This window comes from Carcharodon carcharias, chromosome 13 (genome assembly GCF_017639515.1).
Source record: "Carcharodon carcharias isolate sCarCar2 chromosome 13, sCarCar2.pri, whole genome shotgun sequence".
Classification (NCBI taxonomy): Eukaryota; Metazoa; Chordata; class Chondrichthyes; order Lamniformes; family Lamnidae; genus Carcharodon; species Carcharodon carcharias.
In genome coordinates, this window is record NC_054479.1 from 125,096,883 (window position 1) to 125,239,240 (window position 142,358).

Here is a 142,358-nt window from a genome sequence, read left to right on the forward strand (position 1 = left end):
ATGCAATGAGACCATTTACTCTTCAACAACAACTTGTATTTATATAGCACCTTTTAAGATAATAAAACATCCAAAGGTACTTCACAGGAGCATTATACAGCAAGATTTGATACCAAGGTGATATTAGGGTAGCTGGCCAAAAGCCTGGCAAAAGAGGTAGGTTTTAAGGAGCATCTTAAAGGAAGAAAGAGAGGTGAAAAACTGCAGAGGGAAGGAATTCCAGAGCTTAGGGCCAAGTCTGCTGAAGGCATAGCCATCAACAGTGGAGCAATTTAAAATCAGGAATGATCAAGGTGCCAAAATAGATAACCACAGATGTGCCAAAGGGTTTTGGGGTTGGATGACATTACAGAGATAGCAAGTTGCAAGCCCATGGAGAGACTTGGAAACAAGGATAAAAATATTAAAATCAAGGTGTTGCTGAACCAGGAGCCAATATAGTTCAACAAGCACAGGAGTAATGGGTGAACGGGACTTGATGCGAGTAAGGACATGGGCAGCAGAATTTTGGATGATGTTAGGTTTACTCTATTGTTTTGAAGGTAAAAACATTGTTGGAGTAGTATAGAGTGAGCTATGCTCTGTACCTAGCCAATGCATTATCTGCCTTGGGAAATTTTGATATGGTAGTGTAGAGGGAGCTTTACTCTGTAATTAATCTATGTTGTATGTGACTAGGGAGTACTTTGAATGCCAGTGCTTAGGGGGCTTTACTCTGAGTCTAACTTGTGTGTGACAGTGGTACATATATCTGTAAATTTCCAAGAGATGAACTTTTAAAAAAAATTACCAAAGACAAAAACTGCAGAAAAATAAAAACCTTCTCACTTGACATACTTTGTTTTCTCTCTGTAATTCAGGTTAACACCAGCAAACAAGAACAATCCTACAGTAATCTTGCCTATATAAATGAGGGGTTCAGTAATTGCAATGAAGAATCAAGCAATGGTGGTGCCACATGCAATCAGGGGAGAACCTCAAGTGAACAGCTTGAAGTTGCACCGGTTCAAGAACAAGAATGTACCATCAAACCCATCTTGACTAATGGAAAACCAGCGCTAATCACTGACTGCAAGTCCATGTGCATCAAAGCTGATGTAATGACAAAGGAAATTTGTCTTGATGCTACACATCAATATTCTGAATGTAAGAATGAGGAGCAGAGTGTAAATAGCAATTGCCCATTAGGAATTAACCTGCAATTACCAGGCAAGACTGGCTTGGAGGAGAGGTCACAATGTGAAAATAAGGAAGAGCCATCGGAATTCATAAAGAAAACTGTGCAGGAAGCAGAAGGGCACTCAGGAACAGCACCAGGAGAAACAAAGGGCTCAGTGTCCCCAAGAAAACAAGACTGGAGCGCAAACACGGCAGAAGAACAAAAGCATTCAGTGTCTACAGCAGGAGGACTAGAGGGCCCAGTGACTGCAGAAGGACAAATGCAACCAGTGTCTGAAGCAGAACAAGGAAATCCAATGGCTCCGTCAAGAGGACAAGAGTACATAACATGTTCAGAAAAAGGAGCAGGTGCAGTGGATTCAGTGGCAGGAGATGCAATCACAGTGCATACAGCAGACACAGAGCATAGAGCAACAGTAGAGTATCCATCAGTTGCAGAGCAGCCAGTGACAGAACTGGCAGTAGAGCATCCAGCAGCAGTAGAGCATCCAGTGGCAATAATGTTTCCTACATCCGTGGAACATCCAATAGAAGAAGAGAATTTAGCAGTTCAGCATCCAGTGGAAGCAGAGAATCCAGTGGCAGTAGTGTCTCCAGCAATGACAGAATATTCAGTGGCAGTACAGCACCAAGTGGAAATGGAGAATCCAATGGAAGTAGAGAATCCAGATCAGCCAGCGGAAGCAGAAATGGCAGCAGGGTATCCAGCAGCCACAGAGTACTCAGTGACAGAAGGAGTAGTTATACACTGTCCAACGACAGGAGTGACCATAGAGGGACCATTGGAGGGAGCAGTGGTGAGACCGGAAGCCACAGAAGAAAAAAAAGCTTCCGTACAATCTTCGGTGGTGGCCACAAATGTTCTAGCAGCAGCAGTAGTCACGAAATGTCCAGTAGCAGATGTGAGCACGGAGAGGCTAGAGGCAGGAGAACTGGCCATTGAGGGCCAGTCAGTCACACAAGATGCTGCAGAGAATCTAGCAACAGGAGGATCATCCATAAAGGGGCCAGAGGGAGAAACGCTGACAGAGGATCAAATGGAAGCCAAAGAGAGCCCATCAGTGGGAGAAGCAGTGATAGAGGTCCCAGAGGTGGTCAGCATTGGTCCAACAACAGGAGAAAAGAGTCCAGGAGCTGGAACAGTCACAGAACGTTCAGTGGCTGCACAGGGTTCAACAACCACAGATTATTCGACAGATGCTGCAAGAGGAGACAGTTCTGTAACTCTAGTGAGGAGCACTGCAAATATGGTTATGCTTTAGAAAACACAGGATAAAAAAACTGAGTAACTGTCCACATCATAACCCCAGTCCCACCCTCTTCCCATTGATACCTTTGAGTAAAATGTGCAAAGTCCTCACCATTTGCAGTGTGAAGATCTCTTGCCTTTACCTCTTAAGACTTCAGGGAGGCATGAAATACCTATCTCTTAAAAATCCTCTGCTATTCATCTGACTTGTATTCTTGCAGCTTTAGTGCTGTTGAAAGATCTGTTTTCTCCCAAATTACGAAAGGCTCACTGCATTTCTGCAGCCAAAATGGATGGAAAGCTCAAGAAAAAAGCTACATTTTTTAATTAAAAGGAGGGATTTGCCATGATTAGAACCCGCAGCAATTTGATCAGCTTCTGAAACAGAAAATTTGTATTTAATTTGTTCTCAGGCCGTGGTCATTTCTGATAAGGCCAGCATTTATTGCTCATCCATGGTTGCTCTTGAGATGGTGGTAGCGAGCCAGCTTCTTGAATTTCGCAATGTCATCTGGTAAGGAGTTCCAGGAATTTGACACAGTGACAATGAACGATGGTATTTCTACGTCAGGATGGTGTGTAACTTGGAGGAGCTTGGAGGTGATGAAGTTTCCATGCATCATCTGCTGCCCTTGTCTTTCCAGGTGGTGTTTGCTAGGTGCTGGCAAAGAAGCTTGTTGCCTTGCTGCATTGCATCCAGGAGATAGTGCACATAGCAGACAGTACTGGAGGGGTGTATGGGGTCTTGGTCAAGCGGACTGATTTGCCCTGGGTTGTGTCAATTTTCCTGACTGTTTAAATTGGATTAATATTTCAGATTTGACTCTTTATTGGAACTAGTAAGAACAATCTTACCTGAAATATTAGCGTTATGCGTTTCCAACATTTTCTGATTTTCAAATTTTCAGTCGTTATGTTTATTCTCATAATTTCACAATTTAAGGTTTAAACAATATGTCAGATTTAAAAACACAAGATGGTTTCACCAGATTAGGAAATGTATTCTTATAAAGCTGGGGGCACAAAATCTTTACTCAGTGGCCAAGACATAGAAGGTTTTACTGGCCTAATCCCTTCCTAACATTCCCATGACCCAAAATATAGCTGTATCCCAAAATATAGCTGTAAGAGCACATGACTTAAATCTTTGGGGCAAGGACAGATTGAAATCACACTGAAGTACCATTGTCATATTATGGGGTTTTGGTCTAATTTAAGTTGAAACCAAGGACTACTGCACTGTCAGTGAGCAAGTTCTTGGCACTAAAGCTTATGTCCTGCACTCCTATAACTAACCTTTAACATAGTAATACATCATAAAGCACTTAACAGAATAGATTGTCAAACAAAATTTGACACCAATCCACATGAGGGGATATTAGGGCAGGTGACCAAAAACTTGGTCAAAGAGGCACATTTTAAGGAGCAGCTTAGAGGGGTAGAGAGGTTTAGAGAGGGGTTTCAAGAGTTTAGGACCAAGCAGCTGAATGCACGGTTGTCAATAGTGCAGTAAAGAAAATCAGGGGTCACGAGGCCAGAATTGGAGGAACTCAAAGATCTTGGAGAACTGTAGGGCTGACGGAGGTTATAGACATAGGGAGATCGGAAAACAGAGCACTGTGTTCATCAGTTACCGAGTAGGCCTCAGCACACAGTGTCAGCTGTGACTCAGTTAGTGGCACTTTTGCCTGTGAGCAGAATTTTCCCAGAGCTGCACTAAGTGTGGTAGCGGGTGGGTAAAATGGAGTCCTACCCGCCAACAAAAATGGCAGGTTTTCACACTGTATCATCCTGAGCCCGCCTCATTATTTAATCACTCCAGCAAAACACGCTGTTTCCATGACAAACAGGCTCTCATTCGCCCACTCGCCATCACCCCGCCGCTGCATCATGCAGGTCCCCATCTTTAAAAGGCAGCCGTCAGCAAAGCGCTCATCGCCACCAGCTCACCACCACTGCCCAGGAGACTTGGCCAGCAAAGGAAAATAGACTGCAGCCCCCCGCTTCAACGACAGGTCCCTTGAGCGACTGCTGGATGCCGTGGAGGCTCGCCGAGATGTGCTCTACTCCTGCTCTGGCACCAACGAGTCTTGGGAGGCAGTGGCAGTGGTGATCAGCGCAAATGCCCTGCAGAGGAGGACAGCCACCCAGTGCTGCAAAAGGATGAATGAACTCCTCTGTTCCGCCAGGGTAAGTCACTCTTTTCATCGCTCCCAACTCACACAAACTCATCACACATCCACAGGGCCCTCACTCACTGCCAGTGCAAGCAACATCGACATTCACTCTCTTGTACACACCATCATTGTCCTCATCCCATCCATGGGACCACTCAGCACTCACACAGGCCAGGCATACTTATCATCTGGCCCGGCAGGCGTCCTGCTACACTCTTCCCATCTCCATCCATGCAGGACAAACTGGCACACAACAAGAGGGAAAGGTCACAGACAGGTGGAGGGATGCTGGAGATCAAAGTTCTGACAGAATTCAAAAACGGAGCCATCCAGCTGGCCGGCAATGACCAGGACCGGTCCTGTGCTGATGATGAGATCAGCACTGCTCTACCAAGTGAGGATCCAGTAGTGCAACAACTATTAGACAGCCATGCCACTAGTGATGTGTCCAGTTTCACAGGCCACTGCCATGCACTAATTATCTCCCCTTGCTTTCGCAGGCACATCTGCCAAACAGTCGACAGAGTCCATGACCCAGGGCTTCCAATCAAGCCGTGAAGAAACCTCTGAAGAGGAATCTGGAGGCACATTCCATGAAGTCCCGTCACAGTGCTCATCCATACCCTCCACCAGCGCAGAGACACACCGAGGTGGTGGGACCTAGCTTAAGAATAGCCTCAGGATCACAATCTGGCGAGCACATCGCATTTTCTGATCCACAGCAAGCAGAGGCAGGGACTTCCCAGGTCCCCGGGACTCAGAGGACTGCTGGAGGCCAGAACATTTCTGAGTCAGATGACAAGCCTCTGGACTCGGTCATTTCACAGTTGCTGGAGCTGCAAAGGCAAGCTAGGGAACATCAGGAAGGGATGTCTGCTGCACTCCTTAGATTGCAAGGCACGTTGGAGGAGTCTGTCTGTCTTCAGGCTGAGGTGATAGCATCAGCACTGCAACGCACCAAGGTCAACACTTACAGGATGACGACTGCCATGGAGACCTTGGAGACACTCCTGCACTGCTGCGCGGACTTAATTCCATCGCTGAAGCCATAGTTGGCCTCCAACAGCATGCACACAAGAGGGGTGCTGGGCAGCTTGATCTCACTCCAGCTACCCCTACAGTTCACGGAGTCAGCCAGGGGCCCTCGGGCACCCATAGGGAGGAGGATCAGCAGGTGCACATTCCGAGGCCATCCACCCAGGTGACTCTGGGAGTGACTAGCCCATTTGATTCCCCTCTTCCTGTGACCTCTGCATTTCCAGCTTCACATGCCTAGGAAGGCCACTGCCACACAGCAGGACCCCGAAAGCAGGCCGGAGTCCTCCAAGTCTCAGCCCTCCAAAGGACACTCGTCAAGGTCATCACAGATGGCAGACTGCCTCCACCTCTGCTGTGGATGACGGGGAGCACCATGACATTGCGGCAGGAAACTTAGGTAAAAGTAGTTGCATAGCCTCAGCATGGGTGTTGATCACTTGTACATACTGTTCACTATTGTCAATAAACCCCTAAGAATGTCTCCCTGCCTGTGGCTCCTTGTGCTGATGAGCAGTGTTCTTGTCACTCAGATGTGAAACCTTTCTGCACAAGATAAAAGGCAGGTGTCTCAGGCCCTTACATCCTGGCTGTCCTGGTCCCGGGTGAAATGTACAAAGTTGTGTGCCATGGAGAAGATGGCATCCATGACCTCATGGGTGCATTTGTGGGTGACGGATTGTGAAATCCCACAGAGGTCACCTGTGGAGCTCTGAAAGGAGCCACTGGCATAAAAATTGAGCGCTGCGGTCACTTTCACAGCCACTGGCAATGGATGCCCTCCATGTCCCCTGGCACCAAGTCCTGCAGTAAGTGGCAGATGTGAGCCACCAGGTCTCTAGATATGCGCAGTCATTGGCGACACTAGTTCTCAGTCATCTGCAGGAATGGCAGGCTGCGTCTATAGGCCCTGGGTGTCGCTAGACGCTGACCAGCCATGGCTCACTGTTGTTCCTGGGCAGTGTGTGCGGGAGCTCCTGTTGCCCTTCATGAGGTTGCTGCTCCTGCCTACGGTCTCTTTTAGGCTATCACCATACAGCTGGGTCATCAGGATCCATGATCCTGACCTGGCCGTCCTGCAAAATGAAAGAGAGAGAGACATGGTTATCATGGCTGTACTTAGCACATTTCCTGGCCATGTGTGACCACCCCTTAACGCTTCCCAGAGAGTACTGGTCACCCCTCGGATGGCCAGAGTTAGTGTGCTGCATGGCTGCCCTGTCAACCTGCGACATGGGGAACATTGGTCCAAACCAGGATTCTGAGATTGCAAAGGGCTGTGAGCGCCTCCAGCAGTGACTGCTGCATGGCCAAAGTGTGCAGTCCAACTGCTCCGCGATCCAATAAAATAGTGGCCGATAAAGTCTGTGCTGGGTGGTGGTGTAAGGTATGGAACACTTGGTGGTCCTTTGGTGCCACCTCGTTGCTTGTGTGGGCGGGCAGGCTAGGAGCATGATTCCAATTATATCACTGTGGCTGTGCCTGATCTGTCTCAGTTGCAGAGGGATGGTCAGTTTATACAGGTGTCCCTAATGCATGGCCACTTCCCTCGCTTACCCAGCACTCCCTGCACCCCCCCCCACCCCCCACCTCCATTGCCTGTGCGCAGGATGCAACGCCAGGGCAGCACTTTTCCACCCACCTCCCACCAATAACGTCACCTCCGAGGCTGGCCAGCACTTGTCCCCCGGACACCGCCCCCCCCCACCTCCCCCACCAACCTCCTCAGCAGTCACCTCCGAGACTGGCTAGCACTTGCCTTCGCCCCCAGTGCTCCGACGCCTGTAAACAACAGGCGAACTGTGGAAAATGCTGCAGCTCACTCACCTCAGCTCAACATTGCAACTCACCTCAGTTCCGTGCTGTGGTGAAACATGTCGGCGTGCTTTCCTGCCGACGTGGACAGACGATACGACGGGGTTCCAAGAGCCTGGCGGGATGGCCTTTTAATTTCAATATGCTGATGTATTACAATTAGCTCCCAGCTGACCGATGGAGGCAAACGTGGTCCACCATCGGCGGGCTGAGCGGACAATCATAACCTTCCTTCACACTGTCGTGAAGCAGGTCCCACTATATTTTCCGCGCATGCTACCTACCACATCTGCTGCCAGCGGGCTCAGAAAATTCCGCCCTCTGCATCAGAAGACTTTGGGACTTGAACCCAAAAATCAAGGTTGGCACTCCAGTGCAGTATTGAAGGAGTACTTATTGGAAGTACAGCCTTTCAGATGAGTCATTAAACCAATGCCCTATCTGTCCTCTCAGGTGGACGTAAAAGATCTCCTGGCACTATTTTGAAGAAATGCAGGGGAGTTATTCCTGGTGTCCTGGCAAATACTTTTGTCTCAATCAACATCACAAAAAACAGATTATCTTTCAATACCACATTGCGGTTTGCAGTTGCTTGCTGTGCATAAATTGGCTGCCGCATTTCTTACATTACAATTGATCATATTAGCGTTAAAGTGCTTTAGAACATCCCAAGTCTTCCTTTCTTTACAACATAGGCCTCAGGTCATTGATTGGTTCCACAAAGTCCATTGCTGACCCTATCACTGACTTCCAGCATTTATCAGGTCCTTCACACAGTTGCCTTCTCCTTTAATTGGAGAAAACAAAACGTCCTTAGTCGAGTCCTATTTATGGCGCATCTTTCTTTCAGATCAAACTCTACAGTCAGCAGAAAGCTGCAAGAATCAGGACAAAATACATTTTCCAGGTATGACAAGAGATTCATCAAATCCTCACACTTCCTCATATTGCAACTTGGGCTATGATGAAAGGTCCTGGATGAAATGTTAATCTATCTTCCTCTTTCACATGCTGACCAACTTGGCATGAACTTTGAAGCACTTTATATTTTTAAGATTTCCAGTTTTTGTTTTGATTTTATCTTTGATGGGCTTCGCCTTCAGATTAAAACTAGTTACTGATTCACAAGATTTTATTGATTTTGGTGGGGAAAGATGAATATGTAGAACCATGTATATTCAGTGAAAGAAATATAATGCTAAAATAAATCACCAAAGGACATTTCACAATACAGGGGGAAGATCTCTGTGCATAAATGTAACTAACTCATCAACTTGTTTACAAAGAAACACAGAATCTCTGGACACTTAGGAAATCCTACTCCACAATGATTTCAGACTAGAAGTTGGCAATATTAACAAATACTTAATACATTCTTGTCATTAATAAAATTGATTGAAATTGTCTGTTCTGACATTCATTTGTCCATTTTTAACAGGGCTGTCAACACTGCATTTATTTCAAATGTGACAGGAATGTTGGAAGAATATATTATGTGTGCTGTCACTAATAGCACTGATAGTAATTTTTCAGCTTTAGTGTGAAGCCATTCCTGTAGCTTTGTTCCTTTTGCATCCTCTACAAAAGCCTAAGCTTTTATGTAGACCAGTGATGAACACAATCTTAGTTAATCATTAATCTCATTAAGTAAATTAAATGTAATCAGTCTAATATGACGTAATGTCATTTACAATCAAATTGAAAATGTTGAGTAAATGATTGTGTTTAAAAAAGACGTAATGCTGGGCTGGTCCAATTTAATAAGACAAAACACCAAATGCTGTGCTCAACTATTGGGTTTTACAGTACTTGTATATTTTGAAGGCAATGGTGAACATAGTCTTTAAATTCCACCTCAAACTTATAACATTCACACCAGATACTGTGAATTCAGCTTCATCACAACTTGCAGTATGCTTTCAGAAGATGGTATAAAGCATGGCTACTACTCTTTGTTTCGCCCTTTGTCAGGAAAATGTGCTCCAGAGCTGGGGGGTGTTTGATGGGCCCATCTCCTAATCTCTCTTCTTACCTCCCCAGGCCAAGCTGCAGTGCTCAACAAATACAAGATGTTCCCTAGTAGCTATGATAACTTGCTTGTGAAACCCGTTTGCTGAGTGCTACTGTCCTCCAAATAGGTGTTCTGTGCTCCACTACTAGAACCACTGGTTCAATGGGAGCTCAGTGCTCTACTGATCCCCTGAATGAGAGTCCTGTGCTCTACTGGTGCCCTGAATGGGAGTCCTGTGCTCTTCTAATCCCACGAATTGGAGTTCAGTGCTCTACTTCTATCCTGAATGTAAGAACAAAAGAAATATAGGAGCAGACCATTTGGCCTCTTGAGCCTGCTCTGCAATTAGTAAAATCATGCCTGATGATCTACCTCAATTCTACTTTCCTGCCTGCTCCCTATATCCCTTGATTCCCTGATAGATCAGAAATCTAACAATATCAATCTTGAATGATCAACCCCTTATCCTTAGGCTTTGCTTCTGTGTTCTAGATTCCCCAGTCAGGTGAAAGAACCTCTTAGTATCTTCCCTGTCAAGCCCCTTCAACATCTTATATGTTTCAATGAAATCATCTCCCATTCTTCTAAACTCCAGAGAGTATAGGCCCAATTTATTCAGCCTCTCTTCATTGAATAACCCTCTCATCCCACACACAATTCTCCAGGTATGGTCTCTCTCCAGAACCCTATACGATTGTATCAAGACTTCCTTATTCTTGTATTTCAATCCCCTTTCAGTAAAAGCTAACATGCCAAATGCCTTCCTAATTACTTGGTGTACCTACATGCTAGCTTTCTGCATTTCTTGTACAAATACACCTAAGTCTCTCTTAACATCAACATTTAAAAGTTTCACACTTTTTAAAAATATTCTTTTCTTCTATTCTTACTACCAAAGTGAATAACCTCACACTAACCACATTATACTCCATCTGCCACCAGGTTGCCCAATTATTTAACCTGTCTATATCTCTTTGCAACCACATTGTGTCCTTCTCACAGATTACATTTCCATCTAACTTTGTATTGTCAGCAAACTTAGATGAAGAGACCAAAAATACTCTTATCTATGTCATTAATATAGATTATAAATAGCTGAAGTCCCAGAGCTGATCCTTGCTGCACTCCACTGGTTACAGCCTGCCAACTTCAAAATGCCATGTTTATCTACTCCCTGCTTCCTGTCTGTTAACCACTCCTCCATCCATGCTAATATATTACTCCAACTCCATGAGCATTAACCTTTTGTGTGGCACCTTAACAAATACCTTTTGGAAATCCAAGTATACATCATCTGTTGGTTTTCCCTTTATCTACTCTACTAGTTACATCCTCAAAAAACTCTAACAAATTTGTCAAACATGATTTCCTTCTCATAAAACAATGTTGGCTCTGTCTGATCGTACAATGATTTTTGAAGTGAATTGTTAAGCCTTCCTTAATAGAGATTCCAGCAAGGATACCCATGCTCTACCTATTTACTGAATGGGAGTTCAGTGCTTTGCTGATTCCTTGAATGAGAGCCCAGTGCTCCACTGCTGCATCTACTGGTCTTCTGAATGGGAGTCCAGTGCTTTACGGCTGGAATTATCAATTCCCTAAATGGGAGTCCAGTGCTCTCCTCCTGAATCTATTGATACCCTGAATGGAAGTCCAACTGATAACAGAAACTTCTCCATTTTTATTTTTCCATCGGATTATTAAACACCTTCTAACAAATAAAAAATCTTGAAATCACACAAACCTTGTAGCAAGCCAGGCCATGTTGGTACCTGTAACCTATGATTTTAAGACGATAAGATTTGCTGTGATATTCTCATCGTAAGTTTGGAATCCCTCTTATCTGAAATAAAAACTGAAAATGCTGTATATAGTCAAGAAGACAGAAAGTATCTGTGGAGAGAGAAACAGAGTTAAAGTTTCAAGTTGATGACCTTTCATTAGTTCTGTTCATCTCCACAGATGCTGCCTGACCTGGTCAATTTTTCAGCATTTTCTGTTTTTATTCCTAATTGATCATTCATCTCATTGTTGGTGTGCAATCTTGCTGTGTACAAGTAAATATTTATCTGCATTGCAGCAGTCACTGCATATCCACATAATTAATGTGTGAAGTGCTTTGAGATGTTCCTGAAATAAGTTTCTCACAGTCTTTAGACAATGCAACATAAACAAGAGTTAGCACAGCTTCCATTTTAATGGTACAATATATACATTTACCTTAAAAATCACAATGGTAAAATTAGCTATGAGGTTCCAGTACATCACCTACTTGATCATTCTTCATATGAGCTTAAACTCTCAGACTCAAGCATTTTTGGGTTTGGGGAGAACAGAAAGCCCAATTTTCAGTCAGGGACAAGGCACCAAGAATTTGGGGTGGGACTTTGTTATGCTGTGATTCCACTCCATTTCATGGTCACTCTTTAAATTCTGATGTGTGGGGCTGTAAGCAGTTCTCCTTATCAAAGGGATGTTTCTGAAGGAGTTTCTGGGCTACTGTGGAAATTTCACCCTTCATGTTTTCTTTAGGCTTTAACAGATGTGCATCAATTGAGAGTTGCTATGAGGCCCAATGAAGCCCTGAAAAAGGCCTGAAATATTTACTGTGGAAAAATAATCAAAATCATCTCTGACCTTCCCAGAGAGGCCAGCTCCTTCACATGGAGCAAAAAAGGTGAAGGACAGCAGCTTCTTTACGACATCGCCAGACCTTTTTGCTATTGGAGTGCCACTGCACCAATTTGACATTCCAGCTGCCAATTTGGAACAAGTGTTCCTGCAGGTGTGATGTGCTCATACTGACCATGTAAATGGCCCCTCTCCCTGGGTCTAGGGAGGGTAGAGGTTTCAGTCCATTGCACCTGTGGTGGCAGAGCTGACCCCCAGAATGTCATGACCCTGACCTTAGTGTAGAGAGGCTATACCAACATGTAGTGCATCACAGCCAAGCACAACCTGTCCTTGCCAACTCTTGACACACACACACATACACACACACTTTCCACTGGATGGCAATAAAGAGTGGGAATCCAAGGTAATTTATCCCCTGCCAAACATGGATAAATTGAGGTTAATTGTAGTAGTCCACTAGCATTCTGGCTGAGATCAGCTAATTAAACACAGGCCAGAAATCAAACATGTAACCTTATGTTTCTAATGGTTCTGTATCTACTTAGAGGCTGAATTTATCTTGTGAGCCACAAGGAAATCCCCAATCTTGATTCCAGAGCTTAGTGCAAGTAATCACATCCTTGAGAAATGACAGTAACACTTCTACACACAAAACAGCAGATCACTTTCACTTAATTGCACTTGCAATGTTTCATATAAGGAACAATATAAGCCTAAACACTGGTCAGCCCTTATATAATAGGATGATTGAGCACAGATTCTCAGCAAGCTTTGCAGAAGACAGCATAAGCACAAATACTTGATAAGTCTTGTATAAGAGAGTACGAGTGCAAACACTTAATGAGTTGTATGCAAGGCAGCACAAGTGAAAGCAATGACCAAGACTCATCAGCGCAAAACTCAAAAGGCTTTGGAAAAAAAAGCTAGTGCAAGCACAGTCAGCACCTTGAAGAAAAGACAATAAGTGCAAAAAGTGACCAAAGCTTGAACAACAGAGAACTGAGTACAAGCACTATTTAAGTTTCGTATAACAATGGGACATGGGAGAAGGAGTGCTCACTTAAAGTGTAAAATTCCTATTTCATAGAATGCATAATTGGTACAACTGGCTATGAACCAATAGCTACTAAAAGCTGCCTATGAACTGACCAGAGAGGTTAAAAACAGTTACCAGTTGCTGAACAATCCAACATAGGGATTCCCACTTTCAGCCATCCTTCACCCTCATCTTCAAGGCTTTGCATATTCATCCTAGGACAGATAACTTGCTTGGCTACAATTCCCAATATTTGGATGGAGTTTGATTCAAATTCACCTCCACTAGCCTAAAGGCATGCAACACAGCAGCTATCTGCATTAACAGTCTCCTGAAGATATCAATTAAAGGGTTCAAGAGGTTTCTTACTCCGATGAAAATGTTCAGCAGAAATATCATGATGGGCTGCAGCAGACTGTTGAACAAGGCTACCAGGAGTGGCTTCAGTAGGTGATCTCCGATTACCATCAAGAGTCCCACCAACAGGACCTGGAAGACCGACCGGCATAAGAAATTTACCAGCTCAATCAAAAACAAAGTGACCATGTTCACCAGGATCCTTACCACCGCAAACAGGTTTCTCCAACACTGCCGAATCGCATCATCAGACCTGAAAGAGTAATACAGCAAGCTGTAAGCAGCTTGTTTATATCCACCTACACTTATTGTATTCGTATATTAAGAGGAATGGGGGAAAAGGCCTGTGGGATTCTGCTGATCTCTCAATGTGCTTCAGTGGTAACCTTGCAGAGAAAGCATAAAGGTATGATTTTAGCTGTTTATGGTTTCCCTAAGGGTTATGACAATATTCTGTTGGAGAATTCCCCAGGGAACTCCCAGGTATATCCATGTAGTGCAGGCACCATACTGCATTACAGATACAAAATGATCTTAAAATGCTACAGGCTTTTGAGCTGCAATCTGAAACTGATGAGTAGATTCTAATCTGCAACATTAAACACAGAATGATCTCAGATTGGAGAAGACATGGGGGCTAAGAAAATGGTGAAATGAGCCTTGATTTCAACAGGAAGAGAGATTTTATATAACAGAGTCTATGTAAACTGAAAAGGGTTTCACACCTCATTCACTGCTAAACCACAACAATTCAGCTTTGAAATGCTTGCAGAAACCTTCTCATGTTCTCATGGGTTAAAAAAACTTAGCAAAAATTGACACTGAGCCATAGAATGAGATGTTAGAAGGAGTGGTTTAAAAGTTGATTAAAAGGTAAGTTTTAAAGGAAGGTTTTAAAGGAGGAAAAACAGGTAGATGGGTAGAGGGATTTAGGGGTGGAATTCCAGAGCTTATGACCTTCATGGCCGAAGACACATTTGCCAATGGTGAGGCAAATGGACTAATAGCACCAAATGCCAGAGTTAGAGTAATGCAGATTCCTGGTGAGTTATAGAGCTGGAGGAAGTTAAGAGAGGGGGAGAGGAGTGCAAAGCTATGGAGGAGACTTGATCATAAGGATGAGAATTTTCAATGGAGTGCATTGGGCAACTAGGAGCCAATGCCAGAACAGGGGTGATAGATGAGCAGAACTACTTGTGGTTAAGATAAGGGCAGCATAGTTTTGGATTAGCTAAAATTTGTCAAAGGTATAAGATGGAAGGTTGGCCAGAAGAGCATTGTAGTATTTGCACCTGGAGGTGACAAAGACATGGATGAGAGTTTTGGAAGCTGTTTGGCTGAGGATGGATACAGGGGATATTAGGGAGGTGGAAGTACACAGTCTTCATGATGGAGAGGATATAGAGTTGAAAACTCAACTCAGAGTCAAATAAGATCCCGAAGCTATGAACAGTTGGCTTCAACCTGAGACATGTTGGGTGAGAATTGGTGGCCAGTATGGAGTTTGTGGTAGGATACAAAGACGATGGTTTTAGTATTCCCAAAATTTAACTGGGAAATATGCTTCTATATCTAAGGAAAACACATTTCCTTACCAGTCTGCTGCTTTACTAATGCATGTTTCATTACATTCCTTCTTGGTCTCATAGAAGTACTGATGTCCAAAATCAAAGTGGAACACTTCCCTAAGCAATCAAAAATGGAAGAGAAAGTTACATTAAAGAAAGATGCAAATTAGATAGGCTTTCCTGAGGCTAGATCTGCATTAATATTAACATGGGGAGGTATAGCCCTAGAGCATCATTATGCGTTATCATGCAGTCCCCAGTATGTTGAACACCTAGGGCTGAATTTTCCCAGCCTCCTGGAGACAGGGTTGGAGGCAGAGTGGGTGGGAAAAGAGCGGGGAGAAGTGTTGGAACAGCTCCCCATTGCATTCTCACCTGCAGGGCAATTTTTCAGGGTGGGCTGAAAACAAGCCAGAGGCTCTGTACACCAATGACGGGGCTGTGGGGATGAACTGCCACAACCCGCTCTGAAACCAGTCCTGTACAGCAGTTTCCCCCCCACTCCAATAGCCCTACCAGCTGGCTTCTCTGGAGGTAACCAAGGATGCCTCCATGTTGAGGTGCCCTTACACTCACCTTTCTGCCTCAGCAGCACCTATCTCTCCCAGAGGGGCTGCCGACCATCTAGAGCTGATTGGGTCTCCAATCTTGGGAACCTGCCTGCCATCATTAATAGGACAGAGAAAGTGGAGGCGTCCAATTAGGATGTCACCTCCCAGAAGGTACACTGTGGGCACATTGATGACAAAGGCAACCTCGGTAGCTCCCTATGGGACCTGATACCAGTCGGAAAATTCAGCCCCTGATTTCGACTTCAGACCCACACTAGAAAAAGCTTACATCACGAGTGTATCTATCCCAGACTATTGTCCATTTTGAGTTGATAGCTTCTGCTAATAAGTTTTTTTGTAAGACTGTGGGAATTAAGCCTACTGATTCTAATAGTACAGAAAAACTCCAGTTAAAAATTGAACACAACAAAAATCTATTTTGCAATTATCTATTCATCATTTTAACTTAGTTCTAATTTAGACCAAACTGACTGTCAACCCTATTATAGGTCCTAGCCCCTAAAGACATGAAACATAGCATCAGCTTGGATGAACTAGTAGCACCATTGCCTCATACTCAGTATTTGTGGGTTCAAGACTTGTTCCAGGGTTTGAGCCTATAATATAGGCTCATGCAGTGCATAAAAGGAGTACTGCAATAGTGAAGCGGCCATCTTTTGGATGAGGTGTTAGGGTCCCATCTACTAGTTCATGAATCCTAGCAGTATTTGAAGAAGACCTGGAAGTTCTCCCAGCAGCCTATACAACATTCCTCCATTATCCAACAATACTAAAACATATTCATTGGTTATTTAAGTCTTCCACTGGACACAGCATGGCTGCTGTGTTTGCTTATTCAACAGTCAAGTATAGATACATGATAGTTTGTCATTACCTCATCTTCCGACTAGGCACTTTACAGCCTTCCGGACTGAATATTGAGTTCAACAACTTTAGATCTTGAACTCCCTCCTTCATCCCCACCCCCTTTCCGTTTCTTCCCCTCCTTTTTGTTTTTTCCAATAATTTATATAGATTTTTTTCCCGCCTATTTCCATTATTTTTAAATGTATTCCACCCATCGTTTATTTCACCCCAGCCCCACTAGAGCTACCTTGCTTGTCCTGCTCTCCACTCTTAATTAGCACATTCTTTTAGATAATATCACCACCTTCAACACCTCTTTGTTCTTTTGTCTGTGACATCTTTTGGTTATCTCCTCCTATCACTGCTTACTTATCCTAACAACCGCCCCCCCACCCCACTTTTCTCTCTACCCACCCTCCCCACCCTCCTCCTTAAACCAGCTTATATTTCACCCCTTTCCTATTTCTACTTAGTTCTGTTGAAGAGTCATGAGGACTTGAAACATCAACTTTGCTCTTCTCCACTGATGCTGCCAGATCTGCTGAGTTTTTCCAGGTAATTCTGTTTTTGTTTTGGATTTCCAGCATCCGCAGTTTTTTGTTTTTATCTCTGTGTTTGGGGCAAGTCCCATTATGCTCCAAGACATAAAACTTCCATAATATTTCAGAAGAAATAGATTTGAAAGTTTTAATGGTCCAGAATCTCTTGGAAAGCTTCAGTATAATTACATTGTAAAAAACCTGTGATGGTTTTCGTTCAGCAGGAAATTTGCACTGAACTGATTTATGCCAGATTTACATTGAAACACCTACACGTGCACATTTCCTCAACTGCTTACACAGATTCTGAGATATGTTTGCAGAAACTCTGCGCTCACTTGCATATGTCCACTCAAATACGAAAGACCAGCATGCACAATTTTTCTGGATTTATGCAAAAACGTATTGGCGTAGACCACTTTCAAATATATGGGCAAGCATGGACAAGGGCTATTTGATGTCATCATATCTTATTTCCTGAAGTCTGATGGTGATTTTCTTCATTTAAAAAAAATCTTGCTGAGATCTGACGGTAAAATGTCAAGAATCTCAACAAGTGAGAGATCAAAATCAGATTTAACTGTGATTCACTGTTTATTTCTCCTCATTTTGCAAGTTTTGCTGGTTCTTGCAAGATCATTAAATGAGGTAGCACTGCCGCTATGAAAGTGTATTTCACACTCTACCCATGCAAGTTTCCTGATCTATAAACTGACATAAATATTGGTGTAATTTCTGCATGTGATCCAGGAAAGTTGATGCTGTATAAAATAAACTCATGCAGCTGTGCAAAGTAAGGGGTCAAGAACCAGTGGACACCAGTTCAAAGTGATTGTCAGAAAAACAGTAACATGAGGAAAAACTTCATTACTTCATTGAGTTTATTTTATACAGTTTCAACTTTCCTGGATCACACTTACGTGGAAATTACACCAACATTTATGTCAGTTTATAGACCAGGAAATTTGCATGGGTAGAGTGTGAAATACACCTTCATAGCGGCAGTGCTACCTCATTTGATGAAAGTGGTTAGGATCTGGAATGCACTTCCTGAAACTGTGGAGGCAGATTCAATTGTGGCTTTCAATAGAGAATTGGATAATTATCTGAAGAGAAAACATTTGTAGGTCTACAGGAAAAAGCAGGGGTGTTGGGTGGGAGAAGGCGGGTAGTGCGACTAGGTGACCTGCTCTTGTAGAGAGCTGGCACGGACACGATGGGCCAAGTTGCCTCCTTCTGTGATGTAACCATTCTGTGATTCTAAGATAAAGATTACTAAACAATTGGTCTGCAGTAAAATTGTATGAGAATGCTGCCTTGTGATTAGGATAGCATCACGGTAATGTTTTTCATCGTTTTACCTCAATCATCTGAACACTGGCCTGGTGGTTTTCTGTGAGCACGAGGCAGTTTGAATAATACTTAGTTCCTTTCCTCGATGCAAACAAGCAGAGCACAACAATAGGATCTACTCACTTGTTGTCTTTATAACTAGCAACATCTTTTACGATTCCAACCACGATATTTTCCTCTGAGGCTATTCCCATGTTTGTGGACTCAATGGATTCCTCAGTAAACCCAGGGTTTGTCTGTCCAAGCTGTGCAAGAAAAACAGAAGAATGTCTTCTCAAAACAAGTCCACAAATTTACAATCAAGATTCAACAATGTAGTGTGGGAGTTTGACATGTGGCACTGCAATTTTCATCCCTACAAACACAGTAACCAGGGTAACAATGGGGCTTAAGCCCTTTAAGACTTTTACATTCCACTTTCCTTGATGGTTCAACTGATTCCATATCTAATCAAATTAAATTGAGCCATACAATCATGGTCTATAGCTTATTGTGGTGAAGATAGTGGCAAGGGCGTGACAACTGGTGACAATTCCACATGCTAATTCAGAGAAAAAAATAAATAAGCTGAAAATACTAGTCCTGTTGAAAAGTGTGTGTCAGGACAAGGTGCCTGAATCGTCAGCAGAAAACAGGAGAGTTGGAGACACAGTAGTGTGAGCCACATCCTGTCATCTGACCATGCTGTGCACAACGGACAGATTCACCCCAGGTTTGCACTAAGTGCGGTAGCCGGCGGGTAATGGTGGGTTTTCACACTGTATAGTCCCAAATTCACCACACTATATATGCACTCCAGGGAAGCACACTGTTTCCATGGTGGGTGAGCTCTCATTCGTCCAACCGCCATCAGCCCACCACTGTATCATGCCAGGTGCTATATTTAAAGTCCAGCCACAAGCACAAATCTCAGTGCTTCCAGACCACCACTGCTGCACAGAAGACATGGCCCTGAAACCAAACAAGACTGCAGCCCCCAGGTTCAGAGATGCGTACCTCGAGCACCTTTCGGATGCTGTAGAGGCCTGCAGGGATAACCTCTATCCCTACTCTGGCCACAGGATGGACAGCAACAGGACTAACCGGGCTTGGGAGGCGGTGGCAGCGCCAACACCCTTCAAAGAGGACAACCACCCAGTGCCGCAAGCGGACGAATGATATCCTCTGTTTCGCCAGGGTAAGTCACTCTTAACACTCTCAACTCACACACTCACAAACCCATCACACATCCACAGGGCCCTCACTCACTGCCGGTTCAAGGGACATCACCATTCACTCTCACCGTCATTGTCCTCATCCCGTCCATGGGACCACACAGTCCTGCATTACTTATCACCTGGCCTGGCAGGCATCCTGCCTACACTTTCTCCATCTCTGTTCATGAAGGACAAGCTGGCACACAACAAGAGGGAGAGGTCACAGACCAGTGGCAGAATGCCCGAAATCAAAGTCCTCACGGACTTTGAAAACAGAGCCATCCAGCAGGCTGGCGAAGATCTGGACCGGTCCTGTGCTGATGGTGGGGACGGCGGTGCTCGAGCAAGTGAGGGCCCAGCAGTTCAACATCCATCAGACAACCATGCTGTGAGTGATGTGTCTTGTTCACAGGCCACTCCCATTCACTAATTATCTCTCCTTGCTTTCGCAAGCACATCTGCCAAACAGCCAACAGAGTCCGCGACCAAGGGCCTCCAATCAAGCCCAGAAGAAATCTCTGAAGAGGAATCAGGAGGCACCTTCCCTGAAGTCCAGTCACAGCACTCACTCACACCCTGCACCAGCAGAGAAACACACACCTCGGTGGGACCTAACTTTAGAACAGCCCCAAGATCACAATCTGGTGAGCATATTGCACCATATGATCCACAGCAGGTGGAGGCAAGGAATTCCTAGGTTTCTGGCACCCGGTGGACTGCTGGACGCTAGAACTTTACTGAGTCCGAGTCAGATGACCAGGCTCTGGACTCAGTCATGTCACAGTTGCTGGAGCTGCAAAGGCAAGCTCAGGAACCTCAGGAAGGCTGAAGTCCTCAGATTGCAAGGCATGATGGAGGGGTCTGTCCACCTTCAATCTGAGGTGATTGCACAGGCATGCCAATGCACCGAGGTCAACACTGGTAGGATGGCTGCCGCTATGGAGACCTTGGTCTAGGACTTACTCAATCGCTGATGCCATAGTTGGCCTCCAACAGCGTATACATGAGAGGGGTGTCGGGCAGCTCGATCTCACTGCAGCTACCCCTGCTCCTCAAGGAGTCAGCCTGGGGCCCCCAGACACCCCTAGGGAGCAGGATCAGTAGATGCACACTCCGGGCCCATCCATCCAGGTTACTCCGAGAGTGTTTGGTCCATCTGACTCCCCTCTTCCTGTACCCTCAGCAGCTCCAGCTCCACAGGCCAAAGAGGGTGCCACTGCCACACAGCAGGACCCTGAAAGCAGGCCGGGGTCCTCCAAGTCTCAGCCCTCCAGAGGACGCTCATCAAGATCACCACAGATAGGCGTTGCAGTCAGCAGGCTGCCTCGACCTCCCCTGTGGATGATAGGGAGCACTGAGACGTAGCGACAGGGTTAGGAAAGTTAGGGAGAATAAGTTGCACAGGGTAATACTCTGGCGACCTAGTTTCGAATCCCGCCACGGCAGATGGTGGAATTTGAATCCAATAAAAAAAATCTGGAATTAAAAGTCCAATGATGACCATGAAACCACTGTTGAATGTTGTAAAAACCCATCTGGTTCACTAATGTCCTTTAAGGAAGGAAAGCTGTCATCCTTACCTGGCCTGGCCTACATGTGACTCCAGACCTACAGCAATGTGGTTGACTCTTAAATGCCCTCTGAAATGGCCTAGCAAGCCACTCAGTTGTAACAAACTGCTACAAAGACACAAAAAAGGAATGAAACTGGACAGACCACCCAGCATTGACCTAGGCACCGGAAACGACAACAGCAATCGCAGACCTGTCGACCCTGCAAAGTCCTCCTTATTAACATCTGGGGGCTAGTGCCAAAATTGGAAGAGCAGTCTCACAGACTAGTCAAGCAACCTTGACATAATCATCCTCACGGAATCATACCTGACAGATAATGTCTCAGAGTCCACCATCACCATCCCTGGATATGTCCTGTCCCACCGGCAGGACAGACCCAGCAGAGGTGGTGGCACAGTGGGATATAGTCGGGAGGGAGTTGCCCTGGGAGTCCTCAACATTGACTCCGGACCCCACGAAGTCTCATGGTATCAGGTCAAAAATGGGCAAGGAAGTCTCCTGCTGATTACCACCTACCACTCACCCTCAGCTGATGATGTTGAACATCACTTGGAGGAAGCACTGAAGGTGGGAAGGGCACAGAATGTACTCTGGGTGGGGGACTTCAATGTCCATCACCAAGAGTGGCTCACTACTGACCGAGCTGGCTGAGTCCTAAATGAGTCTGGGTCTGCGGCAGGTGTTGAGGGAACCAACAAGAGGGAAAAACATACTTGACCTCATCCTCACCAACTTGCCTGCCGCAGATGCATCTGTCCATGATAGTATCGGTAGGAGTGACCACCACACAGTCCTTTTGGAGACAAAGTCCTGTCTTCACATTGAGGATACCCTCCATCGTCTTGTGTGGCACTACCACCATGCTAAATGGGATAGATTTCGAACAGGTCTAGCAACTCAAGACTGAGATCCACGAGGCGCTGTGGGCCATCAGCAGCAGCAGAATTGTACTTGAACACAATCTAATCTCATGGCCCGGCATATCCCCCACTCTACCATTACCGTCAAGCCAGGGGATCAACCCTGGTTTAACAAAGAGTGCAGGAGGGCATGCCAGGAGCAGCACCAGGCATAACTAAAAATGAGGTGTCAACCTGGTGAAGCTATAAAACAGGACTGCTTGCGTGCCAAACAGCATAAGCAGCAAGTGATAGGCAGAGTTAAGCGATCCCACAACCAACGGATCAAATCTAAGCTCTGCAGTCCTGCCACATCCTGTCGTGAATGGTGGTGGACAATTAAACAACTCTGTGGAAGAGGAGGCTCCACAAATATTCCCATCCTCAATGATGGAGGAGCCCAGCACAGCAGTGCAAAAGATAAGGCTAAAGCATTCACAACAACCTTCAGCCAGAAGTGCCATGTGGATGATCCATCTCGGCCTTCTCTGGACGTCCACAGCATCACAGATGCCAGTCTTCAGCCAATTCGATTCACTCCACGTGATATCAAGAAACGGTTGAAGGTACTGGATACTGCAAAGGCTATGGGCCCTGACAATATTCCGGCAATTGTACTGAAGAATTGTGCTCCAGAACTTGCCGCGACCCTAGCCAAGCTGTTCCGGTACAGCTACAACACTGGCATCTACCCGGCTGTGGAAAATTGCCCAGGTATGTCCTGTACACAAAAAGCAAGACATGTCCAACCTGGCCAATTACCGCCCCATCAGTCTACTCTCGATCATCAGTAAAGTAAGGAAGGGGTCATCAACAGTGCTATCAAGAGACACTTGCTTAGCAATAACCTGCTCATTGATGCCCAGTTTGGGTTCTGCCAGGGCCACTCAGCTCCTGACCTCATTACAGCCTTGGTTCAAACATAGACAAAAGAACTGAACTCCCAAGGTGAGGTGAGAGTGACTGCCCTTAACATCAAGGCAGCATTTGACCGAGTGTGGCATCAAAGAGCCCTAGCCAAACTAGAGTCAATGGGGATCAGGGGGAAAACTCTCTGCTGGTTGAAGTCATAGCAAGCACAAAGAAAGATGGTTGTGGTTGTTGGAGGTCAGTCATCTCAGCTCTAGGACATCACTGCAGGAGTTCTTCAGGGTAGTGTCCTAGGGCCAACCATCTTCAGCTGCTTCATCAATGACCTTCCTTCCATCATAAGGTCAGAAGTGGGGATGTTTGCTGATGATTGCACAATGTTCAGCACCATTCGCGACTCCTCAGATACTGAAGCAGTCCATGTCCAAATGCAGCAAGATCTGGACAATATCCAGGCTTGGACTGACAAGTGGTAAGTAACATTCGCACCACACAAGTGTCAGGCAATGCCATCTCCAATGAGAGAGAATCCAACCATCGCCCCTTGATGTTCAATGGCATTACCATCACTGAATCCCCCACTATCAACATCCTGGGGGTTACCACTGACCGGACCTCCTGACTTCTCAAAGCCTGTCCACCATCTACAAGGCACAAGTAAGGAATGTGATGGAATACTCCCCGCTTGCCTGAATGAGTGCAGTTCCTACAACAATGAAGAAGCTGGACACATCCAGCTTGAATGGACAAAGCAGTCCGCTTGTTTAGTGCCACAACCACAAACACTCACTTCCTCCACCACCAATGCACAGTAGCAGCAGTGTGTGCTATCTACAAGATGCACTGCAGGAATTCACCAAGGCTCATTAGACAGTACCTTCCAAACTCACGACCACTACCACTTAAAAGGACAAGGGCAGCAGATAAATGGGAACACCACCACCTGGAAGTTCCCCTCCAAGTCACTCACCATCCTGACTTGGAAATATATCGCTGTTCCTTCACTGTCGCTGGGTCAAAATCATGGAACTCCCTTCCTAACAGCACTGTGGGTGTACTTACAACACATGGACTGCAGCGGTTCAAGAAAACAGCTCACCACCACCTTCTCAGGGGCAATTAGGAATGGGCAATAAATGCTGATCCAGCCAGCAAAGCCCACATCCCGTGAATAAATCAAAAAAGAGCCTGGGCACAGGTGTTAATCACTTGTACATACTGTTCACTATTGTCAATAAACTACCAAGAATGCGTCCCTGATTATGGCTCCTTGTTCTGATGAGCAGTGCTCTTGTCACTCTGATGTAAAACCTTTTGCACAAGATAAAGCCAGGTGTCTCAGTCCAGGGCCTCTGTGCAGCCTTCAGACCAAAGTGATGGTCTGAAGGCCTCACACTCCCTGGAAACATTACTGATGCCTGCACCTCGATGGTGCTTGTCATTGCTGCCAGAATGTAGTGGGCAGGCCCCAACAGAGTTCTCTCATTCTCTCAGTGTGCTCTCAGCACCTTTAAGGAGAGGCTGGCCCCCCATCTCTTTCAGCGTCTGTGACCACTGATGCTGTGCTCTAGAAGGGCTCAGGTGCTGAAGGTGGATAAAGGATCAGATGCTTCTAAAGTATTCATGGCTGTGTCTCTTTGATATGACCCAGGTCACAAAGTGCAGACGATCTGCCGTCAGCCAGGCAGGATCAGACATTCTCAGAGGCTATGTGAAGGTCTATGGAGCGTCCTCACTGCACGTTGTCATCATCCTCCTGCAATCAAGAAACTATTATGGCCTCCAATGCGTCTCCATGACAGGAGCATTCTCACAGAGGGTGTTCGCGCTGCCATAAGCCAGACACGAGTCAAACGTTCACAAGTGCAATGGGAGGATCTATGGGGTCACCTCACTGCATGTCATCATCATCTTCCACAAACTAGCAGTTATGAGGGCCTCCCATGCACGCCTGCCTCATCTAGCCAATGCGAGGGCCTCATCCCCGGCATCATCGCCTCCGAGGATCTCCTCACCCTCATCCCTGTCAGTGTCCTCCTCATCGAAGGAGATGTGCAGCTCTTCCATTTCCTCCTCAGCCAGCTTGTCTCCCCATTGGAACTCCAGGTTCTAAAGGGTGCAGCAGATGACAATGATGCGTGACATCCTCTGTGGACTGTATTGCAGGGCTTCACCAGACCAGCCCAGGCACCGGAACCTCACCTTCAGCAATCCTGATGGTCTGCTCCACCAAGTTGCGAGCTACAGCATGAGCCTCATTATGCCATTACTCTGCTGTTGGCTGAGGCCACTGCACGGGTGTCATCATGCTCTGCGGGTAGCCCTTGTCCCCAAGGAGCCAACCCTGCAGCTTCTGTGGACCCTGGAAGACTTCAGAGATTTGTGACCAACTGAGGATGTAGGCATCATGCACACTCCCTGGAAACTGTACACACAACTGCAGGGTGCGTTTCTGGTGGTCGCACACCAGCTGCACATTCAGCACATAGAACTCCTTGCGGTTGATGTTGTCCACCGTGTGTTATGACGGAGATCCGTGAGCCACATGAGTGCAATCGATTGCGCCCTGCACCGGTGGGAAACCGAAGATCTGAGCAAATCCAATTGTTCTTGCATCCTGGCTGACCTGGTCCCATGCGAAATGCACAAAGTTGTGTGCCCTCGCAAAGATAGCATCCGTAACCTCAAGGATACATTTGCGGAAGGAGGCTTGTGAAATCCCACAGAGGTCACCAGTGGAGCCCTGAAAGAAGCCACTGGCACAGAAATTGAGAGCTGCAGTCACTTTCATGGTCACTGGCAGTGGATGCCCTCCATGTCCCCACGGCACCAAATCCTGCAGTAGCTGGCTGATGTGACCGACCAGTTCCTTAAACATGCGCAGTCTTCGGCAACACTGGTTCTCGGTTATCTGCAGGAATAAAAGGCAGCGTCTATAGACCCCGGGTGTCGCTAGGCACCGGCCTACAATGACTCGCTGTGGTTCTTGGGTGGCGTGTGTGGAAGCCCCAGCCACCCCTTCTTCCTGAGGTTGCTGCTCCTGCTTCTGCACAGCCAAGAGTCTCAGTCACTCTCTCTTTTGTTATCTTCACACTCTGTAGGCCATCAGGCATACAGCCAATTCACTAGGCTTCATGATCCTGATGTACTCCTCCTGCAGGATGAAAGACAGAGACACATATTGTACTAATAATCCGTACTGGTTAAGTGTGCCCATCCCTTAACTCTTCCCGGAGAGTGCTGGCTACCACTTGGATGGCCAAACATTAGAGCGCTACATGCCCTGTTAACTTGAACCATGGAGTTCAAACCAGGATGCTGACATTGCAAGGGGCTGTGAGCGCCTCCAACAGTGTCTGCTCCATGGCCAACATTAGCGAGGAGATTGTGCAACATTTGCAGTCATCCAACTGTTCTGCAGTCCACTAAAATGCTCATGAATTTGCAGTCTGTGCCAGGGGGTTGGGGGTAAAGCTCTGGGGCACTTTGATGCCTCTGCGTTGCTTGAGTGGGCAGATAAACTAGGAGCCCGACCCCAATCATATCAATGTGGCTGCACCTGAACTTTTTTTTATTATTCATTCATGGGATGAGGGTGTCACTGGCCAGGCCATTTCTCACAGTTGCAAATTTCACACAATTTCTCTGCCCCTCTTGGATCTGGGATCAAGTCCTAGTCCAGGATGTGATGTAATCTAGGTAGACAGCGCCAGAAGGCCAATGAGTTTAATTTTGCAATAGTGCAGGCATGGACCTGTTTTAGGATGTTGAACATAGAGCCAGAGAACACAAAGGTGGCAAACAACAAGTTGTTTCAAGGTGCTTGACAGAAGAGAAGAAAAGGCTCTGAAACAAGAGCTTCAGTGAGCAAATGATAAAAAGCATTTATATAGCACTTGTCATAACCTCAGGACATCCCAAAAAGCTTTATAGCCACTGAAGTCTGACTGAAGTAAAAACAGAAAATGCTAGAAATACTCAGCAGGTCAGGCAGCATCTGAGGAGAGAGAAAAACACTGTTAATGGGTGGAACTTAATGCCGAGGTGAGTTTGGAGGTGGGAGGGGCATTTAATTGGGCTAGAGTGCAGGGTTGGGACACTGCCACCTTCTCACCTCTGCCCACTTCAAGGCTTCATCCTGCTGCCACGGTATTCAGCCAGCAACGGGTGAGGCATTCGCCATGTGGAAGCCCAAACAGCAAACCCTATTTGTTTGCATGTTTCTGTTTTAGTCTCATTTTCCCTTGCTTTTGCACAGTAGCTGTTCATCAGTATGCATTCACACCTCCTCCAGACACAGCCTTTGTTTCTTTAATTGTCCCATCACCCTTTGGCCACGCACCACCCACTCTTTTGTCATTTAATCTCTCCTGTCTTCCATCATATCACAGATTTTCCTTTTGTTCTTCTTCCACCTTCCCACCTTTCACTTGCTTAAAACCTTTTTTTAAAACTTTCCCAGTTCTAATGAAAATTCATCAACCTGAAATGTTAACTCTTGCTTCTCTCCCTACAGATGCTGCCTGATCTGCTGTGTATTTACAGAATTTCCTGTTATTTCTGATTTCCAACATCTGCTGTGCACTTCTTTTGAAGTATAGATATTTTTGTAATGTGGGTAATGTGGTAGCCAATTTGCGTGCATCAAGGTCTCACAAGCAGAAATAGATAATGGTCAGAGAATCATTTTTTTCTGATGTTAATTGAGGCATCAAAATTGGCAAGGACACAGGGGAGAACTCCAGTTCTCTCCTTCAGGCTTAGAGAGCTTCCTACTCAGCCTCAATTTTAAAGCTGGCAGAAGCAAGGGGAGGCCTGGCAGGTCATTCTGCTTGGGCCTCAGGTGGGAAACAGGGCCCCCTTCCACATCAGGCCACACCCAGCCCCAAGCAGATGTGTCCTCCCCCTGGCCTCCCCATCAAGACTTCCACCACCATACCCACCTCTGCTTCATGAGAACCCACCTCCTGCACTTACCTGCTCGTGGACTCCAAAACTTAGAATCTGGGGACAGCTTGTAGTCCCAGACCTGGCGAATGCTGCTGCTAGAACTACAGGACTGCGGGTGATCAGGTTGATGGGCAGCTCCCTGGGGCTAGACTTCTACCTGAGTAAAGGGCGGATGTCTCATCTCTAGCCAATTAACACTAAGAGTACTTAATGACTGTGGGGTTGCCATTATAAGCGAGGATGCATTTCCCACCAATTCTTTGAGTGACAGGGCAGGAAACCCCACCATCCAAAAAATCCTGCCTTTAAAGTGTAAACACTGTTGTAATGTAGGTAACGTGGTGTCCAATTTGCACACAAGGTCCCACAGTAGCAATATGTTAATGGCCAGAGAATGTTTTTATCATGCTCGTTGAAGGATAAATATTGGGCAGGACACTGTGGATAATTCCCTTGTTCTTCTACAAAATAATGCCATGGGATCTTTTATATCCATCTAAGAGGGCAGACCTTGGTTTAACGTCTCGTATAAAAAAAAACAGCACCTTTGACAGTGTACTTCCTCAGTACTGCAATGGATTGTCAGCCGAGATTTTGGTGTTCAAGTCCTGGGGTGGACCTTGAACTCACAATCTCCTAATTCAAAAATAAGAGTGCCATTCAGTTGAGCCATGTGTAATACTAAAAAGGAGAGAAAGTTAATCAGAAATTTGATAATGCAGTCAGATAAGCAATTAATAATTCACACCTCACCTAGTGTTCACTTCACAACATTTAGCTTTTGTGGCCCTAAGGGGTCCCAACTGCAGCTTTGCAGCAAAATAATACATTCTACATTACATAGGATGACATATCAGCATATCATTTGACTCAATGCCAAACAAGATCTGCTAACTGTTCAGGTGCAAGTGTGAAACAGCACATTTTAGTTTAGACACTGATCTTTCAGTTACCTCAACAACCTAGGGACCAAAGGTAACTTTATCAGGCCTCTGGAATCAAGTTTGGAGGCAGGGGCATGAGGATAATTGGAAAAAATGACATTGGACAGGAATGCCAACGTGTTCCTGACTCCTCCTGCTTTTCCCAGGCAAGGCTACTGTGTACTGATGGTAATCTGCCTAGCAGTGGCGGGGAACACATTGAAGTTGTTAATAAAGTGGTGAGTGAGGGAGTTGTTAAGGGTTAATTTCTCGCTAAAGACTAGTTCTTCTTAAAGTTAGCAATCAACTAAAAATTAATGTTTAAGTTAAAAGGTAAGTTCAGTTTATTCCAGCTTGAGGAACTTTGGCTCAGAGTTGATGAGCTGGAAACTGAGCTGCAGACATTGCAACACATCAAGGAGGGGGAACATTGCCTGATCATCTTGTTCCAGAAGGCAGTCACACCTCTTAGGTGAGGGTCACCTGATGTGATCAGTACTCAGGGACAGCAGTGTGTTACAGCGAGCCAGGCAGGTAAGGGCATTGAGTAGATGGGAGTAGAGGAGCCTCAGCCCTTGCAATTGAGCAACAAGCTCGAGGTTCTTGCAGCTTGTATGAACAAGAGCAAGGGCTGTAGCATGGATGAACAGAGTGATCATAGCACCATGGTACAGGAAGCCATGAGGAAGTGGGGGAGTTAGAAGAAATGTAGTGGTAGTAGGGGACAGTATAGTCAGTGGGATAGACACTTAGCTGCAGCTGAGTGTGAGAATTCAGAAGTCTGTGTTGACTGCCCGATGCTAGGGTTCGGGATATCTGATCAGGGCTGGAGAGGAATGTGCAGTGGAAGGGGGAGAATCTAGTTGTTGTGATCCTTGTAGGTACCAACGACATAGGTAAGACTAAGAATGACATTCTGCAGGGAGAGTGTGAGGAGCTAGGCACTAAATTAAAAAGCAGAACCTCAAAGGTTATAATCTCTGGATTATTATCTGAGCCACGTGCAAGTTGGCATCGGCTAAATAAGATTAGAGAGATGAATGCATGGCTCAAAATCTGGTTTGGGAGACGTGGGTTCCGGTTTGTGGGCACTGGCACCAGTAAGGGGAAAGGGGGCTATACCATTGGGACGGACTGCACCTGAACTGTGCAGGAGCCAGTATTCTAGCAAGTCGTATAACTAGGGAAGTAGAGAGGGCTTTAAACTAAATAGAGGAATGGAAGGGATCATGTCGGGGAAAACTTAGTAAATTAAAGGGAAATGGCAAGGCAATACATCCAATAAAGGTAATGATAATCAGAGTATGGCAGAAAGGGACAGTAATTGCAAACTTAAGAATGTGCCAGCAGATAGGGCCAGAGTTTACAAAAACAGTTAAAAAACTGAATTAAGGTGTCCGTATTGTGCCTGCAGCATTCACAATAAAACAAATGAATCGACAGCTCAAATTGAAATTCATGGGCAGAATTTTGCCCTTGGGCAGGCTCAGCGAGGGCGAGCAGGAGTGGTCGGGATGCCGGCTGCAGCTCATGATCAGGGCCGAACTGCAATTTCACGCTGGCGAGCCAATTAAGACCTGCCCAGAGTGAATGCCAGCTGGAGAACCTCTGAGAAGGGGTGGGCGGGGGCCTGTTGTTTGCCGGGTCCAATGGCAACCCAGCAGCCAGTTCAAAAACTGTGCAGGCAACCCCAGGGAGAGTGCCTCACCCGCCCTCCTGGAGGAGGTGGCTGCAAGAAGGGACCACCCTTGTCCCCAGAGATGGGAGGAGGAGGCCACAGCACCTCACAAAGGGCATGGGGGGAGGTAGCAGCCAGGGTGAGCAGCCACGATGTGGTGCGGCGCAACTGGGTGCAGTGCTGGAAGCATTTCAATGGCCCGCCATGCTCAGGAAAGGTGAGTACTCTGTTGGCATGGGTCAATATGTTGAATTGTTTTGGGCTGGCTCAAAGTGGAGCTCAGGGGTTTTGCAGTCTGAATGCCACTGTCAATCACACCAGAGCTGGCCAAGGGGCTGAGCCCTAGCTGCTTGGACTGGGTGCCTTGCAGCTTGAGGACCACAACCCTGCAAGGTGCTCCTCAACTGGGGTTGCCCAGGCTGCAATGGCGCTGCAGGTAGAGATCAATGCTCCTCTGTCCTTTCAGAAGAAGACATCCCATAACAACATTGAGATGTCGCGGATTGGCGGAGGACCCCCACATCCTCTCCTCATACGAGCAGGAAGCCTTGGAGTTCAAGAGGTGCTATGCACCTAGATCATCCAGCCATGGTGAGGCTGGGGTGTCAGACAAAGGTAAGAGTGCAATGCACTGAGGTGAGAATTTTGGATGGTTCAAACATTTTTATGTAGTCTCATCATTGATAGGAGCCTCCAAACTGAATTCCTCATTGATCACTGAAAGTCAATGGCACCATGATGCACATCTTCATTGTCTCATCAGGGTGCCTGGCATGCATAGTGACAGTGTCATGACTTAAACTAATGACATGTCCTTCTTCTCCCTTAGGTCTGCCACCAAGCAGTGAAGCGCACGACCTCCAGGAGCTACCCCTGACCCCAACGGACCACCATGCTCCCCAAGCACCTGAGTCACACCTGCTCTCTGAACCAGGCATCAGTGCACATACCAGCACCTCATTGGGTAATGGTTCGGCAGCTGGTATCTCGGTGCACATCGGTGAGGGCACTGCACACTTGCTTGAGGACTGCTGGAGACCTGGAGACCAGGATGATGCTCAGTCGAAGGCTGATGATGGGCCTCCGGAGTTGTCCATTAGGCAGCAGATGCTGAATGTCCAGCGAGGTGTGCGGGAGGATCTGACAGAGATCCAAGAGTATGCATGCCATGGTCTCTGTTGTGGGGGAGTCCCTGCGGAGCATGAGCAATGCGTTGACCCTCATGGCCAAGTACAATTCCTCCTCTATGGAGAGAATGGTAACTCTCATGAAGAGGCTGCTCCAGGAACAGAATCAGAGGTTCCTGGGGTTGCGCTCATACCTGCAAGCCCTCAAAAAGGCAAGGACCTCAGCTGGTCAGTGTCCGTGTGTGAGACGGATGGGGCACCCAGTACCCCAGCTAGTTCATCAATAGCGAGCAGGGAGGTCCACAAGGACCTCGCGTTGGCGCACGAGCTGCCTATCATCTCTGTGGGCTCCTCTCAGGGCACTCTGGATGACAGGAGTAGCTCCTCCACCCCTCTGCCAGTGACAGTCACACCTGATGAGGCTGCGGCAACTTGGGTGGCACTGGTTGCTCCCTCCCAAGCAGGGCCAGCACAGGTTCCACTGGCCAGAGGATGACCGCCAACCTCATCAAGGCCAACAGGACGGCAGAGTCAGCAGGCCGTCACCCATGCTGGTGTCAGTAAGGGAGGAGCACCTAGCTGTAGCACCCATAAGCATAAGTTTAAAGCACCTTGTGCACAAGAGGGGCTGTTCACGGGTGAGCTTTTGTTCTCTGTTTTTGTTTTTCTATTTTTAATGGTGTGACTACCAACACCGGATATTGTTCCGTTCAATACTATGTGAGCTCCAACATTAAATTACATTCCCATTGGCCTGAGTATGCTTCATTTGTTTTGTAGGTGCAGGGTAGGCCAGTTTGCAATGCTGGACGTGGTTGGTTTGAAACCTTATTGCACAGGCATTGGGTTTATCTTGGGGGCCAAGGTAAGAGTCATTTCTGTGATCCAGGAAGGAGGCGGCAGCCCTGGCATGAGGTGGTAGTTCTTATTTGGCAGCCTAGCTGAAGGAGCATTGAATCAAGGCATCCCTGGTGTCCCTGCCTCCCTGGAGGTTACCGAGGTTTGGCTCCATGCCTTCAGCGTTCTCCTCACCGTGCTCCTCTTCTGACTCACTACTGGACTCATCATCTGGGGCCTGTGCAGCTGTATCAACATCCTCTTCTTCCAGTGGCTCCCCTCCTGCCAGTGCCAGATTGTGGAGAGCGTAGCATGTAACCACTATCAGTGACACCTGCTCTGGGGGGTATTGCAGTGTGCCCCCTGAACGGTCCAGGCATTGGAAGCGCATCTTGAGAAGACCTATGGTTCTCTCTACCACTTCCCTTGTGGAGGCATGGTTCCTGTTGCACCGCTGCTCTGCCTCTGTTCTTGGGTGGAGGAGAGGCGTCATGAGCCACCTTTTCGAGGGATAGCCCTTGTCACCCAGCAGTCATTCATCCAGTCAGGCTGGAGCACTGAAGAGCCTCGGCAACTGGAAGTGCCTCAGGATACACACGTCATGGTAGCTGCCAGGATACCTTGCACAAACTTGCAGAATCTGCATCCTGTGGTCACTCACTATCTGCGCGTTCATGGGGTGGCATCCCTTCCTGTTAGCAAAGGCACCGGCTGACCTGCTGGAGCCTGATGGCCACATGTGTGCAGTCAATGGCACCCTGGACAAGGGGGAACCCAGCAATCACTGCAAAGCCTCTGGCTCACTCAGCCTGGCTGGCCTTATCCATAAGGAAATGAATGAAAGTCAATACCCACCTAAACAGAGCTTCTGTCACCAGCTTGACTCAAATGTGGGTAGCTGATTGGGAGATTCCACACAGTATTTGGATGTGCACCTGCGATGCGATGGCATACAAGGTTATGGGCCTAGTGCTGGAAAATGGGATTAAAATAGTTTAGTACTTGTTTGACTGGTGCAGACTCAATGGGCCAACAGGCCTTTTTCTGTAGACCTGTCGACCTCAATGACCATCCCCCACTGACCCCTGGAAAGAGCTGAAGGCATAGAAGTTGAGGGCCACTGTGACCTTCAGGGCACTGGCATGGGGTGTCCACCCACACAGTTGGAGCTGATCTCAGGCCCTATCATCTGACAAATGAAGATCACGGTCTCCCTGGAGAGACAGAGCCTCCTTTGGCATTGCACGTCGGACATATTGAGGTACCTGCTTCGCTGACTGTAAACCCTGGCAGTAGGATAGTGGCGTCATCTGCTGCCCCTTCCGCCTTGGGCTACCTGCTGGCCCTGCGCCCCTTGTGCCTGCATCTCTCCTTCCACAGGTCCCTCCCCTGGAAGCTGCACTGGGACACCCGGCCTCCTCTTCCTTCTGCCTCTTTCTTCCTTCTTAGAGGAGGTGCCTCCAGTGGAAATCACAATCCCCATTACCAGGGTAAGGGAAGGCTGTCTGATACCTGGAAGGGTCCACAAAGTCCGAATCCTCACAGGACCTGGAAGACACCAATGTCCTGAAATGAAGCCTGGAAATGCTAAGAATGAAGCCCCGATCAGAAATTAAGATGACAAGTACCAATAAGCCACCAGCAGCAAGTTATTTCCAAAACTCTCACTACTCACATTGACAGTGCTGCTGACCTTTCTTATCCCACTCATGGACGAGGTTTTGCAAATTGTAGCTGCCCGGCTTTTGCCTGCGTGACAAGTGAAAAATTGTACGGGCAGCGTTAAATTGCCGTCAGTTGGGTTGTCAAGGGCCGTAACTGGCCTCTTAATTAATGGTGGGCGTGGCTCCGATTCCCACGCACACCCGCCAAGCAAAATATCGCGGGAGTGCGTTCACCCGACATCATCATGCATCATTTTACGCTCGTTTGGGTCGGGCAGCGCCCAGCTGACGAGCTGAAAAATCTGCCCCATATGTATGACGTAATAGCCATTACAGGGACATGGCCACAAGGAAACCAAAGCTGGAACCTGAATATCCAAGGGTATGTGACATTCAGGAAGGACAGGAGCTGGGTAAAGGTGATGGGGTAGCTCTATTAATTAAAGAGGGCATTAGTACTGTAATGAGAGATGACCTTAGTTCTAAAGATAAAGATGTAGAATCAGGTTGGGTGGAACTAAGAAACAGCAAGGGGCAGAACATTTGTTGTTGTTTATAGGTCATCAAACAGCAGTGGTAATATAAATCACTGTATAAATCAGGAAATTAGAGGTGCATGTAACAAGAGTAATACAGAAATCATATAGAGTGGGTAAACCTAATAAGTACTAATGTTGTGGAAAACAAATTCTTGGAATAAAAGCAAAAAACTGCAGATGCTGGAAATCCAAAACAAAAACAGAAACAGAAATACCTGGAAAAACTCAGCAGGTCTGGCAGCATTGGCGGAGAAGAGCACAGTTGACGTTTCGAGTCCTCATGACCCTTCAACAGAACTAAGTAAAAATAGGAAAGGGGTGAAATATAAGCTGGTTTAAGGTGGGGGTGGGGCGTTGTTAGGACAAGCAGTCAGTAATAGGTGGAGATAATCAAAAGATGTCACAGACAAAAGAACAAAGAGGTGTTGAAGGTGGTGATATTATCTAAAGGAATGTGCTAATTAAGAGAGCTATCTGTACCTTGCCTGTCCTGCTCTCTACTCTTAATCTGTTCTTTGTTCTTTTGTCTGTGACATCTTTTGGTTATCTCCACCTATTACTGACTGCTTGTCCTAACAAACCCCCCACCTTAAACCAGCTTATATTTCACCCCTTTCCTACTTTTACTTAGTTCTGTTGAAGGGTCATGAGAACTCAAAACGTCAACTGTGTTCTTCTCCGCCGATGCTGCCAGACCTGCTGAGTTTTTGGAATGTATGCAAGATAGTTTTCTAGAGCAGTACATTGAGAAACCAACTAGGGAATGGGCTATTTTAGACCTAGTATTGTGCAATGAAAAAAGGCTAATTAATAATCTTGTTGTAAAGGAGCCTTTAAGAATGAGTGATCATAATATGATAGAATTTTATATTAAGTTTGAAAGTCATGTAGTTCAATCAGAGACTAGGGCCGGGATTTTTGGGTCCTGCCCACGACGGGCGGGAGGGGAAAATATCGCAAGAGCGAGAAAGTCAGTTTCCCGACAGCGTAAAAACAGGTTGCAGTTGTCCGCTCTCACCCACAATAGCGGTACGCTTTTCCCCCCGTGCGATGTCAGGAAAGCCATTTGAATACATTAGAATATCAAGAATGCTTATTATCAAGGCAGCTTGCCGGAATCACGCCCCCATACTGGATCAAAAGGCTTCGCTGTCATCTAATTAAACTGGCATGATTCACAGCGATGTGCACCTCGCGACTTGCACTTCACTCGTTACTTCAAGGTTTGTTTGCCTACCTTGCAATGCAGAATGCCTGTGGCACATCGGACTCACACCTTCGCTTTCAAGGGGGGGGTTACAGAGGTAAGACTCTATATACCAGGCCAGTGGTAAAGCGGGGTGGGTTGCAATGTGCTGCAGGGCAAGGGCTTGACTGGGGGCAGGTGGGGTGAGGAAAGACATGACAGAGGCAAGGGAAGGGGCTGGAGGGCAAGGTCTTGATTGTGGGGGGTCGGGGGGGGGGTTGCACTCAGACACATGACTTGGGGGGAGAGACTAGGGAAGGTTGCACTCAGATACACAACTTGGGGGGGGCGACTGGGAAAGATTACACTCAGACACATGACTTGGGGGGGGGAAACTGAGAAAGGTTACACTCAGACACATGACTGAGGGGGGCGGTGGTGAAGGGGGGGAGATTTCTCTGTGCCAGAATTGAGGGAATATCTGTTACAGAAGGACATAAGCAAGTTGGGGCCAAAGTGGGAGGATTGCGGACTGAAGAAGTGCTTCAGCTTATATTGCTTCCAAAGACAGTTCTCATCCCAGTCCAGGGAAAGGGAGGGCATGTCAGTCCACTGTCAGTTGTGCCCAGCATAGTGTGTGCAGGGCATGGTCATCACCTCACGCATGGCAGTCTGGGGTTTTCTAGCATAGTACTCGGCTGCAGAGTGTATAGTCACAATCAGGGCAGGCATCTGCAGCCTGTAAATTAGGAACAGATAGTGTAGGGGTGGACACTCAATGGTCCCATAGGGGACCATCCCGTCCCTATATGTGACGGTACAGTAGACCTCAAGATGAGATGTGGTAAGGTCTACATGGGGCATAGGCACATCCACCTCAAACAACTCAGGGGGTAACATAGGGATATCAACCACAATTACAATGGGATCAAGCATTACAGGGGGAGGACTGAGAGTATTAGGGGAGAGGGAAAGATTGTGCTCCTCCAGGACAATGGGAGGGATTTCCACAGTCACACAGGGAGGATCAAAGCTGGTCTGGTAATAAAACCCGAGGACCACCATCTTGGAACCTCAAGCAATGGCACAGCAGAAAGTGAAACTAAGAAAAAATGCTGCTGGTGGGGTGTTAGGGCTTCTGGGAGGAGTGGGTCTCAGCACTGGGAGCTGATTAAAGGCACACCCATCTGGGATCTGTACTACCACACAAGGAGGAATACACAACTGAGACATGTTAAGAGCATCTCAATAACTATAGAGACAACATAGAGCCTTTGTTGTAATAGCGCATTCATGCGAGATTAATTCTGATGCGTTCCAATCATCAATCTCCCTGCAACAACCCATTGTATCAATTGTAGTAATTCCACAGTGTGAAAATGACTCCAAAAACAAGTGGGCACCTGGACAAACAGGGGAAGCCTCTTGGAAACCCCACCTCAAAACCTTGCAACTGGTTTAGAGGTGGGAATTCCCAGGCCCCCCTAAAAGAATCTCATTCCCTCACAGAGCATGTGCCCTCCTGCATATTCCAAAGGATGTTGTCATAGAGTCCACTAAATGAGTGATTTATTGCCTCAAATAAATGCAGGACATCCAAGTGCCTAGCCAAATCCATCTCATAGCAGTAGGTCCACTGAAATGGGGGTGGCTGAGGGAGGTGGGGGTAGCATATTGTGACACTGAGAGAGGTCATTCCGATCGTCAGTATTGTATTGGCTAACTGGTGCCTAGATTGTAACCAAGCCCTTCAACCTGTAGTTGCTTATGAGTCAGTGACAGAAAGAGGATCTTTGAAGGTTGGTCCTCAGTCATGTCTTTCTTTCAATATTCCTGCAGAGAGGAAACTTTCAGGAAGGTGGAGGGTGCGTTTAATGTTTCCTGCATCATCTCGTGCAAGCAGGAGGAAAGGTGGAGAAGAGTGCTACACTGGCGCCAGGCTCGCCAAAGGGAGGAGCTTCACCCTGATGAGCAAGGGGCAGCAGGGCCCCCTCTGGACCCAGAGGATGAAACTCACAGAAACACTCCGCATAGGTGCCTCTCAAGACTGAGGGTGTACAGAAGACACATGTCTTTTCTGCAGATAAGTGAGAGACAGTGTTGTTGGCCCCTCTGCATGTCCAGGGATCTGGTGGCTCACATTTGCCACATTCTCCTGCGTTGATGCCGCAGGGACTGGGAGGACATCCTTTGCCAATGGCTCTGAAAGTCACCGCCATTCTTAACTTTTACCCGAGTGGCTCTTTCCAGGGCTCCATTGAGGACTTATGCAGGATCTCTCACGCTTCCACCCACAAATGCAAATAGGTGGTGACAAGTGCCCTGCTTGCCAAGGCCCACAATTACATGCACTTCGCTAGAGATCAAGCTAGCCAGGCAGCAGCAGCACTGGGCTTTGCTGCTACTTCCGGATTCCCACAGGTGCAGGGTGCCATTGACTGCAGTCGTGGCAAGAAGAGCTCCCTGGCAACAAGCAATGCAATACATCAACAGGAAAGGGTTCCACTAGCTTAATGTGCAGTGGTCTGCAACCACCAGAAACACATCATGCAAGTTTATGCAAGATACCTGGGAAGCTGCCACAACTCCTACACCTTGAGTAGATCGCAGATCTCAGACATCTTCAAGGGACAACCCAACATCCAGGGTTGACTCCTTGGTGACAAAGGCTACCCTCAAAGGCTGATGACGCCTATCCAGTGGCCACAAACTCCAGTTGAGGAAAGGTACAATGATGCTCATTCCGCTACACAAACACTGATAGAGCAGACCATTGGTATCTTGAAGATGCGATTCTGATGCCTCGACAGATCTGGCGCAGCATTCCAATACACTCCCCAGAAGGTCTCATGGAGCATTGTGGTTTGCTGTGCTCTTCACAACCTGGAGCTGCAAAGAGGGGAGGACTTGCCAGATGCTGAGATGGAGGAGCTGCACGTCTCCTCCGATGAGGAGAACATCGAGAGGGATGAGGATGATAAGGTCAAGGAAGTGGAGGCTGCAGGCGAAGAAGCCATAGCATGGGCTAGACGAGGCTGGCTTGTACAAGAGGCGCTCATAGCCACCAGATTCCAGGAAGATGATGACGAGTGGCAGTGTTTATCCTGTCGGACCAGTGTCCTCCATGATGTGCCCACATTACCACCAATGTGGCTAGTCTTCTCAACCATCCTCTTCATTCAGAGATTGAGTATTTACACATTCTGTTCACCATGTCCTCATTCTTTACAGGATGATGAAGCCTCGGGGGCATGTGTCCTTGCTGAGATGAGATACTAACTGTAGGAGGCTGTTCTGGCATCAGACGACAGAAGGTGCTGCTTATTCAAGCGCCTCTCCAGCATCCCAGTCATTAAGGCAGTCTTTAAGAGCCAGGAGTTGCACTGCAGTCCTCAGTGGACTCATGGCAGTGTACCCTTAGTCCAACAAAGCGCCTCAAGGAGATCCATCTCGAGCAACGGCAAAGTTGCATGTGTGTCTCTTCGATGGTGATGCTGCTAGGTTAGACTTGGCCAAGGCAGGCAAGGACATTCAACAGGTGTTAACGCTTGTTCAAAGCACTCAGTCCTCAGCGTTACCTTAATTTCCATTACATTGAGACCCTCCACTCTCAGTTAGGGATGCAAGGCTCCAATCAGCCTTTCAATGGACATAGATCACCTCACAATGACCATCTACACATATTGCCTGACAGACGTGAAAAAGCTTCCTTTTCAACACCATCAGTTTCCCATAATGGTCCATGCTAGCCCTTGTGACCCCGAAAATGCAGAAACACCATGTAGCCTTCAAGGTTCTACTTCATTGATAATAGAGAGTACATATCAGTTGCATTATATTCTAGCTCCTCGGCCATTTCTGCCCTGAGCATTGTCTTCCCTGCAGGCTAACATATGAGCATTGAGACTATGCTCAATGGCTCCACTGACCACAACACATCTCCATATGGATGTAGCATCACTGAGCTCAGCAAGTGTTTAGGGGAGGGGAAGCTAAGCAGAATGAATGAGCCAGTGCTGCATCCCTTCTTTTTGACTTGTGGGCCCTATGCAGACAATTCCAAGATGTAAAACGGTTAAAGCTGTAGCTTTGAGCACCAGGACAATATTATGCCCGCGAAAGACAGAGCATGGCACATTGAGATAGGAAGGTGCGCACACTCATTGGTCAGCTTAGCAGATGTACACTCGTAGAGTTAACAATGTACAAGGCTGGCAGGAGCGCACATGGCCTCTGATTATGGGCTTATAGATTGCAAACCCTCACGGATTACAAAGAGCTTGACACGGACCCTGGGGGTGGGAAGGAGAAGGTCAGGAAGGTCAATGTGGATGGAGGTGGGATTCTCAGGAAGGTAGGGTTTGGGTTGGCAGGTTACAGTGGGGAGGTGGAAGGGAGGTGCAGGGGGATCAACAGTGATGAGGGAAAGGACATGGGTGATTGGGGGAGGGGGAAGGATGGAGGAGCTTACGAGAAACTTGACTACGATCATATTTTTCAAATTGAAAGTGAGCGAAGCCTCATATTGGACAGGCACAGGTGCTGCCTGGGAGTCCAATCAGTGGGTGGGCAGAGATGCAGGTCGGCTCAGATGGACAACTGAAAGAGAACCCCAGCAGGCAGCAGTGAAAATACTTGGGGCATTTCTGTACAAGGAGAATGCCTGTACAAGGCTCAGAAAGGCCAGCCACACACACACCTCTCCCTTCAGAATCACTTGTGGTCCAGCTGCGTGCAGTTGAACTGCTAGTGGCAAAGGGATGTTGGGATCAAGTGGGGGGGTGGGGGGGGTGGGGGTTGGATTTAGGTGAAGGACTTGCAAAGCCTGCAAATGAAGCTGAAAGACACCATTCAACTTTATTCAGTAAAAGTGAATATAGTTTCAGATTGTAAAGTGAGAAAATGTGTTTACCCGTGCAACCACTTGTGATCAGAATTTCTTAACGTTTCTAAGCCTCCCACTTCTTCTAGGTGCTGCCCTCACATCCGCAGCAGAATGGAGACGGCCTATACAGTGGTTGGCCCTGTTGCCTCTGATGACTTCGATGTGTGTCCTCTGGAGAGCCAAGGCCTTGAGGGCCCCAGCTTGCATTGGCTGTCTTCCTGTGGCCCAGCTGCTCTGTTATGACAGAGGATGAGGTTGAGGGGGTCACAGGCAAAGGGGACTCAGAGGGAGAGGACAGCCTCTGAGATTCCTGGTTGATGACCTGGGGTGTCCAGCTGCCACTCCTCCTCCCTTCGGCTGCCCAAGGGCCCGGCCTGGCTCCTTGAGGGGAAGGAGCATCTGGAGTGACATTGAGGTGCCCTGTTTCCCTCTTGTATTGCCGCTGCAGGAACTCACCCATGGCTACCACGATGGAGTGCAGGTCTGCACGCATCTCTGCGTTCTGCTGGACCAGGGTCTCCATGCCGTCTGCTATCTTTCCCATGGCAGATGCTCTCCTCTGACTCACGTGACACTCTGTTGAGGGCTTCCAACAGATCTGTGTGATGTTCCCCTGCCTTCTGCTGACTTCCTATGATGAGTTGGAAGGCAAAATTCAGAGACTCGTCATCTGACTTAGACCTCACAGATGCCTCTTCCCCAGCAGTTCTCTGAATGTTGAGGCGCTCAGCTGAACCTGCCTCTTCCTGCTGCGAACACATGTCTGTGCAGTGACCACCAGATTGTGAATCTGAGCCTGCTCTAGATCTAGTTCCCACCGAGGTATGTGTCTCTGCCCTGACGGAGGATGTGGGTAAGGGTTGTGACAGGTCTTCCAAGCTGCCTATTTCTAGCTCTTCAATGAAGGAGGTGTCCTCTTGGCTGGAGGTGAGGACCTGGATGGAGCTGAGGGACTGGGTTAGCTGAGGGTGTCAGTCGCTTGGCAGAGCTCCCTGTGAACCAAAGTAGAGAAAATTAGTGCATGGCATCAGAGTCAAAAGCAGGAGAGAGAGCATTCATAGTTGCATTGAGACAGGGATGATGGGGTGCAGGATTCTAATGTGGGTGTTTGCCACCAATCTCATTGTCGCCACAGGCACAGTCCATGTCCTCACCAGTCGGCGCAATGGCACGTTCCTCAAAGTGCCACTCCACCCCAGGTCTGGGACCTCTCCCTGCTGTTGTGAGCCAGCTTCTCCTGCATGAAAACAGATGGAAAGAATGTGAGCAGGATGCTTGGCACTGCATGGAATGTTTGTGTGGTGAGCAGAACAGGATGACAACACGAACTCGAGGGTATGAGTCTGATGGAGATGTGAGGGTGTGTGTGAGAGTTAGTGGTGTTGTCCCTTGAGGTGTGAGATCCCTGTGGATGTGTGATGAATTTGTGAGTGTGAGAGTTGAGAGTGATGAGGTGGGTTGACTCATCCTGGCGGAACGGATGAGAGCATTCATCCTCTTCCTGCACTGGATGGTTGACCTCCTCTGTGCTCTGATGGTGGTGACTGCCGCTGCCAGCACCTCCCAGGTTGGATTGGTGACCCTAGTGGACTTCCTGCAAGGATAGAGGACATCACAAGGATAAGGGACATCACAGTGGCCTTCCACTGCATCCAGCAGGTGCCCCAGAAAGGCATTACTAAATTTGGGGCTGCCGTCTTCTTTGCTTTTGGGGCCATCTGTTGCCTGGAGCAGTCCAGGTCTGAAAACATGAAAGTAGGCAGGCATTCTGGTGAGCTTTAAATATGGCGCCCTGGAGCGAGGAAACGCTGAGGTCACGGCATAGCGGGCAAATCCAAGCCCACCTGCCAGCAATCCGACGTCTTCCCCATGAATCCATAATTAATGAGGCACCGGGAATGGGATGATACAGTGCGAAAAGCCGCCATTGTAGCTGGCGGGTAAAATGTCCTTTCTCCCGCCTGTTACCACACTTCATGCAAATCAGGGACAATTCCACCCTTTGTGCTTGTCTTCATGAGGAAAATACTCAAAATGTCCCAGGAATAGTGGAGGATCAAGGGACTAGTGTAAACAAGGAACTGCAAGGTATTAATATCAGTAAAAAGAAAAAGTACTAGAGGAATTAAAGGGACTTAAAAAGTAGATCCCCTAGACCCGGTGATTTATGTCCCAGAGTGTTGAAAGAGGTGGCTGCAGAGATAGTAGATGCATTGGTGGTCAACTTCCAAAATTCTATAGACTCTGGAATGGTTCATACAAATTGGAAAGTGGCAAATGTAATCCCACCATTTAAGAAAGGAGAGAGAGAGAAAACAGGGAACTTACAGACCTGTTAGCCTGACATCAGTAGTAGGGAAAATGCTAGAATCTATAATAAAGAATGTGATAACAGGACACTGAAAAAATAATGGTAGGATTGGACAGTCAACATAGATTTGCAAAAGGGAAATGATGTTTAACAAACCTGTTGGAGTTTTTTGAAGATGTAACTAGCAGAATAGATAAGGGGAAACTGATGAATGTAGTATATTTAGATTCTAAGAAAGCTTTCGATAAGGTCCCACACAAGAGGTTAGTAAACAAATTAGATGGGGGGAATATACTGGCATGATTGAGAACTGGTTAACGGACAGAAAACAGAGAGTAGGAATAAATGGGTCATTTTCAGGTTGGCAGGCTTCGACTAGTGGGATACTGCAAGGATCAGTGCTTGGGCCCCAGCTATTCATAACCTATATCAATGATTTGGATGTGGGGATTAATTGTAATATTTCAAAGTCTGCAGATGACACAAAACTAGGTGGAAGTGTGAATTGTGAGGAGGATGTAAAGACAATTCAAGGAGGTTTGGAGAAGCTAAGCCAGTGAATCGACAACACAGTTTTTCAATACTAACACCGATCAATTTGATAAACATGAAAAACAAGTTTCCACAAATGGTAGTGTAGTACCTCAGTCCCAAACTCTCCTCTCTCAGACCGAGTCTTATTTGTCGCCTTTCTTTCTTTCTCCCATTCTCCAACAAGTAGCTGGCTGGATACAGAGTTCTGCTTGCTGAGCACATGGCTGGACGTTTGGCTTGATTTATGATGGCCACTGAAGCTTTGCAGGTTCTTCTTGAAGGTTTCTAAACAAAGTTTTTTTAAAATGAGGAATCAAGTCAAGGATCAGCTGTCATAAAACTTCCTTCAATTCAAACAAAATAAATTTTAGATTCACAGACAATTATCTATTTTATTTTTAAAAGACAACACGTACCTTTTAATGACTGATAAGATACGGACCAGCACAGACTTTCCCACACTCCAACCCCTTCCCCAACTTCCAGCCTCTCCTGGCCAAGGAAATGAAAAAGGACTGTGGCCGGAATTTTCTGGCCCTATTGGCACCAGGTGTCACAGCGGGTGTTTGGGGGGGGTGGAGGGGGTGGGGAGACTGTATAGCAAGAAGCGACATGGTAAAAATCGGTTTCACGTTGCCATGAAACCAATTTGTGATTATCCACTCCACCAGTCGTACATCGCAAACATAATTTTAATACATTTGCGTCTAATTATAAGCCCTGCTCACCTCAATCATTACTCCCATGTCAAATTTAGCAACCACATTGGTGTGACTTCAGAATGGCATGCTTCACAGCTGCCTTTAAAAGATGAGCACCTAGCAACCTGAACTTTGAGGGGAACTCAGAGGTGACTGCACACAACCTTGCACAGTGCTCATGAGCATCGCTGGTAGGACATCAAAGAAGAGCCGCCGCACATTCACAGGGAGCATGGGCAAGTCACTTTTGTCCAGCTGGTTTTCAGATTGGTGCCGGGGCAAGGGCTCCAGTGCGGGTCAGGGGCGGGGGAGGGGTGTGGGGGGCAAGCTCGACAGATTGAAGGAAATACTCAAGCACATGCCAGGTGGGGTGAGGGGCAAGGTAGCCTGACTGAAGGAAATACTCAAGCAAATACCGGAGGGGTGGGGCTAAGAGACACAATCATTCACTTGGAAAAGCTTGTCAAAAGTGATCATTCTTTCACAACTGAGACCGTTCAGTTGCAGCTCCATTGACATGCTTGGAGTTGGGCCTCTGAAGTTTTTCTGCCCACTGAAGCAACGCAAAAGCATTAAAGAACCACCAAGTGCTCCAGAAATGTTCGCCCCTCGGACGCAGACCATAAATTAACGTGCATTTTATGGTGTAGCATAGCAATTGGCCAACTAATCAAGTTGTACAATTCCCTTGTGAAAGGTGGTCATAGCGCAGTCACTGATGGAGGTGCTCACAGCCCCTTGCAATGTCTTTATTATGGTTTGAACCAGTATCTATTATGGTTCAAGCTAATAGTGCAGCCTTGCAATGCGGGTTAGGAGAATGCCTGCACCTGAGCTGAGAGCACAGCATGAAGTCCAATAGCCAAAGCTGCTACCGATTGGTCAAGTGGAGTGGGGCAGAGGTGGGTGGCTTTTCAGACAGCCAATGAGTGCATGACACATGGGCCATCCAAGTGGTGGCCAGCACTCTCCTGCAAGCATGAAGGGGCCTTCAGACTTAACCAAGAGAGGTTCTTAGTATACCTATGCTAACCCATGCGTCTCTCTCTTTGACCCTGCAAGAGCAGAACATCAGGCTCATGGAGCCTGGTAATTTAGCAGTATGCCTCTTGGCGTACAGAGACGAGAGAAGTGGAGGAGGCACCAGTCTCAGCAAAGGGAGGAACACATCCCTCAGTACGAAGAGGCTGCAGGACCTGCTGCGCACACAGCTGAAGATCCACCGGTGAGCTGTCACTCGTAGACACCTCACTAGACCCAGGGTCTATAGATGGTGCCTTTCATTCCTACAAATGACCGAGAACCAATGTTACTGAAGACTGCACATATCTAGGGAACTGGTCAGTCACATATGCTGCCTTCTGCAAGATTTGGCCCCCAAGGACAGGGAGGGCATCCAAGTGATCATGAAAGTGACCACAGCGCTCAATTTTTACTCCAGTGGCTCCTTCCAGGGCTCCACAGGTGACCTGTGTGGGATCTCGCAAGGCTCCACAAACATGTGTATCCAGGAGGTCAAGGACACCATCTTCGCGAAGGCACAGGAATTTGTGCATTTTGCCCGGTATCAGGAAAGCCAGGAAGCATTAGCTCTGGGATTTGCACAGATCTCTAGTTTTCCACAGGTGCAGGGTGCCATCGACTGCACCCACATGGCGCTTAGATCTCCTGGGCAACAAGCAATCAACTACATCAATTGTAAGGGCTTCCACTTGCCGAATGTTCAGTTGGTGTGCAACCACCACACACCCATCCTACAGGTCTGTGCATGATTCACAGGGAGTGTCCACGACTCCTACATCCTTAGCAGGTTTCAGATCCCTGACATCTTACAGGATCCAGACAGGCTACAAGGTTGGCTCTTCGGGGACAAAGATTACCCAAAGAGGACGTGGCTGATGATGCCCGTGCGCCAGCCTCAAACTGCAGCAGAGTGGTGGTATAACAAGGTTCATGCCACGGCGCAGACTTTGGTGGAGCAAACTGTAGGCATTTTGAAAATGAGTTTCCAGTGTCTTGACAGATCCGGTGGAACACTGCAATACAGTCCCTAAAGGGTATCGCACATCAGCGTTGCTTGCTGCGTGCTCCACCATCTGGTACTGCAACAGGGGGAGGACTTGGCTGAGGAGGAGATGGAGGAACTGCACATATGGTCCGATGAGGAGGTCATCGAAGGAGGTGACGATGATGAGGTACTCAAAGGCGAGGATACCAGCAATGAGGTCATCGCACTGGCCCGATGAGGCAGGCCCGCTGAGGAGGCTCTCATAGTTGCAAAATTCGTGGAGGATGATGACATAGTGCAGTGAGGACAGTCATGACATCCTTGCCTTGCATCATGAATGTTTGACTCCTGTGTGGTCGATGGCTGCGCACATACCCTAAGTGCTCAGGCTCATGTCATGGAAACACAGCAGAGGCCTTAATAGTTGCCAAGTTCCAGGAGGGTGATGACAATATGTAGTGAGGACACACCATAGATCTTCACATTGCCCCTGTGAATGTCTGATTCCTGTTTAGATGAGGACAGCTCTCTTGCACTGTGTGATCAGGCTCATATATTGGAGCCGTTGCCATGAAGCTTTAAGTTCACCTGATCCTTTGTCAGCCTTCAGCACCTGGCCCCTTCAGGAACACAGCATCACCGGTCACAGATGAAGAGATGGGGGGATGGGTGGGGGGGTGGTGCAGCCATGACAGCACACAACAGAGAATGATGGAACTCTGTGATGCCTGCCTAAGACATTCTGGCAGCAAAAACAAGGACCATCAGGTGCAAGAATCACTAATATGCCCAGTGAATATGCAGCTGGACCATCAATTTGTTTTGAAGGTTACACACTGCCGACGGAAGTGGCCCTAGGCTGAGACACCTGCCTTTATCTCGTGCAGGAACCAAGGTTTCACATCTGAGTTGGCACGAACACTGCTCATCAAAACAAGGAGCCACAGGCCTTCACAATAGTGAACATTAAGTACAAGTGATTAACACCTTTGCCCAGGCTGTGCAACTATATCTTCTTAACCTTCCTAACCCTGCCACACAGTCTTGGTGCTCCCTCAACATCAATAGCAGAGATGGAGGCAGCCTGCTGAATGCTATGCCCTGTCAGTGATGCTCTTGATGGACATCCTCTGGAGGACCAAGGCCTGGAGGGCCCCAGCCTGCTTTCAGGGTCATGCTGTGTGGTAGTGACATACTCCTCGGCCTGTGGAGCTGGAGCTGCTGGGGTCACAGGTAGAGGGGATTCAGATGGGCCAGACACTCCCAGAGTCACCAGGGTGGATCCCCTTGGTGACTTCTGGCCATTCTGCTGATCCTTCTCCCTATGGGTGCCTGAGGGCCCCTGACTGACTCCTTGGGGAGAAGGGGAAGCTGCCCCGCACCCTTCTTGTGTTCACACTGTTAGAGGCCAACTATGGCGTCAGTGGTGAAGTTCAGCCCTTCAGCATGCAGGACTGATGTCCTTGGCCAAGGTCTCCATGGCGGACACCAATGTTGATCTCGGTGCATTGGCATGCCAGTGCTATTATCTCAGGTTGAAGGCGAATAGACTCCTCCATCGTGCCATGCATTCTGAGTGCAGCGGACATCCCTTCCTGGTGCTCCCAAGCTTGCCTTTGCAGCTTCAGTAATGGAGGCATGGCTGAATCCAGAGACTCCTCATTTGACTGACACTTAGCAGATTTCTAGCCTCCAGCAGTCCTCCGAGTGCCGGAAACCAGGGACGTTCATGCCACCGCCTGATGTGGATCTGACAGTGTGATGTGCTCACCAGATAATGACCCTGAGGCTACTCTAAAACTAGGTCCCATCAAGGTGTGTGTCTCTGTGCTGGTGGAGGGTGGAGGGTGAAGGACCTGGTTCTTGGACCCCCTCAGCTACTTCCCAGACGTGCCTGCGAAAACAAGGAGAGATAATTTGTGCATGGCAGGGGATTGCAGAACAGCAGAACTGACTCACAGCATGGTTGTCTGATGGATGTTGCACTGCTGCATCCTCACTTGGTTGAGCCCCACCATCCTCACCGTCAGCACAGGAACGGTCCAGATCATCATCGGCCAGCTGGATGACTCAAATTCTGTGAGGACCTTGATGTTAGGTATTCCTCCACCAGTTTGCGACCTCTCCCTTTTGTTGTGTGCCAGCTGGTCCTGCATGAAGACAGAAGAAGAGAGTGTAAGCAGGACACCTACCAGGCCAGAAGATAAGGATGCCTGGCATATGTGAGTGGTGTCATGGACTGGATGAGGACATGATCCGCAGGACAGATGAAGGTGTGTGTGAGTGATTGGTGATGTCCCTTGAACTGGCAGTGAGTGAGATACGTGTGGATGTGTGATGGATTTGTATGTGAATTGAGAGTGATGAGAAGAGTGACTTACCCTGGTGGAACGGAGATCATTCATCCTCTTTTGGCATTGGGTGGCTGTCCTTTTTTTGCAAAACATTGGTGCTGACCACCACTGCCACCACCTCCCATGCTGAATTGGTGACCTTGCTTGCTGGTCTTCACCCAGAACGGGGCAGAGGATTTCACAGCGGGCCTCCACTTCATCCAGTAGGTGCCCGAGGGAGCTGTCACTAAATTAGGGGGCAACATGTTTCCCCCCCTTTGGCAGCTATGAGTTTGCAGCAGCTTCCGATCCCTTAGAGTGTGCTAGCTCTGTGCAGGTGCACCCTTTAAATATGGCGCCCGGATTACTGAAGGCCTGAGGTGACGGCAGGGCAGGCGAATCAGAAGCTGACCTGCCAGCGATCCGTCATGTTTCCTGGGAATGCATTATTAATGAAGTGGGATGCACTGGGAATGGGACAATACTGCGTGAAAACCCGCCACTGCGGCCATGGGTAAAGTGTGCCTTTTTCCACCCGCTACCACAATTTGTGCAAATCCAGGATGATTCTGCCCTATATGTTCTCTTAAAAATATGTAAAAACTAAGTTCTCCAATAGTTTTATAAATAAGTGCATCATCCAATATAATACTGGGCCTTATACACCTGGATGGTCCATACAGAGCAAGCTGATCACAGTTAGGACAACTACACCAACTGGCCTCAGATTCCCTGACTAATCAAAGGCAAAATAAAACAGGGTTCCTGTCTGATTGCTACTCACTGACTCCTGTTGGAAAATGCTTTTGTGTGGCCATCAGGTGAGGACAGTCAGGAATTCTCCTTGTTCAAATAACATACTGATACCCACTGTTTACACTCACACATGGTTTCTTAAGCAACCAACTGGAGGCATGATAGGTGTCTGTGGACTCATGCCACAGCATAAGTCTACAAGAGGAGGGCAGGAAATTGGAAGAGAAAAAAACCTATACTTGTGTGGATTTTATTTCTTGGGTCAAAATTAATATTTTCTCTCCTCCACAATTCTCCCTGTCTCCTCCGGGGGGGGGGGGGGGGGGCTAAATTTTTATTTGATGTAGTTCTGCAGGTGTCAATAGCTTTCTAATGCTTCATGCAGATGGCCATTCTTCAAATCTGAGTCTAGGCTGTGAGGGCAGTACTTTACCATGGGCCTTGGTGCTCTGACAATAGGAAGAAATGGGGTCCCGCACCTGCACTTGACAGCAGATCTAGAGTTTTGGCAACCGCACCAGGAGAGGTGGGCACAACTCAGGGATTGATAGGTGCCTCATCATGGAGGAGCCCTCAGATAGGCAAGTGTAAAATTAAAAATCAGAGGAGTCAAGAAGGTACCCCCTCTGGATGACTCACTGGGGCCACGGAGGTGGCCTTCCCTGCCTAAGACCTCCTTTTTGGGACATAGAACCTCCAGATCCACTGGTCCCCTGGATGGCCACACAAGATCAACCTACATGAAACTGGTGACATCCCATAGGAAACTTAATTATTCAAACTGCCTGCCCACCTCCATTCAGCTGGCAACCAATGTGCATTGGGTCCTGTCTCAGAGAAGCACTCCCAGCTGCGGGAATGTGTCAGGGAGCCATCCAACGAAGCTCCCCACCGTCTGTCCGGACCACCCGCCTCTCAGTTCACCATCCCGGGGCTGAAAACATCCTGCCATGAATGACAGCTGGTTATTCAAACAAAGGGAAATGGAGCAGAATTAGTTCCTGTCCTCAGTGAATGTCATTGCAAGTGCCTTTCCTCCAGGAGGAGCTGAATAGCAACAGAAGGCAGGATTTTCCCTTTCCTATAGTGCTGATGTCAACTCTATTGATCTGACCATCATACCTATGGGCATAACTAAATCAGAACAGACTGGGAATCAAAACTGTCAAATTCTTGGCTCGTGTGGCCCAGCTACGCCCTTTTTTAGCCAATCTAGCCTGAAAAATGAACAGACAGTTTTACTTTTATTTATATATATGCACATAACACAGCTGACAAAAATTACATTCATTACTAAATGAAGGATAGTAAGAAGTTACTCAGTCTTTGTCTTGACTGTTTCACATACATGTGCATTTCAGTCTGTGGTTACATTTTGCTATATTATTGTTGCTAAATGGTATCAGTCAAAATTTAATTCAACTCCTGAAACTGATTTATTATTTGATGAAACCCCTCCTCTCCAAGAAACCTCAAAAATTCCACAAAACAGCAGCACTAATGAATTTTGTAACTGCTTCCGTTTTAGTCACGGTAATTGCTTTTGTTTATAATTATAGAGTTAATATATCTCGGAACATGTGATAAACTCCCATTGTGTGAACATGAAACAGATCCAAACCAAATCAGCAATAAGATAGTGCAGCTGCATCTAGGGTGACTTGTTGCTTGATGCCAAGCTAGATAGTTCAGTTTCAGGTGATGTGGGAGTCTATTTTTAATAAACAATTTTGAGTATGTGCGATTGGTACTTGTTTCTGTGCTGGCTAAAGATATTTTTCCTAGTTACCAGCTTGGTGAAAACAAATCACAATTGTCATACACAAGTGTCAAGCATTTAAAGGTGGCCAACTTATGGTTCAAAGCTTACAGGAATTTTCCAGCACCAGCCACTATGTTTTGATCAAGGAAATGAATCCTGGCTGCTTCTTTCATCTTACGCTAATTAAGAGAACTGAGATCATTTGGAGTATCTCTACTTTGAGATCTGTGGTGGACGCTGAAATGTTGCAACATCAGCTTTATATGATGAGAAGGTGCCCTAATACTAACAATTCACTGGAGGTCTTCTGTTAGCAGTATTTGCACTGATTGCTAGTCATTTTCTAAGCATACCCTTACAAAATACACAAGGTTTTGAAAGTTTTGACCCATTAAGTAAAGCATCTGAATGGCCATAAAATCTATTTTCTATCCCCACCGTAACTATGATTTAGACACAGAATTACAGCAATGTAAAGCAATAAATAAGTATAAGATCAAAGTGCATTGGCTCCTTGGGGTTGGGGGTGGTGGGCCGCTAAACAAATTTCAGATTTCTAATAAGTAATGCCTGAAGACTCAATCCAGATCTCTATATCATTGCTATTATATCTCACCTTTAACTCTTCCTTTCCTTTTTTTCTGCTCCTCCCTTTTATCTTTTATGTTTTCACCTTTCTTCTTCTGATTATCATGATTATTAGCTCTTTCATAAAAGGAGAATATTGACTGTGTCTCACTGGATGAATCACTCCATCCAGAATAGCCTACAGAGAGAAAAGCTGCATTGCTCTAATAGTTTTATACCAAGGGCAAGCAAACAACAACTTGCATTTACATAGAGCCTTTAACTTCATAAAATCGTTCTCAAAGAAAATTTGACACCAAACTGCAGAAAAGATAGATCAAAATTTTTTAAGGCTTAAAAGAAGAAAAGAGAGGTAGAGAGGTGCAGAGGTTTAGGGAGGGAATTCCACAGCTGAGCGGACAGACAGTTGTAAACAGCTTAATGCAGGCTTGAATCAATGCCATTCTGCAACAGACATGCCAATCCCATCAGCTCATAAATCAAGAGGCAAACTCTTAAAAGTCAACAAATTTGGTAAAATATTTGTAAGTTGCTATTTTTCAAATATAAACCATTATAGATTGAGAGCTGGTTCATAAACCTTAGAGGCTTATTTAATCTTGAACAGATCTGAGCTGTTTACAAAACTATATTACTGCATCTAAAAAGGTTTTACAAAACACTTTTCAAAAATCCTATCAGCTATAAGTTATGCATTCTGTCTCAATAATCAGGGTGTCATATTCCCTCTGGGGGACTAGATATGGGGAATAAATACTGGCAAAAATAATTTAATCCTTATTAATACTACTTCTTTTATGCCAGAAATTTAGTGTTATTAATGGGTTTGAACTGTAAAAGCAAAGAAGACAGCAAATAAGTTGTGAGAAGCAATTCTTCAAGCTGTTTTTTTCAGTAACCTCTTGGTGCTTAGATCCAGAATGGCAATATTTTATTCTGGTGCTATTGTTATTTCTTAATAATTCTTGGAGAATTTCCCTAAATGAGTTCATGTTAAACATTAGACATTACCAAAAGCAATTTTCTTTGATATGCAGATTTCAGGGGTGCAAGGAAGGATTTTAACAAACACCTGAAAATTCCAACATAAGCACTATGTAATATTTACATAACAGGATCTCAATGTCATTTTTAATTGGAACTGGTCACAATCTCTCAATGTTCCAATGTCAAAATTTACATCCTTGGTTTGACATCAGTTCATAACAAATTGGCCCATTCTACATTAGTGACTAAAAACACACCTTCTGCTCCTCTTAACTACTTCTCATTCCTTGCTTTCACCGTTCCACCACTACTAGTCGCTTGTTCAGCCCTTTGGAAATTCCCAGCCAGCTCCTTCCCACTTTCCAAAGCCAGTCTTGCCATCAAAAACGCTCAAAAGTCTCCTCCTCTACTGTAATTTTGGATCCCTCAACATAGCCTGTCCATTTCTCTCCCATTTTCCTCATGCTATGTGTTGTCTATCCTTTTTCTTGTCCTTGTAAAGCACTCTGGTTGCTAAATAAATTGAAGTTATTATATTGATCAATGTAGATCTAGATGCTGCAATCATTTTGATATAACCCACATCCCCAAATGAGAAAAAAATCACCTCAGCGCATGTTAGAAGTCCCTCCGGAACTGCTCGAATTGGGTAATGTATGTGCTTCAGAGATAGTCAAGTGACTGCTGGGAGTGGGAGCGGCTGTTAACTGGGTTTGGGACTGGAAGTGGCAGTCTCTCCATGTGTGGGTGAGGTTGGCTCCATTAGAAACATGGAAAATAGGAGCAGGAGCAGGTTATTAGGCCCTTTTAACCTGTTCCACCATTCAATATGATCATGGCTAATCCTCTATCTCAATGCCATACTTCCGTTCTCTCCTCATACCCCTTAACGTCTTTAGAGTCAGAAATCTATTTCCTCCCTAAATATATTCAGTGACTTGGTCTCCTGTCATACAGAATTCCACAGTTTCACCACCCTGAGTGAAGAAGTTTCTCCTCATCTCAGTCCTAAATGGCCTACCCTGAATCCAGAGGTTGTGACCCCTTGTCCTAGACTCCTCAGCCAGAGAAAACATCATTCCTGCATCCAGTCTGTCCAGCCCTGTCAGAATCCTGTATGTTTCAGGGAGATCCCCTCTCATTCTTCTAAACTCCAGTGAATACAGGCCAAGTCAACCCAATCTCTCCTCATACAATAATCCTGTCATCCCAGGAATCAGTCTGGTGAACCTTCGCTGCACTCCCTCTATGGCAAGTACATCCTTTCTTGGGTAAGGAGACCAAAGCTGCACATAATACTCCAGGTGTGGTCTCACCAAGGCCCTGTATAGCTGCAGTAAGACATCCTTGCTGTTGTACTCAAGTCCTCTCAGAATGAAGACCAACATATCATTTGCCTTCTTAACTGCTTGCTGTGCCTGCAGGCTTGCTTTCAGTGATTAGTGCACAAGTACATCCAGGTCCCTTTGTATTTCAACATTTTCCAATCTATCACCATTTAAATAATACTCTGCCATTTTATTTTTCCTACCAAAGTGGATAACTTCACACTTGTCCACATTATACTGCATCTGCGATGTATTTACCCACTCACTCAACTTGTCAAAATCACCCTGAAGCCTCTTAACATCCTCCTCTTCACACACATTCCCACCAAGTTTCATACCGTCAGCAAACTTTGGAAATATTACATTTGGTTCCCTCATCCAAATCATTGATATATATATTGTGAATAGCTGGGGCCCAGGCACTGGTCCCTGCAGTACCCCACTAGTCACTGCCTGCCACTCTGAAAAAGATCCATTTATTCCTATTCTCTGTTTCCTATTTGCTAACCAATCCATGCCAACTTGCCACAGGTCTGTCAGCTTCAGATGCTTCACGCCCTGTTGGTGGAGTAGAGACCTCCAGCCAGTATTCTCAGTTTGTATATAGTCATTAGAATCATAGAATCATGGAATTTTACAGTAATAAAGCACAGAAGGAAGTCATTTGGCCCACTCGGTCTGTGTCAACTCTTTCAAAGAGCAACCCTGTTAGTCTCACTCTCTGGCTCTTTCCCCAAATACCTGCAAAGTTTTTTCCTTGAAGTATTATCAAATTCCCTTTTGAAGGCTACTATTGCATCTATATCCACTATCCTATGCATTCCAAATCCTAACCAGTGTATATTTTCTCATATTGCCTCTGATTCTTTTGACAATCACCATAATTCTGTGCCCTCCGGTAATCTACACTTCAACCACCAATTAGTTTCTCTCAATTTTCTTTATCTAAATCTTTCATGATTTTAAACACCTACCAAATCTCCTCTCAGCCTTTTCTGCTCTAAGCAGAACAATCACAGTTTCTCCAGTTTAGCCATGTAATCGCTCATCCCTGGAGTCATTCTTGTGAGGTGAGAGCGACTGCCCTCGACATCAAGGCAGCATTTGACTGAGTGTGGAATCAAGGAGCCCCAGCAAAACTACAGTCAATGGGAATCAGGAGGGAAACTCTCTGCTGGTTGGATTCATACCTAGCACAATATCCAGCCTTGGGCTGACAAGTGGCAAGTAACATTCGCACACACAAGTGCCAGACAATGACCATCTCCAGCAAGACAGAATCTAACCATCGCCCCTTGACACTCAATAGCATTACCATCATTGAATACCCCACTATCAACATCCTGGCGGGTAACCATTGACCAGAAACTGAACTGGACTAGCCATATAAATACTGTGGTTACAAGTGCCGGTCAGAGGCTAGGAATCCTGCAGCGAGTAACTCACCTCCTGACTCCCCAGAGTCTGTTCACCATCTACAAGGCACAAGCCAGGAGTGTGATGGAATACTATCTCTCCATTTGCCTGCTCCAACAACACTCAAGAAGCTTGACACTATCCAAAGTAGCCCGCTTGAGTGGCACCCCATCCACAAACATCTACCCCCTCCACCACTGAAAGACAGTGGCAGCAGTGTGTATCATCTGCAAGGGAACTTACCAAGCATCCTTAGATAGCACCTTCCAAACCCAGGACCATCACCATCTAGAAGGGCTAGGACAGCAGACACATGGGAACACCAGCAACTGGAAGTTCCTCTCCAAGCCATTCACCGTCCTGACTTGGAACTTTATCACCGTTCCTTTACAGTTGCTGGATTAAAATCCTGGAACTCCTTTCCTAATAGCACTGTGGGTGTACCTACACCATATGGACTGCAGTGGTTCAAGAGGGCAGCTCACCACCACCTTCTCAAGGGCAATAAATGCTGGCGTAGCCAGCAACACCCACATCCCATGAACGAATTTTAAAAAAGGAATAAATGTATTAGAAATGTAGGGAAGAAATAAACAATTAACAAAAATATAGAAGCAATGTAAGTCTCTCTTTAATTGATACAGATGTCCATTATAGTTATAAAGATCCTTTCTTAGTACACTCAACCAACAAGCTCCTGCGGGAGGGGCAGTATTATATTAGAAATCACAGAGAAAAACAGAGGGAGAAAGGAGCCAAAAGGCAGTTGCAGTTAGATAGCACAGTGATACAATATTCCAATCAGGAAAGAGATTAATGTGTTGTAGTGGTTGCGTTTATGAAATCAAGTTAGTGCTTAACAAAAAATGTGCTCAGTTAAATTAACAAACTACAGGATATAAATAAAAGGAGATGATACTGTTGCTGCATGAGGTAGTGGTCATTAGTGTACAGTCAGTGAATCGTAGGAAGGATATTACTGCTGTTGAGAAGGTATAGAGGTGAGCATCAGGCCATATTAAGAATCTAACATGGGAGAGGTTATGGAAGTCAGACTTTATCTTTTTGGTAAAGAGATTTCCAGGTGACTAAAGTTTCCAGCCAATAAAAACCAAAACTGCTTACTACTCCAGGATCATTGTGGAATGCAAAGATAATCCTGGTTTCTTTTTTCCAATACCAACCATATCCTTAAACCTCTCTTCCACCCTCATCTCAAATAATAATGTCTCAAGTAGTTCTTTGTCACTAAAGCTGGCTCTACAGCTTCCCTCCTTTCCTCTGACCCTGAACTCACATCTTTTTCTAGTTTCTCTTCAATTCCTCTAATGTTCACTTCAAGTTCATCTTGTCCATGAGATTCCCCTCTTGCTTTCTCAAATCTATTCTTACTAAACTGATCTTCTTATTGGCCTCAATGTTATCTGGTATTGTAAAGAGTTTCCTCTGCTCAGGTCTTGTCCCCCTCCATTTCAAATCTGCTGGCATCATTATCCCAGCACTTAAAAAAAACATTTAACCTCTGTCCTTGCAAACTGTGGTCCCAAGCTCCCTTTCCTCTTCAAGTACTTCAACGTGTTTTTAACTCCCAAATCCATGCCCATCTTTTCCGCAACTCCATGTACAAATGTCTGCAATCAGGTTTCCACATCTTCCACACACTAAAATGGCCCCAAACAAAGTCACTAATGATATCCCTGTGACCGTAATGCATTATCCCTTCTCATCCTTCTTACTTATCTTCAGCCTTTGACATGGTTGATGGCACCATCTTCCTCCAGCTTCTCTTCTTCATCACCCAAGTGAGTGGAATAGCCACTGGCTGGTTCAACTCTTAACTAAACACTTATGATCAAAGAATCTCCAACAATGGTTTCTCTTCTCTTTCCCAAACCATTATTTCTGGAATTCCTAACCATCTATCCTTGACACTATCCTTTTTCTCATGAAGTCAGATTTCAAGTGTACGCTGACATCTCCCAGCTCTACTGCATCAACATTGCTCGCCCTCTCCACTGCCTCTGTGTTGTCAGACTGCTTATCCAACATCCATTCCTGGATGAGTTGAAATTTCCTGAATTAAATTTGGGAAGACATAAGCCATTGTCTTTGGTACCTTTAATAAATTACATCCTCTCCCTGACCATTCTCCCAGGTTGAACTAGACCATTCGCAACCTCAACTTCCTATTGATACTGAGCTGAGCTTTGGGGCAAAATGTTCACAATAGCGATGGTGTCAAATACCAGGGCACAAATTATGCATTAGGAGCAAAAGAAGTGAGACAAATGTTAATTCAAAATTTATTGCCCTTTATGTAAAAAGAACTTTACCAAGGAAAGCAATCAAAGCCAATAATGGGTATTGCTAAGGAATCTGAACGGATTTCCAGAGAAGGAAGAGTTGAAGGATATGATGAGAAGGCAGGTAAATGGATTTGAAATTAATCAAAATGATATCAGATTGCTGGGATTTTCCTATTCGCAAATAGTCTTGTGTGGGTTGGTTGGCTCAGTTGGTTAGGTGGTTAGAATGTGGTGCAGAACAATACCAACAGTGCAGGTTCAATCCCTGGACTGGCTGTGGTAATTAATTGGGGTATGAATGGATTTGAGCCAGATAATTTGGAGTCAAAGGTTGGCAGGAAAAACAGTAACTGAGCAATGGGCTATCTATATAAAGAAGAGACAGTCAAAGTATATTCCCACAAAGGGGAAAGGTAGGGTAAATAAATCCGGAGCTCTCAAGATGATGATCAAGGAAAAGATGTGCTAATGATGGATGTCAGGGAACCAGGCCGTATAAAGAAGGTTTAGACGGGAAGTGAAAAAGCAAATAAGAGATGCTAAGACAGAGTATGAAAATAGAATGGCAGCTAACACAAAAGGGAAACCTAAAACCCTCTACAGGATATAAATAGTAAAAAAAAACCAAGTGGGACCAAAAAAAGGACATTTGTGCATGGAAGCAGGGGGCATAGCTGAGATATTAAATGAATAATCTACCTTTACCAAGGAAGTAGATGCTGCCCAAGTCATAGTGAAAGAGAAAATAATTCAGTCACCTGAAAGGTTTAACATTGATAAGGAGAAGGTTTAGATAGACTGCCTGTACACAAAGTTGATAAGCACCAGGACCAATGAAATGTATCCAAGGATATTGTGCAAAGTGAGAGTGGAAATTGCAGAGGCATTGGCCATAATTTCCCAGTCTTCCTTAGATTCAGGGATGGTGCTAGAGGACTGGAAAATTGCAAATGTTACACCCTTGGTTAAAAAAGGGTGCAAAGATAAGCCCAGTAACTAACTACAGGCCAGTAACTTTAACTTCAATGGCAGGGAAGCTTCTAGAAACAACAATTCAGGACCAAATTAATAGTCACTTGAGGAAAATTAAGGAAAGCCATCATGGATTTGTTAAGGAGGAATCATGTTTAACTAACTTGCTGGAATATTTTGAAGAGGTAACAGAGAGGGTTGATGAGGGTAATGCTGTTGATGTGGTAAACACGGACTTCCAAAAGGCACTTCATACAGTGCTGCCCTACAGACTTGTGAGCAAAGTTATAACTCATGGATAAAAGGGACAGTAGCAAAATGGATATGAAATTGGCCGAGGGACAGGAAACAGAATAGTGGTTCATAGATGTATTTTGTGCTGAAGGAAGGTTTGCAGTGGAGTTCCCCAAAGGTTGGAGATAGGACCCTTGCTTTCCTAATATATATTAATGACCTAGACCTTGGTGTACAGCGCACAATTTCAAATGTGTGAATAACATGAAACTTGGAAGCATTGCAAACTGTGAGGAGGATAGTGTAGAGAACTTCAAAAGGACACAGGCAAGTTGGTGGAATGGGCGGATAAGTGGCAGATGAAATTTAATCCAGAGAAGTGATTCATTTTGGTAGGAAGGACATGACGAAACAATATAAAATAAAGGTACAATTCTAAAGGGGGTGCAGAAGCAGAGGGACCTTGGTGCATAAGTCAGTGAAGGGTGCATAAGTCAGTGAAGGTGGCAGGACAGATTGAGAGCATGGTTAATAAAGCATACAGTATCCTAGGCTTTATTAATAGGGACATTGAATACAACAGCAATGAGCTTTTGTTAAACCTATACAAAACTCTGATTCAGCCTCAACTGGAGTATTGTATCCAGTTCTGGGTGCCACACTTTAGGAAAGATGTGAAAGCAATAGAGAGAGTGCAGAAAAATTCACAAGATTGGTTCCAGGGATGAGGACCTTCAGTTACGTAGATAGATTGTAGAAGTTGGGACTGTTTTCCTTGGAGAAAAAAGTGTTGAGAGGGGATTTTACAGAGGTACACAAGATCATGAGGGGTCTGGACAGAGGAGATAGGGAAAACTGTTCCCACTGGTGAAAGGATCAAGAACAAGAGGACACAGATTTAAGGTAAAAGAAGCAATGGAGACATGAGTAGAAACTTTTTCACACAGCAAGTGGTTAAGATCCACAATGTGCTGCCTGACAGTGTAGTGGAGGCAGGGTGAATTGAGGCATTCAAAAGGGAATTGGATTATTATCTGAAAAGGAAGAATGTGCAGGATTATGGGAAGGCAGCAGGGAATGCACTAGGTGCATTGCTTATTCGGAAAGCTGGCGCAGACATGATAGGCTGAATGGCTTCCTTCTGTGCTATAACAATTCTGTGATTCATGGAGGCGTGCCTCCTTGTCTTCCCCACACTTTATGCGGAATGGTGCCCTTCAAGCTACATAAAGAGATCAACCTACAGTCCTTGGTGGACTATGGCTAATTACCCAACTACCTAAATAGTTTTGTGCCTAGTTAACTCAGTTCACCAAACGGCTAGTGGGTGGTTTCCATTTCTGCCAATATTGCAGCCAATGACAGGCATGCACAATTGATTCTGTTGCTCCGTTACATCATAGAGAGGGATGGAGTTGGCAGCGGCCATGATTAAAAATGGTGCCGCTCAAATAATCACAGCTGTGTTTTCTCCCCTGGATCCGGTAGCTTTGAGTTATCAGGTACATCCATTACTTTAACCCCTATATCTGTACTTTGTATTTAAAGACAACATTTCCATTCATCATTCTTTGTCCATGTCAATTGAGTTTGTTATAGTCAGTAGGAGGAGCAGGAGGCCACATACCCAGACTAAACAGTAATGCTTCAGCGATTTGCACATTTAACTAATACAAGTGTGTTTTATTATTTGCAAATTAATAATAAACATCTTATTAGTCGAACATATTTTCTCTAGAACAAGTTTTACATTTAATTTGCAAGTTTAAGCCGAGTCCATCCTTTTCTACTTGTCAGGCATCAATCTTTGCAAAATAGGAATGATTCAAGATGTTTAGTGCTTACTGATCAACATTTTTAAAAAAAATAAAAATGGAATAGTTTGCTAATAGATTGGGACTTGTTTTTGTCAGTTCTTTGCAGAATTAGCAGATACTTTCTTGTAATCAATTCAAGATAATGAGAGAAAATACCATAACAAAAAAGGTACATAGTCCAGAAAATTGTATAAACCTGCATCCTATGGCATATTAAAATATTGTTTATTAAAATATCTGTAATTCATGGAAAACTGTCTTGCCTTTCTCTGAAGATTCCATTCAAAGCTTCCAGCCAAATATTGTTTTTGCAATCTAGATTTGAAATATTAATTGCATTCATTACGTTTGCTGATTTTACAGATTGTTGAAATTGGAATGGAACAATAAAATAACTCCAAATGCCATGCCATCTCCAAAGATTGCAGGAAAGCCGCTGTAACAATCTGGGTTCCAATAGTTATAAAGGGGTAGCTGCTTGTTTTCACATAACCAGTAAAGGATAAGACTACAGCTCTTCAATGTTTCCATTAGCTGGATTTCTTTAACATCGTCATCTTTATAATTTCACAAACCTGTTCACCAGCTCTGTGAAGTGAGCACTTACCTTTATGGTTTGCAAAGTGTGAGCGGAGTATGGTTCCTCTGTTAATCACTCCTTTATTTTTCTAACTCTCCTTTGAATTTTAAAACATCCTTTTTAAAGTTATTGTAAGGCCACAGATATGATGTCGACTTGATTTTCGTGTTGGTGCTGAGCTGCTTACCCTCCATCAGTTACAGAAAGGGCATTAGATGCGCAGGTTGCAAATATTTATTTACATGCAGACCTTTAAAATGTGTAGTGAGAAAATGAAAAGAACAGAACATGCTGTCTAGGTCTGCAATATGTTATGGGAAAGTCACAGCGATAGAAATAAGCGCACCACAATAATCATTCATGTTACTGTCTCAGTTTGTTGCTACAAGTAATGATTTTAGCTTCTTACAGACCAGTGATGATATAATATCAACCTTGTTAACGGGAAATCCATTTCTTTATAGCTTTTGTCCAATCTTTTGCATCTGACAGGATTTCACTGTACATTATCTAGATGTTATTTGCCTTTTTCTTATGTGGGCAGGGAACAGCAATAGCCTTAAGAGCTTTTACTGAATAATTGTACTTTTAAAAGCATTTTAAGCTCTTGGGTTGACTCACCCATGTTTCTGGCATCCTTTGTGTTGTAACAAAGGCATTAAGTAATGCACTTAGAGTTTAGACACTCACTTTGATGAACACGTTCTCACTAATGTTTGAAAGGTCTGAAGCTGATTTGTGTTTAGCCACTGAGCCCCAATAATGTCCATATATTGGAAGCAGGCTCAAAGTGGCAACAGCTTATAAATAGAGAAAAAATAGCCCGTAAAACATATGTCTGCTCTTTCTGACCTTTTAAGTCGAACATGTTTGAGTACATTTTTTCAAACAACATGAGAGTTGAATTGCACTCTTATTTATTACAAACAACTCGAGCTTCAGAACTATTCACGCATGCGCAGAGGTACTGGCAGGCTGGGTGCAGCAGAATGATGTCATCGGCATTCTGTGTGTGCGCGGGCCAGTGTGCGTGTCCAGACCTGCCATCTTGCATTGGCAGGAGTCACAGTGCTGGAATAACATCAACACACTGGGTTTAGTTCCAGTTCTGGCTGAGATAGACTTTGGACCTGCCTCCCTGTCCTGCCCGAGAGTGGAATGCAATGGCAAACCACCACTGGCAAAAACTGCCAAGATGGCAGTGCAGGGTGAAGCATCAGCAGACAATGAGCAAAGGTCCTGCAAATTCAGATCATAATGATTCATTGCCCGCGATTTACCAGGCCAGAGCAAATGTTTGTTTGGAGATTCTGTAGCTAGATGAGTGAAAATAAATAGGTTATCAGTTTAAAAACATAAACAAACACAATAGTTCAAATGTTTTTTCCTGATGAACAAACTTGATTTTATGTAGCACCTTTTACATCCTCGGGAGATTCTAATCACTTCAAAACAATGAAATACTGTTTGAAGAGTAGCCACTTTTGTAGCTTAGGAAACTTGGTAACCAATTTATGCACAGCCAGGTCTCACAAAAAGCAATGATATAAATGACCAAATCATTGTTGTTTAATTACTAAAGAGATAAATATGAATGTATTAAAATGATGTTCCTGACGTTCGGAGGCGGTTAACACGGCCCGCCATTGAACGGTGGAGCGGACGATCGTAAATTGGTTTCACAATGGTGTAAAACTGATTTTTGGCCTTCTCCATATTATCTCTCTCTCTCACACACACACACAGACACACACACACACACACACCCCCCCACCACCACCCCCCCACCCCCCCCCACCACCAGCTGATGCCAATAGGACTAGAACATTCAGGCCTGAGATGCAAGTGGTGGTCATTCTTGTTGGGGCACCTCCAGAGGCTGCTGCATCTTTGCAGGGGCAGACTCCCTCACTGGACCCTTCTGCACTTATGGTCCCTCAGTCAGAGGGGCCAAGGAAACTGATGATGATGATGAAGATGTCCATGAAGGGTGGCACCCTCCTGCTCCTCAGTGACTGCCTTAGACCTTGGCAGTGCTTCAGATGGAGGAGGACGACTTCGGAGGAGAGCTAAAGCTGGGGCTGAGCTTGCATCCTTCCAGACAGCTCTGCACCATTAATGCTACCGACCATTCAAGGCTAAATAGTGTGGCATCCTGTGAACGTTAGTGCACAATTACTGCATGCACTCCAAGTGTAGTCGCATATAGCTCTTCAAGAGTTTGGTTACTTTTTCAATGACGAGCCACATTTCCCACCACCGGATGTCAGGAACTTCATTTCAACACAGTTGCATCTAATTATGAACCCTGCTCACCAGAATCATCTCCCCCATCAAATTTACCACCCATGTCGGCATGACCTCAGAACAGTGTGCTTCACGACTATCTTAATAAGGCATGCACCTAGAGACCTGAACTTCGAGCAGAATTCAGGGGTGTGTGCACACAATCTTGCACAGCATTTGCAAGCATCACCCCATAGGACATCAAGGAAGAGGCACTGTACATTTGTGGGGGGCACAAGCAAGTCACTTTTCCCGGCTGGGTTTCGGCACAGTGCCGAGACAAGGGCTCCAGTGCAGATCAGACCAGTTGGGGGGTGGTGTTGATGGGGAGGGGGTTGTGGGGGCAAGGCAGCACAGACAAACTGAAGGAAATACTCAAGCACATGCTGGGGGGATGGGGAGAAGGGGGGCAGTGAGGCCATGCACTTGGAAAAGCTTGTCAAAACCGAGCATTCTTCTGCAGCTGAGTCTATTCAGCTGCAGCTTCATTGACATGCTTGGAGTCGGGCCTCTGAAGATTTTCTGCCCTCTCAAGCAATGCAAAAGCATGAAAGTGCTATCTAATGCTCCAGAACTTTTCACTCTTTGGGCGCAGACTCAAAATTAATGTGTGTTTTAGGGGGCACAAAGCATTTGGCCAACTGGGCAAGTTGTACAATCCCCTTGCAAAAGGTGGCCAGTCAACTGGTGGAGATGCTCACAGCCCCTTGTAATGTCTTTAAGGTGTGGACCAGGATCCATTATGGTTCAAGCTAACAGCACAGCCTTGTAGTGTGGGTTAGGAGAATACCTGCGTCTAAGCTGACAGCACAACATGCAGTCCAATGGCCAAAACTGCCGCCAGCCAGTGGAGTGGAGGTGGGTGGGGTTTGGGCAACCAATGAACGCGCTACACATGGGCCATCCAAGTGGCAGCCAGTATTTTCCTACGTATGTAAAGGGGCCTTCAAACTTAACCAAGAGAGGTTATTCGGACAATTTTGCTAACCCACATTTCTCTCTCTTTGATCCAGCAGGAGAAGAACATCAGGAACACAGAGCCTGGTGATTTAGCAGTATGCCTCATGGCTTAAAGAGACCAGAGAAGTAGAAGACAAGAGCGGTGGAGGTGCCTGGCTTGGCAAAGGGAGGAGCACCTCCCTCAAGATGAAGGGGCAGCAGGGCCTGCTGAGCACGCAGCTGAAGGTTCACAGCAAGCTGTCACTCGCAGGCACCTCCCTAGACCCAGGGTTTATAGACTGTGCCTGTCATTCCTGCACATGACTGAAAACCAAGACTGTACATGTCTTGGGAACTGGTCGGCCACATATGCCACCTGCTGCAGGACTTGGTGCCATGGGGACACAGAGGGCATCCACTGCCAGTGGCCGTGAAAGTGACCACAGTGCTCAAATGACCTATGTGGGATTTTGCAAGCCTCCATGCACAAGTGCATCGAAGAGGTCACGGACACCATATTCGAGAAGGCACAGAACTTTGTGCATTTCACCCTGATTCAGGGAAGCCAGGAAGCAAGAGCGCTGAGACTTGCGCAGACCTCAGGTTTTCAACAGGTACAAGGTGCCATCGACCGCACTCACTTGGTGCTTAGATCTCTGTGGCAACAAGCAGTCAAATACATCAAGCAAGGGCTTCCACTCACTGAATGTTGAGCTGGTGTGCTACCAGCACAACTACATCCTGCAGGTCTGTGCATGATTACCAGGGAGCATCCATGACTCCTACATCCTTAGCAGGCTGCAGTGTTGGCTCCTCAGGCACAAGGGCTACCCACAGAGGATGAGGCTGATAACACCCATGTGGTGGCCTCAGACTTCAGCAGAGAAATGGTACAACAAGGCTCTTGCCACAACCTGGGCTTTGGTGGAGCAAATAATAGGCATTTTGAAAATGAGGTTCCAGTGCCTTGACAGGGCCAGTGGAGCACTGCAATACAGTCCCCAGAGGCTGGAGCACATCCTTGTCACTTGCTGCGTGCTCCACAGCCTAGTGCTGCAAAGCAGGGGGAAGACCTGGCTGAGGAAATGATGAAGGGGCTGCACATATCCTCTGATGAGCAGGGGGTTGAAGGAGATGATGATGATGATGAGGTACTCAAAGGCAAGGATGCCGATGATGAGGCCATCGCACTGGCCAGACGAGGCAGGTATGCTCAGGAGGCCTTCACAGCAGCAAGATTAGTGGAGGATGATGATGAGCTGCAGCGAAGACAGTTCTGACGTCCTTACCTTGCATCTGTGAACATTTGACTCCTGTGTGGCTGATGGTATCGCCCATGCCCTCAGTACTCAGGCTCATATCATGGAGATGCAGTGGAAGCCCTAATAGTCATTAGATTTCAGGAGGATGATGATGACATGCAGTGAGGATGCTCCAAAGATCTTCACATTGCTTCTGTAATGTCTGACTCCTGTCTAGCTGAGGGCAGCTCGCTTACACTCTTGTGATCAGGATCATATCATGGAGACACAGCTGTGAAATTTTAAATGCACCTGATCCTTTGTCAGCCTTCAGCACCAGATCCCTTCAGGAGAATAGCGTCATCTGTCACAGATGCTGAAGAGGTGGGAAACTAGCCCCACCTCAAAGGTGTTGAGATCATACAGAAGAGAATGACGGAGCTCTATGAAGCCTGCCCATGACATTCTGGCAACAATGACTAGCACCATCAAAGAGCAGGCATCATTGTGTCCAGTGAGTGTTAAGTCAGACCATCACTTTGGTCTGAAGGGAACATACTGCACAGGGAAGAGGCCCTGTAATGAGAAACCTGCCTTTTTCTTGTGCAGGAACCAAGGTTTCACATCTGAGTGACACAAACACTGCTCATCATAACAAGAAGCCACAGGCAAGGAGATAGTCTTGGGAGATTATTTACAATAATGAACGTTATGTACAAGTGATTAACACTCATGCCAAGGCTGTGCAGCTACATAGTCTTCACAAGCTTAGCCTAAATGGCCAAGTGGTTATGGTACTGGGTTTGTAACCCCAAGATCAAGAGTTCAAATCTCACAATGGCAAATTATGAAACAATGTAACCTCATTTGAAACAGATGGAAATGGGTTTGTACTCGAAAGAGTTACATAGTCTTCACAAGCTTGGCCTAAATAGCCAAGTAGCAATGGTACTGGGCTTGTAACTCCAAGATCAAGAGTTCAAATCTCACAATGGCAAACTATGAAACAATGTTACTTAGAACAGATGGAAACGTGTTTGTACTCGAAAGAGTTACATAGTCTTCACCTTCTTAAACCTGTCTTGGTGCTCCCCTGACATCCACAGCAAAGGTAGAAGCAGCCTTCTGACTGCTACGTCCTGTCTGTGACTACTTGTTGGCGGGCCAAGACCTGGAGGGCCGTGGGCTGCTTTTGGGGTCCTGCTGTGTGGTAGTGACATGCTCCTCAGCCTGTGGAGCTGGTGCTTCTGGGGTCACAGGAAGTGGAGATTCAGATGGGCAGGACACTAACAAAGTTGTCTGAGTAGCTAGCCCTGGGGTGTGCACCTGCTAATCCTCCCTGAGGGCCCCTGGCTGACTCCTTGAGGAGAAGGGGAAGCTGGAGTGAGATCAAGGTGCCCTGCACCCACTTGTGTTGGCACTGTTGGAGGCCAACTATGGCGTCAGTAGTGGGGTTCAGCCCACGAAACTGCTTGTCCAACGTCCTGGACCAAGGTCTCCATGGCGGCCGCCATCCTACCAGCATTGACCTTGGTTGTGTTGGCATTTTGGTGCTATCATCTCAGACTGAAGGTGGATGGACTCTTCCATCATGCCTTGCAATCTGAGGTGTGCAGTAGACATCCCGAGCTTGCCTTTGTAGCTAAAGCAACTGGGGTATGAACAAGTCCAGAGGCTCCTCAGCTGACTCGGACTGAGGAGATTTCTGGCCTCCAGCAATCTTCCAAGTGCCGGAAACCTGGAAATCCTTGCTGCCACCTACTGTGGATCAGACAGTGCGATGTGCTCACCAGATTGTGATCCTGAGGCTACTCTAGAACTAGGTCCCGCCGAGCTGTGTTTCTCTGCACTGGTGATGTAGGTGAGCGCTGTGAAGGGTCTTTAATTAAGGTGTCATCAGATTCTTCTTCCGAGGTGCTTTCGGGGCTTGAGGAGTGAACCTGGGTCCTGGACACCCTCGGCTGTTTCCAAGATGTTCCTGCAAAAGCAAGGAGAGATAATTTGTGCATAGTAAGGGACTGCAGAATAGGGGAACTGACTCACAGCATGGTTGTCTGATGGATGTTGCACTGCTGGATCCTCACTTGGCTCAGCACCACCAACCTCATTGTCAGCACAGGAATGGTCCAGATTGTCACCAGCCAGCTGGATGACTCTTATTTTCGAAGTCTGTGAGGACCTTGATGTCGGGCATTCCTCCACCAGTCTGCAACCTCTCCCTCTTGTTTGTGTCAGCTGTCCTGCACGAAGACAGATGGATAGAGTGTAAGCAGGACACCTGCCAGGCCAGATGAGAAGGATGCTTGGCATGTGTGAGTGGTGACATGGACAAAATGAGGACATGATCCGCAGGGCAGATGAAGGTGTGTGTGAGACAGTGAATGGTGATGTCCCTTGAACTGGCAATGAGTGAGATCCCTGATATGTGATGGGATTGTGAGTTGCGAGTCGAGAGTGATAAGAAGAGTGACTTACCCTGACAGAATGGAGGAGATCATTCATCCTCTTTCGGCATTGGGTGGCTGTCCTCTTTTGCAGGGCATTTGCGCCTCTGCCACCACTTTCCATGCTGGATTTGTTACCCTGTTTGCTAGTCTTTGCCCAGAGCAGGGATAGAGAAGTTCATGCTGCACCTCCACTGTGTCCAGTAGGCGCCCAAGGGAGGCGGCGCTAAATTTGAAGGCAACATGGTTCCTCCCTTTGGCAACCATGACTTTGCAGAAGCTTCCAATGCCTTAGAGGGAGCTAGCTCTGTACTGGTGCGCCCTTTAAATATGGCACCCGGATTACTGAAGACTCGAGGTGACAGTCGGGCCAGCAAATCAGAGCCCGCCCCGTCAGTGATCCGGCATGTTTCCCAGAAATACATTATTAATGAGGTGGACAGGCTGGGAATGGAACGATATGGTGCGAAAAGCCGCCATTGTGGCCGGTGGGTAAAACATTCTTTTTCCCATCCGCTACTGCACTTTGTGCAAATCTGGGATGATTCTGCCCTAAGTAGCAGTCACAAACAAGTGAGCAAGCTGCCTCCACCTCCTCCAAGGCCACATGGGGAATACTGCATAAAAGGCCAAATGTGTTGAACAGAGCACTGAGTGGGTCATTGGGGTGTCTTCTACCTGTAACATATTCTTATTTTTTCAGGGGATGTGGGCATCGCTATTTGTTGCCCATCGTTCACTGCCCTTGAGAAGGTGCTGGTGAGCCACCTTCTTGAACCGCTGCAGACCATCTGCAGATACACTCACAATGCTCCCTAGAAGGGAGTTCTAGGATTTTGACTCTGACAGTGAAGGAATGGCGATATATTTTCAAGTCAGGATATTGTATGGCTCGTTGGGGGTAGGGGGTAGTTTACAGATGGTGGTGCTCCCTTACGTCTGACCCCTTGACATTCAAGCTGGTAGAGGTCGCTGGTTGGAAGGTGCTGGCGTAGGAGGCTTGGCGAGTTGCTGCAAAGCATCTGGTATATGGTACTAATTTCTGTCACTGTGTATCAGTGGTGGAGGGAGTGAATGTTTAAGGTGGTGGATGGGGTGCCAATTAAGCAGGCTGCTTCGCCTTGGATGATGTCAAGCTTCTTGAGTGTTGTTAGAGCCGCAGTCATCCTGGCACTTAAGTGGCAAGTAACATTCACGCCACACATCAGCCTAAGCCTGAATGTTGTTCAGGTCTTGCTGCATATTGGCACAGACTGCTTTAGTATCTGAGGAGTTGTGAATGATACTGAACATTGTGTAATCATCAGCAAATATCCCCACTTCTGACCTTATGATGGAGGGAAGGTCATCAATAGGACACTATCCTGGGGAACTATGTATTATTTTCCTTTTATGAGCGCACCATGAAAATATTGACATATGCATCCTTTGTTGGCAGTAAGAGTTTACATGTTATAGGCTGGGTTATCAATGGGAATCTTAGCACAGGCAGCTCAGAGCAAGCTCCAGGCAATGTAATTGCGCCTGCGCCAGGGGGACTCAGTCGAAATGAGCCAGCATCAGATGGTGACTGTGACTGACATTAATGGCATCTTGATGAGACCATTGAACACTGCATCAGGCCTGGCCACCTCCCTATGCAGCTGGGCACCTCGTTATTCTGTGTATTTCCCCTTCGCTTTCTCTTCCTTCTCCTCTTTCAGGTCCTGCTCCTCCATTTCCTCCAGTGAGCTGTGTTCTCTAGGCCCTTGCCCGCTTCATGATTCACACCTCTCTGGAGGGCCATGTTATGAAGAGCACAGCAGGCTACCACATGGAGTGAGTGTAATGCAGGGCACCACCCAACTGGTCCAGGCACTGGAACCACATCTTCAGAAGCCTGATGGCCTGCTCAACGGTAGTCCTAGCGAGCAGATGGCTGTGATTGTATTGCCTCTGTGCCTCTGTCTTGGGTTCTCATAGAAGGGTGAGTAACCAAAGGATACCCCTTGACCCCTAGAATCCATCCACAGCATTCAGCGGGTGCAGTGAAGACCTATGGCAGCCTGGACAGGTGGAGGATGAAGGAGTCATGGCAGCTTCCAGGAAACAAGCACACATGCAGGAAGCTCTTGTTGTGGTCACAGAACAGTTGGATGTTGAGGGAGCATAAGCCCTTCCTGTTGATGGATTTCACTGGGAACCTTGAATGGCCATATGGGTACAATCGATAATGTCCCGCATGTGGGGAAATTCAGCAAGGGAGGTGAAGCCCACTGCCCTCTGCCTGTGAGGCTATGTCTGCCTGGAACTGAATGTATTGCCCAGCTCTCACAAATAGGTTTTCAGTAACCTGAGAGATGCAGTGGCGTGCAGCCATTTACAAGATGTCACCAAGGTTCCTAACTGTTCTTTAGAAAAAACGAGAATTAAAGAAGTCCAAGTCCACGGTGACTTTGATGACTACTGGCAGGGCATGGCAAGCAGTGCTGTGAGGTGAAAGGTCTGCAGTGCTGAGGGCAGAGATCACTCTGACCATCTCCCTGGAGAGTCACTGTGACACTGGTGCTTGGTCATGCCAAGGTAGCTTCATGTTTGGAAGCAGATTCTATGCTGAGGATATGTCCTCCATAACGTCCTGCCCCTCATCCCTCTCCTCTGTTCTCATGATGTCTGGGGTTCTGCCATTCCCGCAGAAGATGTTGCTCCATACTGCCACTGGAACTAAAATCTGAGATCATGGCCCCTTGTCAACTGCTGCTTTCCTGGTCCTCAGGTTCCCCCCCTCCCCCACCCACACCCACAATTGTGTTGGCGGGCCTTGACCCCTCTGATTATGCCCCTGTGATGCGTAGAGGGGTAATGATCTCCTCTACTACCTGAGCACTTAACTGCCCACTCTCCCCACAACTTGCGCTGTCCCAATGTCACCTGTGTGCCATAATTGAGTCCAACTCTGTGCCTTTTCATGAGCCCCACATAATTCCTGGAGTAACCACTGCTGGCTCCCTGTTGCGTGTCTGCCTCCATTCATCTTGTCTGCCCCAGATAATGCGTGCAGCCCGTGTGCTCTCATCAAAATCAGAACATACCCCTTAACAAGTCTCAATGAGTTCTTTAACAATGATAACTGGTGCTGTTAGTGGAATGGGTGGAACCTCAGGGCTTTCCCCCACCCACCCTGGTGAAGCTCAGGGAAACCGGCACGCTGACCAGGGCCAGTATTTTCATCCTGCACCTCCAGCAGGACCCAAAAATTCAGTTCATGGAAGCAAACTTTAAATTTCTTAGAATGTCAATTTAATTGAGGCAGTAAGGGAGACTGAGAACCTAAAATAAACCATATTAAAAATCTCAAGACTGCATATTTCGTGAATTCAGCCCACTTGAGGTAAATAAATAAATCTGCAAAACAAAATACGTAATTTAACACAACTGTCTACGTGTAGGGATACTACTCGATGGAGTCACTCCCAAATTATCGATAATTTTTTTCTTTGAGACTGTGTTTCGCTAGCTGTATATTTTCAAAATTTTCCTTTTATTACATCTTTCCACCATTTACAATTTATAAAAAAACTCTCTTGCCTTTTAAAGTCTCTTTAAAACCTTCATAAGAAGAGAGTGCAGCTTTGGATGACGCTTGTGGCTTCAGCATCTGATGATCTGGTAACTTCACGCTGTAACATGTAAGAACAACAGAGAAAAAGAGAAGCAGCAAGCATACAAATGTATTTTTTCTTATACTCAGGCCAGGATTTTCCAGTGGTGGGACCCGCTGTGGGAGATTCAGCGGCCCAGCCAAAAGTCCATTGACTTACAGTGGGACCTGACGATCTCGGCGGCAGACGGAAAATCCTGTGAACAATTTTTGCTGCGAGATGGAGAAGAATAAGGAAAGAACAGTGATTTGGCAGATATAAGCAAGGATAAACAGGACAAGTGGTAAACCCAAGTAGGTTTGGCCCCACAGGCAGAAGGAAAAATTTGAGCGCGAGATCATAACGAAACCAATTGAGTAATATTGTCCCAAACAAATGTTACTATTCTTACTATTAAATTTTGGTGAATATGATAGCAAAATACGATATACAAGATTGGATTTTTTAGTGCCACAACAGGCCAGGTGGTAAACACAGTACTTGATTGAGTTATACAGACCAAAAGGTTTCTAATTCAATTTCAGGCCTATGCTAAATCAGCTATCTTAACTGGACAGAAATTGAGGCACTAAAATTAGCCTCAGAATACCAAGTGCTATTTTAACACTGATTGCAGGGGTATAAACAAAGTTCCAGCTCCTATCCAGTGACCGTTGTTCACACATGAAGGGTGAGCATTTCGATAAAATAAAGGGGAGCCTTCAACTCCCACAACTAATCCAGGAACGCAGCAAGCAGCCATCTCCCCCACAAATGGAAGGGGTAAAGTGTAAGATTTTTAAAAAACTTTGCTAATATTCCTGGATGCTGCAACTTAATTTGATAAAATTATGGAACTGTCTTCTGTTTGCATGTTTCTTGCATGAAACCTATCTTGATAATCAGTTGTCTCTGCCATAATTTTCCTTGACAATACACCATAGCTTTAGAGACAAAGTTTAATTCAGTTTAGAGTTTAATTCATTCAAAACCCATCCAGATGAAGAATTAAAATCAGGCCCAATGTTGCACTCACTTCCCCATAAGAAATCCAGACAGGCTACTAAGACACTAAGAGCATAAGAATAGCAACAGGAGTAGATCTATGGCTCCTCTTTACCCCGGTGTTCAACATGTTTGCAAACCCTAGCACTTTTCTTTTCACAGGTTTGGCTTTCGCCAAGAAACAGGGTGACTTGTGAGTCAACAGGGTCACTGAGTAGGTGGTCACCAGACTGAAGTATGAAAGCCAAAAGGGAGAGTTACATTGAGCTGCTAGCATAACACAGGCACAGGTTAAACATAAAATGAAACACACTGCATTGCTCCATCAGTCAGTCTCCAGGGTCAGGAATAGCACAGGGTTAGATGGAGAATACGACCTCCTCCATGTTTCCCCAGCAGGCACACCCATAAGAACTCAGGAACAGAAATAGATCATTCAATCCTTCGAGTGTGTTCCACCATTCAATTAGATCATGGCTGATCTGAATCTTAATTCCATCTACCTGTCTTGGTTGTAGCATGAGTTGGAAGTAGGGTAAAGCTCTCTCCTTGTAGTTCCCATGAAGCACTGCCAGGCCAGGAAGAGCATAGATTAGATACAGAATAACTTTTCTATTCTATTGGACATGAACCTTAACCCTAACCTCAGAAGTACACCTGTGTGTCATTTAAACTTCCTTAACAATGAACTATTTCAGTGAACAGAGAAAAATACCCTATAAACCTGAAATGGATACAAAGGCAGGCGCCCAAGGCAAAAGAATGGTAACCCAACCTGCAATTCTAGCTAATGAAGCCCTAATCCTGGAAATCCATCCCTTGAGGTTCAGGCAATTCAGTGCTTATATTTGCTTCTGTTTCTTATTTGCTCGTTTGACCTGTTTTGTTGTACTAGACGTTTGGAAAGGGCTTCAAATCCTAAATCAGAACATCAAGATATGTTAGTATCAGAAACTTGAGCTATATGCAAATCAGTGGGAATATGGATTTTAGTTTTATTTATTCAACTTCAAGGTTCCATGGTATATATCTATGCAGTCTCCAAAGTCAAAAGCTTGGGCAGCCTGTTCTGACAAATTCCACGTGCACTATCACCATAGAAAACAATATACCCATAAAAAATCACTAATCCAACCATGCCATCAATAAAGGCTATGTTTGAAGTGTACCATGAGTTGTCAAAATGCTGTATCGTGGTTAAAAACTGAATATTGTCTGCTTTCAACTATAATTCTCCAATTAGAAAAAAAATGATATAAAATATCAGTACTATTTCATGCAGAGGGATTCTTACAATGTCTCATAAACATAAGTCCCCAGAGTTATCAGTGTCAATGAGAATCACAATGCAGAGTAGAAATTTGTTCTTTGCCCAAACAACATTGGGATTGGGATTCCATTTTGCTCCTTGGGCAGTTGCTTCTGAGAACATATATGCTTGCTGGTGACCTAATGGATAAAGGCATTAACAAATGTGGTACTAAATACAAAGTCTGTGGTACAGTTCCAGCTTCAATCCCACTATTGTAGAGTCAGCTGACCTCAACTGGGCAGCAAGACATATAATTTGCCTTAGTAACCCTGGGAAAAGGAATGGAATAATCAGCCAAGATTTTGATTCCTGATCACTGTGCAGTGACGTTTGCGGTTAAGTGTGCAACAGGTAAGGGCAGGATTGAGCCCAGTTGTGATGCCCTCTCATTGCTGAACAGACTACTAAGACACTAAAAACATAAGAATAGGAACAGAAGTAGACCTATGGTCAATTGCTGATGTTCTGTCATTCAATACAATCATTGCTAATCTGCCTCAACTCCATTTGCCTGCCCATTCCCTATATCGATTCCTTGACAGCTCAACAGTCAGAGTCACAGACAATGAATGGGTACCTGAACCAGGTACCAAGAATGCCAATATCCACAGAACCAACCCCAGAAGATGCCAACAGCTTTGGGAAAGGGAGGGAAGCAAAATAGCAAAAAAAGATATACACATGTTTCCTAGCTGTTTATCTGCATTTATTTGTATTTGACCAGCCATCTAATCATTACATAACATGTTTACCTCTTCTGCTCATTAGCCTCCTTATGTTTAGAAAGCCCCTCTTCTTCACTATCCCAGGGGCTTGAATCAACAGCATTTTCCTAAAAGCAATCAGAGACAGGAATTCTATAAATAATCCCATCACAGTCCTCTGAGTTCTCTCGAGTGAAAAACCAATAAATTAATCACTTTTAAAGAAGAAAAATCAACATCCTCTATCAGCTATAATCCCTTCCATTATACTCACTATATTTAAAATAGGATTCTTAATCTGATTTGGTTATGCACCAAGGCTTACGGTGCCTCAGTGTGGAAAAAAAGACTTCCCCCTAACAGAGTCGTTCAGTACCTCACAAACCCAATCCTGCCTAGCTTAGTATGTTTATTCCCAGTTTAGTACTAAAACAAAAAAATGCAGATACTGGAAATGTGTAATAAAAACAGAAAATTCTGGAAATACTCAGCAGGTCAGGCAGCATCTGTGGAGAGAAATAGGGTTAATGTTTCAGATCAGGTCATTGACTTGAAACATTGGGCAGAACCTTCCGCTCTGCAAGCTAAATTCGGTGGAAGTGATAGTGATTCCTGCTGGTGGGGGGTTGGTGGCAGGATGACTGAACATGCACAATCTTGTGCTGTTCAGATCATGACTTATGCACCTGTGTGGAGCACGGTGAATCTGGTGGTGAAGATAGGCAGGAAATCGCCATGCCCACTGTTACTTCACGGGGTCAAAGGTCTGAGCACCGTTTACTCACTGAAGGGCAGGAGCTCCAGGTTCTACATCCTCAAAAGTGTCAAGGAGAAGATGGTAAAGTGCGGCCCCATGGTTCAGTGATGCCTCCCTGCAGATTCTCCTCCAGGCTGGCAGGGTTGGCAGCAGGAGGCACTCCCAAGAGGGGGGTGAATGGTCTGCTGAGTTACGCCAGGGTACGTGCACTGTCTACTCACTACAAACTGACACGCTAATAAGGGCATCATGCAGTTTTTGTGTGGGAGTGCACAGGGATGTTACACATGAGTTTAGGTTAGAGCATTCACCAGCAGATGGGACATCTGCAATGAATATGCGCCAGTCACTTTATGCTCTCAATCTCATATCAAGACAAACAGCTTCTTAACCACTTACTGGGGACGGCTCAGCAGTTGTCATAGGCATGCTTGCTTCTGAACTGCTCATGCAATCATTGGCATGACAATCAATCCTTCTGTGTTTCCGCAGGAGAACACCCACAATAAGCAGGAGTGCTCCCAGACCAGAGGAGCAAATCAGATATTCGAGTCTTCACCCCGTATGAGGAGATGGCTGCCGAGATAGCCGGGGAGGAGAAGGACCGTGCCTGTCCTGAGGGCAAGATAGGACTCACCCAGGAAGCCAATGAGGATGCCTCCAATCTGCAGTTGTCAGCTGCACCCACTGAGAATGAGATGTATTTAATTAACAAGCCTGCTTGGTCAAACATTTAATCTTTCTTTTCTCTATCCCAGCAAGAAATAGGGCATACTGCAATCCGAACCAGCTACAGCCTCAGCCCCAAATCAATTTCTGCGGGGGATGCCTAAGAATCCTCAGAAGTTGCACCGTTGTGGAGTTTACCTGCATCCTCCACCAGCGTACATACACTCATCTCAGTGGGTACAAGTTCTAGAGTAGGGTTGGGATTACAATCTGGTGAGCATATCGCTGATACAGGTCCATAGCTGGCGGAGGCAGTGACAGCCGAGGTCTCTGATACTCAAAGGACTGCTGGAGACCAGGCTCCAAGCTAAGCCCCAAGCAGATAACAAGCCCCTGGACCTGGCCCTAAGAGACCTTTGAGATGCAGAGACAGGCAGGGAACAGCAGGTAGAGTTGCCAGAGGCCATGTGCAGACTGGTCCGAAGGCTGAAGGAGCCATCCAAGTTCTGTATGCTGTCGTGGCTCCAGCATCTGAGTGCTTGGCTGCCTCCATGGAAAGGGTGGTGGCCACCTTGAAGACCCAGGTCCAGGAGAATGTACAGAAATGCACTTGAAACGGCGCTCCATCGCTCTGGGCATTAGTGCAGTGCAGCAGTGGCTAGGAGAGAGGGGGACAGGGCACCTTGACCTCCCTCCAAGTGCTCCTTCTCCTCAAGGGGTCAGGGAGGTATCAACAGGCACCCACATGGAGGAGGAACACTATCCATTCACCCCAGGGGCTTCATCCCAGGACACTCCCAAGGATGCCCTACCGTTCCATCTCCCCTCTGCCAGTGATCCCATCACCTCCAGTAGGTCAGGCAAAAGAGGGTCCACCTGCGCCTGAATAGGAGACACTTAGCAGGCCGGGGTCCTTAAGGCCTCAGGCCACCAGAGGATGCCCAAAGTCATCACAGTCAACAGGGCATAGCAGTTAGCAGGTTGCTTGCCCTTCAGCTGAGGATGTCAGGTCTGTACCTAGACATAGAGGTAGGAAAAGAAGAATTAGTCCATGTCCAAATGCAGCAAGACCTGGGCAATATCCAGGCTTGGGCTGACAAGTGGCAAGTAACATTTGTGCCATGCAAGTGCCAGACAATGGCCACCTCCAACAAGAGAGAATCTAACCATCATCCCTTGACATTCAATAGCATTACCACTGCTGAATCCCCCACTATCAACATCCTGGGGGTTACCATTGACCAGAAACTGAACTGGAACTAGCCATAGCTACAAGGGCAGGTCAGAGGCTGGGAATCCTGTGGCAAATAACTCACCTCCTGATTCTCTAAACCCTGTCCACCATCGGCAAGGCACAAGACAGGAGTGTGATGGAATACTCCCCACTTGCCAGGATATGTGCAGGTCCAACTACACTCAAGAAGCTCGGCACCATACAAGACAAAGCAGCCCACTTGATTGACACCCTATCCACAAACATCCACTCCCTCCACCATCGGTGCACAATGGCAGCAGTGTGTACCATCTACAAGATGCACTGCAGAAACTCACCAAGGCTCCTTTGATAGCACCTTCCAAACCCATGATCGCTACCATCTAGAAGAACGAGGCCAGCAAATGCATGGGAACACCACCACCTGGAAGTTCCCCTCCAAGCCACACACCATCCTGACTTGGAAATATATCACAATTCCTTCACTGAGGCCGGGTCAAAATCCGGGAACTCCCTCACTAACAACACTATGGGTGCACCTATACCATATGGACTGCAGCGGTTCAAGAAGGCAGCTCACCACCAACCTTTGTAGGGCAATCAGGGATGAGCAAAAGATGCTGGCTTAGCCAGCAATGCCCATATCCCGTGAATGAATGAAAAAAAAATGAAGAAGTATTGAAGGCACTCAGGTGGCACAGGTGTACGCTCATTGAATATAGTTTTGACTCTTGCAAATATATGTTCACTTTCACCGTTTGGAAATTTCCTGGATTCCATCTTGCTGCTAGTTGCTTTGATGGTCGCAAGCATTTAAGGCTTTGGAATGTGGGCACCCATCAGAGACCAAACATGAACTCCCATAGATTCAGTTCTCCCACATTATCAACATAGTGATTACTCAATAATTCTACGCACGTATGATTAAGCACTGGCCATCAGTTGTGAGTGTGCAACCTGGCCACTTCTCATGCAAGCCATTACTTGCTGCTCACCATGTTCTGATCTCTGAAAATGTGTTCACTGAGGCCAGAGGTTGCCCTAAATCTCTGGAGTAAACTATGGTGGGCACATTCAATCATGAATGTCCTTGATTGGTGATTTGTTGTTTTGAGTTAACAGGCAACAATTAAAGAGGCAACAGACATGAGCCTTGACTGCAAGAGGGATTTGAGTGTAGAGTTTAAGAGGTGTGCGTGCAGTTTCCTGAAGCCTTTGGTCAGACCTCACATGGGGATTTGTCTGGCCTGCTCGTCTCCTTATCAAGGGTGGCAGTAGACCTCATAATGGGTTTGAAAACAAAATGCATTGAAGTTTTAGTGTATGAGGAGAGAGACAATAGAATGGGCCAGTGTGCCAGACTGTGCCGTGTGAGGCTATCCATGTGAAGCATCAGCAGCTTTAACAGGCTTCTTCAGGGTCCATGCAGGAAAGAAGTTTACCTTGGCTGGGGTGTCCACAATGATGGATCATGGTCTTGCACTAACGTTAAGGCCATCTAGGGCTGAGACTAGTAGGGGTCTCTGCAATTGGGGGGTCTGGGGTGGTTGCACCTCAGCAACCCAGACTGCAACCAAAACTTATCAGCATAATAAAGATGTCAAGGGATATGAGTTTACGATGGGCAAGTGGTGATTAAGGGGGCAGGAACACAATAATTCCTCATCAGTCTGCATGGAGGAGCAATTTCAAGGGGCCAAATGCCATTCTCATGCTGCTCTTCCCTGTGGACCCATCTATCTGATTCTACGTGAAAGAGCTCTCTGCCAGGTCAGCCCTCTCTTTGGTAGCAGGTGCCAGGGTGACATGAGTGCATCCCTTGTGAGTTTAGATGCGATATTGCTTCCAAGTTGCCATGCACACAGACTTTAAGAGTGCATGGGTGACATCACGATGCTACATAGGAGTACCTGAGGTCATGAAAGAACAGAGAGCAATGCAGGCTCTAAGCGTGCATTTGGTGTCAGAGCTCTGTATTTTAGCACAGTTTGGCTCATGCAAAGGATCAAACCAACAGGAGGGCAAATGGCAACTATAAGATGCCCCACTTAAAGTCATTTTGCTATAACTTTGTTTACTCTTTAGGATCTTTTTCAGACCCAGATCACGATTTTAGATTTTATGTCATCTGCACTCTGGCTCCACCCCCGCTGCACTGAACTCTGGGCCAGCCACTGCCATTTTTGATGCTGGAGCCACTGCCACAGTCACCAAAGGCTCAGGTTGCAGGGAGAGAGCAAGGCTCGAGATCCAGGAGCAGGAGCGCAGGGCAGGGCAGGGACTGGATTGGAAGCTACCAGCCACTGATCAGGTGATGAAGTGTGAGTAACGAAGGGCAGGTGGGGGGGAGCTGTGGGAAGAGGGTGAATGATATGGGGGAATGGGCAAGCAAAAAGTTGAACTGAATTGTTGAGCTGAGTTTCAGGCGTGCTGTGGGTGAGACACAGAAACTGTGCTACTCTGGGCTTGTTTAGGTGATTTAGTGTTAGCTAATTTCTATATATATATATACATATATATAATATATATATATTTACACACACACACAGTGCTGCACATGGAGAGTACAGTATTTTAACTTGTACATTGGTTTTTCCAGGCAAGAAATGTCTGAAGGAACCTAACCCCGGCTTTAACATTGATTCCTATGGGAACCCATGATTCACAAAGTTGTTTCACTTAAAGTCGTGATTTCCAGAAATGCAACCAAACTTTAAGTGAGGACTTACTGTAGTGCAATTCAATTCAGCTATCATAAATCAAGGTACATTAGAGAAAAATAATGCCTGTAACCAAAATAGGTGCTAGGACCTTCCAGCCAGCAGAAGATAGAAAACCAAAAAGTTCAACAAATGAGTCAGCAGCTTACTCTGCCTGGAATCTTGTAGCTATCAGGTTGGCACAGGCCTGTGTGCCGCGTCATACCCCTGCAATGGCTTCTGCATGTGGCTCGTTGACATCTTGGCCCTCGTCAACTCCATTCCCTTCACCGTCCTGCTCGTCGAAGGAGACATCTCACTCCTCCATGTCACCCTCAGGCAAGACATCCCCCCCTTTGTAGCGCTAGGCTGTGCAAGGCACAGCAGACAATGATGATCCGGGACACACTCTGTGGTGAGTATTGTAGAACCCTGCCTGAGTGGTCCAAACATTTAGACGACCTATCAACTGGTGGAGGCTTGTGCATCATTGTAGCTCTCCTCAGGAACACTCTGTGGATGGCAACCTGGCATCATCAGCCATCTCTTCTGGGGGCATCCCTTGTCCCCGAGGAGCCAACTCTGCAGTCAGCAAGGTCCTTCAAAAACCTGTGGCATCTGGAAGTGAATCAGAATGGATGCATCATGAAAGCTACCTGGGAACCGACTACAAACATGCAGGCTTTACCTTCTGTAATCACATATCAGCTGCATATTCAAAGAGTGAAATCCTTGTCTATTGATGAATGTGACAGGCTGTTGCCAGGGAGCTGTCAAGGTAACATGTGTGCAATCAATTGCGTCCTGCACTTGCAGGAAACCTGAGATTGCCGCAAATCCCAACACTCTTGCAGTGTGGCTTTCGGGGTGCAGGTGGAATTGTACAAATTGGTGTGCTCTCCTGAACAGGGTAACTGTGATCTCCTGTATACACTTATGTTGCTGACTGGGAGGTGCCACACAGGTCCCCATTGGAGCCCTGGAAGGATCCACTGGCAAAGACATTCAAGGCAGCGGTGGCCTTCAATGCCACCGGCATGGGATTCTCTAAAAGTCCTTGTGGCCACAGCTCACTGTGGAGAAGCTGGCCGATGTGAGCAACCACATCCTTGGACATATAAAGGTGCTTCCAGAATTTCCCTTTGCTCATTTCTAGATAAGAGCACCACCTGCGATATGCTCATGATCGAGCCAATGGCTGAATTGCAGTGGACTCTGTTCGCCAGCATCTTGACCTTCTTAAGGCCCCACTGCCTCTTGCTGCTCAGGCCGTTGCTCCTCCTGGCCCTATGCCAGCTTGCAATGAGCCCTCCTTCTCCTCATCTCAAAGAGAGCCAAGTAGCAAGGCAGGGTTGCCTGGAACCTGCATCATCAACACTTCAGTGGTTCTGCGAATGCATTGAAGTAATAAATTTAGTGTGCATATCCTTTACAAGCTTTCCTCCATCTCAAGCCAGTGCTAAGCCCTTTTCCTGGCCTCCATCTGGGCATGGCATCTCCACCCACCCTATCCAGGTGACCTGGAGGACCAGAGATGAGCATTCTTCCCGTTCATACATGACTGCACGAAGAAACATTGCTCTTTGACCAGAGTAATGAGAGCCATGTGAGAGAAGTCTCCCTCTGACATTACTCCACTTGCCTCCACTACCTTTGAGACTCTATAGGGACCATTGCCTTGGCATCATAGAAAGATTAACCACATGAACCCTTATCAGGTATGACCATTCATCCAGGAGGATGGGGGCTTGGATTCGCAAGTTGGTTGCCATCCACTAGCCGGGCCCCTTAGAGGCATTCGCCCCTCTCCTTCCCTTCATCCCTGCCTCTGATTGAAGGAGATGGCAAATCACATAGAATGATTCACACCTTGCTGGGATCTCGATGTTATGAAACCCATGAGTTGGGAACAAACCTGCTGCTGTGTGGGCTTCACCATAGAGAGGAGAACACATCTGGGCCTCATGATTATCAGTGTCCTGTTGTCATACTTGTGCTGACCTTGAACTCCATATAGCTGAAAAGGCCCTCCTCAGTCGTCAAGGGATCGCACTTTCTGACTAACTGCGTTGTGAAGGTCATATTTGAAAAATGGTGCGCCTCATCTTCCAAACTTGGTCCACCACCTTCTTCCCTCCCCGTCAACCACCAACTTCTCCCCATCACCCTTGACCCACCCAATATCACCATTCCTCTCCCCTCTGTCACAATTGAGCCTCTCCCGATTATCCTGAAGCCTATTACCATACACCTCCACGTGTATACTCTCCCCTCAGAACTGACACCTGTTATTATTCCCATGTCCATCCTGACCCCTTCCATTATCTGAGCCACCTGTCTCGTTCACCTCCGTTTCCCCCACGCCCCATCCCCCACCTACCCACAATGAAACCTTCACCTAAGAGACAATCACCCTGGACCTGCCGCCCTACTGCACCCCACTCTCCACTCTGACTGTGACTGTTCTCTCCTCTGAGTTCAACCACCAGGGACCCACCGTCAACAGCACAGACCCTGCCCTCCAGGACGCACTCTCACCCCCATGCCTTTCTCCAGACAGTGTCTCCACCCCTTCCCCCCAAGACTTTCCCCGGAATCTCCCTCCACTTTACCAGACAGTCTCCCCCTCACTTCCAGCCTTCGCCTGCCTCCCCTGTCCAGTCATCACTCCAACTACCCCCATCCTGCCTCCCCTGTCCAGCTGTCACTCCACCCTACCCAACTGAGCCTGCCTCACCTGTCCAGCCTTTGCTCCAACTTATTCTCCCTTTCAGCCTTCACCTGCCTCCCGTTTCCAGCCTTAGTGCAGCTTTTGCTACTGGCAACTGATATGAGGGAAGTTATGAGGATCTCCGAGAAGGTGAAAGCAGCGCCTACTACTTCAAAGTCGTGGAAGAAGTGAAGCTCGCCAGGTGCACGCCACTTATATACAGTCATAAAATTGAACATTCTAATCTCTCACTGGTGGAAACTTAATTTGGCAGGGAACTTAATTCTGCCAAAGTGGCCTTTTAATGAGCATGCATGACGGCATTGTTCGTCGGGAAGTCTGGCCCGCCTTTAAAGTCCCAAGAACAAAATTCCTACAGTTCATCACAACATTGGGAATCTGATTCTTGGCCTCACACCAAATTAGTTTCCCCCACCCGCCATGCTTACTGCTGTGGGTGGTACTGGAAGATTCCGCCTATTAACTCGTTTCTCTCCACAGATGCTACCTGACCTGCTGAGTATTTTCCAGCATTTTTTGTTTTTATCCCATTTTTGTACTATTTATTTTCAGCTTCTTCTGATAACTCATTTCAATGCGGATGGCAACTGTTTTTGTTTAGATGTTTATTCTTTAGTCATGGATATTATATTTGTTAATTAATACATTCAAGACCTCACTGTTTCTTTTTGTATGGTTAACTTCCTGATTAATCTTAGCGTTGAGGAATTCTTGCAATTTTGACCATCCAATGTCGGCAATGATACTCTCAGATCAGAGATAGCACACTGATAACATGCTGAGTAAAATTCTCTCAACCTTATCCCAACAGCACAAAATGATTTTCTTAGTATTTTGTGTAATGCTATCATAAACCCTCACGTAAGCATTGGTTTATGACTCTGCTACATATAACATATTAGAAATCTTTCACTAATGTGCTGTAGCCCCATACTAGAAGTATATCAATGTGGTAATTTTCCACTTCTTAATCTAAACAGTAACTTGAGTGAGACTGTGGGCAGGATTTTGGTGCTGATATAGGAGCGGGATTAAAGGGGGCAGGTGTGAAATTTCCTGACACCGGCTGCTGTGCTGGTTCCCTACCGAAGTCCTGACTCCCAGCCATTCTCCTGGAGGCCACATTAGGCACAAAATGGATAATTGTCCTTAAGCAAGTTACCCTAATTAAGAGGCAAGCTGAAATTTACCAGTCAGCCTGTGACCTCACCAACACACAACTCCCCCCCCACCCACCCACCCCAGCATTGGAAGCATAGCAGATGCCTAGAGTTGCAGCAGATTAGGGGGGTGGTGGGGTTGGTTAGTGCTCCAACATCACTTTGAAGGTCCTAAACTGGGTGGCAAACTAATTGGCCAATACTACAAAATTCCTTTTTGGTCAGAACATGCATTTGATCCTGATAAAGGGGTCCAATCCCAAACATAAAATCCTGACCTACAAGTTTAGTACCAAATTAGTGTAGTCATGTGTTGTTATTTCATGCCAACTAGGAAATGGATTCAAATTGCTCAAGTTTATTTTACTGAGAGTTCTTATACATAAGTGAATTTAATTCTACCAGCATGGACTGAATTCAAATCTAGTTCCCAGAAATAAAAGCAAAGTCATTTCTTTTAGAAACAGATCACTGGACTGAATTCAAATCTACTCCCAGAAATAAAAGCAAAGTCATTTCTTTTAGAAACAGATCACATTTAAAGATTAGCAATCAGTATCTCCAGCTGCCATTCAAAGAATCAGAATCAGTAGCTGATGGATTCCAGCCCTAGTCCAGAGGCACATATACACGGATACTTCATACAGCATGGGGAATGTTGCATTACTAGTGACAGGCCCCTTCAGATGAGATATTAAACTGAGGCCTCAACTGCTTCAAGGTGAATGCAAAAAGTCCCATAGCACTAGTAAGCAATGTTTCCCTGGCCAATATACATTCCACAACCAATACAACCAAAAAAATTAACTGGTTTGTCTCATTACTGCTGGCATAGCCTTGATGTGCATACACTAGCTGGTGCTTTTGCCAGCAAAACAATAGCTGGCTATACTTCACAATAATCAATTGGCTGTGAAACTCTTTGGGGTGTCCTGAAGATGTGAAAGATGTTATACAAATGCAAGTTCTTTCATTTGTGCCCATTTGCAAGAGGATTATAATGAATTTTAAAAAAGGCAAAAGCAGTCAAAATACTACAACAAGGAGGTTATTTAATCATCAGCATTTGAATTTTCCATACCTGGCGTTCAAGGGTTTTTTCACTTATTGGCACTATGTTTTGCTTGCTGGAAACTTGACTATCCAATGAGCTGCTTTCAATTTCACTATCCTTGTTTAGAAGCAAAAAAATGTTTTACAATTATCAAAAATTGACAAACATCTGATTCATCACACCTGCAGACAGGATGCAGGGATGTACCAATACTGATCCACTCAATCACCTAAGATATATAAAAATATAAAATAAACTGAATCTAATCTTGGAAAATCTCTGAAATGTTCTTCTCCCTGCCCCGAAGCAAGTAAGCAAAGTTCTAGGAAACCAGTGTGACTCAGAAAACCAGGGAAGTTTACAGCATAGAAAGAGCCATTCAATCCATCATTTTGACACTGGCTGTTTGCAGAAGCAAACAGAAACTAATCCCACTGTCCTGTTCTCTCTCCTCAGAGCCTTATGTCTTCTTCTGCTTCTTTTTAAAAGGGAAATTGAATAAATATTTGAAACCTGCTTTAATCTCTTCCATGACAAAGCATTCAAAGGCCCAACAACCATTTGCTTGAAGAAATTTCTTCTAAACTTTTTCCTGATATTCTTAGCGACAATTTTAAATTGACGATCCCTCATGACTAACTCCCTAACCAGAGGCATTAGTCTCCCCCTATTCAACCAATCAAAACTCCTTTTTAAATATATTCATAACCTCCTCTGCTTCAGTGGAATTAGACCATATCTCAAAACATGTGCTTACGTGCCATTATCTACCTACAATTATCTACTAATTTGATCAAAGAACTCAATCAGATTAGTGAGGCAAAATCTTTATTTCTTAAAGCTACTCTATGATTCCTTAAAAACTGCCAAACTTACTAGGATAATAAATCACATCCCTTACAATGGCTTTCCACATGTTCTTTTCAAAAAAAATGGTGAAAGGTTCCAACCAGAGGCACTCTTATACTAAACCAGAGCACTGGCACACCACAGCAACCAAATGAAGACCAGCAACCGCTGAACCCACTCTCCCTTTTTAACTTTATTCATCTGGTCCTGCTCCATGTTAGAGATCCAACAGGAATTGTCTGGATTTTCCACACCTCCAACTTGAACTCTTATGATTACTGGAAAATTGGAGAGAATTTTCCCAGGCAAGGGGAGGTGGGCTTGCAAGCTTTTGGGTAGTTAAAACCCCTAAAAGTAACATCCAATTGAGATCCCAACACCATCTGCACTCTTCCAGGTTTCATCGGGTCGGGATTAAAGGTGGACAGGAAGCACCCATGCAGCTTGCAGGTAAGTAATTAATAAATTTAAAACAATTAATTGATGTTACAGTCCTCGGTGGCACAGTGGTAATGTCACTGGACTCGTAATCCAGAGGCTCAGGCTAAGCTCTGGGAGTGAGTTCAAATTCCACCATGGCAGCTGATGGAATTTAAATTCAGTTAATAAATCTGGAATATAAAGCCAGTCACAGTAATGACGACCATGATCATCAATTGTTGTAAAAATCCATCTGGCTCACTAATGCTCTTTAGGGAAGGAAATCTGCCATCCTTACCTGGTCTATTCTACATGTGACTCCAGACCCACAACATTGTGGTTGGCTCTCAACAGCCTTCTGAAATTACCTAGCAAGCCACTCAGTTAAAGAGCAGTTAGGGATGGGCAACAAATGATGGCCTGGCCAGCGACGCCTACATCTTATGAAATAATAAAGAAAAAAAAGTCTGGATTTCCCAGCCAAGGTACCTGTTTCCCCACCTGTCGGCAACTCGCCAGGGTCAACCGAGGCAAGTGTGCAGCAAGAGTTTCTTCACTGAAACTGACAAACTGCTTTGATCAATGAAGTGCTTCAGCCAAGGTTAGGTGATAAAGTAATGCTGTGAACAGCAGCCTGAGAGAAAGCTATCACTGCTTGACAAATGATTGACAACTTCTTGGGAAGCACTTCACCTATCTAGCACTTCAAACCTTTAGCTGCACTTCCCTGCTGCCAGCCTTCACCATGGCATGGGAGCAGCTTATACAGCTCTATCTTGCACCTCTGTTGAGGTAAGAGGGAAAACAGCATCACAAGCAGCAGCAGGAGGAATAACACCAACAGCAGCAGGTGCTTTTTCCATGCTTCTCTACAGGGCATAAAGAGATAGATAACAAGATCCTGTAAGGAGGCGGCGAGACCCCCAACACAGTGTTTATATCCAGAGGATCAGCTTTCCTGTCATGTCTGAACGCTAATGCCACAGGGGGCTCAGGTTTTCATGACAGATGATTGCTGACATTTGCAGCCGACTGGAACAAGGCCTCCCTCCCAGTGGAGTAGGTGGGGGCACATTTCCAGTGGCCAATAAGGTGCCTGTCGCTGGGGGGGTGGGGCATCTCTGTTCTTCGCCAAGTTGTGTGCTCTCTTCTCCAGCAAGAAGAGAAAGCAGGGGTATGAACGTTTATAACAAATTGTGTGGTGAGGAGGGAAGGACAACATTTGTAGAGGGTGAATGTGAGGCATGGGTGTGAAAGGACAATAGGATGAGGGTCAGTGTGAGTATTGGCTACTTAGATGGGGGTGTGAGGTGCCTGCAGTGACAGGAATGACTGCAGCTGCAAGGTATGTTGTCCTGCAAGACAATGCTGGGAAAGATGGTGGGCTACCCACCCCTCATATTTTATATGCCCCAACAACCTTCCTCCCCACCTTGCAATCTAACCATTGGATTTTTCAAGCTGCAGTAACCACAGGGATGGAGAGGAGACCTAGAAAGGCACCAACAGGAATCTGTCACTCTTACCTGGAGGTATCCACCCAGAATATGGGACTTGGCACCTGAAAGTGTTATGCCACTCACCTGTCATGCCTTCCCATCCTGAAGTACTCGAACCTCTTGTGGCACTGTCTCCAAGCTGGAGAAACCACACATCCGCTACTGACTTTCTCTACCACTTCCATCCACACCTGCTTGGTTGAAGAGGTTGTCCTCTTTCTCCCATTCTTGGGAGAGGTCACCTCACTCCAGCCCCTCAGGTCCTGCAACAGGGAAGGATTTCTGATTAAACTGGCTATTAAACTGCTTACAATGGCTCACCAATGCTTGGGACTAGATTTCATGGGGTGAGTGGGGGTGGTGTTGCAAGAGTCAGCTGGCAGCTGACGCACCTGAAAAAAAATGCCGCCCCTGCAGCCATAATATGCTGCGGACAGGCTAAACTGGCAGAGAGTGGGACATCCACCCTTCAGTGGGAGGAAGTCCTGCCCTTGAGAGCTGCCAGCCAATCATGTTTGTCCCAGTCCTAGCAGAACTATTAGTGGGTGGATACCTCCAGGTAAGAGTGACAGATTTGTGGTGGAGCCTTTCTAAGGTCTCCTCTCCATTCCTGTGGTTACTGCAGCTTGAAAAATCCAATGGCTAGATTGAAAGGTGGGGGTGGGGCATATAAAATATTAGGGGTGGAAGCCCACCACCTTCCCACTCACCGCCAAGCTGACCCCATAATACAGCAGGTGGCGAGCACCAAAATTGGCAGCCCACCCACCATTTTTAGATAAACAATTAATGGTCAATGGAGCTTGTTAACAAGCCAATTGACCTAAATATTATGCTGGCTGCTCACACCATAATATGGTTGGCATGGGCAGGTTGGCAGGTGTGGGCCGGCCATTTTGTAAACGCAAGTGGTTAAAAGGTGGGAAGGAGAAAGTGCTTCGGAGGTGCCTTGGGCGCATCAGGGGAACCCCTCTTTTGTTCCTCTCAGCCTGGTGTCCAAAACCCATCCCCAACCCCCTCCCTAGGCTGCGTATTCCAGCCCCACCCTAAAAGCAAGGGACTTATCCTGTTCAGGGATCCATTGAAGGTCTGCGTGGGTCTCCTTGCAGTCCCAGCAGCACCCACTAACCAGCTCTGCTGGGACTGGGACAACAGATTGGCCAGCAGCTTTCGAGGGCAGCACTTCCTCCTACTGAAGAGCGGATGTCCCACTCTCTGCCGGTTTAGCCTGCCCGCAGCATTTTATGCCTGCAGGGGCGGCATTTGTTTTTCAGGTGCATCAGCTGCCAGCCAACTCTTGCAACACCACCCCCACCCACCCCGTGAAATCGAATCCCAAATGTTGCTGAGCCATTGTAATCCATGTCATAGTCAGTTTAATCCAAAATCCTTCCTTTGGGCATAATAGATGTGTCTTCCTGTCCATCTTCCCTGATTAGTTGGAGAACAGAGAGGTGGAATGCTAATAAAGTGGTTCAGTGAAAGAGCCTGGGCAGACCTCATTCCTTTAGCATTCAGGTTGCCAATCTGCAAATGATCCTGCTGTTCTGGCAGGGTCTACGTCCTGAAAATTCTGTCCATTGAATCTGACATCATTGGAAGCATGGATTTCAGATTCCATTGGCATCTTCTGTTCTTTTAACTCTAGATGATTGTTTTGCTTCATTCCACATTCTGGAGTCAATATTCTAGCACTGCACTCCTGTCCTCTGGAATTCTCTTCCAAAGCCACTTTAGCTGGTCAGCTTGCTGCATCTTCAAAAACCTCCTAAAAGCCCCTTTCTGTAATTGTGTCTTCAGCGCTCCCAAAATACCTTCACTTCCTCATTATGGTCCCCTTTCATTTGTAAAATGCTCTGAGGCATTATTCTAAATAAGAAGGCCCACATAAAATTCAAGCTGCTGCTATTACTGGGACTGCTGTATAACCAGTGCTGATGGCACATTAAGTACATCATAACAAGACAAATTTTCTTTGAGATTGTAGGAACACCTAAAAATTATACTGTGGGGTCCAATGGTTCAAGACTTTCTGATGGTAATGGTGACTCTGGATGTGAATTTCTGCATTCAAGGTGAAAAGTGTCTGGAAGGAAACATCCCAGGCAATAGTCACAATGCACATAGTTTTCACTTTTCGTATTCATTTGCTGGGGAACAATGAGCTGGAGAAAAACATTTCAACACTCAACTTGGATTCAAGGAGAGCAGATAAACAATATTGTATGCCTGTGTACTACCTCTGTATTTTATTTTTGATGCTATGTAGTCTGTTTGCAAAGCTCCGAACTCCAACATTTGCACACTTCTAAGTACAGAAAATGTAGTGCCAACAGAATAACATTAATAAAGAAAAACTTGCATTTATATAGTTCCTTTCATGACATCAGGGTGTCCCAAAACTCAATATAATATAAGCTTATAGACAATTAAGTATTTTCAAATAGAGTCACTGTTGTAATGTAAGAAACGCGACAGTCAATTAACACACAAGCTCCCAAACATAGCAATGTGGTAATAATCAGACAATCTGTTTCAGTGACATTGGTTGAGGGATAAATATTGTCCAGAACATCAAGAGTACTTCCTTTGCTCTTCTTCAAAATATTCCATGGGATCTTTTATGCCCATCTGATAGGGCAGATGGGTACTCATTTTAACATCTCATTTGAAAGGCAGCACCTCTGACAGTACAGCACTCCCTCAGTACCACAAGAGAGTGTCAGCCTTGATTTTTGTGCTTTGTCCTGGAGTAAAGCTTGAATCTACAACCTCCTGACTCAGGTGATACTCAACTGAGCCACAGTTGACATTCCTGTGACAATTTTAAGAATAGTGCCTTTTTACACCCATCAGAAATTGTGCACACCAGCTTTATTGTTGCATGAGCAATATATTATACAAATGAAAGCTTTTGGTACCATTAAAAACATTAGCTATCACAAGGCGCCATTTTGGCAGAAGTTACTGAGCCTGACAGTGCTAACAAACAAACTAGAAATCATTAGTGAGTGGCACTGGGCACTGATTATGGGGGTACAGAAGGACATGATTCCCAATGTTATCATCATTAATTTAATAGTATTTCAACAAAACAATGTGCATTTATGTAGCATCTTTAATATCCCAAGTTACACAAGAGCATTAAGGCAGATGACCAAATATTAGGTTCAAAAGGTTGGTTTTGAGGAGTGTCTTAAATGAGGAAAGAGGGGTAGAGAGGTGAACAAGTTTAGGGTCAGAATTCCAGAGCGTAGGGCCCTGACAGTTGAAGGCATGGCGAGCAGTAATGGAGCAATTAAGATGAGGGATGTGCAAGAGGTTAGCATTGAAGGAACACAGATATCTGAGGGTTGTAGGGCTGGGGAAGGTTACAGAGCTAGGGAGGGGTGAGGCCATAGAGGAATTTGAAAATAGGTTGAGAATTTTAACTCTCATTTAACTCTAGATGATCATTTTGCTTCATTCCACATTCTAAAGTCAATATTCTAGCACTGCATTCCTGTCCTCCGGAATTCTCTTCCAAAGCCACTTTAGCTGGTCAGCTTGCTGCATCTTCAAAAACCTCCTAAAAGCCCCTTTCTGCAATTGTGTCTTCAGCGCTCCCAAATACCTTCACTTCCTCATTATGTTCCCCTTTCATTTGTAAAATGCTCTGAGGCATTATTCTAAATAAGAAGGCCCACATAAAATTCAAGCTGCTGCTATTACTGGGACTGCTGTATAACCAGTGCTGATGGCACATTAAGTAAATCGTAACAAGACAAATTTTCTTTGGTAGTTACTGAGATTGTAGAAATTGTACTGTGGGGTCCCTCTATGGCCTCACCCCTCCCTAGCTCTGTAACTAGATGCTAACCTCTCGCATATCCCTCATCTTAATTGCTCCATTATTGCCTGCCATACCTTCAACTATCAGGGCCCTAAGCTCTGGAATTCTAACCCTAAACTTGTTCACCTCTCTACCTCTCTCTCGTTGCTTAACCCTGAGCCAATGTAGAACAGTGAGCACAGGGATGATAAATGAATGGCGCTTGACGCAAGTTAGGATATGGGCAGGACATTTTGGGATGAGCTCAAGTTTAACTAGGGTGGAGGATGGGAGGCTGGTCGACATTGGAACCGTCAAGTCTAGAGGTAACAAAGATGTGGATGAGGGTTTCAGTAGCTAATGAGCTGAGAAAGGAGGGGAGTTGGGTGATGTTACCGAAGTGGAAGTAGGTGGCTTTTGATTTCATGCAGATGTCAGAAAAAAATGTGATGTTTTAAGTGTTCTTTATCCTCCAGAGTATTGGTATCAACATACAATACAGGTCAATGCCAACCCTGGCTTTGCAGCCAACAGGAGCTGGCTACTACACTTTCAGTTGATAGTTTCTTTTCTTTGGGATTAGATCCAGGATTTGCAGGGCACTCAACCTAGCCTCCCAATCCTCTACGTTATTGTTTTGTCAGTGAAGGTCATCCTTCAGTTGAGATGTTACACATAGTTATTGACTGCCTGCTGAAAGATTTCATTGCATTTTCAGAAGAACAGTAGAAAGTTCTCCTGATACTTCATCAACATTGCCAACATTGCATTTGAGTTAGTGATGGTGCAGATACATGGTCGGAAGGTCATCTTGGAATCAAATATGGCATCAAAATTATGAATAGTCTGATTCAGCTCAGCCACGGTATTGGAGTATCTCAGCATTAATGAAATAGATCAATTCAGATCTTTTGCACAATCATATTTCCCAAACCAATACACCTGATATCATTGTTAAGATGCACTTTCACATAAAAATATCCAAAAAATTTTAAATGCAAAAGTTATAAATGCCCTTCCCTTGCAAATGTTCTAACCTCTTTCTTCTCTCGAAGGCATTAATTCTTCCTTAAGTAGGGTTTCATGGATTCTTGACATTCTCCTGACTTGAATGGCTTAAGCCATTCTTTAGGTGTGAGTCCAGAAATCGAGCATAGCCAGGCTATTTGAACACAGGATTCAAGAGCACATATGCAGTCTATGTTAGTTTAGCTGAACTCAGCAGGGTGACTACAATTGGCCTCAGTGACCTAGGGCTGGAAGGGGGTCCAAAATCCAACAGAGTTCCTGATCAAGGTTCTGTGACTCCTGCTGTTAAATGTGCATTTCAGAGGAGGACAGGAACATATACACCCATGGCACACCACCTAGCCAAATAGCCTATCAAGACTTATTGTCTAGATGCACACATGAAGAATGCCACCATCTAAATGCATGACTTCTACCACCAAGAAGGATAAGAGCAGCAGATGCATGGGAACACCACCACCTGTAAATTCCCCTCCAAGCCACACACTATCCTGACTTGGAACTATATCGATGTTCCTTCACTGTCACTGGGTCAAAATCCTGGAACACCTTTCCTAACAGCACTGTAAGTGTACCTACACCACATGGACTGCAGCAGTTCAAGGAGGCAGCTCACCACCAATTGTCCTTCTCAAGGACAATTAGGGATAGGCAATAAATGCTGGCCTGTGAAAGAATAAAAAAAAAGCCCACCTAAACTAAATATTGAATGTCTGCCAGCACATGGAATCATATCCCAACGAAACTGCACTGTCAGGAGAGGAGCAAAGAAATTTGGAGGGAGAAAAATATAGTTCTTGGGAAACACTTGCTATATGTCCAGGCGTTAGAAAGGGGTGTAGTAAATACTCACCAGGCCACTTAGTTTAGAGACAGTGGAAAACTTCTTGACTACGTTGCTCCGGTCTGTCTCTCTGTGCGTCATTGTGTCTGAAAAAGTGATGTGCAAGAACCCGGTACTGAGATGCCCATCTGGCTTTGTCTGTAACAATCCAAATGATGTGTATTAATATATAATATATAACATACAATTTTCATGTCTATTGGAAGAATACAGTTGAGAGTAAAACATTCCTGGCATCATGGTATTGAGACACATCTTAATAAAGGGAAAGAAGGGCAGTCTTACATTAGTATTGCACCTTTCATAATCCTGGAAGTCCCAAAGCACTTCACAGCCAATAAGTTACTTTTTGAAGTGTGGTCACTGTTATAACTTGGGAAATGCAGAAGCCAATTTGTGTACAGCAAGAGGCCACAAACAACAATATACATGACCAGGTAGTCTTTTTTTAGTGTTGTTGATAAATATTAGCCAGGAAGCCAGGATAATTCCTTTGCCCTTTTTCAAATAGTACCACGGGATCTTTTATGTTCCCCTGCGGAGAAAATTGGGGGCTTGGTTTTAACATATCATCCATAAAACAGCACCACCAGAAGTGCAGCACTCCCTCAGTACTGCACTGAAGTGCCAGTCTGGATCATGTGCTCAAGGAATTGGAGTGAGACTCAAATCCACAAGTTTCTTAATCAGAGGTGAGAATGCTACCATTGAGCATGGTCAACATCTTAGGAAAAAGGAAAGAAAGTGTGGATAGAGTAAGTTTATTTCAAAGTACAGGGGCGAGAGGAGCAGCATGGCCTTTAACAGTGAGAGAGAGAGAGAGCTGCAGTGTGGCCTTTAACAGTGAGAGAATGCAAGAAGCAGCGGGGCCATTAACAATGATAGAGTGCGAGAGGAGCAGCAGGACCATTAGCAGTGAGAGAGTGCAAAAGTAACAGCAAGGCCATTAACAGTGGGAGAGCAGGAGGAGCAGCGTGGCCATCAACAGTGAGAGTGCGAGAGGAGCAGCAGGACCATTAACAGTGAGAGAGTGCGAGAGGAGCAGTGGGGCCATTAACAGTGAGAGTGTGGAAGTAGCAGTGGAGCCAATAACAGTGAGAGAACAGGATGAGCAGCGGAGCCTTTAACAGTGAGAGAGTGAAAGAAGAGCGTGGAGAGAGAATGACGAGAGACCATTAAAGAGCACGGAGGGCAACTAATTGGCGAGTATTTCTAGTCTTTAAAGTAAAAGTAAGGTCTTTAGTTTGTGTTAAGGTCTCTAGTTTTTTTTTCTTAAATATAGCTTGTTAAGTGTAAGATCGACATTGTAATTTTTTTTTCCACACCAGTAAAGTGTAAAGAGTGAGGGATTCTTTAAGTGTAAAGAGCATGGATACGAAAGTAATTAATTAAGTAATTAAATAAAGTACGATAGCGATGGCAGGATGGGTGATGTGTTCCTGCTGCAGCAAGTAGGAGCTGCTGGACACCAAGGTGATTGCAGATCGAGGAACTTCGGATCTGAGTTAAGGAGCTGGATTCTGAGCTGCAGACATTGCGCCACTTCAGGGAGGGGGAAAGTTATCTGAACACTTTGCTCCAGGAGGTGGTCACACCCCTCAGATTAGGTAATTCAAAATTGGTCTGTGATCAGGGACAGGAGGATGTGACTGCAAGTGAAGCAGGTATGGGGACTCAGGGGGTAGCGTTTGAGGAGCCTAGGCCCCTGCAACTTTCCAACAGTTACAAGATTCTTGCAAGCTGCATGGGTGAGAGCAGGAACTGCAGGGAGGATGAACAAACTGACCACAGCACTGCCCCAGCACTGTGGTACAGGGAGCCATTCAAGTTGGGGGAAGAAATAGGAACGTAGTAGTGGTAGGGGACAGAATAATTAGGGGGGCAGATAGTGTTCTCTGCAGCCATGAGCGTGAGTCCCGAAGACTGTATTGCCTGCCCGGTGCCAGGGTAAAGGACATCTCCTCAGGGCTGGAAAGGAACTTGGAGTAGGAGGGGAGGGATCCAGTTGTTGTTGTCCAGGTTGGTACCAACGACATTGATAGGACTAGAAAGGAGGTTTTGCTGAACGAATTTGAACAGTTAGGGGCTAAATTAAATAGCAGAACCTCCAAGGTAATTATCTCAGGATAACTATCTGAGCCACTGGCAATCAGGCATACGGTAAAAAAAGTCAAGGTGTTAAATGCATGGCTCAAAGATTGGTGTGGGAGGAATGGGTTTCAATCCATGGGGTGCAGGTACCAGTACTGGGGTAGAAGGGAGCCATTCTGGTGGGACGGGCTTCACTTGAACCATGCTGGGACAGTGTCCTGGCTAATCAAATAATTAGGGTTGTAGAGAGGACTTTAACCTAAATGTGTTGGGTTTGGGGTGGGGGGTGGGGGTGGTGGTGGTTCTGGAGAGGGGATATGTAGGCTAACAAAGAAAAAGGATATGGCAGCATTGCAGCGCAGCTATTTAGGTATTAATGCCCAGAGTGGGGCAGGAAGGGACAGAGAGTGTACAAACATAAAAAAAGCAGAAAATAGGGTCAAAGGGGGAAAAAATGGTAAAAAGGCAAAATTAATAGCTCTTTACTTAAATGCACACAGAATTCTGAACAAAATAAATGGACTAATGGCACAAATAGAGGTTAATAGGTATTATCTTATAGCTTTATGGAGATGTGGTTACAAGGAGATCAAAGCTAGGAACTAAATATTCAGGGGCGTCAGGCTTTTCGAAAGTACAGGCTAGAAGGAAAGGGCAATGGGGTACCTTTGTTAGTACGAGATGGAATAAATACAATAGCATGAAATGATCTTGGATCGGCAGGTGTAGAATCCATGAGCGGAGGTAAGAAATAACAAGGGGAAGAAGACACTGGTGGGAGTAGTCTATAGGCCCCAAAACAGTAGCTATACTGTAGGACAGAGAATAAATCAGGGGATAATGAGGGCATTCAAAAAAGGCAGTAGTTTAATCATGGGTGACTTTAATCTTCATGTAGATTGGGAAAACCAGAGGTAGCCACGAGCAAGAATTCATAGAGTGTATTCGGGACAGTTTCCTAGAACAATGTGTTGTGGATCCAACCAGGGATCAGGCTATTTTGGATCTGGTAATGTGTAATGAGGCAGGTTTAATAAACGATGCCAGAATAAAAAGATCCCCTGGGAAACAGTGACTATAACATGGTAGAAGTTAGTGAAATTTGGGTCAGAAGCAACTGTGCTGAACTTAAAATAAGGATAATGAGGTCAAAGTTGGCTGGAGTGGGCTGGGAAAGGAGCTGAGCAGAAAAGATGTTTGATGAACAATGGCAGACATTTAAGAAAATAGTTCATGACTTACAACAAAGATATATTCCAGTAAGAAAGGGTTCTAGGAAGGGGGATAAACCAAACATGGTTAACCAAGGAGTTAAGGATAGTGCCAAATTGAAAGAAAAAACATACAATGTGGCAAAGGTTACAGGTAAGCCAGAGGATTGGGAAAGTTTTAAAAACCAACAAAAAATGACCAAAAAAAAATAAAGCGGGAGAAAATAAACTTTGAGGATAAACTAGCAAGCAGTATAAAAACGGACAGTAAGAGCTTCTTTAATTATAGTAAAAGGAAGAGAGAGACCAAAGTGAGCATAGGCCCCTTAGAGAATGAGGCTGGAGAAATAATAATAGGGAACCAGGAAATGGCAGAGGAGTTGAATAAATACTTTGTTTCAGTCTTCACAGTAGAAGACACTAATAGCATTCTAAAAATACTAATCAAGGGGCAAAATGGGAGGCGGGGGGAGAAATAAATACAATAACTATCACGAGAGAAAAAGTACTAGGGAAACTAATGGGGCTAAAGGGCAGTAAGCCCCCTGGACCTGATGGGTTGCATCTTAGGGTATTAAAGGAAGTAGCTACTACCAGCAGATGCACTGATAGTAATCTTCCAAGAATTCTGAAAAAAATCCCAGAAGATTGGAAAATTACTAAAGTAACACCATTATTCAAAAACAGTCAACTATAGGCCAGTTAGCTTAACATCGGTCATTGAGAATAAAGGATGTAATAGGCGACCATTTAGAAATGGATAATATAATCAAGCAGAGTCAGCATGGCCTAATGAAGGGGAAATCATGCCTGACAAATTTATTAGAATTCTTTGAGGAGGTAGCAAGCAGGCTAGATATAAAGGGGTACCAGTAGATGTAGTATATTTTGATTTCCAAAAGGCATTCAATAAGGTACCTCACATAAGGCTACTTAATAAGATAAGGGCCCCATGGTGTTGGGGGTAGTATATTAGCATGGATAGAGGATTGGCCAACTAATAGAAGACAGAGTTGGGATAAAGGGGGCATTTTCAGGATGGCAACCTGTAACTAGTGGTGCAGTCCCATAGGGATCAGTGCTGGAGAACAATTATTTGCAATATATATTAATGACTTGGATGAGGGAAGTGAATGTACTATCGCCAAGTTTGCGAAGACAAGTGGTGAGGATGACACAAAAAGTCTACAGAGGGATATAGACAGGTTAAGTGAGTGGGCAAAAATTTGGCAGATGGAATATAACGTGGAAAAATGTGAGGTTATGCACTTTGGCAGGAAGAATAGAGGAGCTGAATATTATTTAAATGGAGAAAGACTGCAGAAAGATACAGTACAGAGGGATTTGGGAGTCCTTGTGCATGAAGCCCAAAAAACTAACGTACAAGCTCAGTAGATAATAGGGAAGGCAAATGGGATGTTGGCCATTATTTCAAAGGGAATGGAGTATAAAAATAGGGAAATCTTGCTAAAACTTTACAAGATACTAGTTAGACCCACCTAGAACAAAGTGAACAGTTTTGGTCCCCTAATCTAAGGAAAGATATACTGGCATTGAAGTCAGTCCAGAGAAGGTTTACTAGATTAATCCTGGGTATGGAAGGATTTTCTTATGAGAGGTAGGTTGGGCCTGTAGTCATTGGAATTTAGAAGAATGAGAGGCGACTTTATTGAAACATATAAGATTCTTAGGGGACTGACAGGGTAGATGCTTAGAGGTTGTTTCCCCTTGTGGAAGAGTCTAGGACCAGAGGGCATAATCTCAGAGTAAGGCGTCGTCCATTTAAGACAGAGATGAGGAGGAATTTCTTCTCTCAGAGGGTAGTGAATTGGTGGAATTCTTTATTGCAGAGGGCTGTAGAGGCTGGGTCGTTAAGTATATTCAAGGCTGAGATAGACAGATTTTTAAATCAGTAAGGGAATCAAGGGTTATGGGGAAAAGGCAGGAGAGTTGAGTTGAGGATTATCAGATCAGCCATGATCTCATTGAATGGTGGAGCAGATTCGATGGGCCAAATTGCCTATTTCTGCTCCTACGTCTTATGATCTCTCCCTCCCCCTTCACATTTCATGTAAAGAAAAATGATTTATCTGCAACGATTTGATTCATTGAACTTTATCACATACAAGAATGTCTTTGAATCAGGCCAGCCTATCCACTAAATCACTCCATGACACCTGCAATGAGATGCCTCCTCAACCTCATTGGGAATAAAAGGGCTAGAATTTCCTTCTATCCAAAGAGGTGATCCGGAGCTCTCTTTTTAGGCAATGTCTCAGAATAAAGGATGATTTGCTTCCACTCTGCTTCAATGAGTTCCGAGATGACTAATAAGTCCAATGTGCAATCTGCAGACTCTGCCATGTGTGGGGTTGTGGTGTTTGAATGTTTGAAGGGTTGGGTAGCTGGGGCATTGGAACATTTGTATGCTCCCTCCGATGCCCAACATTGCTTCTGCAGATTCCCAATGGTCTCTCGATATGTTTAGTGCATTCCTGAAGGAGCTTTCTTCATTTTGATTGGTCACAAGCCAGGATTTCCCCATGAGTCAGTGGGTATGGTTGGCCTCTTTATGGATGCTTTGAGGGCATTCCTAAAGCATTTTCACTGTCCTCCTGGGAGTCTCCAGCTGAAACTGAGTTCCAAGTAAAGCACTTGTATCGGGAGTCTGGTGTCAGGTAAATGAATACCATGTTCTGCCCAGCGGAGCTGTTTTTGAATGATTAACATCTCAATGCTGGGCAAGTTGGCTTGGGAGAGGACACTGCCATTGGACGGCCTTCCTTGCCACCAGATTTGAAGGATCTTGCAAAGGCATTGCTGTTGGTATTTCTCCAGTGCTTTTAGGTGCTTAATGTAGGTTATCCAACTCTCCAAGGCATATAGGACCGTGGGGATCACTGCTGCCTGGTAAACCATGATCTTAGTCTTGGCTTTGAGATCCTTGTCAAATACTCCTTTCCACAACTGACTGAATTCTGAGCTGGCACATTGTAGACGATGTTGAATTCTGTTATCTATGTCTGTCTTCGTCAAGTGGAGGCTCCCAAGATAAGGAAAATGGTCCACATTTTCCAGGATCTTGCTGTTGATCTTAATTGACCAGGGTGGGTGTTTTGCTGTGGGGTCTGGTTGGAAAATGGCCTTAGTTTTTCGGGTGTTTAGTGAAAGGCCCATTTTCTCATATGCTTTGGAGAAGGATTTGAAAATGACCTGGAGCTCAGTTTCTGAGTGAGTGCATGCACTGAGCGAGTGCATACTGAAGCTCTATGGCTGAGGTTGGAGTGGTTTTGACTTTGAATTGAAGATGTGTAGGTTGAACAGTTTCCCATCTGTTCTGAAGGTTATCTCCATGCCTGTGGGTAATTTGCTGGAGGCGAGGTGCCATATTGCAGTGAGGAAAATGGAGAGAGCTGATGCAATGACAGTGCCTTGTTTGAACCCAGTTTTCACTGAGATAGGGTTTGTGGATGTTCCACTGGTGAGTATCACAGGCTTGCATGCCATCATGGAGTAGGTGGAGGATGGTAAAAAGTTTTTGAGAGCAGCCAAATTTAAGGAGGATACTCCCTAAGCATTCATGGTTGACAATCAGAAAGTAGGTGCCTAATCTTGGCAAAGAGATACACTACAGGTTCCAATTATCTACAAATTGCTGGGTGATTTGTGCCACTCCATCATTAGCCTGGAGAAAACCCAAAAATTGCATCCTTGCTATGAGCCTCTCTTTCCCCATTATAATTAATTGCAAGTTAAGAAATCGTTGGATTTGCAAAATAACTGCAAATTAATTTCGCTACCATTTAGGGTTAGTAATTATTGTTATAAGGGTAATGAAATGATTTATGGTTCCAAGTTGAAATTCCAGCTTGGGACTCCCAAAAAGGTAACAAATGAAGCTGTGGAGTCTCACTCCAGCAGGTGGTGAACTGTCCTTAGAGGTTTGTTAATTTTTTTTTTGTTTTGGCAGTATTTTTGTGTCCATCTTGCCATCCACACTACTGTTCTCAACAGAAGGCAATAATTTTCATGATGCAAAGTTGTTTTGACACTCAGAAGTTCGAAATAGATTTCTTTTAGAAAATAATTTTGGGTTACCATGTAAGAGCAAAAATGTTTGTACATGTTGCACACCTACTATGCCATCTCTCATCATTAATTTCTCAAGGACCAGTACAATTACCAAACACAACTGGGTTACAATGTCCTCCTGCTTATTTTTAATTTCTTTCTGCTTTTCCTTTATCCCTCTCTTAACCTACTCTTTCCCTCTTTAGTTCTCCTTCTGTATATAACTTGACTCAAATCACCACATGTCATAAGAAATAGGAGCAGTAGGCCATTCAGCCCCTCAAGCCTGCCCATTTAATAAGATCATGGCTGATCTGCCCAAGGCCTCAACACCTCTTTCGTGCCAGTTCCTCATAGCCCTCGATTCCCCGATATTTCAAAAATCTATCTTCCTCCTCTTTAAATATTTTTGTGATTTAGCCTCCACAACTCTCTGGAGTAGAGAATTCCAGACATTCACTACCCTCTGAGAGAAAAAATTACTTCTCATCTCAGTTTTAAATGCGTATCCCCTTATTCTATAGCTATGTAGCCTAGTTCGAGATTCTCCCACTAGTGGAAACATCTTCTCAACATCTACCCTGTCAAGCCCCCTCAGAAGCTTGTACGTTTCAACAAGGTCACCCTTCATTCTTCTAAACTCTAATGAATAAAGGCCTAACCTGTTTAGCCGTTCTTGATAAGTCAACCCCTTCATCCCAGGAATCGGCCTAGTGAATCTCTTTTGAACTGCCTCCAATGCCAGTATATCCTTTCTTAAATTGGGGACCAAAACTATACACAATACTCCAGGTGTACTTCCATCTCCATCACTGATTTTATTTTCTCTATTCTTAAATTTAATTGGTTAAGAAGATAGACCATTGATCCCAGATGTGACTCCAAAATCGCTTGTTGCACAAATATAGTGTAGAACATAGATCTTAAGGATGATGTAAGAAAGTCCAATTCACATCTCACATCACAAGAAGTGCCATTCCAGTCATTTCTGGACTATTGAGACTCAGCACAGTTAGAATCAGGCTAACTCGCTCAGCCCAACTTTCTGTCTCTCTCTTGCAGCTACATCTGCATCTAGGTGTCCCTGGAGAGGGGACATGAGATGTCTGCCATACACTGGAGGCCTTCGGGGACCAGGGGTACCAGAGGGACTGGAGTGCATCATCAACCTTGGGAACGTCATTTTTATTTGACTTAAGTTTCCTTTAAAGTTTAATTTTTATTTTGTTAAAGTTTACTAGTGTGTGTCCCTTTAAGAAGGGGGAACTCATTAACTTCATTTAAATATTTGATTTAAAAACCATCATTGGTTCAAATAAAAGAAGTAGAATCTGGCGGCAACGCATCTGCATCAGTCAGAGTTTATGAGAGGCCAGAAAAAGAAGTGAGTTAAGTCAAACCTGAAGATGACAAACGTGCAGATAAGAGTCTCAACAATGAGTCTGTGATATAAGTAAGCTTTGATGAACACCTCATACAACTGACCTTAAAAATAAAGCAATAAGCCACCTAATGTGTATTAAACAGAATAACTCAAGAGTTATTGATAACCGAAGTCTTCAGACAGCTAAAGGAGTTCCTGTATCCTCAACCAATTTGCCATGTTTCACACCTTTAGTATTTCTTATCAGCTTTGTTCAACTGATTGCATTCTCAATCTGAAGGCTGCGGGTTCAAGCCTCCCTCCAAGACTTGAGAGCATAGACCAGAGAGCTATTTCTGTGCAATACTGAGGGGAGTACAGAATTGTTTGTTTAACATCCAGAACAGAATATCTCAAAGGTGCTGCCAAGTGAGTGTTATGAATTCCATTTATTTGAAGATGAGAGTATCCTGGCCAACATTACTTTCTCATCCAACACCACCAAAGATACACTGCTCGGTCATTCATCTCACTGTCGTTTACAGGACCTAATAACAAGTGACCATTCAACATAATTCATTGCCTTGAGATGCTAGGAGGCGTTTCCTACATTAAAATAGCAACTGCTCTTCAAAAGTACTTCATTGGCTGCAAAGCGCTTTGGGATGTGCTGAGATCATGAAAGGCACTACCTAACTGCAAGGTTTTTATCCCCCCCCCCTTTTATAGTGAGACTCCACAGCTTCATTTGTTACCTTTTTGGGAGTCCTAAGCTGGAATTTCAACTTGGAACCATAAATCATTTCATTACCCTTATAACAATAATTACTAACCCTAAATGGTAGCAGCGAAATTAATTTGCAGTTATTTTGCAAATCCAACGATTTCTTAACTTGCAATTAATTATAATGGGGAAAGAGAGGCTCATAGCAAGGATGCAATTTTTGGGTTTTCTCCAGGCTAATGATGGAGTGGCACAAATCACCCAGCAATTTGTAGATAATTGGAACCTGTAGTGTACCTCTTTGCCAAGATTAGGCACCTACTTTCTGACTGTCAACCATGAATGCTCAGGGAGTATCCTCCTTAAATTTGGCTGCTCTCAAAAACTTTTTACCATCCTCCACCTTTCATTTAAATACATGCTAACACTGCCATTTGAATTCTTCAGTAAGACCTGGCAACTACAGTCAGTCCAAAAACCAACGATTCTGATTCTAAATTTATGGAAAAGATTTTTCCACTAAGAATAAAGTCAAATGTTTACGTGGGTGCAAGAAACGCTAGTGCACCCACAATCGTGGCAAAAATTCGCGTAACATGAGGATTCACATAACAAATTCTGTAAAAGACTCTGGAAATAAAGGCATCGGGTTTATTTGATTCAAAGGCTGCAGCAAACTGTTGCAAGGCAGTCTAGAAATCAGGGCCAGCGACTCAAGAATAAGTGACTTTCGGTAAAAAAAAAGCAGTAAAAATCGCGAGTAAAATTGGCTCTATTCGTCTTTATTTATCTCAGCCCCTCTTCCCAAAAATATTTTAGATGAAAAACGTTAAAACACGACGCGTTTATGTCATAGATTACTTACAACTGCAAAATTTATAAAAAAATAAATTCAGCGAGGTTTACATCAATTTATTTCCAGACGTATTTCTTCCGTTAGCCTTTTCGCCCGTTACCCAGGGAAACGCTCGCGCTTTCGGGACCCCCCTTCAGGCACAGCCGGGCATCAATGCTTAGGATGGCCAATAGATTTCATGTATCGAGGTCACGTGGAACAGAGGTAGCCTATCAGGACTCTGGAAAACCTCGAAGGCCAAGACTCTTGTTGGTCCAAAAGTTCAGTGGAGCAGTTGCTATGATGTTTTTAAGCGCCGTTTTCTAACTGAATCTTTTACATCCTATATACGAAGAGACCTTTTATTCATTAATTGGCTATTGATTCGTACAGCGATCGTTCAGGGAAATACCGACCTGCTAGGAAAGACAAGGTACTTTAAATTGTAGATTAAATTTCCCAAAGGCACTTTAGCACCATTAATTTTCCTGAACCAGGTGCCATTTTCTAACTAAGAGAATATTCGAGCAACCTGCTCCCTGTCAACTCTTTGTCTATTTTTTTGTGTGGTAAACGAACGTTAGCAAGAGTGATGACTCCCCTGTCATATTATTCCCTCCCATAATAGGAGTAAAGAGTAAAACATATTTGACTGTGCACTCACCAATCTACCTGTCGAAGGTGCTTGTCTCCATGACAATATTGGGAGGATGAGCACCGCACAGTCCTTTTGGAAATGAAGTCCAATTCTCACACTGAGGACGCCTTCCATCATGTTGTGTGGCACTACCACTGTGCTAAGCGCAATAGATTCAAAACAGTTCAGCAGTTCAAACTGGGCATCCATGAGGCATTGAGGGCCATCAACAGCAACAGAATTGTATTTCACCACAATCTGTAATGTCATGACCCGGCATATCCTTCACTCAACCATTACTGTTGTGATATGGTGTGCTTGCACCTTTAAGGAAGTGTATCACAAACTATTGTCAATCATTACTACCTCAATGGGATATGATAAATTAGTCCCATGACTTGAAGTCAGTCTGCAAGCAGCAGGAGCAGAGTACAATACTTAGTCTCCCAGTTAACTCTATCTGCATATAGTCTTATCTTCAAAAAGAATTGACATTATTTTTGCACCAATCCTTGTGTTATGATTGGCATGTTTAGAAGAACAACAGCATAGTTTTAAACATTTGACTGAGCAGAATACAAGCCTCAACCCCTCACATCTGGCAAAGAAAAAGACGTGTGAAAGTGAAGAAACTATCAAAACACGCCCTGTGTAAGTGATTCTGCAGTTCTACAAGAATCTTCCTCACACTGTTCATTGTTCTAGGATTGCACCTCACTCTAGGCAGCAGGCATCGAGTCCCAGTAAGATTGTCTAAATCTGGGAGAGCTTAAACAGTAAAAGTCTACCTGTTGTGAAGTTTCAGTGGGAACAGAAATTAAACAGCACACTCCAGGTGGTCTTGCTTTAAGTAGAACTCCACTGACAGGAGAATTTATTACTGGAGGTCTGGGAAAACTAAATACTACAGATTCGGCTGGGAAGAAGAATGTACCCAGAAACAATTCCTAACTGCTAAAACAAGCCTGTAAAAAAAAGTTTTTTCACTGTTTGCTTTCACTTTTGAAATCCTGCAGCCATTTTCCTGCCTGAATCACTGCTTTGTAGCTTATGTAAAGCTCGGAAAAATCAGAAAGAGCCCAATAGCACCACCATTGCAGTCAAGCAAGTAAACTATGACCACGCTAAGGCAGTAGCCATTAAAGGTACTGCAACTCAGAGCTAAATTAACTCTAAAATAGCTGGGTGAGACTTGCATAGCTGTCAAAAGCTCTAGATAACATTAAAAATCCTACAAAATGCTAAAAGAGAACCATAAAATTTCCAACACGCAATTGAAAGACAACAGAACTCCTATCTGAATTTACTTTGTTCTGCCAATGCACCGAGCTGTGTTTTCTGGATTTCAATATTTCCGAACCAGATAAGCCATTAAAATTGCTATCGGCAATGAAGGCCTCCACAGATTGAACGCGTCAGGCCTATCCAATGGCCATCTTAAAAATCCAGAAAAAATATAGCCAACACTCGAAGTTCAGTTACAAGTGAAGCTAAACTTCAGAATATAGTATATAGAATTAGTGTCCTTTAGGCAACAACTGACAGAGACCTTGATCAGTTCATAAGTAGTTGCAGAGACAGGGGGCATGATTGTGACTTTACAGCAGCAGAACTAGCCGACAGAATAATCGAGTTTGTAATAGCATCTACCCCAATGGAAACGCTAATACAAAGCAGATGCAAGTACAAAGTCATACTAATGGGTAGACAGAGTCTACAGGCTATGTGTAATTCGTCCATCATCAGCAGAATAGCCAATGCAGGCAAGTCTAATAAGCAATGCGGGAGGTGCGGACTCATTTGTGCATCCAGAAATTGCCTAGCTTTTAATGAAGTATGTAAGCCATGTGGTTCAACGTCACAAGAAGCCACAACCAGAGGCCAGACAGTAAGCATTCTAAACAACCAAAAATGTGTACTGAACAGCTTCAAGACAAGATTCACAAAATGTCTAGCCAAGCTACACAGTCAGATGATGCGAATGACCAGATCATTGACACAAAAAGTGAGCAGACATGCAACGCAGTGATTAACAAAGACTGTATTGGCACCAATAGTAATACCTACGGGAGATTTTGCCATCGTCCACAGATTATATGCCCACAATTGCAGGGTCAGCATAATCTATATGCAAAGCTGGATACTGATGCAGATGCAAACATCCTTTCACTTCGCACACTGAAATGTATGTATCCATAAAAGTGGCAAAGTGATGATTCAACCAACCAACGCCAAACTCACCACGTGCCATTGGAAACCCCGCGCATACACTGGGAAAAGATCACCTAAATTTGCAACGTAGACCAGCAGCCGACACGCTTGCAGAACAGTTCGAACCAAAAACATATACCCATTCTGAATTTGCACACTTCATCCCACTGCGGAACCAATGCGGAATTACTGTTGGCAGACAAGTGCAGGCAAACCTCCTCAGTCATCACTCATCCATACTCCCAGGTCTACGTGATGCATTACTCAAAAAAGGGGAAGATGAAAGATGCCCATGACTAGCATGCAGGTAACGAATTGCCCAACCTGAGCATCGGACAGAAAGTTCAAGTACAACACCCAAATGATTGCACCTGGAATCCAACAGAAATTGCCAACATATACCTAGAACCAAGGTTGTATCACGTACGAACAACAAATGGTATGGCAGTGCAATGAAAAAGATGCCAAATCAGAACAATATCATAAACAGAGACTCCCAAGTATTCCTGTTGCGAACAGAACATGGTCTAAGACTCAACAAAAACAAAGTACCCCAAACAGCATTCTGAAAATGTACAACAGCATCTGGCAAAACTCTTCATAACTAAAGTTGGACAGATAAGCAAACCACTGATACATTTCAGAGACTTGTAAATTTATTGTTCTGTGTTAAAGTACATGCAGACACAATGTTATTTTCTTTTGCTTTCATGTAAATAGTTTGATTCTTTAAAGATGAACCTTTAGTTTAGAAGGGGGATGTTGTGATATGCTGTGCATACACCTTTAAGGTAGCATATCTTAAATTATTGTCGATCATTACTACTTTGACACGATAAAATATATTAGTCCCATGACTTGAAGTCATTCTACAAGCAGCAGTACTAGACATTAGATGTAGAATACTTAGTCTTCTAGTTAATTCTATCTGTATATAGTATTAACTTCAAAAAGACCCACATTATTTTTTCACCAATGCTTGTGTATAATTGATACATTTACACCGAGTGCAAGACAGATGTAACAATTACCATCAAATCAGTGGATCAACCCTGGTTCATTGAGTTTAGAAAAGATACCAGGAGCAGTTTCAGACATATCTAAAAATGAGTCAACCTGGTGTAGCTACAACTTAGGACTACATGCTAAATATTAGAAACAGCATGCTATAGACAGAGCCAGGTGATCCCACAACCCCAAAACTAATTTGATCAAAGCTGTGCAGACCTGCCTTCTGAAGTGGTTAATTATGATAGATAATTAACAACCAGGAGGAGGAGGAGGCTCCATGAACATCCCCATCCTCAATGATGGCAGAGCCCAGCAAAAGTGCAAATGTCAAAACTGAAGCATTTGCAACCGTCTTCAGCTAGAAGTGCCAACTGGATGATCCATGTTGGCCTCCCAAAGTCCCAACCATCGCAGAAGCCAGCCTTCAGCCAATTTGGTTCATTTCCAAGTGGTAGCAGGAAACCGCTACACGCAGTGGACACAGCAAAGGCCATAAGGCTAACAACATTTTGGCTGTAGTGCTTAAAACTTGTGCTCCAAAACTAGCTGTGCCTTTAGCCAAATTTTTCAAATTGTTACAAATATGATGTTTATAAGATACTGTATTATGTTTTGGGACAGTATTTTTAAGCTTAGTGTAAAATGAAGGGGGTCATGTGACCTGTTCTGAAGTCTGCCTAACAGTGAGCCTAGGTGGTTTGATTGCCAGAAATCAAAAGAAGGTTTAGATTGTTTTACTGAGAAGAAGGTGCAAGGTATTTATCCTTCGAGACAATGGCAGCAGCCAGTGACAATTAGCAATATTACATAGTGACTTATAGGTCTTCACACAATGGGTAGATTTGGGTGGAGTCTGCAATCTGAGCACAATTGTGCCCAAACTTATTCCTGTTTTAAGGAGTTTCTGCTCAAACTCATTTGCAAATCAATGAATGCAAATTCGGCCATGAATCATCGCAGATGCAGTATTAGGTTTTGGGACAGCATTTTTAAATTTAGCGTAAAATGAAGGGGATCATGTGACTTGTTGTGAAGTCTGCCTAACAGTGAACCTGGGTGATTTGATTGTTAGAGATCAAAATAAGGTTTAAATTGTTTTATTGGGAAGAAAATGCAAGGTATTTATCCTTGGAGACAACCTTTCATCTGAAGCAGGAGCTTTGAAGATTTTGTAAGGAAGATTCTCTCGAAACAATGACACATTCCCAGAAACACTCTTGTAACTAAACTAAGCCACCGTGCCTCTCTAGCTCTTTCCTCCTTTGATTGAGTGTTTGGTCACCTATCATAATATCTCATTATGTGACATAGTGGCAAATTTTGTTTTATTACAAGTATGTGGAATACCTTTGTATGTTTTACTACATTAAAGATGCTTTATTAGTAGAAGTTCTTTTTATATTTATCCTCGTATTCATCACATTTTGTATGAACCACTAATAAATCGCAATTGAATAACTTTTCAAGAAATAAAGTTAGACACATCTTATTAACCTTGAACCTGACCTCTCCCAAAGCTGTTATCCTAGGGAAATTTTCCAACAGCAGCATTGGTAGCCTCTAATTGACCTCAGCATGTGATAGCTTAGAGGGAGGGAATATCTGATCAGTGACCTTAAAGAGACACATGCTTTTAGCACCTATGATCTCAACTATGCTCCAGACTCCCCATGAGCAATGCCACAGGAAATCATATAAAATGGGAAAAGCAATTTTAAATGGTAAGCGAGTATGTAAGACTCCTCCAGAGGTCCCCAGCATCACAGTCTTCAGCCAATTCGATATCAAGAAACAGCTAAAGGCACTGGATACTGCAAAGGCTATGGGTTCTGACAAAATTCCGGCAATAGTACCAAAGATTTGTGCTCCAGAATTTGTCAGTCCCCTAGCCATGTTGTTCCAGTACAGCTACTCCACTGGCATCTACCCAGCAATGTGAAAAATTGCCCATGTATGATCCATCCACAAAAAGCAGGACAAATCCAACCCGTCCAATTACTGCCCCATCAGTCTACTCTTGATCATCAGTAAAGTGATGGAAGGGGTCATCAACAGTGCTATCAAGTGGCACTCGCTTAGAAATAACCTGCTCACTGACGCTCAGTTTGGGTTCCACCAGGATCACTCAGCTCCTAACCTCATGACAGCCTTGGTTCAAACACGGACAAAAGAGCTGAACTCCCAAGGTGAGCTGAGAGTGACTACCCTTGACATCAAGGCAGCATTTAACCGAGTATGGTTTCAAGGAGCCCTAGCAAAACTGCAGTCAGTGGAAATCAGGGGAAAATTCTCTGCTGGTTGGAGCCATACCTAGCACAATGGAAGACGGTTGTGGTTTTTAGAGGTCAATCATCTCAGTTCCAGGACATCACTGCAGGAGTTCCTCAGGACAGTGTCCTCGGCCCAACCAACTTCAGCTGCTTCATCAATGACCTTCCTTCCATCATAAGGTCAGAAGTGGGAATGTTCACTGATGAATGTTCAGCATCATTCATGGCTTCTCAGATACTGAAGCAGTCCATGTCCAAATGCAGCAAGACTTGGACAATATCCAGGCTTGGGCTGACAAGTGGCAGGTAACATTCATGCCACACAAGTGTCAGGCAATGATCATCTCCAACAAGAGAGATGTTCAATGGCATTATCATTACTGAATCCCCCATTATCAACATCCTGGGGTTTACCATTGGCCAGAAACTGAACTGGACTAACCATATAAATACTGTGGCTACAAGAGCAAGTCAGAGGCTAGGAATTGTGTGTCAAGTAACTCACCTCCTGACTCCCCAAAGCCTGTCCACCATCTACAAGGCACAAGTCAGGAGTGTGATGGAATACTCCCCACTTGCCTGGGTGAGTGCAGCTCCCACAACACTCAGGAAGCTTGACACTGTCCAGGACAAAGCAGCCCACTTAATTGGCACCACATCCACAAACATTCACTCCCTCCACCCAGCCAACAAAGCCCACATCCCATGAATGAATAAAAAAGAAAATCCACAAACATTCCCTCCCGCCACCACTGACACACAGTGGCAGCAGTATGTACCATCTACAAGATGCACTGCAGGAGCTCACCAAGCCTCCTCAGACAGCACCTTCCAAACCCACAACCACTACCATCTAGAAGGACAAGGCAACAGATAGATGGGAACACCACCACCTGGAAGTTCCCCCCCAAGCCACGCACCATCCTGACTTGGAAATATATCACCATTCCTTCGCTGTCGGTGGGTCAAAATCCTGGAACTCCCTCGCTAACAGCACTGTAAATGTACCTACACCATGTGGACTGCAGTAGTTCAAGAAGACAGCTCATCTCCTTCTCATGGACAATTGGAGATGGGCAATAAATGCTGGCCTAGCCAGCGATGCCGACATCCCATGAATGAATAAAAAAAAAGAATCAAGTGCTGTGAGAGAACATGTAAGAAAGATTGAGCACATATAGAAAGGTTATGTGCATTTGAAAGTATGCAACAGAAGGATTATGAGTGTATGAGGGAGTATGTGAAAGGGTTAAAATTGGGCATGTGAGAGAATGAGGATTGTATAAGTGTCAGAGTGTTTAACAGAAGGTTGAGTATAGGTCAAGGATTGCGATTCTTTGAGAGTGTAAGTGTATGAGTGAGAGGACGTGAGTTTTAAGAAATGGATTTCGTTGTATGTGTGTTTCAGAGCATGCATGAGAACTTTGTATGAATTGAACTGATTTTAGTTTTCTATAGTTGCACCAGAGAATGAATTAGATCTCAATATTTTATGGGCAGAATTTTATATTTGGTGTGCAAGCGCGCGCCTGACGTGCCGGAACATAAAATGACACGCAATGACGTCAGTCATGCGTCCTGACATCATCGTGAACTCACACGATATTTCATTCGGCGGGCGTGCGCCGACAATTGAAAGGCCATTGACAAGGTAATTGAGTTAAATTTTACGCTGCCCTTCCAACCTTACGGTTGGCAAGCAGGTGAAAAGGTCAAGCAGCCTTTACGTTTTTTAGGAAACCTCATCCCCGAGCGGGATGAGGTTTCCTAAAGCTAATACTAATTAAATAAAAACTTTCTTTTGAAAATAAAAACGTGTCCCATTTCATTTTTTAATGTCTTTAGTTATTTTTCAAAAAAGCGCTTCAATCTCCCTGAGGCAGCTCTACGCATGCACAAACTGCACGCTAGACCTGACTCTCCCTCCTCCCCCCGCCCGCACAGGTAGCGCTCCTACCACTCGTGATCCACGCAGGGCAGACCTTAATTGGCCCGTCCGAGTGAAATCGCGGTGCGGAGCCAATTGCATTTGGCTCTGTGACCGCTCCCGCCGAGCCCGCCCGACAACTGGAAAATCCTAGCCTATGTGTACAGTTCTGAATTCTTTCTGACCTCTGTGAAATAATCACTCTTAATACAAAGCAACATTTGAAGGAGCTCCCAGGACTATTGAATCAGCTCTGGAACAAGGTTCAGGAAAATTGGCCAACATTGCTGCTCCTGATTACTATCCAATGAGCAACATTTGAGCACATAATTGGGTTTGTCTGAGGTACTCCACTTCTTGCTGATGGTTAAATAGCCTTATGATACGCAGGTCTGGATTTTCTGCTGCTGGGTCTCCATTGTTGCAGCCTGAATCAGGATTCAAAGGAGAAACCAAACCACCACTGGGCAACTAGAGATGGACAATAAATATGCATCACATACATCCTGAGAAATTTAAAACAACTGTTCCTCAAAGCAACTTGATAGCTTGAAGGTAAGGATGTGTCAGGTGGTAGGTCTATTGACCACAATTGTTCATGCTGCATGTTCCTGGATTTCACCAGTCCCAGTGCTGGGAAGAGAGTTATAGAAAAGGGACAAAATCATTTCAATAGAGAGGGAGACCCTGACCCTTCTCGCAAAATTATGAGTGATGGTCTACAAAGCAGATTCCACAGATGTTGAAGAACCTGTACTTGTGGCAGCTGTGCATTGCAGTATGATACATACAGTGGTAGGAGGGAGGTACATGAAAAATGTAAAACCAGATGAGGCATTGCTGGAATCTTAGGCCATAAGTACACAGTTATATTTTTTGTTGAGAACTGTATTACTTTGCACCAATATTCAGACATTCTAATATAAACCTGGAGTCTGGGCTGTGCTTAGTCCCAAATCACATTGAAGTCAACTAGGTGACAAACTCTTGAACAAGGAGGTGAAAACTGCTCTACTAGTAAGCACTAGAGTGTTTACAAGAGAAGAGCAAGCATGTCTCTCATTCCCTCTCTAGTGAAGTGTCTCTGACTCCTCATTCCACTTCACCTCAGAGTAAGGTTGAGTTCATAGAATGTATTTTGGACAATTTCTTAAAACAGTACGTTCTAGAGTCGACCAGGGAGCTGGATATTCTAGACCTAGTAATGTGCAATGAGACAGGATTAATCAAGAACCTCATAATAAAGGTGCCTTTAGATGACAGCGATCATAACATGATATAATTCCACATTCAATGTGAAGGGGAGAAGTGTGGGTCTAAGATTAGTGTTTTAAACCTAAATAAAGGTAATTATAAGGGTATGAAGACAGAGCTAGCTAAAGTGAGCTGGGAAACTAGGTTAGAAAGTCAGACAGTAGAGATGCAGTGGCAGACTTCTAAGGTTATATTTAATAACTCTCAACAAATATTTATCCCACTGAGAAAGAAAGACTTTTTGAGAAAAATGCATCATCTGTGGCTAAATAAGGAAGTTAAGGAAAGTATCAAATTGAAAGAAACAATATACACTGATCAGTCAAATTTAAAGAACCAGCAAAGAATTGAGAAAGATAATACAGAGGGAGAAAGTAGAGTATGAGAGAAAGTTAGCTAGTTGTATAAAAAACAGAGAGTAAGAATTTCTACAAGTATTTAAGGAGGAAAACAATATCTAAAGCTGGTGTTGGTCATCTAGAGAGAGTCTAGGGAATTGATAATGGAAAATAAGGAAATGGCACAGGCGTTGAACAAGTATTCTGTGCCCATCTTCACTGTTGAAGACATAGAAAACTTCCCAAAGATACTTGAAAATCAAGAGGTGAAAGGGAGGGAGGAACTTAAAACAATCACCATAACCAGGAAAACGGTGCTGGGAAAACTATTAGAACTAAAGGTTGACAAGTCCCCAGGACCAGATGGCCTACATCCTCGGTTTGTAAAATCAGTGGCTGCAGAGATAATAGAGGCATTAGTTATAATCTTCAAAAATTCCTTAGATTCTCAAAGCATCCCAGCAGATTGGAAAATAGCAAATGTAACCTTTGTTCAAGAAAATGGGGAGATAGAAAGCAGGAAACTATAAGCCAGTTAGCCCAATGCCTGTCATTGGGAAATTGTTAGAATCCATTATTAAGGAGGTTATAGCAGGATACTTAGAAAATCATTATGGGATCAGGCACAGTCAACATGGTTTTGTGGAAGAGAAATCATGTTTAACTAATTAATTAGAGTTCTTTGAGGAAGAACAAGCAAGGTGGATAAAAGGGATTAAAACGGAAAACACTGGAAAAACTCAGCAGGTCTGACAGCATCTGTGGAGAGAGAAACGGAGTTAACGTTTCATGTCCATGTACTCTTAAGAGCTCTGAAGAAGAGTCATACAGACTCGAAATGTTAACTCTGTTTCTTTCTCCATAGATGCTGTCAGACCTGCTGAGTTTTTCCAGCATTTTCTGTTTTTATTTCAGATTTTCAGCATCTGCAGTATTTTGCTTTTATTTTAATGGATAAAAGGAACCTATAGATGTGGTGTACTTCATTAGATAAGTGCCACATCAAAGATCACTACACAAGATAAGAGCACACGGTGTAGGGGGTAACACTTTAGCATGGATAAAGGATTGGTTGGCTAACAGGAAGCAGAGAGTAGGGATAAATGAGTCATTTTCAGATTTGCAAACTAACAAGTGGAGTGCCACAGGGATCAGTGCTGGGGCCTCAACTACTTACAATCTATACCAATGTCTTAGATGAAGGGACTGAATGTATGGTAGCTAACTTCGCCAATGACATCAAGATAGGTAGGAAAGTAAGTTGTAAAGAGGAGGTAAAAAAATCTACAAAGGGATATAGATAGATTAAGTAGGCAAAATTTGGCAGATGGGGTACGATGTGGGAAAATGTGAACTTGTCCACTTTGGCAGGAAGAATAGAAAAGCAGTATACTATTTAAATGGAGAGCAATTGCAGAACTCAGTGGTACAGAGAAATCTGGTTGTCCTGGTACATGAATCACAAAATGTTAGTATGCAGGTACAGCAAGTGATTAGGAAGGCAAATGGAATCATGGTATTTATTGCAATGGGAATGGAATATAAAATTAGGGAAGTTTTACTATAGCTGTACAGGGCCTTGGTGAGACCATATCTGGAGAACTACATACAGTTTTGGTCTCCTTAGTTGAAAAAGGATATAATTGTGTTAGAAGCAATTCAGAGAAGGTTCAGTCGACTCATTCCTGCGCTGAAGGACTTATGAAGAAAGGTTAAACAGAATGTGCCTATACCCATTGGAGCTTAGAAGAATGAGAAGTGATCTTATTGAAACATATAAGATCTTGAGGGAACCTGATAGGGTGGATTCTTGGAGGGGGAGACTAGTATTAGGGGACAGTTTAAAAATAAGAAGTCTCCCTTTTAAGATGGAGATGAGATTTTTATTTTCTTTGAGAGTTGTTAGTCCATGGAATTCTCTTCCCCAGAAAACAGTGGAAGCTTGGCCATTGAATTTATTCAAGGCTGAGTTAGATAGATTTTGGGAGTCAAAGGTTATGGGGGCAGACAAGAAGGTGAGTTGAGAGCACAACCAGATCAACCAGGATCTTATCAAATGGCAACACAGGCTCAAACCTCCTCCTGCTCCTAAGTCCTATGTTCACCATGTTCCTAGTTTGGGCCTTAATTTCTGATTTATGCAACAACTTCCTACAAAAACACTTTGCATCAGCATTCTAACACCCGATTTCATCACGGTATTCATCGAAGAACCAGTATATCAAAATTCTGAAGTAGAAACCCTTTACTTAAGTTCACAAATGAACAATGTCTACACCACACATTAATTTGTTCCCTAGCAAAAGCCTGTGCCTTTGGGGAAAAGAGAACTTATGGAGGAGGGACTATAAATGGATGATCAGTTGCATAGTGGGTTTTTACTACTTGGACAGGGAGCCTAGTGGCTGGGGTTGACAGCATTATTTTGCAGGTCTTCAAGTTAGAAAATTTACTTTAATAGTATGACCAAGTGAAGGTTCCTGTCTCACCCACCATCAGCTGACAGCTAACAAAGCACTCCCATGACACAGGACCTCAAAAAACCCATGCACCTGTATGTAACCCTGCTGCAATACACTCCACAGCCTACAAACTGATGACCCACCTCTCAATGGCACATCTCCTGGTTGACTGCAAATTTCACTAACCGCAATGTACTAACTGACCAAGTGGTGAAGCTCCAGGCTTCAACCTTCCATAGAAAGTCTGGACAACTCTCAACTGAGGACAGGCCAGGGAAGATGTAGCCATTTGCTCCAGTGGAACATGAGGAACAGCTCAAATTATGACTGGCCATCCAAGACCATTGGCCACATACTGAAACTCCTCCTGCCCTATGAGATCTATTCCTGGTGACATCCAAACCATTCATCAGCAGAAGCCGTTGAATGGATCGTTAACCTCTATGTCAAACTATAATTGCTTCCCCAGCCATACAAGTATTTATAAAGCTCCACATTATATACACTTCCTGATAATCAATTGAAAACCAGCTTGCTTTACAGCAGAACAACTTCAAGACTTTTCCTAGTGAAAGATAGGTTCCCAAACCAAAAGTTTGGCAAAAGTTATTAATTAGGTTTGCTGCAGGTTTTATTTTTAGGTTGAGAAAATTTGGGAAGGGGCAAAGTCCCTTTGTCACGTAGAAATTGTAGCCCAAGAAAGATCATCAAGTTTGCTTTCTACTATCTTGGTGGTCACCAAAATAAAACAATAATAGAAATGTTGACTAATCATAGCTATCAATGTTTATCAGTTGCATAAATTGAAGAGTAAATCAAAAAGTAGTGGTTGAGTGACACCAAACTTGGGTTTTAAAAACCCGTAATGTGCATGGGTGGAAGCATGAAATCTTGGAAAAGAATGAGTTGTGGTTGCAGGAGCTCATTTGTGAGAAAATAGTGAAGTACAAGTGCTTCTAGGGAGTAGAAATTTATTTTGGGCAATGGCACAACATTGACAGATTCAGGCCAACTACCCATGATACAAAATGCCTGAGATTCAGTTATTGTAGTCAATGGAATTAAATATCAGGCACTTCCCTGTCCTGTCCTCAAGCAGTTGAGAGTTGTCCAGATTTTCCGTGGAAAGTTGAAGCCTGGGGATTCACCACTCGGGTCAGTTAGTATGTTGCGGCTCTGGAGTATAATGGCACTGATCCAATACTGAGCTCTTTGCACCACCACCCAAGACCAATTTCTACCCCTAAATCCCTTATCTTTCTGTAATATTGGAGAGAGTAAACTTCCTTTTTGTTGAAAAGCATCTCCCCAGGAAAGTTGTACAAACTGCTGATTTTGTTCTGTTGAAACCTGCATGAATAATTAAATTGGCAACCACCCATCTATAAAGACATGTTGGGTCTTGTATACAGTTACAATGACTTGCACCTTTAAGATGAAAACATCTTTGATGGTCATCTGTCTGAATATGGAATAAATTCATCCATTGTGCTTGGTCTAGTGTTGCATTAGATTCCAGTACGTGGCCAAGTCAGCATGAATAAAGCAAGCATTTAATATGTATGAGACAATGCAGATGTAGATTTTTTTTCCTTCATAGAGTAACAGAGCAATGAATATGTAGAATAGTTTCTCAATTAAAAATATATTTGGAATCAATGAAAGGAAATCAATACCTGAAACATAAATGTTGTCCACAACACATGCTAAATTAAATTAGAAGGAACCAAATTTAATACCTGGAGGCAAACATCAACTGTGTCTCAATGGTAGCACTCTTCTTGCCTCTGAGTCAGATGGTTGTGGATGTAAGTTCCACTGTGTGGACTTGAGCACAACATCTAGCCTGACATCCCAGTGAAGGAATGCTGCTCTGTTGAAGATGCCATCTTTTGGATGAGATGTTAATTGATACCACATTTGCCCTCTCAGGTTGATGTAAAAGATCCTGTGATATTATTTGAATAAGGGCAAGGTGTCCAGTGTTCTGGGCCCAATATTTATTCCTCAACCAACATCTAAAACAGTTTACCTAGTCATTATCACACTTTGTTTGTGGGAGCTTGCTGTGCATAAATTTGCTGCTGCGTATCCTACAACAGTGACTACACTGCAAAAGTACTTCATTGGCTTTGGATATCCTGAGACTATGAAAGTCACTAAATAAATGTAAGCCTTTCTTTTAACTGATTTCAGGCAAGGCAGCAGTCAAGGTGCTGCAATTCCCCTCAGTAGCCTAATAGATGGCCTGTCCATTGTAGAGCTGCTTGAGAAAGAGAAGAATCAGCCAGGCCCAAGTTCTAATCGCTGCCCAAGTGACTCCTGCTGGAAAGTAAATGGGGAAGTTATTTTGGTCATCTGACCTAATATCTCTTTATGTGCCATATTTTGTTTGTTGGTATGAAGATTTTTCCTCATGTTTGAGCCTCAGCTGAGACCAGGGTTAAATGTGGTTGTAATGCCCTCTAGAGGAAATTATTATACTGTAATGAGATAAACTATTATAAATAAGCTACGAATGAAGCAAGTATCAGAGACTTGCTGGCATCCATGAAATTGCATCCCTGAAAGTATTCGATACTTTCAGGGAAGGAGATGAAAAACCAATTTCTAACAGCCAGTTGGTGAAGTAGGAGACCAGAAGCTAATCTTTACTCAGTTTTGATTTATTCACAGAGTAAAACATTGTGTGTGGCTCTAACGTTACCACCCCATCAATGTCAATAAATGTCTCTTTATGTCTGCTCAAGTAATCATCTAATGAATGCCCTCTGCTGTATATACTTAACCTTAATTTATATAATTAACAGCAGAGGGGGAAAGGCCAAGAAGTATTAAAAAGACAATTTCTGATTAGGAATAGGAGTGAGGATAATTGCTTATTGTTCCTCTCACAATTTTTCTCCCTTTCTTTTCACCCTACCTCCCCATCACTCCCATTGGGTTATGGGTTCCACATGGGAAAAAATATAGAATCAAGTGCTATAAAGACAAGTATGGACAGAGATGATTCAATACTCTCTTCTTCATGCAATGCGGAAATTGCTGACAAGGCCAGCATTTATTGCCCTTGAGAAGGTGGTGGTGAGCTGCCTTCTTGAACTGCTGCAGTCTGCGTGGTATAGGTATGCCCACGGTACTGATAGGTAGGGAGTTCCAGGATTTTGACCCAGTGACTTTGAAGGAAAAGTGATGTATTTCCTGATCTGGTGGCTGATTTGGAAGGGAACTTGAAGGTGGTGATGTTCCCATGTGCCTGCTACCCTTGTCCTTCTTGACAGTAGAGGTCACAGATTCAGAAGATATTGTGGAAGCAGCCTTGATGAGTTGCTCCAGGGAATCTTGTAGATTGAACACATTGTGCCAGTGGTGGAGGGAGTGAATATTCAAGATGGTGTATGGAGTGACAATCAAACAGGCTGCTTGTCCTGGATGGTGTTAAACTCATGCAGGCTTTTCTAGTATCTCATCCAGACAGTCATTGTCCATGTGTGAATCTTGATAGTAAGCATTGGCACCAGCAACTTGCACTTACATAGTGCTTTCAACATAGTGAAATTTTCTCAGGCACTTCCCAGAAGTAAATCAGACAAAATGGACACCAAGCCCAAGAAGATGATATTAGATGAAAAAACAAAGTGCTGGAAAAACTCAACATATCTGGCAGCATCTGTAGAGAGACAGAGTTAACATTTCAAGTCCAATATCATAGGATATCATGTAACTGATATTAATACAGGTGACTATACGTTTGCTCAAGGAGTACTGGAGTTTTTAAGGAGCATGTTAAAAAAGGAGAGAGAGGTGAGAATTCCAGAATTTTAGGTCCAAGGTGGCTGAAGATACAGCTCCCAATATTGGATGAAGTGAGTGGAAGATGCACAGCAGGCCAGAGTTGGAGAAGTGCAGTGTTCGCAGGATGGTGTAGGATTGGAGAGGGTTATAGAGACAGGGAGGGGAAAGGTCATAGATGAATTTTAACACCAGGATAAGAACTGTAGATTTGAAGTGTTGCCAGACTTGGAGCCGATGTAGATCGGCGAGCTCAGGGGTGATTGATGAAGGGGACTTGGTGTGATTTAGAACACAGGCAGCAGCGGTATGCAGGTTTTATAACTATGGAGGGTATAGCATCTGAACCCAATCTTGCCCTCACTTAATAGCTAAACACTATCATTTCTAGCAAAAGTTGATAGATGTAGATTGAGAGTGATCCAATCTGTCCTGCCCATGGGTGCCAAGATATCAACTCTGATATGCAACCTGGGACCTTCTTGGTTTGTTTAGCTCAGTTACCTACATGAGCTATTGGAAAAAATATAGAATCAAGTGCTATAAAGATAAGTATGGACAGAGGTGATTCAATACTGCACAACTGCTGAAACCATGGAAGTGTCATATCACAGAAGACATAGAAATGCAAAGATATTTGAATTTTTATTTAACTGATCTGTTTGAGATAGTTTTGCCTCCAGAAATTAAATGAGTGCTATTATAGTCTGTTTCACACTTGCTTTTTTGCTTGATTTTTTGTTCATCCTTGAAGGCGAAGATAATGATGTTCATCATCTGGGGTGTTTGACAGAGTTCTGGTGGGTACTAAATTGACCTCTAAGGCCAATCTGTGCTGGAAGGATGTGCTGCAAATAGGACAGGATACCAGAGATGGCTGGGTTTTGGACGAATTGCTGGCTCACGATTTCCTCTCCTTGCGTTTTCCCTCTGCCTCTGGTGTGTACTTGCTTTCAAAGGAAGCTGCACCATTTTTTATTTGGCTGTGCTAGATGCATCAACTTTGCGTGAGCTTCTCCCAGGACTCAAAATCAATATTAAAACTCCTGAGTGAAGCCTTTGGAGTTCCCTTGTAGCGCTTCCTTTGACTGCCATGAAGGTATTCTGGCTACATGACCAGCCCAACACTGTTGTGACTGTCTCAATATGGTGTGGATACTTGGCATGCAAGCTCAGGTGAGCAAATGTCTGATATTTTGTCATGCCATTTGATCTTCAGAAGCTTCCAAAGGCAGCTCAGGTGAAAGTGGTTGAGCTCCTTGGCAAGACACTGGTACACAGTCCAAGTCTCGCATGTGTAGAGCAGAGTGGGCAGGACTGTGGCTCCACAGACTTTCAGTTGGGAGGAAGACTTACTCCTGTTCATTCCCAGATTGATATTCAAAGTCTGCTGAAGGCTACACTTGCTTTGTCAATTCTTGTATGCATCCCGTTGTCAATATAAACAGCTCGTGAGAGTGTGCTGCAGAGATAAGTGAACATATCCACTGCTGACAGGTTTTGGTCATGGACTGAAACCTTGGGCTCGAAATAGGGCTTCCTGAAGCAAGCTAGCACATTACTTCAGTTTTCTTTGTGCTATGCTTATTTGCTGATGCTATTAGAAAAACTAGCAGTCTATGACTGCTGCTAAACCCAAAACCCAGGAAAAGTCTAACTTTGGTTGACCAAAGGCTTCTTTAGCTTTAACATAATCTGACAGAGGGCTGAATTTTACATGCCCCCAGCGGGTGTTTTTCCCACATAGGGCACATAAAATGGTGCACATAAAATGGGGTGGGTGCCCATCCCACCATCTTCCCACCCACCCCCAAGCACACCCCCATAATATGTGGGGGTGGAGGTGCCAAAATCAGCAGCCAGCCCTCCATATTTAAATGAACAATTAAGGGTCATTTAGACTGGTTATCAAGCCAGTTGACTCTGATAATAAGTTGACCTCATAGTGCAGGTGCCCCTAGGTAGCATCGATCATAATATGATTGAATTTTACATTCAGTTTGAAGGAGAGCAAAACGGGTCTAAGACTAGCATTTTAAACTTAAATAAGGGAAGTTATGAGGGCATGAAAATAGAACTACCTAAAGTGAACTGGAAAATTAGGTTAAGGGATAGGTCAAAAGAGATACATTGGCAGATATTTAGGGGGATACTTCAGAATACACAGAATAGATACAGTCCAGTGAGAAAGAAAAATTCAAGGGGTGGACCCACCATCCATGGGTAACTAAAAAAGTAAAAGCATCAAACTTAAAGAAAGATCATATAATTGCACAAAGATGGGTGGCAAATCAGAAGATTTGACAAAATATTAAAAACAGCAAAAAAATTACAAAATGATTAATAGCGAGGGAAAAATTAGAGTATGAGAAAACTAGCTAGAAATATAAAGAGAGATACTAAGTGTTTTTATAGATATTTAAACAAGAAAAGAGTTAACAAAATGAGCATTGGTCCTATAGAAAGTGAATCTGGGGAATAAGTAGTGGAAAACAAGGAGATGGCAGTTGAATGAAAGGGTATTTTGCATCGGTTTTCACTATCGAGGATACAAGTATTATCCCAGAAAATGGAATGGAGGGAGGAACTCCAGAAAATTACAATCACTGGGGAAGTGGTACTGAGCAAACTATTGGAGCTGCAGGCTGACAAGTGACCGGGTCCTGATGGACTTCATCCTATGGTCTTAAAAGAAGTGGCTAGTGAGATAGTAGATGCGTTAGTTTTAATTTTCCAAAATTCCCTAGATTCAGGGAAGGTTCCATTAGATTGGAAAATAGCGAATGTAACTCCTTTATTCAAAAAGGGAGACAGAAAGCGGGAAACTACAAACCAATTAGCTTAACATCTGTCATAGGGAAAATGTTAGAAGCTATTATTAAAGATGTTATGGCAGGGCACTTAGATAAATTCAAAGTAGAGTCAACATGTGAGGGAAATCATGTTTAACCAATTTATTGAAGTTCTTTGAAGAACTAATATGTGCTGTGAATAAAGGGGAATCGGCTTTACATATCAAATGCCTTCTGGAAATCTAAGATGCCACATCAAAGGTTGCACAAAATAAAAGGTCATGATGTAGGGGGTAACATATTGGCATGGATAAAAGATTGGCTAGCTAACAAGAAACAGAGAGTAGGCATGAATGGGTCATTTTATGGTTGATAAGATGTAATGAGTGTTGTGCCACAGGGAGCAGTGCTGGGCCCTCAACTTTTACAATTTATATAAATGACTTGGATGAAGTGACCAAAGGTATGGTTGCTGATGACACAAAGATAGGTAGGAAAGTAAGTTGTGAAGTTGACTTAAGAAGGCTACAAAGGCATATGGATAGGTTAAGTGAGTGGCAAAGATCGGGCAAATGGAGTATAATATGGGAAAAATGTGAAATTGTCCATTTTGGCAGGAAAAATAAAAAGCATATTATCTAAATGGCGAGAGATCACAGAGCTCTGAAATTCAAAGGGATCTGGGTGTCCTAGTGAATGAATCGCAAAAGGTTAGTATGCAGGTATAGCAAGTAATTAGGAAAGCTAATAGAATGTTATCGTTTATTGCATGGGGAATTGAATACAAAAATAGGGAAGTTATGCTTCAATTGTACAGTGCGTTGGTGAGACCACTTCTAAAGTACTGTATACAGTATTGGTCTCCTTATTTAAGGAAGGATGTAAATGTGTTGTAAGCAGTTCAGAGAAGGTTTACCAGACTAATACTTGGAAAGGGCAAGTTGTCTTATGAGGTAAGGCTAGGCTCGTATCCGCTGGAGTTTAGAAAAGTAAGAGACAACATGATTGAAATATATAAAATCCTGAGGAGTCTTGACAGGGTGTACGTGGAAAGGATGTTTCCTCATGTGGGAGAATCTAGAACTAGAAAATAAGGAGTCGCTCCTTGAAGACAGAGATGAGGAGAAATTTTTTTCTCTCAGAGTCTTTGGAACTCTCTCACTCAAAAGGTGATGGAAGCAGAGTCTGAATATTTTTAAGGCAGAAGTAGATACTTCTTGATAATAAAGGGGGTAAAAGGTTATCAGGGTAGGCAGGAATGTGGGGTTGAGGTTACAATCAGATCAGCCATGATCTTATTGAATGGCGGGGTGGGCTTGAGGGGCTGGGTGACCTACTCCTGCTCCTAATTCATATGTTTATATTCGTGATACTCATTTATTTCCTGTTACTGGATAAACTTTTGATTGGAGGCAGCTTGGAGCAGAGGATTTGAATAGAATCCTCCTGAATTTGATTCAATGAGGTTCCTCTATAGTGGGACTATAAATGGAAACAGTTTGCTGTGAGCAGCACTTTCTATTCATGATATTGTCGGAATACACATTTAGAAGATAGTGCTAAGAGGAACTTCACACTAAATGTTTGCTTCCAGTCTGACTCTGTCAATCACACATGGTGGCATAGGAATGCAATTGTATCCGTTGGTAGATGTGAATTCATGACTTAGTTAAAATTTTGCAGATATGATTTGATACAAACTTTTAACTGCCCAGCCTTGGTTCAGCAGTAGCACTCTCACCTCTTTATTAGCAGGATGTGGGCTTAAACCCCATCTCAAAGTGTTACGATCCCCATAGGCCTGAATTTTACCTTTGGCTGGCATGCTTGATCAGCAGACCCGGAAGCAGTTGGGAAACGGGCCCCTGACTACAATCGGCCCCTGACTACGATTTCACATTGGTTGACCAATTAACAGCCAGCCAGCATGAAACATGCGCTGAAAAGCTCAGCGCTGCCAGAATGGGGATGGGAAGATGGCAGGTGATGACATTTCCGCGAGAAAGCTCCCTGAAGACAGACAGCTGCCTCAGGGAGCCAGAGACCTGAAAAAGCTAAAGGTTTTAAAAGCTGAAAAAATTGTCCATGCATCATAATCAATCACCTGAACATATAGCTGATAAAAATGCTGTCCACAGTTATTTATTTTTATTTTATTTCATCACGGAAATTTCATTCCTTTGATGAAGTTTGATGAAAAATGCAAAGGCCGCCTGGCTGACTCGCCCATCCGCCAACCTTAAGATTGGACGGGCAATGAAAAGCCAGAGTCAATTACGCCGTTAATGGGCTTAATTGCTTTTTCAATTGTCAGCAGGAGCACTTCCGACATTTGCGCATGCCCGCCAAGCAAAATATCACACAAGTGCGTGATGACGTTGGGACACTCGCCTGACGCCTTGACGCATGATTTTACACCCAATCATTTCGGCCACACATCCATCTGTGGGGCGTAATATTCTGTTCATAAAGACCGATAACCTTTTAAAAGAGACTTGACTTCCCAGTGACCGACTTAAATGATCAATCAACAAGATTTCACATTTTAAGATTTAAGATGGAAGGCACGACCACCAACGGTGCAGCAATTAAAATTGGGGATGCTCAAGAGGCCAGAACTAGATGAATGCAGATAACTTGGAGGGTTGTGGGGCTGGAGGTGATTACAGAGATAGGGAGGAGGTGAGGCCATGGAGAAATATGTAAGCAAGGATGAAAATATTAAGATCAAGGCATTGCTTAACTGGGAGCTAATGTAGGTCCGTGAGCATGGAGGCGATAGGTAAACAGGATTTGGTACGAGTTAGGAATGGATGATCTCAAGTTTATGGAGGGTAGAATGTGGGAGACCAGTCAGGAGTTTCACTGGAATAGTTAGATTGAGAGGTGACAAAGGCATAAGTGAGGGTTTCAGTAGCAGATGAGATAGGGGTAATGTTGGCCTATGTTACAGAGGTGGAAAAAGTCAGTCTTAGTGATGGCACAAATATCTGGTTGGAAGCTTATCTCTGGGCCAAATATGACAGCAAGGTCCAAACAGACTGGTTTAATCTCATATTGTTGCCAGGGAGAGGGATAGGTTCAGTAGCTGGGGAACGTTATAACACTTTTGTGAAAATCCTTGGGACATTTTACTACATTAAAGCATTATATAAATGCAAGTTGTTGTTGTTTTAAACAAAAACCCCTTGACTCAGGTAGATGTAAAATTTCAAAGAAGATTGAGGGGGATCTCTGGTCATTAGTGATATCACCCACATATAATGAGGATTTAATTGAGCGTTGTCCCCTTTAGTCTCTACAAATGATCATACTGATAGCATATTAATGAAATAGAAAAGATATTCATTTTTAAGTTGTGGAGTGACAAAACTCAAAATTAGAATATCATAATTTTTACACCTAGTGATAAACTCATACATAATCAAAATGAGAGAAAGTGGGCCTCAGAGGAAATAAAAAGAAAAGAAAGATTTACATTTCTATTGAGCCTTTCACAACTTCAGGACTCCTCAAAGAGCTTTACAGACAATGAAGTATTTTTGAGTGTAGTCACTGTTGCAGTGTAGAAAAGATAGCAGCCAATTTGTCCACAGCCAGTCCCCACAAACAGCAATGTAATAATAACTGGATAATCTGTTTTTGTGATGTTGATTGAGGAATAAATGTTGGCGAAAACGCTGGGGATAACTCTCCTGCTCTTCTTCAAAATAGTGCCATGGAATCTTTTACGCAACCTAAGAGAGCAGACAGGGCCTCAGTCTAGCTCATCACCCGAAAAATGTCAACTGTGACAGTGCAGCACTTAGAACTGCACTGGAGTGTCAGCCTTGACTATTTTGTTCAAGTCCTGGAGTGGGACTTTAAACCACAACCTCCTGACTCAGAGGTGAGAGTGCTTCTTCTTGGTCAGTCCCTCAGGATTGGGGATGACTTGCTTCCATCCCGGTTCAATGAGTTCTGAGATGGCTGATAAGCCCAATGTGCAATCTGCAGACTCTACCATATCTAGGGCAGGCATGCTTGGAAGGTCGGGTAGATGAGTTGTTGGGTGTTGCGTGCGCTCTCTCTGGCACCTTGGTTTACCTTCTGTGTGTTCCGGACAAAGTCTTTTGATGTGTTCGGTGCCTTCCTGAATGAACCTTCTCCATTTTGATCTGCCACAAGCCAGGAATGCTCATGAGTTGCAGAGGGTGTTTGACCTCTTCAGGAATGCTTTGAGGACATCCCTAAGCATTTCCATTATACTCCCGGGAGTGCCTTCCACCAGATTCCAAGTTGAGCAGTTGCTTCGGGAGTCTGGTGTCAGGCATACATATATATCCTGCTGGCTGGAGCTGGTTTTGAGTGATTAGCACCCTGATGCTAGGCATATTGGCTTGAGAGACGAAAATGCTGTTGGACTTTATTGCCACCAGATTTGGAGGATCTTGCAAAGGCACTGTGGATACTACTTCGTCAATTCTTTGAAGTGCCTGCTGTAAGTTGTCCAAGTCTCCAAGGCACAAGGGAATGCGGGGATTACTGCTGCCAGGTAAACCACAACCTTAGTCTTGGGTTTGAGATCTTGTCCCTCAAATACTCTTTTCTCAGTTGGCTGAAGGCTGAGTTGGTACCTTAGAGACGATGATGAATTTTGTCATCTATGGCTGACTTTGTCAAAACCAGGCTTCCAAGATATGGAAAATGGTTGCCATTGATCTGAATCGATGGGGGATGTGTTGTGCTGTGGGAGCTGGCTGGAAGAGGACATTATTTTCCTGGGTGTATAGCAAAAGACCATTTTCTCATCTGCTTTGGAAAAGGAACTGGCAATGACCTGGAGCTCAGTTTCGGAGTGAGTGTACACACAAGCTCATCTGCATACTGGAGCTCAATCAGTTAAGTTGGAGTGATTGAAGTGAGAATGCTACCAACTGAGCCACAGCTTACATGACTAATCCTCTACCTCCATTCCAACAATGCATACCAACCTCCAAAGAGAAGTCAGTACTAACCAAAATGTCCTTACTTCCCATAACCTTTCTCCTTGTGGCCTCTCTGTGTGATGATGACACTCTGTTACCTCTTCCTCTGAAAGCACTTTATGCTGAAATTTTTGAATTGAATAGTCATGAAAGGTCTGATGATTCATTTCTGTGTTATTACTAAAATAAATTCTACAAAGTACAACTCATTTCATGTAATACTTTGCTTCCTCCTCTTCTTTGCTGTCTCAGACATCAAGTGTAGTAGACAAGGGCAGACAAACAATGTGTTCCCACTAACACCAAGACTGAGCCAGCTCAAAACAGGTATGTGTGTGTGCATATATATATATATATATATATATATATGTCTGTGTTTGCTTGTTCGTGTAGCACCTGGCTCCTGTACTTTTCCACAGAGACCATGGAGGAGACTGCAAGTGAGTGTGTGCAGTGTGTTGAGGGGTTGCTAACCCTCCAGGAATTGAAGATTAATTTTCAGGATACTCCTGTTAGCAACCTGGGAGAAAACCTTTGGCAGCATTAAAAAAATTGAGCATTGCTGAGAAACCTGTTGAAGCTTTTTGTCTTGCAGTCATTAAGACACTCTGCAAGAACACCAGTATAAGTGGAAAACAACAATTTATACCATATGAGAAGAAAGTGCTGATTGATAAATAGACTCTGATTGGTAGAGTTTTTGCCATGGAGAATGCACCAATTGATGTTGACTAACAGTTAACAGCCAAACATTGTTTGAAATTTAAACCAGGCAGCTTGACCCTGATTGGTCAAGGCATTGCCCTGCAGAATGAGTCAGCAAATGTCTGTCACTTATTTTGTTTAGCTGAAACAGGTGTAGTGTGTGTACATGTTCTTTCTGTCTGCAAAGACCAAGGTCCTGTGTATTAATATATGTAGCTTCCAATACATGCAAATGCACCAGACTGTGAACCTGACTGACAATCTTAAATTAGTTGTTGGTGTAATTCTTAGCACATTGAGGATTATTTAGCAAATGTTGTCCAATCGCGGAATCACATCTAATGTTGGAATCGGGGCGAACGTCCCGATGTCATCATGTAGTCCCATGATATTTCATTTGGCGGGCATGTGCCAGAGTCAGCAGTGTGCCCACCAACAATTAAAAGGCCTATTAAGGCCATTAAAAAGGTAATTACTTTCAAATTTATGCTGCCCACCCAACCTTACAGTTGGCGGGTAGGCAAAAACGCCAAGCGGCCTTTGCATTTTTTAGGAAACTTCATCCACAGGCGGGATGAGGTATCCTAAAGCAAATAAAAATAAAATAAAAATTTCACACTTGAATTAAAGGTATGTCTCTGCTCATGTGACAGAGTCTTATGTTTTATGACATTTTTATTTTGTTCATTAGGTTTTTTTAAAGAGCACTTCATCTCCCTGAGGCAGCTCTGTGCCTTAGGGAGATTGAAGCGCTCTTTCGTGCACATGTGCGAAGTTTATGCTAAGCCTGCTCGCCCTCCTGCCCCTGCCTGCACAGGCAGCTCTGAGCGCTGCCGCTCACATTCCACGCTGGGCAGGTCTTAATTGGCCCACCCGCATAAAATCACAATGTGGTACCGATCGTGGACAGCGGTTTGCTTCCCAACCGTGCCCTGCCCGCCCCCACCAAACACCCCAGCCAAGGGCAAAGGGCAAAATCCTGCCGTGTTTTGAGTTTTGCAAGCACGGCTGGGACATGCTGTTTGATATGATCCGCCAGTCTTTGGGACATATGGCCTACATACCTAGCATCACGCTGGCACTGAAATTTATAAACCACATTATTCATTTGTGTGATAGGCAGAACATCTTTTTGGTTGACAGCAGCATCCTTTTAGTGGCAAATACCTCTCGTGTTGCTATTGCATAGTAGCAGCATGAAACAGCCTTACCTGCTGCTCAAATCTTTGAGATACCTTGTCCTTCCAGGATAATCTGAGGTAGAGTGGGCACTTTTCAGGGCCGAAAGTGACAGCCTTTTGCCCATTCATGAGGTCGCATGATATACAGCATGAAATGATCTGATCAGGGTAGCTATTGTCCCGCAGGATGCCTTTGATGCGCCCTATTTCAGTATTAAGCTTGCATGGTAAGCAAATGGCTTAGGCCCTATTTACAAGATTGCCAAAATGACCAATCTCATAGCATGTGGAACTGTAAGAATCCCAGTGTATATATTGACCAGCAAAGGTAGGCTTGAGGTAGATCATGGTAGAGACCCTCCTGGCAGATGTCTCAACTAGTACATCAAGGAAGAAGAGTTCATTTGACTACTCTATTTCCAGGGGAATTTGAGCACAGGATGGAGCCCATTAAGAAAGGTAAAGAAATTATGATATGCAGCTGCAGATTTAAATATAACGAACATATCACCCACATAGCAAAAATATGTGAATGACAAGTGGATGATATGTGGAAATTGCGTGAATCAGTGTCCACTGAATTTAAGCACTTGGCAACTCACGCAGTTGAGTTCAGTTTTAATGATACCATGTATGCCCAAATAGATGGTGTTGCCATGGGATCTCACTAGGCCTAGCACTCACAAACATTTTTGTTGGGCTCCATGAGAAACATGCCTTCAATGGAATGACACCTAACCTCCTACCCCTCGCATATTTCAGATGATGGAGCATCAGTTGATGGTTGACCTTTGCAAGCCTCAATAAACAATTGCTTATGTGGCCAAACATGCTTCTTCAGAAAGATCTTGCACCTTCATTCTGACCTCTTGTGCATTCCCAATTTTAATTTCTCTACCACTGGTGGCTGTGCCTTTAGTTGCCTAGACCCCAAGCTCTGGAATTTCCTCCCTACACCTCACCGTCTCTCTACCTTGCTTTCCTCCTTTAAGACACTCCTTAAAACCTACTCCATTGACCAAGCTTTTGGTCATCTGACCTAATATCTCCCTATGTGACTCAGTGTCATACTTTGTTTTATAACACTCCTGTGAAGTGCCTTGGGGCGTTACATTATGTCAAGACACTATATGAATATAAGTTGTTTGTTTTGATTATGAAAATAAAGTGTACCTCAATCCCCAGTGTTTTTCTGTTAGTGTAACTTATTTTAATTTTATCTGAAATTAATTGAGCTGAGGGCTTTAACATTTTCAGAAACTATAATGAGAATTCCTACTTTGGATATTCCTTCAAAGTCTTACCAATAATTTAAGTACATAAATATTTTTTGCAAGATGATCCCCTTTAGTTCCAGATATGTCCACCTGTACACTCTTTTCCTAAGCAGCATCATCACTGTGTTGAAGTCAGGACATGTCACAATATCACATGTTCTTTCCACTTAGTGCAATCCACCCTGTTATAGATTCTGTCCAAGACATTGCATCCCCTGAGAAAAGGTTCTGCAAAGTTACTCCCTATTATCCAAAGGTAGATCAAAATAACATGCAATACTAGCTCAACTTTACATTCTTTGTTAAAAAATAGAAAAATCTGGAAATATCCAGCAGCATTGTCGTTTAAAAAAAGAGACATGTTATTGATACAATGATACAATTGATACAATGAGACATGTTACTGACCTTTCCTCGGATCTCTAATTTCTAGAATTTTCTGTTGCTTTTGCTGAAATGTTCAACATTTGCAGTTTATAAAAGATTTTACTTTTTATATTGTTGCATTCAAGTACGATTCCACATGAAAACCTGTGGAGGGCTAGTTCCTGGGATTTTCCCTTGTGTCTTCTCATAAGGCCTAGAAGCAAGTTCTCTGCCTTTCCCTGCTCCCCAGCACTGGCAGCTAAGGGGAATTTCAACACTGTGAATAAGAAAGCCAAAAGAGTGGAGAAGAAAAAGGAAGTGCTTTGATTGAGGAGGAGGAAGAAGAAAATGGGTAACAGAATAGACCCAGGAAGAAATTGAGACACTAAGGAATTTGAAGAAGCAAATCTAAGAAGAGGAACTTATTCAAGGGAAGAACTCAAAAGTGGAACTCTGTACAAAGCACGCTAACAGCTGCAAAAGACTAACAAAGAGCAAGTGTAATTATTAAAAAAATTAGACACAAGAGAATGTAGAAGAGAGCAGGCAGTCTTTTTTCTTCTGCATTCACAATTCTGGTCTCTGCATAATGAAAAAGAAATAGAGGCACTGGAGAAGGTGCAAAATAGATGTACTAGAACTGAGAGTTAACGCGTGGAGTTTTCCTGCCCCGCCCACCACCAGGATTGTCTGGTCCTGTCAAAAGTCAATGGACCTTTGGCTGGTCAGTCTAATCTCCCGTGGCGGATCCCACCACAACAGGGCCAGAAAATCCTGGCCTATACCTAAGAGATGGAACAGTCCAGGTCTCTTTCTTTACAAAAGAGAAGGCTGAGGGGTGACCTGTTCAAGGTCTTCATGATTATGGGTGGGTTTGGCAAGGTTGACATACCAGAGCTGTTTCCATTTGCGAGCGAGACCAAGGGCTGGATAATACGCGGTGAAAATGTGCCTATGCTACGCCCGCGCCAGTGTATTATTAGGTTCAATGACGTCGGGAGTTCCTGACGTCATCATGCCGTGACACAATAATACCGTAGGCAGTTGGGCCTAGAAATCAGGTGCCCACCCTACTTATTCAAATTGAATTGAATTGCTTTGTTAAACTTGGTAAAGTGGCAATTGACTGCAATAATATGTGCCCGGAGCAATAAAATGTTCAGACTGTGAATCACACCAGGTGGTGGGGATCTCGTTTCTTGCACTGAAAGATTGTAAGGGTGGGTTAAAAGTCACCAGCTGGGTCCTTTGTTTGACCTCAGCAGTTCAGGCTGCTGTGAGTGTTGCTATCATTTGCTATTGGAAGCTTTGTTTCTAGGGGATACCTTTGCTGTTTTAAGTCCTCAGTTAGCCAGCAAAAAAGTGCATTTAGAGCCTCAATTGCACTGCAGCCTACTTGGTTGTAAAAACATGGAGATAATGGTCTCCATAGGAAGAGGAGAGGAGGAGGAGGAGATTGAAAGGATGAACAGGGGCAGGATGCACTGGTGGTGCATGAGGGTGGCAGACCTGCGCTGGAACACAGACTCTAGATCACCTTGAATAGTCCTCCAATTGCCTTAAGCCCATTCCACCACACTCTCTGACAGCTGCATGTGTGAATGTGAATTGCCTTCACCAGATTGTGCTTGTCCTCATCCCACCGCACTGATCCCTGCTGAGTTTCTGCACTGGTGCATGGCGCAGGGAGGGGATGTGATGCTGCACCCTCCGATGCTTCCTCTTTCTCAGAGGTAGTGGGATGAGCAGACAAAGGTACACCCATGCAGAATGCACAGAAGAAAGGTCGTTTATTGGCCTTTCATGGCCTTCATGAGGTCTGCAAGGACACAATATTCAACACCATTAGCACTATGTTGTTTATGACATATGACACCTTGCAACCATTAAACCACTCATAATAAACTCACAAGGTTTCTACCAGGAAGCTTCCTGGCCTTTGAATGCCTAAGAAGTTCCATCACAGGAGTGGAGGCTGAAGGGCAGAAGAAAGATCCACTGTGCATTGTAAAAGGACTCCACCAGGGCACGCGGAAGTCCATTGTGAGACCTGATTGAAAACAAAGTCAAAGGACCTAGCCAGATCAAAAAAGGGTGAGCAAAATCCATAAAAAGGTTGCAATAAGCTATTAAATTCAGTGCAATAATCAGACAGCACTAGCAGACTGATTGGTTCACAGTGTGGCTTGTAGAATGCTGCAGCCTGAATTTAGAGTCGCTGTCATAACATATGAAGCCTGCGTGCAAACGAAAAAAGAATTTTAAAGAGCAGTCATAACAAAAACTTGTCTTCAATTTGATTCTCTAAACTCAGGAAAGCAACAAGCTGGCCAAAACAATTCATTCAAAAGATTTTCTGCAGAATCACTGAAGTTTAAAATGGCTCCATAACCACAATGGAAGCCTGTCAAATCCCGACAAGTGTGGGAGGGAAGGAAAAAAATTTAAAGTTGTATTTCCCTGTGCTGAGAACAGCCATGGATGGTAAATAAACATTGCAGATGCCAAGACCAGAGCAGCTGCAAAATTGGACATTATGGAAAAGAAGGTTTTTAAGATATATGATAACATCAGGCTTGAATAACAAAACAGAAGCTGAACAAATGAATACACTATTATATTCAATAGGTCCAATAGCCGATAACATAATTGCCAAACAAGGAATAAATGAATCTTCCGAAAACTTTGAAGAGCTCATGAAATCCTTTGACACTTATTTTAACCGGAGAAGCAATAACATTTTAGAGCAAGCAAAATTTAACAAAAGAATCCAAAAGCCCGATGAACCTGTAGACTTTTTTTATTCATTCATGGGATGAGGGCTTCACTGGCTGGGCCAGCACTTATTGTCCATCCATGGTTGCCCTTGAGAAGGTGATGGTGAGCTGTCTTCTTGAACCACTGCAGTCCATGTGGTGTAGATACACCCACTGTGCTGTTAGGAAGGGAATTCCAGGATTTTGACCAGTGACAGTGAAGGAATGGCGATATATTTCCAAGTCACAATGGTGAGTGACTTGGAGGGGAACTTCCAGTTGGTGGTATTCCCATCTAACAGCTGCCCTTGTCCTTCTTGATGGTAGTGGTTGTGGTTTTGGAAGGTGCTGTCTAAGGAGCCTTGGTGAATTTCTACAGTGCAAATTGTAAATGGTACACACAGCTGCTACTGTGTGTCGGTGGTGGAGGGAGTGAATGTTTGTGGATATGGTGCCAATCAAGTGGGCTGCTTTGTCCTCTTTCATAAATGAGTCATACAGATTAGCTGATGGCTGTGACTATGGTGACCTTAAGTTGGAACTCATAAGAGACCGAATAGTATTGGGAGCTGCCGATGATAATCTTTCGGGTGTACTCCAATTTAAAGAAGATCTGACTTGGAAAAAGCCATCCAAATTGTCAGACAATCAGAAGTATGCCAATAAAATCAATCCATTTTGCATAGCAATATTAAACTGTGGTACAGCTCATAAAGCAACAAAAGGCAAGGAGGCTCCAGGGCAAGGAAAGCATTACCCAAGCAAAATACATGATGGTACAGACCATGTCAGGGCTGTGGCACCAAAAGACCTCAAAGGCGTGAGCAGTGTCCAGCAATCACTACACAGTGCTTTCATTGCAACCACCTGGGACACTTTGGAAAGAAGCGTAAGTCCAAAACCTCGAGACGTGAGGAAGATCCCAAACGATTCCATGAGATAGATGAGCCAGGCCAAGAAAAAGTCCAACAATGTTTCTTGAGAGAAATTAAAGAATCCCAGGTTCACATTTGGAATGCTGACAAATCTGTAAATGGTCACCACACAAATTTTAAGTTAGAAGCCAGTGTGTTGGTCCTGGAGGATAAAGAACGGTGGCTAGTGAAACAATGTCTGAAGCCACCTACAACACCAGGAGGCATCAAGCTCCAGGTCAAAGGTATGTTGCAAGCAATGATCCAATGTAAAACAGGAAACGTTATATGTGCTCCACAACCAAGAATTTTCTCTCCCGAGCAGGAAGGCCTATGTTGACCTCAGCCTCATCCAAAAGATCGACAAAGATTAACCAGGAAGGATCTGGTTCTGATTTAAAAAGGATTTTCCAACACTTTTCACTGGGCTGGGGCAACTGAAGACTGCATACATCATAATGCTGAGAAACAATGCTAAACCAGTGTGCTTGTTTACACCACAGAAAATACTATGCCCACTTATGAAGCAAGTACAACAGCAACTTGATGAGATGGCCAAGGTGGAGGTCATCTCCCCCGTCACTCAGCCAACAGAATGGTGTTCCGGGATGGCCCAACTTCTGAAGCCAAATGGATTCATTCGCAGCTGTGTCGACCTGATACAAGTCAACAAGACAGTGACAAGGGAAATTTACCGAGTGTCCTAGGTGGGTGACAGCTCAACCAAACTCTCCAAGAGCACAGCGTTCTTGAAACCTGATATCAACAGAAGGTTCCATTAGAGAAGAAATCTAAGTTGCTGACAACTTTCATCACCCCAAATGGCAGATTCTGCTTCAATCGTTTGCCCTTCGGCATTACCTCATCACCTGGGATTTTTCAGCGCATGATGTCAGCCATCTTACATGGCCTGAAATGAATGATTTCCTTATCTATGGTATAACTGTCAAGGAACATGACAGTAGGCTCACGGCTGTCTTGAAATGCTTTCAGGAAGCAGGAGTGACACTGAATGATAAGTACGAGCTTTCTAAGACCCCCATTCGGTTCTTAGTCATATTTTGAGTAGCATGGGCATCATGGCAGACACACGCAAAACAAAGGCTATTAGTGAGTTTCCAACCCCATCATTTATTCCTAACCTTCAAAGATTCCTGGGCATGGCAAACCAATTGGTGAAATTTCTGCCCAACCTGGCGCAGGTCACAGAACCTCTGTGACACATTCTCCAAAAAGCCCAAGAGTGGTATTGGGATGCAAACCAAGAGCCAGAATTCTGTCAGATCAAAGACATGCTACTCTCACCAGATATCCTGGCTCACTACAGCCCATCCCTACCAACTACCATCTCATTGGATGCCTCATCAACAGGATCTGGGCAGTTCTGCTCCAAGAAGAGTTGGATGGAAGCCACCAACCAGTATATTACGTGTCTAGGGGTGTGTCAGATACACAGATGCGGTATGCAGTTATTGAAAGAGAGGCCTTGGCAGTAACATAGACTTTTGAGAAGTTTTCTGACTATACTGTTGGCCTGAAGGCGATCATCAAGACAGATCACAAACCATTGGTCTCACTATTGGACGAGAAAGAACCCACCAGGATAACCCCTCAGAATTCAGAGATTCCACTTGCATCTCATGTACTTTGTATACAAAACAGTGTCCAGGGGAAGTATCAAACGACAGTGGACACACTGTCCAGGGCCACAGTCAATCATTCTGTGACACACAATGTCAATCGGTCAATGAACTCAAGTCATATTCCCAGTTCATGACAGCACAACTGTTGACAAGCTCCAAAAGGCTTCAACAGATATGCCAGGAGCAGATGTGAGATGAAGAATGTGTCCGCATCCGTCAGTACTGCCTACAAGATTGGCCACTGCAGTGTCCAGATGTCAATGTTATGAAAATTTACTTTGAACAGCAGAAACATCCCACTGTAATTGATGATCTGTTAGTGTGTGACGAACGGTTGGTCATTCCCATCTCACTCTGACCGGAAATTTTACAATGAATCCACCAAGGCCACTTGGACATCACAAAGTGCAGAACACGAGCCCAGTCTGCAGTGGGGTGCCAGGAATATCAAGACCAATTGAAGAGATGATTTTAAACTGCCAGATGTGCATACTGTGCAAACCAATCCAGAGGGAGCCCCTTATTCCCACACAGTTCCTGACCAGGCCATAAGAACATTTGGGAATGGATCTATTGATATACAACGTCAAGTCCTTCCTCCTCATTGTTGATTACTTCTCTCGGTGGATTGAAGTGAAGCATTCACACACAACAACCACAGAGCTGGTCAATAGGTCGTTGAAAGAAATCTTTGCGATCCATGGCATCCTGGACCAGGTAGTTTCCAACAATGGGCTGCAATCTACTAATGAATACTTAACTCGTTTTGGCAGGAATTACAGATTTCAGCACCTCATCAGCTCCCCAAGGTATCCGCAGTCTAACAGTGAGGCGGAAAGGGGCATCCACACAATTAAAACCTTCTTGAATAAAAATGATAACTTTCCAACGCTGCTTTTGACATATCGATCCACCCCACTGCAGTGTGGATTAGCCCCATCAGAGCTGCTGATGGGCAGGAAACTTTGCATTCAATTTCCCATGCTGCCAATCCCAGGGTTGGCAGTCAGGGGCTATCAGAAGGTTCAGGACTGAAAACAGTCATACAGACAGCGGCAAACTTCCGCTTACAATAGGAGGTAGTGTTCTGGAAACCTGCCCAGGCTAAACAGAGGTGACAAGGTTTGGATCAGGGACTTTGACAGAGAAGGCATCATTGTCCCGAGGGATGAAGATCAACAACGGTTTTACTTGATACATACCTCAGGAAGCATAATCAGATGTAACAGAGGAGTCTTCTCCTCATTTCTTGTGACAAGCCTCCTATTATGCATTTGAGTGAACCAGATGTAGAAACCCAAATAATTGAAACACTAAGTAGGTCAACTTCAACACCAAACCAACAAAGTCAGCCCAAAGTAGTTGAAGCTGCCACCTCCGAACTTGAAAAGAACGAGATCTGGAAGAATCATAAAAGTCTCCAGACCATCTGAATCTGTAATGTCAGAGACTTGGGAGGAGAAGGGATAGCATGTAAATATCATGGTAAATACATTTGGGTGAAGACTTGGGGGAGGTGTAGTATTAGGGTGTAAGGGTTAATGTGGGTCTGGGGAAACAGCACCGCCCACACTATGATGTAGACAGGCACATGGGAGTAGTAGAGTGTAGTAGCGAGTCTGGTAGAAGTCGGTATGAAGATAGCACCTAGTCAGGATTGTATTCTATATAGTTATGTGTTATTAATAAACATTTATTGTTCAAATATACAGGCCTCTAGACCTCTTCATGAGACAACATACAACCTTACAACACATTTGGTGGAGGACAACAACAAAACCTCCTCCTCTAGTGACATGAGGACTGCAAGGGCAGACACACCACCTCAAATCCTATTTCTCTCCTGGGCATTGTGGGCCTGCTTTGCTTGAAATGAAGTGTGAAGTTGCAATGATGTTTGTTCTCAAGTACCTTAATTTCAACATGCGTCCAGGCTCTGTGAAGAATGCATATTCTGCACAATGGTTGGCAGCCATTGTGCTGTGTACCTATATCAAGTCTAAGGCCAACCACCCCCCACCTCCCACTACCCCCCTCACCCCAGAACAACAACAACTCTTCCATTGAGGTACTGAGACCATGAGCAGTGACTTTGGTGCACAATGCTGCCCCGGATTTTGGAGCTACTCTCAAGTCTCGAGCATTATCAAGTCTTTCATGTGCACTAATACACAGAGTGAGGGTGTACTCAACTGATCTCAAGAGGTCATTTAGCCTCTTTCTGCATTGCCTCCAGTTCTGAGGCACCATACCAATGCTGCTGACCACTGCAGCTATCTCTGTCCAGGCAAGTCAGATGATTGAGGGACGTCTTCTCTTCCAGTCAGCTGGCATCAGAACCTCATGCCTGGTGGACACAGCCTGGAGGAGGGTGCAGAGGGAGTCACAATTGAAACGCAGGGCAGTTCAGGACCTTCTTCCCTGCCTCTTCCCTCGCTCCTGTTCTTCAGTCATCTATGGAGGAAAACATGTTAGAACTAAGCAGCTGCCCAAGATTCAGATCTTTACATTAAGTAGATGATCAGAATTCATACCATGTGTGTTCACTGGCCAAAACATTAAATTCTGCAAAGGTTTAGAATTGAAACATTTTTCAGAATTATAAAACTTACTTCAGACAATATCTGAGAATCTTGCTGAAAACAAAAACTTCCTTCTGGCTTTGACTTCAGTAAATCGCTGAGTCATCTGACATTGTACTGTGCTAGGTACCCATTTAAATGAGCGGCTGTGACCTCCTTCCAAATCACAGCCTTCGACTTTGGTCACCGGACATAGCGCCCTCCGTCTCCAATTAGGCAGGGGATCAACAATGCAGCGACGCTGTGAGCTGAAAACCCACCCTGCAGCCATTATTTGGATTATTGCCATTTTATACAATGCGCTACATCAGTGGGGATGGGAGTCGTCAATCCACCCACTTATGGTTGCGAGTCATCCCACCCACTGAAACACGCCACCTTATTCAGCCCAATAGTCACTAATAAATCTAGTAAGAAATGTAGGAGAAATTTCTGCACGTAGTAAGTGATTCAAATGTGAAAGTCACTACCATAAGGAATTACACATAGAGACAGAGAAATTGCTAAATTAGAGAATTTGATAGACATAGTGAAATAGAGAAATTGATAGATATGGAGAAAAAGAGCAAGAGAAATTGAAAGGTTTTACCAAGTGGCCTATTTCTGTGCTGTAAAATTCTATGATGGTTCAAGTAAAGATCTTGACAAGAATGACAGTGAGTTATCTCATTGTCCTGGCCCACTATCCTCCTCAACATGCACCAGAAAAAACACAAGTTGACTGGTCAGTCTTATCAATAATGTTTAAGAACATAAGAAACTGGAGCAGGATTAGGCTATACAGCCTTTTAATAAGATCATGACTGTTGACATATCCCTAAGACATGAAATAAATAATAAACTATGTAAATCAAACTTTATTCTTTTTTGCTTATTAAAAAATTAACTTTGCTGAACCAAAAGATGGCTGCCACAAGTCACCTATGACTGAAATTGTAAGGTGACCGCTAAAGCATTATATGGATTGCACTGGAGACATTCCCCGACTTATTGCTCATGGAATTTTTTTTATTCATTCAGGGGATGTTGGCTTCACTGGCTGGGCTAGCATTTATTGCCCATCCCTAGTTGCCCCTGTGAAGGTGGTGGTGAGCTGCTTTCTTGAACCACTACAGTCCCTGTGGTGTAGGACCTTGACCCAGCAACAGTGAAGTAACAGCGATAAATTTCCAAGTCAGGAGGGTGTGTGGCTTAGAGGGGAACTTCCAGGTGGTGGTGTTCCCACCTATCTGCTGCCCTTGTCCTTCTAGATGGTAGTGGTCATGGGTTTTAAAGGTGCCAAGGTCCCATACCTGAGACTGTCAAGGTCCATTTCAAAAAGGAACTGTTGAAAGGAAAAGGACATCATTTGAACCTTTATAAGCTTACACCTCTAGCAGTGTCTGAGGGTCTACCAAGACAATAGCTATCCACAACAGAGTAATCAATATGGATAATGACTCTTCCAGTGGCCAACAACTGGATCATTATAAACCACAAAACAAGAGCCAGATCAGACACAAGATAAACATCCCTTTATGAAATCATTGTGGAGGAAGGAAGTCACATGACTCAAGTAACCATTTTGAAAACTCTATATACAATTAAGAACTCATAAGCAGGCTAGTCTGCTGATTTAACTCCAACTTGCGAACATCCAACAGCAAGACTCCAGCTGACCAAACAGCCTGCTTATCTGAAAACCACTGACCGCCTCCTTCAAGCAGACCAAGACTCTGAATATCAACCTTGCCTCACTGCATCACCATCATCTTTAAAGGATCTCTGCACTTCTGCCTTCAGCCAGAACCCACCTGAACTGGAACATCTCCATGAGGGAACCCCCTCTGGATTTGGCCTTTCTGGACTCTTGGCAATCATGTAAATTGATATCCATTTGTGTTTCTTTTTCCTGTTATGTTATTTATAAATCGTAAAATTCCTCTTTCCTATACCCTTACTGTATACTTGTGTGTGTGCGTTTAGTTGCAATCATCCCCTGGGTTTGAATGTGTGAATAAAATAAACTTCTGATTTAATCCTAAGAGAGTTTGCTGTAAGTCACTTTAAAAATTGACTGCATAAATGAAGAGTTTTTGGAATAAGTGCCACAGCCTATTTTTAAAACAAAAATTGCATCTGCTTACGGACAGAAAATAAAGGAGTTCAGATTTGCCTCTTTCTACTGCCTATAACACTTGTACTTCTACACTGTACTTCATTTTCCTGCCTATCCCCATATCCCTTTATTTCCCTAGTACCTAAGCATCCATTGATCTGAGTCAGTTGCCACAGTTGGAGCTTGTCTTTGAGTCAGTTGGTTCTGGATTCAAGTCCCACTCCAGGACACAAACACAGAAATCAAGGCTGACAGTCCATTACAATACTGTAGGAATGCTGCATTGTCAGAAGTGCTGTCTTTCAGCTGAGATGTTAAACCAAGGCCCTCTGTCTGCCCTCTCAGCTAGATATAAACTGAACTGGGGCTGCCGTAACCAGATTCAACCAGTTAACTACTCAGCTCCTACAGCTGAGAGTGAGTTTACCCTTTTTAAACTGCAAGAAAGATCTTAGCCTGCTTACACAGTACTTTCCAATTACTGCTAATTAGAGACTAGATTTTAAAAGCAAAATTTAAGAACAAATTAACACTTAAAACTGCCCGTCTCATCAAACTCCAAGTCTTCACTCAATTACCTCAGCTGCATCTGTTTGCATGTAATCAAGATGGCTGATGGAATGCTATCCTTCATTCCAAGAGGAATTGAATATAAAAGTGAGGATGTTATACTTCAGGGCATTGGTGAGACCATGTCTTGAATGATATGTGCAGTTTTGGCCTCCTTATTTAAGGAAGGAAGGAAGGAAGGAAGGAAGGAAGGAAGGAAGGAAGGAAGGAAGGAAGGAAGGAAGGAAGGAAGGAAGGAAGGAAGGAAGGAAGGAAGGAAGGAAGGAAGGAAGGAAGGAAGGAAGGAAGGAAGGAAGGAAGGAAGGAAGGAAGGAAGGAAGGAAGGAAGGAAGGAAGGAAGGAAGGAAGGAAGGAAGGAAGGAAGGAAGGAAGGAAGGAAGGAAGGAAGGAAATAAATGTGTTGGAGGTGGCTCAGAGGAAGTTTACTAGATTGATACCTGGAATAAGCGAGTTGTCTTATGAGGAACGGTTGGACAGACTGGGCTTGTTTTCAATGGAGCATAGAAGAGTGATGGGTAACTTAACTGAAGTACATAAGTTCCTGAACAGCCTGACAAGGTTTCCTCCTGTGAGTGAGTCCAGGACTAGGGGTCACTCTTATAGGACAGAGACGATGAGAAATCTTTTCTGAGGGTTGTGTGACTTTGGAACTCTTTACCTCCAGAAGGTGGTGGAGGCAGGGTTGCTAAATA

The 142,358-nt window shown here is 44.6% G+C and overlaps 1 protein-coding gene and 1 long non-coding RNA gene across 2 annotated transcripts; one reads left to right on the top strand and one right to left on the bottom strand.

Moving 5' to 3' along the window:
* Positions 1 to 11,675: 11,675 nt before the first annotated feature.
* LOC121286146 lies at positions 11,676 to 67,312 on the bottom strand. Its single transcript, XM_041203129.1, has 6 exons — positions 67,263 to 67,312; positions 57,340 to 57,497; positions 43,654 to 43,829; positions 18,495 to 18,616; positions 15,089 to 15,178; positions 11,676 to 13,746 (listed from the first exon to the last, which is right to left on the bottom strand). The coding sequence occupies exons 1-6, from the start codon at positions 67,310 to 67,312 to the stop codon at positions 13,374 to 13,376; spliced, it is 969 nt and encodes a 322-aa protein (XP_041059063.1). The 3' UTR covers positions 11,676 to 13,373.
* A 36,904-nt stretch (positions 67,313 to 104,216) lies between these two features.
* On the top strand, positions 104,217 to 109,165 carry LOC121285538. Its single transcript, XR_005944708.1, has 2 exons — positions 104,217 to 104,346; positions 105,087 to 109,165. It is a non-coding gene; the product is annotated as an uncharacterized LOC121285538 (long non-coding RNA).
* Positions 109,166 to 142,358: the final 33,193 nt, after the last annotated feature.

Coding starts and splice junctions, on each gene's coding strand:
- LOC121286146 (XM_041203129.1), bottom strand. CDS start 67,312: ATGGCGGCCGCCATGGAGACCTTGGTCCAGGACGTTGGACAAGCAGTT. Junction 18,617..43,653: donor GAGGAGAGTTTGGGACTGAG/GTACTACACTAC, acceptor TTTCTTGCACAG/CTTGGACAGACAAACCCTGG. Junction 13,747..15,088: donor ATTAGTAAAGCAGCAGACTG/GTAAGGAAATGT, acceptor TTACTCTTTCAG/GTCTGATGATGCGATTCGGC.